The 143,436-nt window shown below is 44.8% G+C and overlaps 2 protein-coding genes and 1 pseudogene across 3 annotated transcripts; 2 read left to right on the forward strand and 1 right to left on the reverse strand.

Moving 5' to 3' along the window:
- Positions 1 to 21,077: 21,077 nt before the first annotated feature.
- Marchf6 (membrane associated ring-CH-type finger 6) lies at positions 21,078 to 84,452 on the forward strand. 2 transcript variants are annotated; one of them, XM_075975790.1, is made up of 26 exons: positions 21,078 to 21,348; positions 37,717 to 37,813; positions 38,593 to 38,666; positions 41,584 to 41,727; positions 44,269 to 44,341; positions 46,497 to 46,665; positions 49,833 to 50,022; positions 51,752 to 51,813; positions 52,530 to 52,562; positions 54,341 to 54,392; positions 55,725 to 55,783; positions 57,787 to 57,867; positions 58,092 to 58,160; positions 58,243 to 58,317; positions 59,298 to 59,432; positions 60,391 to 60,510; positions 60,694 to 60,794; positions 62,510 to 62,647; positions 64,664 to 64,865; positions 68,053 to 68,122; positions 72,018 to 72,199; positions 74,464 to 74,598; positions 76,133 to 76,222; positions 78,354 to 78,486; positions 80,167 to 80,302; positions 81,185 to 84,452. In XM_075975790.1, exons 1-26 carry the CDS (start codon positions 21,330 to 21,332, stop codon positions 81,273 to 81,275), a joined length of 2,730 nt encoding a protein of 909 aa, XP_075831905.1. In that variant the 5' UTR covers positions 21,078 to 21,329; the 3' UTR covers positions 81,276 to 84,452. The 2 variants fall into 2 exon arrangements, with proteins under 2 accessions (XP_075831905.1, XP_075831906.1); XM_075975791.1 differs by having other exon boundaries at positions 21,115 to 21,348; positions 72,003 to 72,199.
- Positions 84,453 to 86,409: 1,957 nt separating this feature from the next.
- Positions 86,410 to 95,572, forward strand: Ropn1l (rhophilin associated tail protein 1 like). The gene is made up of 5 exons (XM_075977798.1): positions 86,410 to 86,702; positions 88,426 to 88,549; positions 89,769 to 89,933; positions 94,782 to 94,957; positions 95,406 to 95,572. Exons 1-5 carry the CDS (start codon positions 86,572 to 86,574, stop codon positions 95,467 to 95,469), a joined length of 660 nt encoding a protein of 219 aa, XP_075833913.1. The 5' UTR covers positions 86,410 to 86,571; the 3' UTR covers positions 95,470 to 95,572.
- Positions 95,573 to 135,658: 40,086 nt separating this feature from the next.
- On the reverse strand, positions 135,659 to 137,427 carry LOC142853017 (elongin-B pseudogene; annotated as a pseudogene).
- Positions 137,428 to 143,436: the final 6,009 nt, after the last annotated feature.

The raw sequence follows: 143,436 nt of genomic DNA on the forward strand, positions 1-143,436 counted from the left end.
AGAAACTTGACAGTCACAATATACAACAATGTTAACGGTTTCACCCCACTAAGATTGGGGCTAAATTTAGTGATTATCGGTCAGTATCTGAAGTAGGTGCTGCTTTTACTAAACCTCCCCAGTGGAAGTGGCTTTGGAAATGGACAAGAGACTTTGCTGAGAGTGGCTGAGAGCCTTGGATAATCTCGGCAGGCTTCCCGTGCTTGCAGGAAAGCAAGGCCTAGGCTGTGAGAAATGCAAGGATGGGCCTGGTAGTAGTGATACCTTTAATCCTAGAACTCAGGAAGTAGAGGCAGGCGAATCTCTGTGAGTTCGAGACCAGCCTGGTCTACAGAGCGAGTTCCAGGATAGCCAGGGCTACACAGAGAAACCTGTCTCAAAAAACCAAAAAAAAAAAAAAAAAAGAAAAGAAAAGAAAAGAAAAGAAATGCAAGAATGGGTTGTTGTAAAGCAGCCACTACTGATCAGTGCTATCTGCCGCAGCCATGGGGACAGAAGCAGATTACCGGGTGCTTTCCTGGGGACATTTCAAATCGGAATGTTGGGATTTGCCTGATTCCTCCAGTTGCTTCAAGTAAGATGCTGATGGGGATACTTCAGCAGAAAAAGCAGTTGGCACTGTACCTGGGGTGACCTGGACAAGTGTCTCTTCACCCCAGATGACAGACCAAAGTAAGGGTATCACCAAAGTCTAACCTGGCAAACCAATGAGTTTATTGGGTGAGAGGCCATTTATAGAATCAGAAATAACTCACAGGCAGCTGTGTCATGAGAAGCCCACCCCAGTGTGAGTAACAGCTCATAAAAGCTGAGTGCTGAGCTCAGCATACCACTTAGAGACAGCTCAATGGGTTGGAGAGTCCCTCGGGGCAACCAGTCTGGTCTGAGTCACTTCATCAGTCCTTACTGCTTATCGGACTTGGGGGCTGGTGAGCTGTGATACAGTCAGCTTCAGGGACTTCCTGGGAGTCTTTAGTTGTTTACTTGAGTCTGAAGAGCCTTCTTTAGAAGTCATTGGGTCTTAACAGAGGAAACTGTTACATAGCAGGAGCTGGGACTTTGGAAATGGTCAGCCTTCTCAGAAGCAAACTATGCCCAAGTGTGAAATGGCTTTCAAGCAAAGATCAGATACAGGGGTGTGCCAGGAAAGCTGTCACCCAGAGATCTGTAGGTATGACCAAATACATACATACATACGTACGTACGTACGTGTGTGTGTGTGTGTGTGTGTGTATTAGATTTTAGCAGCAGGGGAGATAGCTCAGTAAGTAAAGTGCTTTCCTCCAGTCTAAAGACCTGACTTCAGACCTGAAAAACACAGGTATAGATCTGGGCTTGCCATACACCAGCCTGTAACTCCAGCCTTGTGGGAAGGGGAGAAGATCCAGCAGAGCTGAACTGAGGAGTTTCCAGTTCTGTGAAAGACTCTGTCTCAAAAAATAAAGGTGGAGAGTGATCAAGGAACAACCCGTGACATTGGCATTGGGCTCCCACATGCCAGTGCACATAGATGCACACGCACCTGAACATACATGTGCACAGCACACACACACACACACTTCAGAAATACAAAAGGCGTCACCTCAGACAACCTTATTCAAACAAATGGTCCTTCACTGAGATTAAGAGCACACCTCCCAGACCAAGCAGTCAGTGCCCTGGTGGGTAACTCCTCCTCATTGCTCTCAGGGCTGATGCCCTGCTCAGCACACACTGTTTCCAGAATTGGAACCCCACTAAGGTAGGCATTACTCCTGACGGTCATTTATTTTTTGTAAATGTGACTTTCACCTTCATGCTCAGGCCCATTTCCCCTCCCTCCATCTTGCTTTCCCACCTGTTAATCCATTTGCTCTAGGAGAGGCCAGAACAAAGAGGCCTCATGATGAAGAACTGAGGCAAAGGCCAGCACAGAGCTGAAGATTCTCTCCAATTGGTCATGTGGCTATCTGGTGTCAAAGGTCCTTCTGTCTATGTGTTGCTTTAATTGGTTAATAAAGGAACTGCTTTGGACCTATAGCAAAGCTGTAGGGGAACAGAGAGATAGGCGGGGAAAACTAAACAGAATGCTGGGGAGAAGGAAGGCAGAGAGAGCGAAGCCATGGAGCCGCCAGAGTCAGACATGCCGAATCTCTGCTGGTAAGCCACTGCCACGTGGTGATATACAGATTAATAGAAATGTGTTAAATTAACATAAGAGTTATCCAATAAAAAGCTAGAGCTAATGGGCCAAGCAGTGTTTTAATTAATATAGTTTCTGTGTGGTTATTTTGGTTCTGGGCGGTCGGGACGAACAAGCGGTTTTCTCCTACAGCTATCCATTTGGGAAACAGATTCTTGGACCCTAGAAAAGCACCAGAAGATTGCACCCCAGGACACGTACTGAAGCTAACTTCCCGAGAAACTCTGAGTAAAAGCCACTGAGCTAGGGTGCTCAGATTCCTGACACTTAGAAGGCACATGAACTACTAAGTGTTGGTGGGTAGTGTTCATTTGTTGAGAACAAGATCAGTCTCAATGCAGCCCATGCTGACTTTGAACTTGCAATCTTCCTGCCTCACCCTCCTGTGGGCTGACCATAGTCATCTACCATCATGCCTGGCAGTATTGCTGTTAAATTGCGGGTTTCTGATGCATTGGCAGCTGGGTCCTTGCCAAATTCAGCGTGTCCCTTCAGGGCTGGCTTTCATGAACCAACTAACCAATCATGAATCAGATCTCAGGGCACCTTTATCAGGTGCTACTGGGCTCTCCTACTCAGAACACTGACCACCAGCTCTTAACACCAAGGTCAAGTGCTCGACACCTCGAGATAGCCCTTATGTCTGGAACTCTCTGACCTCACTCAGATTGGCCAGCCTCACCCTGCCTTACCCACTTCTTCCCATGGAATCAAGAAAGGCGTTCTTTAAGGAGACATTATATCAGACACCAACGGCATTCAGAAAATCAGTAAGTTATGCCTTAAAACCTTATCTTCCACCAAACTGCAAAAATCTTTAAAAATGCACAAATTTCTAGATTCACAGAGCCTACCTAAATCAAACCACTTGAGACAACAACTTCATTTTTCAGAGCAGTAATAAACATTATCTCTGCTAAACAAAGCCCAGACTTTGGAGGACTGACTGCTCAACTCTACCAGACTTTTAAAGAACTAATACCAAATGTTTATCAAACCACTCCATAAAATAGAAATAGGAAGAAGGCTACCATTCTCCACACAGGGCCAGATTTACCCTAACCCTAAAACAAAACACACGCGCGCGCGCGCACACACACACACACACACACACACACACACACACAATTACAGGCAAGTCTTCCTGGTGAAAACAGATGCAAACATTCTCAATAAAATGCTTGCAAGCTGAAGTCAAGAGCACATCAAAAAGATCATCCATCATGTTCAACGTGGCTTCTTCCCAGTGATATAGAGATGGTTTAACACATGTATATCAATAATGGTATACATCCCATAAATAAACTCAAGACAGAAATCCCACTATCATCTCAAAGATGAAATAAAGATGGTTTAACGTGTGTATATTGATAATAGTATACATCCCATAAATAAAATCAAAACAGAAATCCCACTATCATCTCAAAGATGCAAAAAAAAAAACCCTTCTGACAAAAGCCCAAATTTCTTCACCAAAAGCTCTCAAAAAAACTAGAAATAGAAGGACCGTGCCTCAACATGATTATGGCTTATAAGAATGAACTTATATCTCAGTTATGCTAAATGGTAAAAAAATCAAAGCTACTCCACCCAAATCAGGAACAGACAATGGAGTCTACTTTCTCCACTCATATGCAATACGGTACTTGAGTTCTTAGCTAGAGCAACAACCAGAGGGGGACAGGAGGGAGACAAATAGGAAACGAAAAAGCAGAAGTCTTTATGGGTAGATGATACATGAGAGACCCTACAGACTCCACTAGAAAACCCTTAGATCTGGCTAACCCTTTCAGCAAAGGATACAAAAATAAATCGGTAGTCTTTCTATATACCAATAACAAAGATGTTAATAATCAGTAGAACTTGCTCTGTAGACCAGGCTGTGATGGGGAAAGCCTTGCTAACCAATAATATTTAAGAAGTGGAAAACGTTCTAAGGTCCAGCTGAAATGAATCAAGTTAACATTCTCTTGAGTCTGCATGTTTTCCTATGGGCCCACATGTTGAGAGCTTGGTCCTCAGTTTGGGGCACTACTGTGCAGCTGTAGAGTTTGGCCAGCAGGGCAATTCTTTGGCAGTTGGTTATGCCCACTCCTGGTCTAACCTGCCTCCTAGTCCATCACAATGTAACCAGCCACTCCCTTACACTTGGCCATCGTGGGGAGCACCGTGCCCGCCACCCTACTATGATGGACTGAAACTTCCAGAAAGTGACCCCAAATAGACCTTGAAGTTGTTTCTGTCGGGCACGTTGATGAAGAGAACACAAAGGAACAAACAAACAAGTTTTCTATCCACGCATGATCTATGTATAACTTCGTGCTCCAAATCACTGCCTGATTTTGTTCTTGTCTGTGGGATGGACATACACGGCCTGTGTGAGCTATTGAGCTGTGTTAAATCAAAAGAACTCAATGGCAGAACTCTGAGCTCCAGGGCCAGACTGAGTGCATCCCAGCTCTGCTCCTGAGTTTAACCCATGGCCTCATGAGCTCATCTGTAAACCCGGTAGAAGTGCTGCCCACCGCATGAAGACCTTCTGAGGACTAAATGACACAAAGTGCCCAGAGCATTGCCTGGCTCTTGATAAAACTCCATAGATAGATGGCAGCCTCTGCGTCGTTTGAGAACCTCAGGGTCTCCATGCTGTGCAGTACACGGGCTCACCCACACTGGACTGAACAGAAAGAGAACTTGTCACTCTCTACCAAGGCTGCTCAGGGCCAAGCAATGGACTGGGCTCCACGCTTGTTCAAACAACAACTTTGGTGAATGGGCTGTAACAACAGCCCCCGCCCCATTAAGTTGTGACAAGCTGCCTTGAAGAATTCCAACTTGCTAGACCACACAACTGCATAAACCAGTTACCTAAAATACATTTAAATCTACCCACTTATCCACCCTGGTCTACCAGGATTATCATAACTAAGAACTACCGATTGGGTGACTTCAACAACGGACATTTATTTTCTTACAGTTATGGAGGACAGAAGTTCAAGATCAAAGTGCTGCCATAGTTTGTGTCTGGGGAGGTTTCCTTCCTGCCTCTCACACAGCTGCCTTCTGCATGTCCTCACGTGACTTTTCTTCAGCACACCCGTGGAAAAAGAGAGACACCGTTTGTCTCTTTCTCTCCTGGAAAGACAGTTGTCCTTTTGTCCACAGGCCTCAGCCCATGACCTCATTTCGCCTTCGTTACCTCCCTCAAGGCTCTACCTTCAAACTCAGTCTCAACTGAACTGAGGGGAACTTCTTCAACATTTGAGTTCAGGGATGAGGCATGATCCAAACAGAGCTCTATAGACCCGTCCTATCAAACAACAATGTGTAAGCCAAATGAACCCTTTCCCCCACAACTTGCTTTTGGTTATGGTGTTTTATGGCAGCAATAACTAAGACAAGCTGGTACCAAGATTGTGGTATATTGCTGTGGCAGACATAGGTGTGTTTTAGGTGGACTGTGGAAGGACTTTGGTACTTTGGGCTAAAAAAGCCTCTGAGCTTGATGGGGTGGTTTGCTATTTTGAACTAAGATTCTGTTGTTCTGATGGAAACAAAGGCAGAGACCCACATCCAAGCTCTGGACTGAGCTCCCAAGATCCAGTTGAAGAGTGGAAGGAGCAAGAGTATGAGCAAGGAATTCAAGACCGTGAGGGGTTCACACACTGAGACAGTTTGCTTGAGCTAATGGCAGCTCACCAACTCCAACTGGACTGGGAGTGAACAAGCATGGGATCAAACTAGTCCCTCTGAATGTGGTTGACAGCTGGGGCAGACTGAGGGACCACTGGCAGTGGCACTGGGATTTGTCTCTACTGCATGTACTGGCTTTTTGGGATCTTATTCTCTTTGGGTGTATTCCTTGCTCAATCTAGCTGTAGTAGGGAGGGCCTTGGACTTTCCTCAGGGCAGGGTGCCTTGCCCTCTCTTAGGATTGGAGGAGGGTGGGGTGGGAGGGTGTGTAGAGGGAGTGGGAAGAGGGGAGGGAGTGGGAATTTGGGTTGGCATTTTTTTAAGTAATAAAATAATAATAATAAAAAGAATAAAAAAGATTCGGTTGTTCCGGTCAGCTAGGGCTAAAGATTCAGCACGATTAACAAAAGACTGGCAATGCTGAAGTGAAACCTTTGCATCACTGGCAATAATGGATGCTGCTCTGCTGGAGCAAGAAATTAGCCATGATTGTAAGAGGCCAGCATCACCGAGGTGAAGTCTTCTGGGAAGTGTTTCCTCAGAGCCGGCATACACAAGCTGTGTTCCAGGAGCAGCCGAAGCTGTACTTTGTGCTGGCAGCAGAACTTGGTAGTGCAAGTCACCCAGGTGGTCCTGGTTTTGAAGGCATGAAGGGATCACGGAGAACAGTTGGGGCTTCGCACTGTCGGCATCCAGGAGAGGCCCTTGGTAAAAGTACAGCCCAGCTGCAGCAAGCATCCTCAGTATTTTGGAGATGCCAGTACCAAGGGATGACCACCAAGCAGCATCAGTAGGTGAAGTCAGTCAGAACCCAGAAGACAAGCTGTGCCTGCTGCAGAGGGTGGAGCTGGAGACCAGAAGATCCTGAGTGGATCCCAGACAGTGGACATGGACTTATTTGCACTATTGGAGTCTTGTTCAAGTTGTGACTGTGCCCTGGTTCTTTTGTCTTGAAGAAGATATTGAATTTACTTATGATTTTTATAGAGGCCCACAATGGAAAGACTGATCTTTTCAATGAGATTTTGAATTTTTAGAGAGATTGGATATTTAAAAGAGACTGAAATTTTAATATTTGATTTTGCAAAGACTGTGGGACTTTTAAAGTTATTTTTATTTTTTAATGTGAGATCTTGGGGATGAATTAAGAAAGGAAAGGTATGGCTTAATGGTGATGTGTTTGTGTGTCAAGTTGACAAGGGGCAGTTGTACTGAGAAGTGCGGTGAGACTCGAATTGGTCTCAATAATAAAAACCTGGAATCAGATATCGAGAGTGAAGGCTGTTCGAATCGGTCTCAATAATAAAAACCCGGAGTCAGATATCGAGAGTGAAGGCTGTTCGAATCGGTCTCAATAATAAAAACCCCGAGTCAGATATCGAGAGTGAAGGCTGAAAGACAGAGAAGCAGAGCAGCAGCCACTGCTTCTTACCTCCACTGATTCCTCAAACCAAAGGGGCGCTCCTGTTCCTATGAATTCTCAGACTAAATGCCTGAGCTCCTGTCCACTCCCTTCTTTTATTCCTCTTTCCACCCAGCCCTATCTTGCCTGTCCCCACCTTCCTAGTGCTGGGATTAAAGGTGTGTGGCCACCACCGCCTGGACACTGTGTTAACTAGTGGCTTAGCTCTGCACTCTGATCCTCAGGCAAGCTTTATTTGTTAGATCATAAACAAAATATCGCCACAGGGTAGACCCACAAACTGGAGTTATCTGTAAGGAGGGAATCTTAATTGAGAAAATGCAGCCATAAGATCTGGTTGTAAGGCATTTTCTCAATCTGTGATCAATAGGGGAGCTCATAGCGTATAGTGCCAACTCTGGGCTGATGGTCCTAGGTTCTATAAGAAGTCAGACTGAGCAAGCCAGGGGAAGCAAACCAGTAAGCAGCACCCCTCCATGGCCTTTGCATCAGCTCCTGCCTCCTGGTTCCTGCTCTGTTTGAGCTCCTGTCCTGACTTCCTTCAATGGCAAATAGTAATAAGGAAGTGTAAGCTGAATAAACCCTTTCCTCCCCACTTGCTTTTTGGTCATGGTGTTTTGTTGTAGCAACAGAAACCGTGACTAAGACAGTTCTGTTTTTCTGGAAAACCCCTAAGTGGCAGACAGAACAGAATTGAGCACTTTGTCACACACAGTTGTTCAGCTGATCCCAGTGCTAAGCTTTTTAGCCTGTTGTCACCACAGCCTGCTTAGTACAAGTGGTCACATGTGCTATTTTTCAAATGAGAAAGACAAGGACTGCATCTTTCATATGTAGACTCTAGAAAAACAGACTATGCAACAGAAAGGGAGCTATTGGAGGACAGAAGGTCGGAGGCAGACTGTACAGTGTGGGGGTGAGTGTGAGGAAAGCATGTTTGTATGAGAGTGCCAGCAGGAAAACCAGGCACAGTGGCACATGCCTGCAATCCCAGCACATGGGAGGTGTAGGCAGGAGAATTAGGAGTACACGGTCATCCTTAGCTACATAATGAATTGGAGGCCAGCCTGGGTTGTGTGACATGTCTCCAATAAATGTAATAATGAAAATCATAAATCTTTTGTAATTAATGTACACTAAAAAAGCATAATAAAAAGGGTATTCTTATTTAACACTCCCCGAACTACTAAGGTAAAGCCTTGACATATAAAGCCAGACATTAGAAATGGCTGTTTAATATTTCTGCTGATAAAGCAGGTTTGAAAACACTGCAGTTTTATGAATTAAAATGACAAAAGGTTTATAATAGCTCTATTGATAATCATGCTGAATCAGAGCCAACCTTAACAACCAACGAGTGATTCAACAAGCTGTTGTACATCTGCACAATGGAATACTGCTCAAACATAGAAGGAAACAAATTATTCCCATAGCCTACGGCATGGCGAGTAGACACCAATGACAGACGCGGGCATGGAAAGGCTTTAGCTGGCCTGTCCCATTCACAGTGTTCTGGAAGCTGAAACTGGAGGCGGAGCTCACGAGGTGTGACAGTTTCTACAATGTAATACATCGATGAGGTTCTGGGTTTGAGTCCAGAACTGCTTCAGTAATTATGAGTGCACACACTTGTAATCCCAGCCTTCAAGAGGTGGTGGGTGCAGAAGGGTCAGAAGTTTAAGGTCACCCTCCATCATGAGTCTGAGGTCAGCCTGAGCTACATGAGATCTTGTTCACAGTCTCTCTGGAGGCCTGGACTCAGAGCTTGCACGACATTGTTTCTGCAACATTTTATTTAAAGTGACTTACAGAGTATTGGCAGAATGGTACACACTGCTACACTGTAAAGGAGTAGAAGATACAGGCACACCACTCGCTGGGCTCTAACTGTAACCTTCAACTACCTTTCCCAGAAACATCTAACACGTTAGAAACAATGAGCTCAATTTGCTCTTTGTCTCTTTGTGTTTGTTTGGTTTGGTTTTTCAAGACAGGGTTTCTCTGTAGCTTTGGAGTCTGTCCTGGAACTTGCTCTGTGGACCAGGCTGTCCTTGACCTCACAGAGATAAACCTGCCTCTGCCCTCAGAGTGCTGGGATTAAAGGCGTGTGCCATCACTGCCCAGCTTGTTTCATTATTTTTTTTCAGACAGGGTTTCTCTATCATATAGTTCTGGCTGTCCTGAAGCTTGCAATGTAGACCATTAGGCTGCTCTCCAACTCACAGAGATTCTCTGCCTCTGCCTCTCCAGTGTTGAGACTAAAGGTGTGCTCCATTAAGCCCTTAGCTCTAAAACTGTGAACTGGGTGAAATTAGGCTAAAATATCTATATTTTGAATAGAAAGTTTACATTCAGTGCAATTTTAATGGAATTAATCATTTAAAAAATATCACAAATTAGTGGTGGATGAACATGAGAAATATTATTTCCTGTGGTTTTGTTTGTTTTTAACTATGTACATACTTATTTTGTGTGTGCGCATGGGTGTACATAGGTTTGCTCGTGTGCATATGTGTGCATGTGTATGTATCTAGGGATGGAACAACATGCATGAAGAGATCAGAGGGCAGCTTTCTGAAGCCAAGACTCGCCTCCCACCAAGTTGAGGCTCCTCTTATTTCTGCAGCCCTGCCTTCTCCCAGCTAGCTGCTCCCCTGCTGGGGTTATGGGTGCAGTAATGTCTGGCTTCTTATGTTGTTTCTGGGGACAGACTCGGCCTGAGTCCTCTCCTCAGCCCCACCTCTATTTTTGTTTTGTTATTGTTTTAGATTAGCATGGAAAAGAACACATTTCCTCATACATTTCATATGTGTTTAGTTGGGTTTTGTTGATTCCTCCCTCCATTCCCTATCTCTGTACCCCCCATTCTGTCCCCCTTGTCCCCAGTACTTCCCTTTCCACCTTCCTGTCACATGTTCAGTTACCCTCCCTCCCAACACCCTTAAAGACTTTTTCTTTCCTCCTTCCTGCTTTCCTGACCTCTGCCCACACCAGTCCACATAAATACACACATGTAACTAGAGCCATATATGAGAGTACATTGATGTCTTCCCAAGTTACCCTACTTAACATAGTATTTTCCAGTTATATTCATTTCCCTGCAAATTACATGTTTCTTTACAGCTGAATAAAATTTCATGGTGACTGTGCACCCCATTTTCATGGATTGATGGACATCAAGAATTCCCTATTTTAAATGAGGTTTTTCATTATGAACTAATAAAAAACACCACAGGCTCCATTCACTACTTTAAAATGTACTATTATCATGTAATTATGTAATCTCCTTGGTTTCCTGATGTCTAAACATTGCCCAATATTGTAGAACAAAGCAAAGGATCCAATTCCAAGAAGGATGTGGTCAAACTTGAACTTCGTGCTGTGCCGGAGCTCAGCTACGGTGGCCCCTGGTGGGCAGCGCAGAGAAAGACCCGCATGATATTTCCACACCGTGTTCAGACTTGTTGTCTCTCACATACTCCTATGCCCTGCCAAGCCACGTCAATCCAGAGCTCTAGCAATAAGAAGGCACGCTTGGATGGAGACCAGCTCCACAGTGACACCCAATCACCTCTGCAGCCTGGGCTCATTCCAAGAAATCCCTGGAAGAAGGTACGGAGAGGAAATACCACAGTTAGGAAACCAAAGGCCAGCCTGTGCAATGATTCATTCACCCTTGCTAACCTCTTCATTTCAAAGCCTTTGTACTAACAGTTCTCTTTGGCCATGAACTTGGCCCTCAAAAACATTTAATGAAAATCAAGAACATAATCAAGGTTTTGGAATTTTGTACTCTCTAGCCTGCCATTCTATAGTTTAAGCCCAAAGTTTAGCCATATCCATCCATGGGACTTTTTTCCCTTCTGACTTTGAGTTAGGACCCTCACTAGAATCCTGATCCTTAGCCTAAGCCCACACCCTGAATGTTAGAGGAGACATGATGCCACCCTGAAATGCCAGTCTCTTGGGCCAGTGGAGAGTGCCTGGTACTTACTGACAGGCAGACAAACAGTGCAAAGAGGAAAAGAGGAAGAAAAAGAGACAGGAGGCATGGGGCTTCTGTCCCCATGGCAGCTGAAGTTGAGGTGACACTGGCTGTCAGTGCTGAGCCTGGAGGGGCTGGCAAGTAGTGGTGAGGGGTATATTGTAGAAAGAGCTCTCTTGGGCAGCTCCCAGCAAGGCAGATGGGAATGCTTCTTCCCCAAACTGAGAACTTTGTGACCTTCTTCCAAACTCCAAATCTCCTCCTGAAGCTAACTTTTCTCTTGATCTTCTTTTCTTTTCTTTCTTTCTTTCTTTCTTTCTTTCTTTCTTTCTTTCTTCCTTCCTTCCTTCCTTCCTTTCTTTCTTTTTTAAGATTTATTTATTTATTAAACATACAATGTACTGCTGGCAAGGAAGGCATCAGGTCTCATTACAGATGGTTGTGAGCCACCATGTGGTTGTTGGGAATTGAACTCAGGACCTCTGGAAGAGCAGCCATTGCTCTTACTCTCTGAGCCATCTCTCCAGCCCCTCTCTTGATGCTCTTAAAGCTCTGTATTTCTGACTCTGCCTCCTGAGCATCCAATGTTTTAGGAAGCAACCTGAAGACGGAAGCCTTCATTTTGGTTCACAGTTTGAGACTACAGTTCCTCCTGGAGGGGAAGGCATAGCAGCAACCTGCTCGGTGGCAGGAAGAGAAGAGCAGGCAGAAGCAGGACGTGGGCACAGTTACACCTCTCAAGGCATGTAACTTCCTCCCCAAGTAGTGCCATCAGCTAGAGTCCAAGTTTCAAACACACAAGCTCATGGCGACTTGTTTACATTGCAAACATAACAAGCAGTTAGGGACAACTCATGCTGCAAGAGCTGAGAATGTCAGACCAGTTGTTCTTTCTCTGGAAAATGTAAACAAAAGCTCAGCAAAGCAATGTGACTCTCCTCACTCACCACCTTCCACGGTTATGCATTTACCTCCTCCCCTTCATTGTCTCCCAGACAGCAGCCAGGTGAGACATTCCCCCAACCCCTCAGGCTCCCTGGTTCTCTACCTCCAAGATCACCTGGACATGAGCGGACCACCTGCCCAGGGAAAGTAAGTAGTACCCAAGACCTCCAGGTTACCCTCTAAACTTTTTAGTGCGTCATTGACTTTGTGCCTCGCTTTACCCTCTCTTCTCACTGCTGCTATATGCATCAAATACTCAGACATGACTAAGTTTTAATGCACTTTGGTCTTCCCAGAAGCCTCTTTTCTGAGTTGCTGCCAACACACAGACTCCGTGGGAGATCGAGGCAAATATTATCTCAGCTGCTGAGCTCCTCCCCAGATCTGGCAGATCCCTCGGCAGAGCCGGCCTCTCTCAGGCACCCCTGTGAATTTCTCACTTCTAGCTGAAACATCTGGGAAGGGTTGTGGCTACCAGTTGGGGTGTCTGTCTCCCTCCCACCCCAGAGGAGGAGGGGATGCTTATTCCCCTGGTGTTCTTCTGCTCCATCTCCTCTTTCTTACATTCTGGGATATCTGTAGAAAAGCTTTCCTTAAATCTCAAGGAGGGAAGTTATTGGTGCTCTGCAGGTCTGTAGTCTCCTCTTAGGCTACATTTAATTTTATTCAGTGTGTGTGTGTGTGTGTGTGTGTGTGTGTGTGTGTGTGTGTGTGTTGTGGCCAAAGCATGCAGGAACTGTGGAAGCTGGCGTTCCCTTTCACCTCATAAATCCTGGGGGTCAAACATGGATCACTCTTACCTGTTTGCTTTTGAAATTGCTTGCTCTTCCCCAAAGTCCCTCAAAATCACTTACCACTTGACCTCAGCAAAGGTCAGAGGAACTAAAATCATAGCCACACAATTTCACATGATTATTAGGATTTTTCACAACAGCAAAAGAACAGAAACAATCTGAGCATTCAATACCCGAGGACAATATGCACAAAATGGGGTGAATTAATATAATGGGCTATTATGTGGCAATGGAAGAAATGAAAGCTTATTCATGCGATACCACGGGTGGGCCTTGGAAGCATGTTACATAAAAAAGGCTAGATATGAAAGATCACATGCTCTCTGTCTTAGTTACTTTTCTACTGCTGTGAAGACACCATGAACAACAAACTTATAGAAGAAAGAGTTTATTGGGGTTTATAGTTTCAGATAGTGAGTCCATGACCATCGTGGCAGGCAGAACAGCAATAGACAGGCAGGCATGGAGCTGGAGCCATAACTGAGAACTTACATCATGGAGATATAACCACAAGGCAGCGATAGCTAACTGAGAAACCAAGCCCACCTTCAGGGACACACCTCCTGCAACAAGGCCACACCTCTTAATCCTTCCCTAACATTTCCAAATTGTGCATTCAAATATAGGAGCCATGAGGACCTTCTCATTCAAATCAACACAGTATTTGAAACAGTCCACTCTGCCGTCAGAAAGCGGATTAGCAGCTGTCAGTGACTGGAGGAGTGCGTGATTGCAGTGGGGATGGCTTTCTTCCAGGAAAATGGATAAGATGGATTGTGTCAGGGTTCCTCAACTGCTTTAATAAACGAAAGCACCAAACTGTATGCTTGCAGAAGAGTGAGTCAGACCCAAGGGGGCCTATAAGTGTTTGTAACTTATTGTCTAAGTCAGGAGAGCACAGGGAGACAGCTCCAGGCTCTCCCTCCATCACCTCCCCTTTATTCCATGCTTCCTCCTCTCTCACCTCCGTGGTGAGGCAACAGGGAGATTAAAGAGGGCTCCTGGGTCCATTGAAGGTCCTTGGGTGGGGGCAAAGGACCTACAACTCTGCCATATTCCCACGCCCATGGTTTCCAACATTTTAGGAACTGTTTTCAAATTCTCGGTGCCAGCAAATCAGACTCTGGCACCTGTATTCCATCACTGTCAATTTTGGTAGAAGTTCAAGGCTAGCTTGTTCCACATAGTGCATTCTAAGCTAGCCAGGGCTACATAGTGACACTCTGCTTTAAAAAAAAGCATGGAGGCTGGTGAAATGTCTTAGCAGGTGCAGACACTTGCTGCCAAGGCTGGCAACTAGAGTTTGATCTCTGGGATCTACACGGTGGAAGGAGACTGACAACTCCTACAAGTCATTCTCTGACCTCCACCTCTGAACAGTGGCATGGTCCTCCCCAACCCCACATTCAAACTAAATAAACAAAAATATAATAAAAATTATATACACACACATCGGGGGCTGGCTCAGCAGTTAAGTATTACTGTTGCAAAGGATCTAAGTTCCGTTTCCAGTACCCACACTGGGCATCACAGGCACCTGCAACTCCAGCTGCCAGGGGAGCAAACACATCTGGCTTCTGTACACATCTGCACTCACATATACAACCCCCCCACTACATAATTAAAACAAAGTAATCCTTAAAATATGTATATATACATTGAAGTATTTAGGGGTAAGAATGTATATTTATAATCTCTCAAATGTTTTTTAAAACAAATTGATACATTATACAGGCACTGAGAGAAACACTGGTAAAGAAAATGTGGCAAAATAGTAACTTTTGGCTACTGTGGGAGAAATATCTGTAAGAATTTGTACTGCAAGCAGGGCGGTGGTGGCGCACGCCTTTAATCCCAGCTCTTGGGAGGCAGAGGCAGGCGGATCTCTGTGAGTTCGAGGCCAGCCTGGTCTACAAGAGCTAGTTCCAGGACAGGAACCAAAAAGCTACAGAGAAACCCTGTCTCGGAAAAAAAAAGAAAAGAAAAGAATTTGTACTGAGGTTTCGATGTTCTTGTTAAGCTGGGAATTATTTCAAATGTAGAAGAGGATCAACGACTGAATGGGATAGTCCTGTTGCTGAGATGAAGGGGACTGGGCTCAGCAGTGAGCACACATGTGCACACACACACACACCTTACACAGAGAGAGAGAGAGAGACCTTACACACACACACCTTACACACAGAGAGACCTTACACACACACACCTTACACACAGAGAGACCTTACACACACACACCTTACACACAGAGAGACCTTACACACACACACACCTTACACACAGAGAGACCTTACACACACACCTTACACACACACCTTACACACAGAGAGACCTTATACACACATACCTTACACACACACACCTTACACACAGAGAGACCTTACACACACACACCTTACACACAGAGAGACCTTATACACACACCTTACACACACACACCTTACACACAGAGAGACCTTACACACACACACCTTACACACACAGAGACCTTACACACACACCTTACACACACACAGAGAGACCTTACACACCGAGAGACTTTACACACACACCTCACACACACCGAGAGACCTTACACACACACACACACACACACACACACACACACACACACACCTCACACACACAGAGAGACCTTACACACACACACAGACACACAGACCTTACACATGCACACCTTACTGAAAACATGTGGGGACTCTCACTGTCCTTGTGCCCATGAGTTAAGTTAGACACAAAAGGTCTACATCTCCTTCTGGATATTAAGTTTCAAACCAGGTGGAGCAGCAGCTTGTCATGGAAGTCTTATTCCTGTTGAAGAGGTGGGCACGGGGGAGGCAGGAGGAGATTCCTGGGGGAAGCTGGAGAAAAGGCGCTGCCCCATTCCTCATCTGGATCTGATTGGTTGTAAATGATCAGGATGTGCACTCACGCTGTGCACTTGCTCTGCTCGTTCTTAACCTTCCTTTGAGAAGACGTAGATGGCTCTACCCCCACCCTAGCAGCGAGCACTTGGATCCACACCCTCTTGAAAAAATTGAGGTATTCTTACACATTCAGTGGAGGTTGCATTTATATTGTTATTTCGTTGCTGAGCAACACAGTCTGAGCTGCACAACCCAGTGAGGATAACCATTAAGAACCAACGTGGGGGGTATGCTAAAGAAAGGCTCAAAGAATGACAGGCACGGAGGGTTCTCTGCCTCCCTTGTATTCTCAGGGGTGGGGGATTGGTTGGGCCCTTTGAGCAACACAGACCCTGCAGAAGGCTTGCCCTCTACTGGCATGGGCTGCTCGTAGCCAGTCTGCTGCATCTATCACCATGGCAACTGCCTCCCTAGCACTGGGGCTAAAATGAGGCTCTGTGGGTGACCAACAGTGACTGGATTCTCCACTGACACAATGAACAAACTGATGAGTCACTGAAAGGAAGGGCTAATTCTCCGGCACCGTCATTCCTGCTGAAATGAGACAGACTGGAGGCTGGGGAAGAGCACTCCCGAGAGAGTCAGGTCAGGGTGGGCAAGACTCCAGCTATAAGACCTCAGAATTAGTCACTAAAATCAGATAAAAATAAACAAATGCCACCCAAACGAGAGCAAGCAAAGACTATTCTGTGGAAAAGGAGTTCACCATTCCCATTTGTTTGGCAGAGACTAAAGGCAAGCAGAAAAGTGAAAAACCTTTGTAAAGAAAAAAAGGAAAACTGGGGTGGGTAGGGATGGGACTTGGCAAGAGGCAGACCATGTGAATGAGGTACAGGGGCTAACTAGAGTCAGGGCATTCCGTGTGGCAGGATTGGGAGTGCATTTGCCTTTCTCTGGCTGGTCCTGGAGCAGGAGCAGCAGCAGCCACATAAGGAGTCAGAGCTATAGATTAAATCCTGACCTGGCTGTGTCAGGCTCCCTGCTGCAGAGAACGGAACATGGCTTTCTGAACTGTGCTGCGGCAGACTGTGGGACAGAGTTCTATTGTTACAAATGGTCTGGCCAGCATCTGCTTCTTACATAAACAGGTTCTCAGGGAATACCCAGTGTTAGAGAGCTCCAGAGATGGGCGCTCACAATCCAGTTAACAAAGAAGTGGGGCACGTGCGAGGGTGGAGAGAAAGCTTGAGGGCTTTCCTACTTGGAGACTCAGGAAAGCGATGGAAGGAGTGAGCTAGGGAGGAGGGCTCTTCTGATGTTAGGCGAGGTCGCTAATCCTCTGACAAAACAGGACCGACGTGAAATAAATGTGGCCAGTTGGGCAGGACTTACAGGGTCTGGGTGCTCAAGGCTCTGTCTCAAGCTCCTTCCTTTTCTGCCCCGACATGACTCTGTAAGAGTGAGAAAAGTTTTGGATATTGTTGTTATGATTCGGTGCGAGATTGGAATTTGGCGGGTAGGTCCAAACCACGGTGGGTGATGGACAAACGTGCAGACATAGCTTCCTGGGAGAAGGGAAGGGAGAGAGAAGAGAGAAAGGGAATGCAGAGCAAGCCCCTGGGAAGAGAGAGACAGAGATGAGGAGAGAGGAAGAGGTAGTAGTACGTGGAGTTTTGCCTTTTAAAGGGACAAGGCGAGATCACACAGCATGCCAGGGTACTGCCTGCCATGTGTAGGGTTGACACACTGCCATGTTCCTAAGGGGTGGGGCCAAGTGTGCCTGGATGCTAAAAATTGTGGTTTGAATGAGATGTCCCCAGAAGTCTCAGGCATTTGGGTACTTGGTCTCCAGTTGGTGGCTATCTGGAGACAATTAACAAGTGTGGCCTTGCTAGAGAATGTATGTCACTGAGGGCAGGCTTTGAGGTTTCAAAGAACTGCTGTCATTTCAAGTAAGCTCTCTCTGCTTCCTGTTTGTAGGTTGGGATGTGAGCTTGATTGTTGCTAGAGGGTGGTGGCTGCCAGCTTGCTGCCACACTCCTCACCACAACAGCGATGTGCTTCATGGAACCCAGTTAAACACTTCCTTCTGGCACCTGGCCAAAGTGATTTATCACAGCGACCCTAACTGAGACAGGTAATACTTGGGAGACTTTTGAGACTCTCAAGTGCAAGTTAAAGAACTTGAAACAGCACCTACTGTGAAGATTATGAACGAAGAAATTCATTGGAGGTTTGGACTCAGGGCATAGTGACTGTAACAGGTGGTGGGTGACCGAGGTGACCAGAGCAGACACCTAACACTGTGTGCAGGGAGGCATGCATATTCAGGCTGGGTGAGACCATGTGCCTCTCCAGGGATGGGAAGGAGTCCCATGGGGGTGATTTCTACTATCACATCCAGAAGAATTCATGTTTACTCTTGTCAGGAGCTTAGGGACCTCACAACCGAAGCTTTTTTTTTTTTTTTTTTTTTTTTTTTTTAAGACAGGGTGTCATTATTAGTCCTGAATGGTCTAGAACTCATTGGATAGACCAGGCTGGCTTCAAACTCAGAGATTTGCTTGCCTGTATCCCAAGGTGTGTGCCACTAGGCTTGGGCCCAAACTTGTTTTACCAAACTCATTGCCTGAGATTATTTGATCTCTAATGGCCGAGCCTGAGCTTCGGTCCATGCCAAGACTGACTCATGAACTTTGTTTTCAGCCATATTTCTAGCTTTCCCTCTTTCTACACCTGCATTTTCTGTTGCTGGGAAATCTGGCTACTTCGCTCTTCACGTCTTTAGTTGCGCAGTATGACAGACTGTCTAGCCACACCAGGTTTCTCTTTCACCTGCACACTCTTCTTGCCCTCCTTGCTTTTGGGTCTCACTTCAAGGAAGAGGAATGGAAAAGTAGACAGAAATGAAGGAAGGTGAGGAGAGGAGGGGAAGCGAAGTGGGAAGGGAAGAGTTTAAGGTAGCCCCATTATCACCCTCAGTCATCTGTTAACTGTCTTAACATCACAGCCGTGGTAAAGCTCTTGGCTCTTGCTGGACCTCTGCTTCTTTAGGAGAGCTCTGTGCCACTGTTGCAAGGTCACAGGTTGGAGACACACTGAGGACGTCATGACAGTGAGAAGTTGCTAGTGCTAAACCAACTCCTAGAGTCAGGCAGAGCTGTGCCTTAATGCTGCTTCCTCTTTCCCTGTGTTAGCAACCTGCTGGGAAACGGGTGTATTTACTTTGCGGAATCGCTATTGATATTCATTGGCCGTAATAGGGACTTTGGTTAATTACTGTTATTTGTTTGCTATTGTCATAGTTCTTGCTAAAAAAATTACAGTGTATCTTTCCACATGTCCTCTCTGAGTCATCTTTTACCTTGGTGAGAGCCTCACGGCTCACTCTGTTTAATGGTAAGGCTGAAGCTTTAAAGCTGAGGGTTCTCAATGGCCTTGTATCCCGCCATATGGAAGAGGCTGGCTGAACAAGATGGAGCCAGTGTGCACAGAAAGGCCAAGCTGGGGATGAGGAAGAAAGGCTGAGCCTAGCAGCCCTGGGGCCCAGCAACCTTCCTATTCTTGAAGTTCACGTTGAGAGTGCTTTCCTCCTTTTAGCCTAAACATAGTTAAGTTTCAATCATGTCTGGCTAGGTCTGACTGATCTACACAATTTAACGGCACACGGTAGGAGCTAAACAAGTACTGTCTAATTATTTCTTTTTAAAAAAAATTTATTATGTATAGTGTTCTGCCTGCGTGTACACCTGCAAGCCAGTAGAGGGCACCAGATCTCATTACGGACGGTTGTGAGACACCATATGGTTGCTAGGAACTGAACTCAGGACCTTTGGAAGCTGAGCCATCTCTCCAGTCCTAACTACTTCTATTTTATCCACAGAAAAAGGTACTTAACTGTGCATTGGACTTCTATGTGGAAGAAAAACCTGGTGAAAAGTTCTTTCCCTTGAGTTCCCAAGAGAAAACAGGAAATCGAAAGAAAGCCCTCCACTCTAAGACCTAACACCATCCATGGTCAAGAGGTTTACACATCTGCCCTGAATACTATTAATAGTGCTTCCTTCAGTAAAACTTTCTCTCCAGAATCCTTCTTCCCATGTTGACAGGCTTGAGCCGGTTTTGTGTCCCTGGTCTCAGTGGGCTCAAAGTATGCTGCCATAGGCCTTACACGAACTGAATGTGTGGGAAGGGTACGGTTGGGAAAGAGCTGCCTTCGAATATAATTTTGCCTTTTTTTTTTTTTGAGTTTTTAGTCAATGTCACCTCAGTTCTCAAGGTCAGCCTCTGCAAACAGTATATCTCCATTATTGTGGCAGTAAGTTTGCCACAATACAGTAACACAGAAGACAAATCAATGACTTCATTCGAGCGTTGCTGCCTTTTTGAAGGGCGCATTTTCATTATTTTAAGCCTTAGTCAGGTGAGGATCGAAAGAAGGGTTTTCCCAATTCCTCTCACACAGAAAAGGTCTGTGTCTTGAATATTTAGGTTCTGTCGTCTGACTATTTAAGCGTTGAGGTTGGAGAGCCTTCTTTGCTTCTGGTCTGTACTAGCTTATTTACTTAGAGAAAACGCTAAGGATAACGTGAGGAACGCTGGCCAACTGATGCGAGCAGAGCCCAGTTTTCCATCATCCTTTCATTAGCAAACTAGCTCTGGCCAAGTAAGCGTTCCTAATAGGATCGCCACCTAGACCAATTCCCTTCGCGGCCAATTCCGTTTCGGCATTCGGCTGTGAAGCGTCCTTTCCCATCAGTTGCATAAGCCTCCCCAGGAGAGATCTTAATAATCTGGGTGCTCATCGTTTTCAGGGATGCTTTCGTACGCCTTTTAAACGGAGCGCCGGAGCCACGCTGCTGAGGAACCAAAATGCTTGTTCCAGGGCCCAAGCAGCCCGTCCTGGGAGTCACGGTCGAGTACCCCACGCCAGGGGCCTTTGTCCCGCAGCCCGGTTACAGTGCTCGCCCCCGGGGCTTCCGCGCTCCTTTGTCCCGGGACACACGCCGCACGTCCACGGGATGCTGCCTCGGCTTCCACGCCCCAGTGCCGCGCAGCTCTCGCCAATAGGACCGCTCACTTTCTCCTCTGCCGCCGCCACCGCCGCCGCCCGTCACGAGCGGGCCGAGTGCGCGCGCCGGAAGTGACGCCTGGAGCCCCGGTGCCCCGCCTTTTCCGCCGCGCGCCCCGCCCAGGCCCGTCTCTCGGCCGCGGCCCCCCCCCCCCCCTCCGCGGCGCTCGCTCTCTGTCAGTCGCTGTCCCTCTTCCCCGTCGCCCGCCGTCCGGCTTCGTCTCGCACCTGAGCGCACGCACTTGCCCGGCCCGCGTCCTCTTCCTCCTCCCCTGTCCGCCCCCCTCCCGCCTTCCCCTCCTCGGGCCCGAAGGCTCTGCCGGGTCGCGGGCGCCTCCGCGGCTGCGTCACCGCCGCCCCCCAGACAAGATGGACACCGCCGAGGAAGGTGAGGCGGCGGCGCCCGCGCCCTTGCAGCGGCGCCCGCGCTCCAGTCGGGGCCGGGGCGCTCGCGGCGGCCGGCGTGCCCCGGGGGGCGGTTTGTTCGGCGGGCGCGCGGCTCGAGCCGGTCGTCCTGCGGGCTCGGGTCGGAAGGTGACCCTCTGCGCGCCCCCCGCCGGTTCTCTCGGCAGACTACCCGGGAGTGCCTGGACTTGGGTGTCCGAGACGCGGGGGTGTCCGGGACGTGGGGTGCCTGAGACACGGAGGTGCCGGGAAGTGGGGTGCCCGAGACGTTGGGGTGCCGGGATATGATGGTGCCGGGCACCGGGGCCTCAGTCTCTGCCAACCCCGCCGTCCGCAGAGGAGGGGGCGGCGGTGCGGAGGCCGGGGGCGTTTTCCCCTCCCCTCCCCCACTGTTTTTTTTTTCCTTCTTCTTCTTCTGTGTTCTGGTGTTTGCCGGTTGTCCTGGAGGCCTTACCTCTGTGCCACAGAACTTCTTTGTTGACTTTGAAAGTTCGCGGAAAATACACGGTCAGGTGATGACGGCCGAGGGGACTGAACTGGCCTGACCCCCCTGTTGTAACACCTTGCCCTCGGCTCACCTCACCCCAAAGTGCATCGCCCTGACCTGGGAGAGGCGAGGGCCCCGAGAGACCATTGGAGGGACGGCGGCTAATGTTTACGTTTCTCTTTTACCGCTTGACACCAGCGAGCCAGGGTCGGTTGGTTTGTGAGCGTGTGTCGTGGATGTGGTTGCTGGGAATGAGCGCAGAACACGAGAGGGACATGAGTGTAGAAAGTAGATGCCGCCCTGACGGTGGCGGGGTGTTTTCAAAGCGCTTTCACGTTTGTAGAGTCGCTGATTGATCAGCGGGTCTGTAGAGGAAATTATTGATCGTGTACTTACTTACCAGTGCGGATACTTATACTTCGGGTATGTTTTTGTTAGAACGAGTGTCTTTTTCCTGCCTAATGGTTTATTTGGGCAACTTTCAATGCGGTTGAATCGAGCACTGTATTGAAGACATTAGAGTAACAAAAAGTTTCATGTTAATGTGATGAGTTGGTAAAACTTGATTTTTTTCAAAATAGTCTTTCCTTAATAAAATTGTCTAGTTTACAAAACCTGCTCAGGAGCCTTCACTTTGAAGTTCCGACGGCCCGGGAGAGAATGAGTGTGTTAACCTTTCATACCTGTGGGAATTTCGGCTTATTTTAATAGCTTGTTTAAGGTTCACCAGGTAGTAGGGGACAGTTGCCCCTGTTGTCATTGCTTGTCGCTGTCAGTTCGTTAGGCTACAGTGTGGCTCTTACGTGCAGTGAGTGAAGCTGGTTGCCATTGGAGACCACTTTTGGAAAGACTATAAATGAAACTCCTGAAGATTGACAGTCATCCAGGTTCATCTTGTAAGCGTACATCTCCGTAGATTTCACATCCTTATAGTGAATATTCGGTGTTTGTCTTCCTATTCGTCCGTTTACCTACACGAGTTGTTTATTCATGTGTATGGACGGCCATAAGCTGCCGTGTGGGTGCCGGGGCTAGACCCCCGCCCTGTGAGAGCAAGTGCTCTTAACTGCTGCTCCACCTCTCTTGCTCCTTAAGTTTTAATTACTCTAGTAAGCCTTGAGTATATTACTTGCTTTGTACCAGCATGTTATACGAAATCCTGATTCTTCTCACCTGGAAACTTAGTACTTGCATAGACTTACGGTATGACCATAGTTATTAGTACTCAGAGATTGAGAAACTGAATGTCTCTGGTGTCATGTGGTGCTTAAGGATACCTTTTTAAATATCGGGATAAAATAGAAGTGATTTTTAAAATTGATTTTTGATATTGTACTCAAAGTAACTAATACCGAGGAGTCACTGTGTACTTCCCCTTAGTAAACACTGTATCTTGTCTCTCAATTCTGTCTACATGTTCAGGAATACAGAAACTGCCATTGTTCTGATGAAGAAGGAACTAACTTTGCCAGGTTCACTCAGGTAGAAAACAGCAAGAGAAAGATTCTCACTCACGTGAGATGGCATACTTAGACATTTATCACCTGTTCTGCAGTGAGATTTCGTTTATATAGGATGAATCAGTAGAAGTTAGCAAGACCTTACTTTTCAGCTGTTCTGTGTAACTACTATTCGTGAAAGTTAATTTTGATATTTTATTTATTTATTTGTATGTATGTGGCGGTCAGAGGACAACCAATGGGAGTCAATTTTCTCCTTCCACCAAGTGGGTTCCAGGAGTTGAACATCAGGTCACTTCAGCTGATGAGCACATGAAAGTGAAATTAGTAGTTCTCATGTCCACTTTTGTAAAGTTTCAAGTTGGAAGTCTTTTTGAAATGTTGACAATTTAAATTTGACTTGAAATAGCTGGCGGGTAGTTTATGACAAAGTGAAGGTGGCAGAAGCTTGTGGACAGCGGTTTACCTGCTTAGTTACTGCAGGGGATTTATTTTAAAAGGATTTATTTTTGGTTAAAGATTTATTATTTATTATTATGGGTGTTTTGACTGCATGCATGTATATGTGTGTATACCACATGTATGCTGTGCCATAGAGGCCAGAGGGCATTGGATCCCCTGGAACTGGAGTTTTGAATATCTGTAAGCTTCCCTGTGGGTACTGAGAACTGAACCCAGGTCCTCTGCCAGAAGAGGCAGTTTATTGTTTTTTTTTTTTTTGTGTTTGGAAAGTATGACTTAACAGAGAGCAAATTAAATTTTTTTTACTACTTTTATTTATTCATTTACTTATTTAGAGCACGCGCGTGCGCCTGTGTATGTGTTTCCATTTCATGGTGCAATTAATGGTGTTTAGAGGACAGTTTGTGGGAGTTCTCTTCTTTCAGTCTCTCCTTCAACCATGTGTGTCCTGTGTACCAAACTCAGGTTGTTAGCTTTAGTAACAGGCACCTTTACCTGGTGAGCCAGCTCCATGACTTCACAAATTGATGGTTTATTATTTATTTATTTATTTTCAAGGTAGGGTTTATCTGTAACTTTGGGGCCTTTCCTGGAACTAGTACTTGTAGACCAGGCTGGCTTCGAACTCAAAAGATATCCACCTGCCTCCACCTCCTGAGTACTGGAATTAAATGTGTGCACTACCACCGCCTGGCACAAATTGATTATTTAAATATCTGTTAGTAAGAGTGCATACTATATGGATGGAGAGAGGGCTAAGTCATGAAGAGTGCATACAGGGCTGGAGAGATGGCTTAATAGTTAAGGTCACTAGCTGCTCTTCCTGAGGACTTGAGATCTAGTCCCAGCACCCACATCAGCTCACAACTGTTTGTAACTTCAGTTCCAGAGAATTCATTGCTCTTTTTCTGACCTCCAAGGGCACCAGGTATGCATTTGGTGAACAGGCAAAATATCTATACAAATTAAGAAAAAAAATTTAAAGTTTGTTCATTTTTATTCTTTCATATTCTTCTAGAGGACCCTAGTTTACTTCCCAGCCCCCTTGTCAGGTGTCTCACAAGTGCCTCTAATGCCAGATTCAAGGGAGCCAACATACTCTCCTGGCCTCCAAGGGCAAACCTCCCAACCCCCCTGCCCCTTGTATACCAACATACATAACAGATACACATACACATGAAGAAAAGAATAACTCTTTTTTAAAAATCTGTTAAGCCGGGCGGTGGTGGCGCACGCCTTTAATCCCAGCACTCGGGAGGCAGAGGCAGGTTGATCTCTGTGAGTTCGAGACCAGCCTGGTCTACAAGAGCTAGTTCCAGGACAGGAACCAAAAGCTACAGAGAAACCCTGTCTCGAAAAATAAAAAAAAAAAAAAAATCTGTTAATACTATCTCCTGTTTAAGGAAAAGCTAATTTTTAAAAAACCATTCTATGAAAAATGATTGTGGTGGGTAAATGATCCACCACAGAAACTGGATGTTACTCTTAACAATAGCATGTCGTGTTCTTCTGATAGACCATCTACAATGCTATAATGCCCAGAATATTTGTATTTGCAGTAAATTGTTTATTTTATAATTTCTTCCTGTTCATAGTAAATGATTCCCTTTTTTTGTTTTTTGTTTTTTTTAAGACAGGATTTCTCTGTGTAACCTGGCTGTCCTGACTAGTTGTGTTGATCAGGCTGGTCTCGAACTCACAGAGTTCTGCCTGCCTCTGCCTTCCAAGTGCTCAGATTAAAGGTGCATGCCACAACCGCCCGGCATAATTACCAGATTTTAAAGATTGCTAAAGGATTAAGTATATTGAATTATATTTTTGTCAAATCAGCAAGTTTTCAGTTCATTCACGTATTTGGCAGGTGACTCATTATCTGTATATAGTTTGCAGGAGTACAGGTGTGTTACATAAACTACTGGCATCACTTCTTTAAACTTCAGAGCTAGAGGAGAATTTAGCCATCTGTCCTCTTCCTTTTATGGGTCAGGAGTAATCCTGCAATGCACTGAGATTTTTAAATTTCAGAAAACCGTTTCTATACTGTGCTCAAAGATAAATTTTTTTCCTTAAAGGAAAAGTGCTACAGTGTTGGAATAGATGTTGCAATTAAGAACTCATGTCTGAAGCTCTCATAAAAATATTAAGTATTTTGCTACAGACGAATGCTCTTATTTCAGCCCGATGATGAATTTTGTTTTCCATTTTGCTAAATAGCTACTAGTGGACATAACACACATTTATTTATCTTTTTGTGGGAAACTAAAAGTTTTGTTTTGTGCTTTATGATGAAAAAATATTTGTTTTTCTATGTGTGTATTTATTTGGATCTCTGTAGCCCTAGCTGCCCTAGAACTCACTACGTAGACCAGGCTGTGTAACATGATTAATACAAACCCAGAGACAGATATTGGGGTTTCATCTGAAGGTCAGAAAAACAAAACAGCCAGCCACTGACTCTTACCTCTACCTCAGTCTGAAATGGTGAATCTCCCTCCAAGAATCCTCAAAATGAGATTGTCTTCTCCCCTCATATATTCCTCTCTAGGGCTGGGGTTAAAAGCAAGCACCACTACCGCCTGGTTTCTATGGCAAACTAGTATGGCTACTGGGATTAAAAGTGTGTGTCACCACTGCCTGGTCTGTAAGGCTGACTAGTGGAGCTGTTTTATTCTCTGATCTTCAGGCAAGCTTTGTTTATTAAAATGCAAATGAAATATCACTACAAGGCTGACTAAGAGTCCCAAGTGCTGGCTGAGATCAGTGGCGTTCACCAGCATGTCTGGCCCTGGAAAATCCTCATTTTTGAAAGTATGAAGATGAACTGTATTGTGACTGATCACACTGTTTAACATTATGGCAAAAACTTGGAGTGGTTTAAGTTTAGGAGAAAAGCATTAAAAAAGATGGACTGATGTCAGAGTCAGACAGATAGATAACTTCCTTTTTTAGAATGTTTCACCTGTTTCCAGACATGCCTGCTTCATCCTGTCTACAGACCTGTGAACCAAGCATGCGTACATTCGTCTGGCATGTCTTTGAGTCCAGACAGTTGGTGTACTTGAATTAAGAAGGAAACAAATGGAGAAAGTTCTTTTTTCATAGAGCTTAAATCTAATTTATTTGGTAGGTGAGGAAGGGAAAACAAGTATCAAATAAACTATGTGGCATGTATAAATAGAAGGTGCCATGTGTTGTTTAGAATAGCAAGCATGAGGGCAGAGCCTACAATTTTGACAGCAGAAGACATAATAGATAGGGCATAGGAGGAATTGTGGGTAGAGCAGGAATAGCCTCTAAGGTACAAGCATGCTCAGAATGTCAGGAAACCACTAGGAAGGCATGTCTTTGGGGGGGGGGGTGTGAATGAGCTTCGGGAGAACAGGTACATCATGAAGACATTTGGGGTGGTTGTCTAGGGGAAGTTCAGAGGGGGGCACCAGTGGGGGACTGTCTGTAGCCCTAATAGGAGATAGGGCCTCTAGAAAAGTTCCCTTTAGCTAGAGCGGAGGTGACATACAAACTTTCTTGGCACTTTGTCACTGGTTACTTTCCCTGTGTAGACTTGTTTGGTCCTAGGAGCGCACCCCGAATTTCTGGGAGCTAGAATATGACTAACTCATTTTGATCCAAGAAGCAGGGTGTTGGTGGGAAAGGTAATAAAAAAAAAAAGCAAAACCGATTGCATTGTCTTCAGCTGACCAGGCTTTCCAAAGGATGCCTGCTGCATGGCTGAGCTGATTGGAATGCTGCCGTGAATGCTGTGCTACCCAGAGGCTATTTCTCAGTTTCCTTTATCCCATTCTTCCATAAGGACGTGAAGAGCACTCATAGTGTGATGGAGAATGAGGTCTTAGAGGGGAATAAGAAGTCATTCACCAGGGAAGCTTCTTGTAAATGTCTGTTGTATTTTAGTGGACCAGGGAAGATTGGATTCAGATAGTGGGAATGGAATGTACTAAAGCAGGTCAGTGTAACCCTTAACTCCGTAGTTGATAATGGCTTTAGTTTTCAACTTGTCAACTACCGTGACAGTGCCATAGGCTGTGTGCTAACTGAGCACCATCCTGCCGTTCAGAAGCTTTGCATGGAGGTGTTGACAGGTGGTGTCCTCTCCTATGTGTGTTAATGTGGTCTCCATCCCACACTAACAACTACACTGTGACATAACCACCTCTTCAAATCTAGTCATATCTGAGAGGTTTCTGGTGGGAGGGATAGAGCAAGCATACTCAGTTCTTGAAGGCTCAGACATCAGTGAAGCATTTTCTCTATCTTTTTGTTTGTTTGCTTGTTTTTTGTTGTCATTTTACATCCCCCCCCCCCCCCCAGGGTTTCTCTGTGTAGGCCCTGCTGTTCTGGAACTCTGTAGACCAGGCTGGCCTCAAACTCACAAAGATCCATCTGCATCTTCCTTCCAGTGCTGGGATTAAAGGTGTGCACCACCACAATCTGGTCACATTTCCTCTACTTTTATTTATTATTGCTTAACCCCAGTATTGCAGCCTTTCTTATTTTTCTGACCTTCCTTTACTTCTGCCACATGGTGTGTTCTGTAAAGGTGGTCATGGTGTACAACTATTAAGAACTTGATTGTTGTCTTGCACACTGTTACATTTAACTTCATGGTATATAAAGTATATTATACTTTAAAAAGCTAAATTGTATTTCTGACATTCTAAAGTGATGTGATAACATGACCAAACAAGTGTTCCCCTTTGTTCCTGTGTAAGGTCCGAAGTGGGACTGTGGGAAAGTGATCAGTAAACCACTCGCAGTGTAGCAGGAGACAGAAAGCACCCCCTTCCTCTTAAATGCCCACCAGCACCCCTTACCGACAGAACTGGACTGAAAAAGAAAGGGGTGCTGAAGGAGCTTCAGTGTTGTTCAGGTAACTTAGGCTGAGAGTAGCTATTGCTTCTGCTGCTGACTCTTTCCCCTCAAGCTACTGGCAGAATCCCCGCCTAACCTCTTTAACAGGTTGGAGCCCTGTACCTGTAAATTAGCTGTCTCTGCCAGTTGTTCAGACTGGACTTGTACAGTTTCTTTCCTTCATCCTGCTTTCTGAAGTGCTTCTTATAGGCAGAACTTTAACACAGTTTTAGTCTTTAAGGAGGCCAGAAAGTGTACTTTCCAGACTTCCAAGAATAACAGTAAAGGTTATTGTTTTGTAATGATAGTAATCTGAAAAGGTAATACATAGGGAATCAGAATCTTAATGTTTATTATTTTAAGTGAGGTGAATGTATGTGTTGGTTTCTAATGACAGTAATCTGGAAAGGTAATACATACACAAGGAATCAGAATTTTAATGTTTATTACTGTATGTGAGCTAAATGCATGGGAATGTGGAATCAGAGGACAGGTTTGTAGAGTCATTTCTTGTCCTCCAATTTTATGTGGCTTTGGGGGTTGGCCAGGCTTATGCTTCAAATGCAAATGCTATTACCAGCTGAGCTGCTTGTAAGCCTGCTTCCCAATTTAAGTAATAAATAACATTTTCATAGGCAAAGAATTTGAGGATCATAGCCAAGGTTGAGACAGGGTATCATAGCTTAGGTAGGTTGTCCTTAAAGTTTCTATGTGGGCTCATGTCTGTTGCCTCCACTTCTCAAGCGCTAGAATTTTTGTGCTATCATATTAGCAAAAGTAAATTTTTAAAAATAGAATTTGAGCCGGGCGATGGTGGCGCACGCCTTTAATCCCAGCACTTGGGAGGCAGAGGCAGGCGGATCTCTGTGAGTTCAAGACCAGCCTGGTCTACAAGAGCTAGTTCCAGGACAGGCTCCAAAACCACAGAGAAACCCTGTCTCGAAAAAGCAAAAAAAAAAAAAAAAAACAAAATAGAATTTGAGCGGCTAAAGTATTTTATCTGTTATAATTGTAAAGTAGCAGCCAAAACACTACTTTGAGAAACTTTTGTTTCTCTTTTTTATTGAAAATAGATTTTTAAAAATATAATATATTCTGATTACAGTTTCCCCTTCCCCCAGATCCTTCCCATTCCTCTCCATCTCTCTTCCCATCCAGATCCATACCCTTTCTGTCTCTACTTAGGAAAACAAGTGGGTATCTAAGGGATAATAATGAGATAAAACACAAACAAACCAACGGTAGAAAAATAGCCAAAGAAAAAGGATGGAAACACGTATAGATGCAGAGACACACTTGTTTGCACACACAGGTATCCCATGAAAACAAGCAAAGGACTTGTAAGGTGAAAAAAAAAGAAAAGAAAAAAGAAAAAGACCCAACACAGCATTATGAGACAATGGCCCTCCAAAGTTGTCGAGTTCATTTTGTGTTGGCACTGGTGCCATGGGCCTACCTACCCTGAAGGGTGATTTGTTTCCCCAGGGAGACCCCCTTGGGGAAAACTTAATTTTTTATTTGCAAGTGGTTATCAGTTGTAGGTTAGGGATGGCGTGTCTGTTCTTCTTCTCTCAGCTCTAGGACCCCTTCTGGTTCAGACCCTGCAGGCCATGTGCATGCTGCCCCAATCTTGGTGAGTTCATGTGTATATCTGTTATGCTGTGTGTAGAAGGCCTTGTTTCCTTGGTGTCCTCCATCCCCTCTGGATCTTAGCAAATTATCTTCTAACCAATTATAATGGCACCAATTTTTACATTTTATTTTTTAGGCTGTGACCTAAAGTTTTTATTTCTGCTTTGTTTAGTTAATCTACATTTTTCTGTGTGCACATATAGTTTTAAATGAACTGTATTTCATATAGTAAAAGTATACAATTTATATAGCTGTGTATAGACTAACTACAAATATCCAGCATAATGTTTTCAGTCATATTATGTTGAAGCTACAAATTGTGAACATTTTCCTGACAGATAAGAACAATGTATCTCCTCCAGATAAAACTGTGTGGCTCATGTTGCTGCTGCCTGCTCAGGGTAGCATGTGAGAGTGACAGTGTGTATGTATGCCTTCATCCCCTGCTCCAAAGCAGCGAGGAATGAGACTGTTTCCAGTGTAGGACGTGAACAGTAGCTTTTCAAGTCATGGTCATCAAAATCAGGAAAAGTGAGAAACTCCCAGATCTGAGGAAACCCTAGGAGACATGACTACTAAGTATATATGGAATGTGTATGGAGTGAGTGTACAGGAAAAGAGCATCAGGTAAAGACTAAAGGATTCTGAATCAACGATGGACTTCAATGATAATGTGTCAGTATTGGGTTATTAAATTAAAGAAGGTGTAACAAATCCTAATAAGAAATTAATAATAGATACTACATGCTGAATTTTCTACAGTCTCATAATTTTTGTAAGTCTGACTGTTCTTAAAATAGTCTATTAGTAATAATAGTAAATTCTGAAATCATCACATTTATCATTAACAGAAGAACTGAGAGCTCTTCAGATCATCTTACATAAAATAATTTTAAAGAAAAAACAGGACTGGAGAAATGGCACACTCAGTAGGTAAAGTACTTGATATGTAACTTTGAGGATAAATGGAGCTAGTGGAAAAGACACTTGGCTAAAATTTTATATTTTTAGCAATAAAGAGCGATCGTCAACTCTTGCATAGAAGGTTTATACTTCATTAACTGGTAAAGAATTCTTAATTGCTGGTGGGAAACTGAAACTTTAGAATCCCTTTAGTGTTTTTCCTACTTGAGACCTTGCCTGTCCTTGTTTTTATACAATAAGAGTGACTTAAGGAAACAAATGGGTAGATCCAGTTCTGGTGTGTGTCAGTGTCAGGTTAATGAACTTGTGTCTAGGCTGAGGAGTCACCCTCCATCTAGTGCTTCTGCACTGTTTATGCTGCCCACCCAGTCCTCATTATTACCCAAGTTATCACATCAGCTGTGATGCTATCACATGTGCAAAGATCTCTCACTTTACTTAATCATTATTGATGCTTGTGGATGCTTGCCTATTCCCTTATTATTGTTGCTTAGCCTTTCCTCTGTGTGAGTGCACTTCCATTGATTTGTGCATGTAAGAAAGGCTAGTATATGTGGGGCACTCACTGTTCTTGGTGCTTGTTTGCTGTGGGTAAAGAGAAAGTTTTGTTTGTGAGTTTTGTTTACTCCACCTCCTTTTTCTTCTAATGCTCTCTTGACAGAAATGTTATATACTTTGTGGTAGTCACTAAGGTCTTTCAAGTATTCTCGCTATTGAGATTGAGAAGCTTCTATTGTCAAATCTTAAATTTACTAGTTTTTCCAGTAAATGTTTTTGTTTTTTGCTTATTTTATTCAAAAATTTACACTGGGTTTTTTTTTAATCTTCTATGTCTCTGAAAACTTGATCTTTTATGTCTTTCAAATGTGTTTGTTATTGCTGATGGAATCATTTTTTTTTCCTTTTTTCTTTTCTCTGAGACAGGGTTTCTCTGTGTAACTTTGGAGCCTGTCCTGGCACTCTCTCTGTAGACTAGGCTGGCTTCAAACTCACAGAAATCTGCCTGCCTCAGTCTCCCAAGTGCTTGTATTAAAGTACCCGGCCAGAATCATTTTTATGATGGCTGCGATGTTAACATGTATTGGTTGTGTTTTTTTCATTTAGGCTGGGGTTTTACTTATGCCTAGCATGAGTGATTTTTGAGTTGGATTGTAGATATTTTTGGTTGGGTGTAGCCTCGGGTTCTTGTTAAAATGTTTGGGGGTTTGTTTTAAACAGGTCTTTTTTTGTGATGTGTAGGTAGAAGAGGCACTGTCTCATTACCACCAGCTGGAAGTGAAAGTTCCTTCCTCCCCCTTTGATCCCTTTTGATGTTAGTCTTGGGTGCTTTGTTTTTGTTGTTGCTCTTTAGGATATCCGGATCCCTGGTAGGCCCTCCCGATACCCACAGGGTAGAGAAAAGTGGTTCCTTATTTGTGAAAGCTGTAGTCACAAGAAGTCTTTTTCTTTTTTTTTTTTTTAAATCTTGGTGGGTTGTATACTTGTTAGGTGGTTGATGTTTTGTGGGCTTTCATTGGCAGAGGGAGAGCTAGGATCACATTCTTTGTCATGTGGCATTTGTTTTGGGTGCAGTGGTAGAAGTTGAATTAGATTGTTGACTTTTGGGAATGTTGAGGCAAATACTATTTAAGTTTTCTCTTTCTTTCCCTGATGGAACTATTGCAAATACAATTTATCCAGTGCAGTGCTTGTTATGCTAAAAAGATAAAAAGATGGGTCAGTGAAAATGAGAAAATTATTAGCATGAATTTTCTTGTATGAATTAAGTTTAACCACATACTAGAGTCTTCTTACAGTGTCCTATGACCACAAATATTATTTATTGTCTGCTTTTTTATTGTTTCTATAAACAGTTAATAATTATGTGTAAGATTTCTTTGTATTTCCTCTGTCTTAGAGTATAGTCTATGAGGGATGTATGAATATATTGCTGGCTTTAATTTTTTAATTAAGATTTATTCATTTTATTTTGGTGTATGTGCTTGAATAATTGTGTACCTGTGTGTGCCAGTACCCACAGAAGTGTCAGATGCCCTTGAACTGGAGTTAAGAGTTGTGAGCTGTCTTTACAAGAGTAGCAAATGCTTTTAGCCTCTGCATTCTCTCCAGCCCTTGCTGGTTGGTCTGTCTGTCTGTATTTCCCTCCCTCCCTTCTTTTCTTATTTATTTATTTTTTTTAGAGCTGTATCTGTTTATTATTGTGTGTGTATCTGTGGGCATGGGTGTGACTCACAGTGGAGGTCAAAGGACAACTTTGTGGAGTCTGTTCTTTTTTACATTTACCTGGGGTACATCTGGCTTGCATAGCAAGTACTTTAACTTGCTGAACCATCTCACCGGCTCCGTATTGCTATCTTGAAGTGTCTTAATTTTTTTGTGATTAGTTATGATATATTCTTGAGTTTATTAATTTGTGTTTTTATTTAGGAATTGCTTATTTCCCATTTTGATATAACTTTGTTTGATAATTATAAAGTGATTTCCATGATTCTGAAACAAAATGGATGAGCAGTCTACAAGTACCTTACTTTTTTTTGTTTTGTTTTGTTTTTCGAGACAGGGTTTCTCTGTAGCTTTGGAGCCTTTCCTGGAACTAGCTCTGTAGACCAGGCTGGCCTCGAACTCACAGAGATCCGCCTGCCTCTGCCTCCTGAGTGCTGGGATTAAAGGCGTGTGCCACCACCGCCCGGCTTTACTTTTTCTCTCATAGAATTAGTCTAACTATAGGAGGCCTTAATAATTTCTCTCATAGAATTAGTCTAACTATAGGAGGCCTTAATAATTTTATGTGTGTTTGTTTGGAAAGGATCATTACCATCTGACCCCTCCCACCTTCTTCAAAGAGCCAAAAAATCTTATCAGAACCATTGCTAATGAACAGCATCTCTTAAAAACAAAGGTGCGTGTTGTTCACACACACAAGCACTGCAGTGTCTGTGCTGAGGTCAGAGGATAGCGCTCAGGAGTTGATTTTTCCTTCACTCAACCGTATTGAAACTAATTTCTGCTGTTGTGCTGTGTACTCCGGGCTAGGTAGTCTGTGAGCTTTAAGGCAGTTCTCTCGCCTCCACTGCCTATCTTGCTATACAGGTGCTATGATTGCAGATGCAGGTGACTGCATGCAGCTTTTACTGAGTTCCTGAGGCCACAATCAGCTGTCAGACTTGTGTGAGTCATGCTGTTACCTGCTGAGCTGTCACCTTGGCCCTGTCTGGCTCTCAAGGTTTTAACACAATGTTTATACTCTTAAAGACCTTGGAAGAACTTTGTTACATAAGAAAATAAAGTGGGGGCTGGAGAGATGGTTCAGGGGTTAAGAGCATTGCCTGCTCTTCCAAAGGTCCTGAGTTCAATTCCCAGCAACCACATGGTGGCTCACAACCATCTGTAAAGAGGTCTGGTGCCCTCTTCTGGCCTTCAGGCATACACACAGACAGAATATTGTATACATAATAAATATATTTTAAAAAGAAAATGGGACCATTTTTAATTTTACTTAAATACCATATTCATTATGACAATGCAATAGTATTTTTCATAAAACTCTATCTTCCAAATCCCCCAAATTGAGGAGAAGAGTGAGTATACTTTATATTACAATTTTTTTTTGAGATGTCCCTTTAGGTTGCCCTGATTGTCTTCAAGTGAGATCTGCCTGCCTCTGCCTCCTAAGTGCTAGAATTAAAGGAGGGTACCACCATTTCCAGTTTATATTTACATTTGTCTTTAATTGTAATAAATAGTTAATAGAGCAACAGCTGGATTTAAAAATATCTGTGGTAGCATCCAATATATTGTATCATGTGCCCTCTACAAACACCACTGTAAGCTGGATGTGGTGTTTTATGTCTATAATCCAAGCATTTGGAGACTGTCGCAGGAGAGCACTGAGTTTAGGCTCAGTCTGGGCTACAGATTAAGATCCTGTCTTAAAAGAGAAAAGAAAGAATGGGCTCACCGGTGACTTAAAAGAATATTCAGGATTTCTAAAAAGTAGTTCTGACTTTTTGTTCTCTAAATAAGAAAAGGACTACAGAACTCCAAGGATCCAGCTTCTCTGCTACACATTAGTGCTGGCTTGAGTTTGAGTTGGTTGTCTGTGTATGGCGTGTTTGTTGGTCTGTCTCTGAGAAGGATGGAGACCTTCTGAAAAATCAGTGTCCTCGCCAGGTGTGTATTGGGCCTCCTAAGAAGATCTCCCCACCTCAGTCCTTCTCCTGCACAGGAGCACCCCTGGGGTTTACCATCACCTTGTCCCCAGCACAGCTTTCTCAGCACACAGAATTGTGTTGCCTTGAACTGATCAGCCATGTCCATATGCTTTATCACTCATGCTAGTCCTTGTCTCTTGCCAACCGTAGTGTAACAGTGAGTTGCATCCTTGCTTTCCCCAAACCATACTTGGTAGCTGACCTGTCACCATGCTTCTCCCTGGAGGGTGCGTGATGTGGCAATACATACTTATATTTATATGAGCCTGGCTTTGTTACTGCTCTTTACATCTTGTTCCCATGGAGCATTCTCAAAGGAGGGCTGTTGATACAGGATCCATATCTGGTACTGATCCACCTGTATCAACTCACACCTTCCCTTCCCCTTGGTTGATGTATAGTGACGAATGCCTCTGTCAATATTCAGTATGGTGGTGGTGTGTAGGACATTGGGCAGCATTCATCTCCTGCCTGGAAAACTGGTAACTTAAAAGCCAATCTGCGTCCACAACACTAGTGGCTCTGGTACTTGTAGATAACTTTGTTAAGCTGTAAACACCCATGCATGACCTTGTCACCTTTTTGTGTGGGTTGGCTGCACTTTGTGCTGTGGCAGTGACTAACCTGGAATGGAGGTGATGGGGAATCTTGGTTCATTTTCACAGTGGGGCCCTTGCTAAACTAACTCTCTCAAGAAGGCAGGGGCATGCATATTCTTAACTCCAAGCGGGAAAGGGCAGTGAGTGCAGCCTCACTGAACTCTGCCAGAGACTGAGCTGTGAGATAGCTCTTCTGTGGGCAAAGAAGTGTGACTTTTCCATATTGGTGAAGAGACTTGTCTGGTTGCTTAGTAACCAGAGAGAGTAGTGTAGCGACCAATTAGGTTTTCCTGAATGTTTGGTGTCTCTTGGCTTGGATAAGCAGCATTTTGTCACTCAAGAATGAACAGCCAGCAAGTCTATAATGTTCACAGGTGGCTAGAATTGGTGCACCGTAATGCTCTTCTTGTGTGTCTTCTAATCCAAAGGCTACCACAGGCTCTCTCAGTGAAGCAGGGATCAGAGTCGTAGCTGTTTTCCTTTGAGTGAGGAATTCACCTTAAGACAGGCAGTCAGAAACAAACATGTCTTTGCCCCTTTGAACATTGATACTTGCCCTTGGGATTAATTGGCACTTGGCAGTGAGGGATGGCTGAGAAGACTTAAGTAATAGCAGTAGTGAAATTTCAGTATGTGGAACGCAGAGGAGCTTTAGGAAATGAACAAGAGAGCACAAAGATCTCCCAAGGGTCTCCTCCATGCGGCTTGCAGGCTACAGCTATGGGGGGGCAGGACATGTGTGTGCCTAGAGCTCTGTGGAATGCTTGTCCTGGGCTCCTATAGCTCCTACTTAAAGAAGCTCCTGGTTCCCCTTTCCCTGGTAGGAGTCTGCTAGTACTGAGGTACCTTCCTTGGGTCCTAGTGATGTGTGTGCACACAAGTGTGTGTGCTTATCTGTTTCTACTTTGATTCCTTGTATGTGAAACAAGGAAAGTGCTCTGCTGTTGCTGTCCTAAGATACAGTTTTTAAAAAAATATAATTATTTAAAAAATATTTTTCCTTTAATGTGTATGGGTATTTTGACTGTATGTTCTATGCTCATGCCACTAGTGCTGGCCGAGAAAAGAAGAGGGTGTCAGGTCCCCTGAGACTGGCGTTAAAGACAGTTGTAAGCTACAAGTGGATGCTAGAAATCAAACCCAAGTCTTTGGGAGAGCAGCCAGTGTGCCCTTCACCATCAAGCCATCTCTCCTCGCTGAAATTTAATAATTTTATTTTAAAAATAATTTTGAGGTTGGCATACAAAGCGGCGGGCTTCATTGATGCATTTTCATGTATGAGTGTATTTTGGTTTCATTTTCCCCTTCCCTCTCAGATGTTTTTGTGGTGCTTAAACCCTTAGGACTAGATTTAGACTTTAAAAAGGTACACTGTAGGAACACTAATATTTGTGGCTAGGTGACCTGATTCTTCTTATTTCATTGAGTGTTTGTTACATGATAATGTAAGTATAGATAAATGAAACTGTTTTTTGTTATTTTCAGCTTTATATACAGCACTTTCTAAGGTACAGCTCTTCTTTATGCATTTTGAAGGAATGTTCTTAGGATCTGTTATGTCCTTAATAAAAGTTCCATCACAATTTTTAGGGCTTCATCCTGTTGACTGATGTGATAGATTTCACCTTTAGCACAAAATATTCTTGTTTTGTTGGTCTTATAGAAAAATCATAACCAAAGGTAATTCCATTTTTCTTCTGTTATTAGATATATGTCGAGTGTGTCGGTCAGAAGGAACACCTGAGAAACCTCTTTATCATCCTTGTGTATGTACTGGCAGTATTAAATTTATTCATCAAGAATGGTAAGTCATTTGGAAAATTGTATAACTCTTAAATTCAATTTTGTCATCTCTAATAAAAGTGATAATTTCAGTGAACTTGACCTGTAATTCATTATATTTAAAACTTTTACTATATAAATCTATAACAAAATTTATAGTTTGACTAAGCAATTACCCATAGTTAATACCAAACAATTTTGGTATATTGTGGATATGCTAATGATAGTTTATTGTTTATTTCTAGCATTGAGAACTTGTTTTGTTCGTGGAAAGAATTATGCTTTTCTGATTTCGAGTGACATAATTATAGCTTATTCACTATTCTGTGCCAAGAACTGTCTTCTGTACTTTACATATCTTAAACTCCTTTTCTGGAACATTATTATATGGATGAAGAAATGGTATACTGACAGGTTGAGTGATTTGTCCTAAGCACATATCCTTGCCAGGTGGAGAATGGGAATTCAGACCTGGTTATCAGCTGTGAGCCTTGTGAGACCAGTATCAAAACTGATGCTAAACTAATTGTTAATTCGGTATCCGTTTAGCTCTGAAGAGGTTAGAATTTTGGTTAATTAAATATTTTTATTAATATATTGTATACTGATTTGTATTATCTGTTTTTAAGTTTTATACTCTTAGAAAGCACATATAAAAAGTTAAAATATTTCATATTTGAAATATTGAAATCTATAAAAGGTCTATGATACAAAAATTTTAATAAAAGCACTAGTTTTCAATGAAACCTTAAAGTTTTTTTGTTTTTAATATTGTATTCATGAATGTATTTGTAATTACAGCTTAGTTCAATGGTTGAAACACAGTCGAAAAGAATACTGTGAATTATGCAAGCACAGATTTGCTTTCACACCAAGTAAGTTTGTTTGACATTTTCACCACAGTTTTCTTTTGTTATTTCTGGCAACAAAAGGTGTTTAAAGAATTTGAAAGCAATAATCTTCAACTTCATTGTCTTTAATAGTAATAGAAAAAAACTGTTGCACTTAGAAGGATATTTTAAAAATAGTCATCTTTTAATTTAATATACTCATGCTTGTTTTGTATGCTGTTTTCTTTTTTCTTTGTGTTTTTACTTAGTTACAGACAAGTGTAAACATACACAGAGGTATTGTGAGTGCTTGTGAAAACCCATCACTTAGTTCTATTATTTTTCTTTCTTTTTTCTTTTTTTGCTTTTTCAAGATAGGATTTCTTAGTAGCTACGCAGTGTGTCCTGGAACTCATTCCATAGACCAGGCTGACCTCGAACACACCTCGAACATTCGCCCATCTCTGCCTCCCAAGAGCTGGGGTTAAAGGCGTGCGCTGCCACCGCCTGGCAATTGTACTTATTTTTCAACGCACATGGCCTATCTCTTTTTATCTGTGCTCTCTTTTTTTATTATAGTCTTTAATTTTTTTTTAGGCTGTCCTTTTTAAAAGAAATCATATGAGTTTTAATTTCATCTATACAATCTCAGTATGTGTCAACATTTCTTCCTTTTAAGAAGCATTATTATCTCTGCAGAAACAGTGATGCTTTGAGTTCATCAGAGTCTAGTGCCATTCAGCTTGAACTCTCTGATTTGGAGCTGTGAGAATAAACACAGTGGTGAAGAGCGAGTCTTAGAGCAGTTTTTTCTTTCTGAAACCAACTCTTTATATATATGTATGTGTGTTTGACTGTGCGGGTGCACGTGTGTGTGTGTGGGGGGGTGCATGCATGTGTATGTGATTGCACGTGTGTGTGTGTGTGGGGGTGCATGCATGTGTATGTGATTGCGCGTGTGTGTGTGGGGGGGTGCATGCATGTGTATGTGATTGCGCGTGTGTGTGTGTGTGGGGGTGCATGCATGTGTATGTGATTGCACATGTGTGTGTGTGTGGGGGTGCATGCATGTGTATATGATTGCACTTGAGTTGCCAGAGATAGGCGTGGGGTTTCCTCTTTTCAGGCAGGAACAGCCCCGGCTGTCCTTGAACTCACTGTGTAGTACATGCCAGGCTCGAACTCCCGGAGGATTAAAGGCATGTGGCATTATGGCTGGCTGTCATGTCCTTGATTTTTTTTTTCCACCTCTATTTTATGTATTGTCATTTAAGTCCTGAACTCCTCACCTCAACAAGTCTAGCCAGCTAGATCTCCTGTCCTCACCTTTTGAGCACTGGATACAGGCAGGCCAAGGCTTCCGTGCCCACCCAGCATGCATACTATGGATGTTGGAGATCCTAACGCTGTCTTTATGCTTGCAAGCTATTTCCCCAGCCTTGGGAAACTAACTTTTAAGCTCATGTGTTGTAAGGCTTCAATAACTATTTTTCAGGTGTCTAAAATTTTAGTTGCAATACTTGTGTCTATTGATTAATAATGTTATATTAAATAAACAGCACTGTATTGGCAGATTACTAAAAATCTAAAGCACAGTTTTTCATGCTGGCTGGAATCCTTGTACATTGTACCTGATTTTTTGTATTTATAAGACTCTTGTGTTTCTCAGCACAAATACTGTAACTTAATCATTAGTTTTACTTGATATCTGACAAGCGTGAATAATTAAAGTTACTGTGTTTTCTTTATTCCTTGCCAGCAAAAATGCCACTTGTATTTGTTCATAGTCCTTATTTTCTCTGGTGTATAATCTTATTACTAATTGAGAAGATTTATAGCAAACTAAGACTGCATGATTAAATTCTTTATGAAGTTTGACTGGTAGAAAATATCCTGTGGACTTTTACTTTGAGACCAATAAAAACTCCCTTTGTTTGCATATACTCTTCTGACATTTGTGGGCTGTTTTCTGTAGTCCTTCCCCAGGAAACTCTGCTTTTCTTCACACCAAGTATACTGTTGGCTGGGGGATCTGCGGCATGGACAGACTTGCCGCTTAAGTCTTACTCCTTATGTTTGTAGATGAATAGTTTTGTGACACTGCTTTTGAGTGTTTTGTTTGTATTATCCTTTGACTGCTTAGGATTAAACCTAAGCAAGTACTTTCTGTCTGAGATACACCCCAGCCTTGTTTTTTTGGTTATCTAGTTTTAGTTATTTTTCCCCTCCCCGAGCTCTGTTTTATAAATTTTAGACCATTGGTTTTATATAACAATTCCTGTTTTTGCCCCATTGGAGAAAAGAGGTGTTTGAAAGACAATGTCTATTATCTGGAGTAGAGAGTTTTAGTAAATAACAGTTTTTACTGAAACAGTTGTAAAGATACTTTCTAAAATGTGGGACTATTCTCGAATGAATTACATTTCGCAAAGATGTCTGAATTTATTGTTTGAAAATTAAAGTAAGATGTTAAAATTGGAGGAGGGTTGGCTGACACCTCATGAAATGACTGCCCCAAGCTTGTCGGGATGCTGTGTCTAAGCCTGCATTGGTGTGTGTGTTGGGGGGGAGGGGGGTTCTGAGATAACATACTTCAGATTGCTTTTGCACTTCTTACCTTTTTCTTGTTCCTTTATAGTTCGAGAAGCCAGATCATTGTATGGCTTACATGTTACATATGTGTAAACTGACTCTGCTGGAAATTCAAGGCTGTGTGAGCAGGGGAGGTTAGATTTCTTCCTCCCGCTGCTTTTTCTCTGCTCAGTGGCCTTTTTTTGTTCATTTCCATATTTTAGATGTGATTTGTATAAATAGATATCTTGTATAAATTTAATATTATTGTAATGGTTTGATTTTCATTGCCTTTTAGAAAAACACTTAAGTGCAGTATCTCTACTTTGTATTTATGAGTTAAATCGTTTAAAGTTGTCATGAAATCCTGCATATTTTTTTCCTCTTACAGTTTATTCTCCAGATATGCCATCACGGCTACCAATCCAAGATATATTTGCTGGACTGGTTACAAGTATTGGCACTGCAATACGATACTGGTTTCATTATACACTTGTGGCCTTTGCATGGTTGGGAGTTGTTCCTCTTACAGCATGTGAGTAGTCATAACTCTTCTGGAGTTATTTAAACATTCTATAACTGTTTGCTATTTTAATTATGTTTCCTGATACTGTGAATGATGTTTAATTATTTATTTGATTTATATTATATATTTGGAAGACCTTGTTTAGGAAACATCCTCACTGAGTTGTTTCTGGAGGAGGGAAGGGTGTTTTTCTTAAAGACATAGAGCAGTATTGATAATCCATGAGTGGCAGAGTATATAGATAGGATTCTGTGGACTTTAGAACAAGCAAGGGTTTTTTTTTTTATTGATAAAAGAAGAATAAAGAAAAAAAAAACAAATTTCCACCTCCTCCCAGCCTCCCATTTCCCTCCCCCTCCTCCCACTCTTCTCCCCCTCCTCCCACCCCTCTCCCCTTCCCCCCACTCCTCTCCCCCTCCCTCTCCAGTCCAAAGAGCAGTCAGGGTTCCCTGCCCTGTGGTAAGTCCTAGGTCCACCCCCCTCCATCCATATCTAGGAAGGTGAACATCCAAACTGGCTAGGCTCCCACCAAGCCAGCAGATTGCGTAGGATCAAAACTGCGTGCCATTGTCCTTGGCGTCTCATCAGCCCTCATTGTTCGTCATGTTCAGAGAGTCCAGTTTTATCCAAGGGTTTTAATACATGTAATTTACATCCTCTTCTCTTCGTAACTAAAGCTAGCTTGACTGCCTATGGAGATGAAAACCATAGGCACTGATGGAGAGTGACTTAGTGAGCTACATGGAGCCCGTGAGCTCCCCTGCTATATAATTCAGAGAGACAAAGTAGTTCTAGTGTGAGACAAATGAGAAGATATGGGAGCTGGAGCTGGCACTTTCAGCAACTGCATAGCTTGTTGTTCTACAAGGTAAGATTATTGGAGATGAGGAGTTGCTCATCTCTGCTAGCAAGGAGACCACAAGCCTAAATAGTCTCAAGTTTTCCAGAACCATGTAGGGTGGTGATGGTGGTAAGTGTATGGTGATATTATACTCCCAGATTGTCCTACAAAGTGGAGAAAATCAGATATAAAATCAGCTCGTTGAATGCTAGAAGACAGTGTCAAGTTCCAAATATGACAGTTTAAGTTCCTCAACCCCCCAAATATACTCAGTTGGAAGAACAGAATACAGACACTTCCTTAGGCTTGTGTTCAGCATGTGTGCCACCTTAAACTTTTAAGTAATGCACACCTTAATTCTATCACTCTGGAGGCTGAAGCAGGAGGATCCCCTGTAGGAGGCCAGGTTGGTCTACAAGAAGCATAGGAAATGAAACAGAAGAAAATTTTTCAGTTAAAGTGGAAGACAGCATGCCTTTCTAAAAATCAATAGACGTACAGTTGAGCACAAGTGAACGTTAGAATTCATTTTAACAAGCTTGGTATCTGCCCTGATTTTGCATCATATTATAATATATCCTCTTACAGACTCTTCTTTTTTTTAATTTTTTTATTTAATGTATGAGTGCTTTATTCGCATGCACGAACGACTTTATGCCAGAAGAGGGCATCAGATTCCACTATAGATGGCTGTGAGCCACCATGTGATTGCTGGTAATTGAACTCAGGACCTCTTAACCGCTAGCCATTTCTCCAGCCTCCATACTCTTCTTTATGATTCTGTTCCCCATCCCTCTTTCCTAGTACATGTCAGAGGTTTAAGGAGTCTTAATGCTGCTCAGCCCATTTACCTACTGGCTGATGGTTTGTGAGTTTTACTTACTTGTAAGCATGCTTGTTTCCTTTTATATGGGTACCTAAGTAATTTCCATTATGGATACTCTTTACTATTCTGCCCTTTTGACTTGACCTGTAAAAGAAGCTATTGAACTCATGAAAATATCTGAGGGCAGTGCTTAAACTAATGTGCCAGAAGTGTTCTGAAGGAAAACCTCAGTGTCTTCTTAGTCTTTGAAAAGCTGTAGTCTTGTTAGCACATTCTCTCTAGAATTCTGCCTCTCTCACTAAAAACCATTCTATCTTTTCTGAATAAGAGGGCAAGGGATGGCCATGAATTCTTATATCCTTGTGCTTACCCTCCATGTTTATAATTTAAGATATTCTTTGAGACCTTTTGAAACTGTCTTTCTGTATGTATGTGTGTATGTATGTATGCATGTATTTTTAAAGTCTTTTAAAAACAATTTTCTATGTGTGTGTTCTTGTACCATGGTGTGTGTAAAGGTCAGAACAACTTGGTGGAATGCTTGTCTCCCCAGATTTATATGGGTTCCCGGAGTTTAACCGAGGTTGCTCACTCTTTACTGGTATATAGAGTGTGAAAACCAACTCCAGAAAGTTGTCTTCTGACCTCCACACACACCATGGTATGTGGGTGCTCATACTCAGACAATCATACACACACACATGCACACACGTACACATGAAAATAAAAAACTAAACCCAATATGACTCAGGCATACGAAGAATAAGAACACTTATTTTCTTGGTGTCAGTAATGTTCCACTTTACCTCTGCTTCCTCGAGCCACGCTCTTGTGTGAGTGTGGGATGCTAGTTGTGACTATGCCTTTGTGCCTTTGTTTGCAGGCCGCATCTACAAGTGCTTGTTTACTGGCTCCGTGAGCTCACTACTGACACTGCCGCTAGACATGTTGTCAACGTGAGTATTGGCTCTGAGAGTGAAGTTTGGGCAATGTAATGATGTTTTTCCTCTTGTATTTATTCTGTTTTGTTTGTTTTATTTTTTTGAGGCAGGGTTTCTTTGTGGTATAATAGCCCTGACTGTCCTAGAACTTACTCTTTAGAACTGTCTGGCCTCGAACCCACCGAGATCCACTTGTCTCTGCCTCCCAAGCGCTAGGATTAAAGGCGTGTGTAATTCATTTTTTTCTTTTCTAACAGTTGTAGCTACAGTAGAAATTGGTATGTGTAAGTTCTGTTTCTTGAAAACAGAAGAATTTAAGGAAACTTTTTGTAATACTGGTAGGACATGTAAAAAGAAGACATTGTAAGCAGTTTGAATTGCATGCTGCTGAATTTGTGTGCTTTTAGAACTTGTTTGCTATAGCTTTTCTCTTCCTGTGACATTAGCACCTTGCTGGGCCTGTGTTGGCATGTCTATTGACTAGCTTATGGACTGCTCTCGAAGGTCACACTACTCACAAAAGAAGGCTAGGGCGGAAGGAGAGTTCTACATATTCTCTGTAGGTTGCAACTTGTTCCTGACAAAATTTTGCTGATGTCCCCATGTGGCAGCAGTGTTGTGTGTAGTTGAGTTGGGTCATCTCTAGACAAACCATCTCATTTATACAAATGTAGAAAATCATGGTGTCAGACAGCTGCCATTTTGCTTACCATAATTCTGAAGGTCAAACTTTGTGTGGGCTTAGTAGGGCTTAGTTAGGAAGGTCATCTCTGATCTTTCCTGAGTCACACGTGTCTTTCCTGGAGCTGGATAGGTCTCTCTGACGTGGCGTACTTATTCACATGGCCTTTCCTCTTCAGAAAGCTAATGGACGCTTCTCCCAAGAGGGACTTGGGCAGCGTTCTGAAACTAATAGCAGGAGCCCATAAGCCCTTTTCTAGGCTCTAGAACGTGGGCATCTTCACCTCAGCTCTAGGCAGGCATGAAGCTCCTTCAGAACGAAAGCATTGATAAAAGGGCTCTGAAGTTTGACTTCATTTAAAACTACAAAAAGTGGTCAGTTGTTTGGCAAGGAAGAAATGGAGAAGGATTATTTCAGCCCTACCTCATCCTTATTTTGATGGTATAGAAGTCCTTTAGTAAGGTTTAGAGATACTGCAGAGAGAGAGCTATTACAGTGTGGGGCCGCTAAGCTGAGGTCTCTCAGACTCACCTTTCCTTCTCTTCACCAGGGACAAAAAAAGTAGTCAACTTTCTAACATCTGTTAGTATTTTTGAGTTATTCTCAAATTATTCTGAAATCACAGACGTTGATAGTGAATGATAAGATTCTTCAGAAAAGAAGGAACAAAGGCTCCCAAGTGTTACAAATCTCACATTTCCATGTTTGGATACTAAAGAACCACACTCTGCCTCTTTGGATTTATTTTGGTATTTCTGCAGCTAGCATTAAAACTAGGTTTGTCATGTAGTGTGAGTTCCTACATCTGGTCAACGGTGTACTGAGTATCTTTCAGTCCTTTTCTTTTTTTCGAGACAAGGTTTCTCTGTGTATCTTTGACTGCCCTGGAACTTACTCTGCAGACCAGGTTGCCCTTGAACTCACAGAGATCCACCTGCCCCTGCCTCCTGAGTGCTGGGATAAAAGGTGTGCACTACCACACCTGGCTCAGCCTTCTTTTCTTTACGTTGCCATATTTCCAGTCACTGAGGGAGCTTCCCTCTTTTTTATTGAATGTTTTCATTTATGTACTTCTATGTTAGTCACCCCAGTTTGTTAAGTATTAAAATTCTGGTAAAAGGATTGAGCAGAAGCAGAATTGTTCACCTAATTTAGTAAATTATATAAATGCAATTTGTTGAGTGTTTTGCTGGATTTTTTTTTCTTACACTCCTGGGTGTTTTTTTTTTTTTTTGGCTACGCTAAAAGGATAGGCTGTATAGTTAATAACTGTATATTCTGATATTATTTTATATCTACTTAATGTAAGTATAGAGTAACAAAAGTATATAAATGAACATATTAGCTAGATTACAAGATAAAATTTCAATATCGTTATGAATAGTCCCTGAGAAGCAACTGAATTTTACTGAAAAATTAAGATTTTTCTGGTTGTTTTTACAAGTGTTCTTTGGAGTGAATTGTGTCTATTTTTTTTCTTGTAAATAGGGAAAATTTGTTGGCGGATTGCTTGCAGGGATGTTTTGTGGTGACATGCACACTTTGTGCATTCATCAGCCTGGTGTGGTTACGAGAGCAGATAGTCCATGGGGGCGCACCAATTTGGCTGGAGCATGCTGCTCCACCCTTCAATGCTGCTGGACACCACCAAAATGAGGTAAGCCCTTCACCTGAAATACATCTTACTTGGGCAGCATCTGAAAGTCATTCCACCCTCTATGATTCAAACCCTTGACTTTCCTGTGCCTCATAACTGTGCTCATGCCACAGAAGAAGACAGTAGGAACGTGTTGTAGGAGGGCCGCTTGTTCGTTCCCAGCGCCCAGAACCAAAATAATCACTCAGAAACTGTATTTATTAAATCACTGCTTGGCCAATCACTTAAGCATATTGCTAGCTTGCTCTTACATCTAGGATTAACCTATTTCTATTATTTTATATTTTACCATGAGGCTCATGGCCTCTCAAACAAGGTTCTTGTGTCTTTTTCCTCTGGTGTCTCTATGGCGGCTCTATGGCAGCTCACTGACTCTGCCTTCTTCCTACCAGCATTCAGTTGTCTTCCCTGCCTAGCTCTATTCTACCCCTATCACAGGCCAAAGCAGTTTTTTTATTCATTAACCAATAAAAGCAATATATATACAGAAGGCCTTCCCACACCAAGTTTGGGAGTTTAGGAGGGCTGTGGAAGTAAAAGAATGTTTCTCTGATTGCCTCCTAATGTTCTTGCTAGATTGGGCACAGTGCTAGAGAGAATATTAAAACACTCTTCCATTCTCTTTGCTTGGGTCAGCTGCTTAGCTTGGGCCTGGAAGGTAAGAATCTTCCTATATATAACTGAGTGGTGGCTACACCTGTAATCTAGCACAGGAGGCAGATGGAGCTTGGTGGGTTCCAAGATAGCCAGGGCTACATAGGAGAGAGGCCCTGTCTCTAAACACAAAGGCATGCACACGTGCATGAGATACAACTTCTTAGATCAGTTTCTGACATACTGCACGACATTAAGGAGTGTTCTACACCTATCACAGCTTTTTGTGTGAAGCACCTTATCTTTTCTGCTATGTAGGAAGAATTTTATCAAAAGTAGGAAACTTGGCCAGTCACATGGCACAGTAGGAAGATGTGCTTACCACCCACACCTGATTAGTTTGGAGTTCCCAGAAGCCACAGTGCATAGAGAAAAGTTGTCCCGTCACTTCCATACATGCTTTGTGGCATGTGCAGATGTGTATATGTGGACATGTGTGCACACAAAATTAAACTTGAAGAAAAGAACTGTGTACAGTTTTCTTATGAGTGACAATGACATGCTCACATACAAGGGTATTTGGCAGTCTGTTAATCTCCGGCACAGCAAGAGGTTTTTAGTATCTTGCCTGGTGGGAAATTGTAGGGCCAAGAATGTCACACAGTTAACTGCTCTGTGAAGTGAAAGGTTGACACTTCAATCCTTTTTTAGTGAAATAGTTGGTCACAAACTATTCATTAGTAACTAATCTTTGTTCCTATGATATGTTTTTTAACATGTAGATTGAGTTTATCAAGCCTATAATCCTATTTACTATAGAGTACACCTTTTCCTTGGAAAATTATACATAGATGAACGCAGCATCACAAGCCCTCTGTTCTGGGGATGGAACCCAGGGCCTTGAACATACTGGGAAAGCATTCTGGTCTCAAACTCACATTCTCCTCCTTCCCCAGAGTAGTGGGTACCATCATGCCCATGAGGTGGTGCTGTGAGAGAAGGTTAGAGTCAGCACTGCTACCAGTCTGCCTCATTTTTTGAAGCATTTAATGTAGTTTTGCTTTAGAATTTTCATTAAATCCAAGGGAATTGTTTTTTAAATAATTTATTTAAATTTATTTTATGTGTATTGATGTGAAGGTATAACATTCTCTGGAACTGGAGTTACAGACAGTTGTGAGCTGCCATGTGGGTGCTAGGAATTAAACCCCAGGTCCTTTGAAAGAATAGCCAGTGTTCTTAATCACCAAGTCATCTCTCCAGCTCCAGGAATTGTGTTTTAACTTAAGAATTAAATATAATGAATGTCTTTGCATTTGGTTGGTAACAGAATTTTGATTTTTTTTTTTAATTTTCTGGAATTGAGAATTGAGTCCAAGGCTTCACATAGGCTAGGTAACTACCCTCCCATTGAGCCACATCTTCAAGCCTTGTTATTTATTTATTTATTTATTTATTTTGAGACAAGAATCTGACCAAGTCCAACAGCAGGCCTCAAGCTTAATGATTTCCTGCTTCAAATCCACCCTTTCCTGACAGCTGCTGGAACTACCACTCTGGACCACCATGCTTGGCTTGGTGTCCCAGAAGAAGAGCCAGAAGAAAATGCGTTAGGAATTGATAAGGCCATATATGGAAAATCCTTGTCTTCAGCTCAAAATCAGTTACTCAAGTGTTAATAGCAGCAAATTAAGGTGTATATGTGTGTATACATATACATACATTTATTTAAGAATGTGTTTTCATGGGCTGGGGAGATGGTTCAGTGGTTAAGAGCATTGCCTGCTCTTCCAAAGGTCCTGAGTTCAATTCCCAGTAACCACATGGTGGTTCACAACCATCTGTAATGGGGTCTCGTGCCCTCTTCTGGCCTGCAGACATACACACAGACAGAATATTGTATACATAATAAATAAATAAATATTTTTTAAAAATGTGTTTTCATCCCTAAGGAAGTTAGACACATTAGTCATATTTATAAAAGATTATGGATGATGTGTTTAAGATAGCCAGATTTATAAGCCCATTTTTATAATGCTTTTTTTCTTACATGTTTGTATGTGTGTACCCATGTTTACAAGTATGTGCTCATGTGTACAAGTGTATTTGTGCATGTGTCCTTGTCAGAAGACAATCTTTGGTGTAAGTTCTTGTCTTCTACCTTATTGGAGATAGACAGGGTCTTAGATTCTCTGCTAGCTGGTCCATGAACTTCCTTCCATGTTGGAGCACAGGATTGCAGATGCTCAGCTGTGCCCAGCTTTACATGAGTTCTGGGAATCCAGTCAGGTTCTCACATTGGTGTGGCAAGTGCCTTGTCCACAGAAGCCACCTCCCCAGCCCTGTAGTGCTTTCTGAAGTGTGTCCTCTGAAAAGTGAGTTCACATTCTCAGGTACCAAGTTGGTCCTAAATGAGATACATTTTAAAGAGATGACTCTGAAAGGTATTTCTCTTTTTAACTTTAGTGGGGTTGTCTTGTTTACTGTTTTTTTCTTGCAGGGTAAAGTATGATTTGGGACTAGAGTAAAACTGAGCCAAGTAGGTGAATTTCTGGACTTTTCTTTCATTTTAGGCTCCTGTAGGAGGAAATGGTGCTGAAAATGCTGCTGCTGATCAGCCAGCTAACCCAGCAGGAGAGAATGCGGTACTGGGTGAGAACCCTGATGCCCAGGATGGTCAAGCAGAAGAGGAAGAGGAGGACAATGAGGAGGAAGATGATGCGGGTGTGGAAGATGCTGCTGATGCCAACAATGGAGCCCAAGGTAGTGGCTGCTCCATGCCCTCACTCACTCTTGAGGACTCCCTCATTCTTAACTTGCATTGAAGACAGAGACAGTGGTGTTTCATGTCTTATGATAGGCCAGAGCTGTTATGACCGATTTCTGTTTTTACAAGCTAGCAGTTACAGGTAGACATGTACGTAAGTGTGCTTTCTGTGAAACAGAACATTTTGTGTATTACAGCCCTTTACACAGGACATCTCTCCCTTCTTTCCTCCCTCTCCATCTTTCCCTTTCTTTCTCTCTCTCCCTCTCTCTGTCCACTAGATGGACAGGGAAAAAATAGTCTTATGTTACCAGGTCTATGTTTTGAAGAAGGAACTTGGTCTAGAATTTCCTGGGGTATTTGTTTGTTGTGTGTGTCTGTGTGTGTTTTCTTCTGCCTCCATGGGGTCACTGCACTTTTCAAATGAAGAAAACCCTGAAGTGTATACTGCAGGCCAGGTGCCACCTTTGGAATCATCTTTGCATTTTCTGTCAGTGGGAACTTTGGAATGTGCAATGAGATCCAGATCTGTGTTCCATTGTTAGCTCGTTGCCTGTCTTCTTGTGTTTTCATTGAGTCCACCTTGCTTATATCTGTGTCCATTGTAACAGACACTTGAGACAAAGTATCCAATTGTGAACAAAATGCCAGCCTGCATTCTGGGAGGTTCTGAGCTAGAGAAGAGGTAGATGTGTTAAGTGTATATGGGTTGCTCTAAAGATATGTGTCTTAAATAAGGTTTACCAGGAAGTTCAGAGTAAGGGACTTTTGGGCTGAGAACTGAAAAATAAGAAGAAACAAAATTCATAATGGGAGCAGTTGACTTTCCAAGGGAAAGATCCGAGGCTCTGAGACAACCTCTTTTGGTACTGCTGCCCAAGTGCTTGGCACCTGCCTGATTTAATCCCTGGCTGCTTTGCATACTGCTGCTACTGCTACTGCTGCTTCCTCTCCTTCTTGTCTGCTTCCTCCCCCTCCTCCTTTCTTCTCCCCCCCCTTCTCTCTCTCTCTCTCTCTCTCTCTCTCTCTCTCTCTCTCTCCCCCTCCCCCCCCCCTTTTCTTTTCTTTTTGAGACAGGAGCTCACTGTGTAGTCCAGGCTGGCCCAGAACTTGTAGATCGTCTGCTTCAGCCTCCCGAGTGATAGGATTGCAGGCTTTGTACCACCTGATTTAGCTCTTACATTTTAAATTTATATATTTATTTCTAATTATGTGTCTATATGTATGTCTGTGTGGGTTTGTATTTGTGTGTTTTGTGTCCATGGAGGCCAGAAGAGGGTGATCCCCTAGAACTGGAGTTCCAGGGAGTTGGGAGCCACCTGACATGAGTAGTACTAGGAAGTAAATCGGGTCTATTAGAACAGTTTGAATTCTTAATCACTGACAGGCCTGAGTTTTGTTCTTTATCTTCAGCTGATTTGCTAATTCATTAGAAAGTTATCCCTTGGCATCCTTCTTTTTCCTTAAATCTACCGGATTCATTTCTAACCCACAGCATTTAGATTTGTCTTTCATATAATCCTATTTATTAATTTTCTACCATAGTCTAGGATTGTCTTATTTTATGTTACTATTTATAAGTTTGTATTTATTTGTAGAACTTATAGCCTAGTAAGTAAATTATGTTTGATAAAATTTTAAACATGGCTCAAGTTCTCAACCGATTGTAATTAAAAGTGGCTTTTATATCTGTCAGTAATCCTGGCTTTGCAATTGCATTTCCAGATGACATGAACTGGAATGCTCTGGAGTGGGACCGGGCTGCAGAAGAGCTTACTTGGGAAAGAGTAAGAACTTTCTCTGTCACATGTCCTTGTGTTGTAATCCTAAGGAGTATTTTGAAATTTGGCATATTTAGCTATGCCAAATATAGTTAAATTTGATGAAAACAGGTTAACCAGGATTTAATTTCTACAAAAACCAAGTGATGCACAGCTGGGATGAAGACAGTGGTAGTGAAGTCTGTTTTCTGCCTTGAGTATAGGCCTTGCTCTACAGGGCCACTTTGACCTTAAATTGTGGAGTTGGTGAAAATTCAGTAAAATGAAATAGGAAAATAAAATTAATTCTATAATGAAGTTATGGCTGATTCTCCCTAATGAAGAAACTCAGAATGGGTGTTTTTTCTTTTTGTAGTGTTAGACATAAACCCATGGCCTTGGAGATGGTAGGCAAGCACTCTGTCATTGGGCTTCACCTACCAGCTCTTTGACACAGATTCCGACTCTGTCTCAATAGCTGCCTTAGCTTCCCTAGTGTTAGGAACACAGACATAACCTCTGCCTGCTCAGGATGGAAATTTCTGGAGGATATTTGCTATATGACCTAGGGTAAAAGGGGCCCAAAGTGTAATACTCAAATACACAGGGATTTTGTTTTGTTTTTAACCTATGACTGGTAGGTTTAGAAAACTGTTTAGTGACCCTGATAGGAAAGCAGTCTTCCTGTAAGAAAAGAAGGTCCTACTGCATCTTAAATTGATGCTCATTATCTTTTATTTTAGATGCTTGGACTTGATGGATCACTAGTTTTTCTGGTAAGTGGAAGTATTGCTTTGATAGAATTAGGAGTCGTTTTTGTTATCCATTGACTCTTAAATTCTTGGAGTATGCTTTTTAAGCTAAACGTCAAAACAACCCTTTAGTTTTTGATTATTTGATATTTGAAAGCATATTTTGTATGTTGACAATACTAGAAATATTTAAATATTTAAAATGTTATTTAAAAACAAATTTGCTAAATATTTGAAAAAAAATTCCAGAGTTAATAGCAGTTAAAAGAACTTGATGTTTGAAGTTGGGTCTTACATGTTTAATACCTGCACCGTTGAGAACAAAAAGCAGCCTTGTTTGTTCCACAGGTGAGAGGCACAGTCTTATCTGGAAGTCTGCCGTAGGAGTAGAGCTTACATTTTCTTGTTTTATTTTATGGTTTTTAATTTTTAGGTTCTTTATTTACTAGTATATGTGAAGGCCAGAGTCTTTCATGTGTTATCCCCTTCCACTGTGAGAGCTGGGGTCAAACTCAGGTCATCAGGTTTCCAGCAAGCACTATACCCCAAAAGGGCACAAATCCCCCCCCCCCCCCCCGTCCTTCCCCCATTTTTTGAGACAGGGTTTCTCTGTGTAGCTCTAGAGCCTGTCCTGGAACTCGCACTGTAGACCATGAACTTACAAGCATCTGCCTGTTTCTACCTCCCAAGTGCTGGGCTTAAAGCACTGCACTGGCTGGTGCAAAAGCAACAACTTAAAAGTAGATGGCTGGAGCTGGAGATGAGGCTCATCAATTGAGAACACGCTGCTCTTTCCGAGGACCCGAGTGGGGTCTTAGCTCCAGTGTCAGTTAACTTCCTTTAACTCCAGCTCTAGAGGATCCGATACTAACAGTTTGGGGCTCCGTAGTACCAGTACTAACGTGCACCTACTCCTATACAGACACAGACATACACACTACAGGATAATAGAGGCATGTCTTTAAAGGAGGGGTAGTTCTTTCCAGAAGTTTATTCTTTGAAGGAAACATGGTGTGTTTAGGTCACGTAAGGCACAATTGTTTGTTATTTGGGGTTAGGGCTTGTGTGCAGCAGCTGAACCACCACAGGTGGAGACATGGTGATAACAGAAAGCCCAGAGGAAGCATAGACTTGAGGGTTGCATGATCCAGTGGCCCAGCAATGTTATAAAAACCCATATAATGCCGGGTGGTGGTGGCGCACGCCTTTAATCCCAGCACTCGGGAGGCAGAGGCAGGCGGATCTCTGTGAGTTCGAGACCAGCCTGGTCTACAGAGCTAGTTCCAGGACAGGCTCCAAAGCCACAGAGAAACCCTGTCTCGAAAAACCAAAAAACAAACAAACAAACAAACAAACCCATATAATATCTGTCTATTGCTATTTACTCAGGTAACATCCTTTACCTCATTGGTATTTCATAAGAATGGCAGAAATTGTTGAGGTCAAATAGGAAAGTCATTTGCAGCCTGACTTCATTCCTTATACAGTTTCAGGGGAATCAGAGGTAGAGGTGAATGAAATAGGATTCAGCTTTCAACAACGTTTTAAAGTTGATCAAGTTATCAAAATGTTCAGGGTATAGTGGTGTGAGCCTGTAGTCCCAGCACTTGGGAGATAGAAGCAAGCAGATCACCTGGTCCACAGTGCGAGTTCCAGGACAGCCAGTACATTGAAAATCCCTGTCTCGAAAAGAAAAAGAAAAAAAAGATCAGTGTTATTTTCATATTAGCTATGACTAAGTGAAATTGTTCAATTGAGCATGAGATATCATTGATTGATCTTACTAATGCTTTCTCCTGTAGGAACACGTGTTCTGGGTGGTGTCTTTAAACACATTGTTCATTCTTGTCTTTGGTAAGTTGTGCCTGTGCGTTTAGTGTTTGTGGTATCATTATAGAAGTTTGACTTTCTAGGAGTCTTGTTGCGGGTTTTTGTTTTGTGCTTTAGGAATATTAAGGAACATACAATGTGGATTTAGACCCCAGATCCCTACTATAATCTCAGACTTTTACTCAGTGATTGAATCATTCTCTGCCCTGTTTATCTATTAGGGTGTTTATTATTACCATGGAAAAATGAGAATTTATTCAGAACAAACTGAAATTTGACTAGAAAGGATTCAGGAAAAGAGAAGCATAACAATCTTTAATAAGAATTTAAGTGTACTTTGTGATTTAACTATAGTGTCATCTAAAACTTACTAGAATTCATTGTTTATAAATAATCCATCATATTTGTAATCTTTAAGTTGTTCACTTAAATGCCATTTTATAGTTGGTTTGTTGAATAAAATCCCAAATAATGTGCACACATTATTGGGGAGCTGGAATACTCCTTTCGCTTCCTGCTTCACTCTGCTGTGACATTGTGTATTGTGCACCTGTGATGAATTTTTGATGTTCTCAACCCTCATCCTCTGCCTACCATGTTTTCTAAACTGGAAGTCAAATTAAAGGGCCTGATCAGGTCAAGCTCAGTCATCTTTGACAAGGCTGTTGGGCACATATTTTGACTTAGAGTGTGAGATAGGAAGAGGTATGTGACTTTATCCATTTGTGCCCCCTGGATTTTTTCATTTTCTGTTCACATCAAGAAAGAAATCTGTGGGATGATACTTTAGTGTCATGGGGCTAGTGGGTCCTTATCCTTTCACCCAGTGACTACACCAGTCCTGATTCAAATTCTGGCATTTTCAAGATCTTTCTTGTCTAGCTTTTCTATAAAGAAGAGTTCGTTTTCATCAGCAGGAACAATTCAGTTAGTGTGAAGTTGGTTCCCAGGAGATGCCAGGCAGGTGTCCTCTGAGTAGTTAGTGCAGAGTCCCTTCCCAGACATGAACTGTGTTTTGTTTTTGTTTTTTTCATGTTGCTGCCTTTTTCCTTTGTCTTTGGTATTTGGAGCTTTGAATTTTAAGAAGAGCTCACAGGTTTGGTTTCTATTGTTCTCATCAATTTTGGTCATTTGGGTGGTTGTTTTAGTTTTTAATGCTCATTTCAGCCCTTTTAAAATGCCAGTGACACCCTCTTCAGAGTGGTTTTGTGTCTTTATGACCTTGTTTTATTGTGCCAGGTATAGTTTTTAGTTTTTCCTCCGAGAATTTTCTATTCTCAAGTCCCTGGTTCTTTTAGTGGAGATTATGTTAAGAGTGCTCATTGTTTTATTGATAAGTTTTCTCCTCCCTTTTAGCATTTTGTCCTTACCACATCGGTCATTTCTCCCTTGTTGGTTTGGGATTTGAGGAACATGTGAGTATAATACTTTCAGAATTTTACTTCTACTAATTATTCCCAAGTTTGTTATTTTCTAAAGAATATTTTATTTATTTTTGGTTTTTTGAGATAGGGTTTCTCTGGGTAGCCCTGGCTTTCTTAGAACTCACTTTGTAGACCAGGCTGGCCTCAACTCAGAGATCTGCCTGCTTTTGCCTTCCAAGTGCTGGGATTAAAGGTGTGCACCACCACTACCCAGCTGGGAATATTTTATGTGTATACATGCTTTGCTAGCATGTATGTACATCATATGTTTTGTGTGATATTTTGATTGTGTTCTGACAAAGCTTGCTTGGAGTTGGAGGAGTTAGCCACTAGTCGACCAGAATTGACCACAGAGGTTTTGGAAGACTGAGGACAGATAGGAGAGGAAGTAGTAAGGCTGGGAGGAGAAGGATCTGGCTCGCTGTTTGGAGAAAGGAAAGAGCAGGTAGGGAGGACTGGGGCTTCTCTACTTCTCTATCTTTCAGGCTTTTCCCTCAATATCCGACTCCTGCATTTTTATTGATAAAGAATAATTAGAGTATTCACACGTGTGTTTTGTTGGATCCCGTGGAACTGAGGTTTATGGATGCTCATGAGCCATTATACTGATGCTGAGAAGTGGACCCAGGTTTTCTGCAAGAGCAACAAATGGTCTTAATATTGCTGAGCCATGTCTCCAGCCCAATAAGGACTATTTTCAAGAATTCACTTCTCAATGTATCTTGTGCACAGGAACAGTTAGCCAGCACAGTCTTGTTCTTTCTGTTAAAAACTGAACAGGAAGTAGCATGCCAATATGCTAGCCATTACAGGTAGGCTGTGAGTCTCACAGTATGGTGGTCCTGAGGCACACTGCAAGGCGTTTCTCATAGATTGCTCTTCCCTCACTTGATGAACTTGTGTGTCCTTTGCTATCCCAAAGTGAATTTTGAAAGGTATCAGTATATTTATCAATTTTCAGAAAGGGAATAGAAGACTGTCTTCTCTTGGGGTAGTGGACTATAGTATTTTCTCAAGAGTTTGCTGATCTTTTACATTTTGTCATTTCCTAATGATGAATAGGTTTTTGGATAGATTCTTGCTTTCCTTTTTTTCTAAAACATTTTAATAGTTTAGACACTCTAGTAACCTGGCGTCCACCAGCTCCTTAGCTGTAAAGGATGTTAATGTCTGACTCTGATAGCAATTAGATGTTAATGGCATTGCTCATGAACAATACATCTTTTCTACTAAGGGGCTACCACAGCTAGAGGTCCAGAAGATCCATGGAGTATGGCTACTTTTACGGGTTCTGAGGATTTCTCTTCTAAGGAGGACCTGAGTAGGGTCTTCTGTTCTCTTTGTGTGTGAGTTCGGAGATCACTTTGGAAATGTTCCGTTATCTGCTACTGCTCCGATACCTCTTACTGGTTCCTGATAAGAACCTAGAAGACTGAGATAAATAGTTTCAGCAGATACTGACTTTCTGAACTGTTTCTGCTTATTACCCGTAACTCAGGAAATGAAAAGATAGGAATGAGAAATGTTTGTCATTCTCCAAATTTTAGCTTTCTGCATGTTTCTAGAACAGTTATGGAGAGTTAGAGAAACTTAAACAGTTACTTCTGGGGGTATGAGATGATGTGGTCAGGATGTTAACAGGCAAATGGGCAACTTGAGCAGCATGCTTGAGGTCAGCCCTTACCAAGTGCATCTTTGTGAGAATGAGGACTGGCTGCTGAGATTATGGTCTTATTGGGAGATTTCATTCGCTCTCTTATTTTGATTCTAAATAAAATGTTATTCGTTACTATTTCTTTAGTCTTTAGTAGTGTTTAGGTCTGTATATGAGACTCTGGTTTACAGATACTTTATAAAGGAGATTTCGATTTTTAAATTATAAATATCTTGAATTAACAGTTTACTTTTTATCATTCAGATCACTTAGTATGCTTAAAAACTGGGTTAACAACCATGAGGGAAAGCTTTATTTTATTTATTTGTTTTATTTTCAGGTCCAAGCATCTCATTTTGAAGGTCTAATCACGACGATTGTTGGATATATACTTTTAGCAATAACACTGATAATTTGTCATGTATCCTTTAATGAGTCAGCTTGGATTACAATACTGTTCATACCAAGGAGTTCTCATTAACAAAAAAGCCGCTTTCCACTATGTCTTCATAAAGGTTAGTGTTTGTGAAGGGATGAGTGTAGGAAGAATTTGAAACAAATGAAATTTGTTATTACACCCATATAACCTGAAGAGTTTCTGTCTCCCACTCTCAAGTGTTCAGTCTCCTTGACTAGATGCTGCAGGCTTTGGCAACTCTTGTCAAGTTTCATAGGTCTCGACGCTTGCTGGGAGTCTGCTATATTGTGGTTAAGGTAATCCAGTTGTAAATTAGAGCCCAAAGTGGTTTGTCCTCCATTTGGTTGATACTGATGACTTTATTTCTGTTTAATTAAGGTTTCTTTGTTAGTTGTGGTAGAAATTGGAGTCTTCCCTCTCATTTGTGGCTGGTGGCTGGATATTTGTTCTCTGGTGAGTTGAGCACCACTGTCATAGAAGACATTCCTTTTAAAGAAAATATTTGGTGATTTACTTATTCTTAGAATGTGACAATATTGAGTCTAAATGTCATTAGTTTGTCTTGTATTGTTTAATGTTTTATATGCATTTGAATGTCAGGGTATTTTAATTGGAGCTTTTATAATAACTATTGGAGAATTTTGTTAATAATTTTTCCCTCCTAAATTTTATACTAATGTTGCCCAGTTTTTAAAACTATGATACTAGATGTTAATGATTCCTAGTTTTGATTTTTTAAAATATATGTAGAAAAGCTGCTTTGAGATTGACATTTATTTCTTATTCTTTACTATTTAAAATGTCTTGTGAATGCAGACCTATAACTAAGAAATCAAGATTTTATATAAAGAGAATAGTTTTTACTAGTAAAGGGCTGAAAGCCTAGGTCAGTTGGTAGAATGCTTGCCTAGGATACATGAAGTCCTGGGTTCAATCCCCAGCACCACATTAAACTTAAGTGTGATGGTGGTGTCTGTGATCGTAGCACTGAGGAAGAAGAGCCAGGAGGGTCAGAACTTCCAGGTTTCCTTCTGCTTTATAGCAAGTTCTAGGCCAGCCTAAGATAGTGAGACCCTATCATAGACAAAAAATGAACTAGTGAAACTAATTATTTGTGCTTCATGGTTTTTTAATTGCATTATTTGAGTATTTGCTCATGTGATGGTGAGAGCACAGCTTGCAGTAGTCCACTTTCTTACCACGTGAGTCTCGGGGCTTTAACTCACATGCCTTTACCCACTGCCCATGTTCCAAGATTTTAAAGTATTATGTACTCTACATAGTTCCGTGGCACTGTGAAATGGCATTAAGAGAACTGAAAACCAAAAATATTGACATTATGTACATTTGATGAACTTACTCTTAGTGGTGGAAGTACTAAGCATTGCAAATGTAGGTGGCACAGATCTCTAACCTGTTGTGTTTTGACTCAGGAAATGTTTGATGCTACTCTGAAAGACAGAGAACTGAGCTTTCAGTCGGCTCCAGGAACTACGATGTTTCTGCATTGGCTGGTGGGAATGGTGTATGTGTTCTACTTTGCCTCTTTCATCCTGTTACTAAGAGAGGTAGGTCCTATAGGGATGTGTTGATGCTCTGTGTTTTTTAGATGGGCTTGGCTTTGACCAGTTAAGACATTTCCTAAACTAAACTAAACCATATTCCCTACTATTCTAAGAGGGAATAACTAATAGTAGAGTTTGGTTTGATTACTTTAAATTGACATTTATCTAAAACAATTTTAAAAACGATCAAGGCTAGTTTAAAACCCAAGTTCTTACTTGATATGCATCATACTTACCCTCTGTTGTAAACTCCTAAAAGTGGTTGTGATAACAAATTGATTAAATCCCCAATAGAGGTTTTATAGGATTTAAAATATCAAAATATTTAGAAAATGACATTTGATGTACAGAATTACAGTGAGGATTCTTTATGATCCCAGGTCAGTTGCCAGATGGGTACCTTCACAGATCCTCTTCTAATTGGTTTAAAAATGAGAGGAGATTAGTGTTTCCATAATATACATCTCAAGCTACAGATTCTGTGCTGTAATAATGAGAAACAAAGGCACAGTTCCTCTTCTCCTCTGTCTTGGAAACGAGTAAATCCTTTGAACAGATTAGCTTACTCTGCTCAGATGGTGATGGAGGAGAAAGCCTACAAAGCCAGTGGGAATGAAGTCATAGCGGCTACATGTCATCTGTACTTTGTGAAAAGTTTGAGGAGGATGGGGATGGGTCTGCATCCTTCCCCTAAATCATAACAGTGTAATAACGTTCATGTTTTACCTCAGTGATCTAGATTTCTTGATAAATTGTTCTCAGTGAGTGTTTTCTAGTTTATGACTGAAAACATCAAAAGGTTATTAAAAGCACAGTAATTTGATAGAATTTCTGTCTGGGGAACTTCTTTTTTCATGACAGTTGTAAATTCTTTAGGATATTATTCTTCTGTTAGTGTTCATGTGCATAGCTAACATAATGATGTTATTGAGTATCTGTCACACTTTAAATATGTCTGCAGGTACTTCGACCTGGTGTCTTATGGTTTCTGAGGAATTTGAATGATCCAGATTTTAATCCAGTACAGGAAATGATCCACTTGCCCATTTACAGGCATCTCCGAAGATTTATCTTGTCAGTGGTGAGCAGGTCTTTTTATCTAAGCATACTACCTTTTTTTTTTATACAGTGTTTTTGTTGTTTGTATTCTTTTAGATTGGGAGGGCTGGGAAGCATACTGACTATACTTGCCTAAGCCCATGGGACATGCTTACCACGTAGTATGCTGGACTCATAGTAAGGCTATGCCTCTTTCTTACTGCAGATTGTCTTTGGCTCCATTGTGCTTCTGATGCTCTGGCTTCCTATACGTATTATTAAGAGTCTCTTGCCTAATTTTCTTCCCTACAATGTCATGCTCTACAGGTAAGGATTTTGTTGTTTTTGTGATTATTTGAGGGATTGAACTCAGTGCTAGTATATTAACCAAGTACCATACCACTGAGTGGTATCCCCAAACCCTATAGATACATTTTTAAAACTTAGAAAAGCTGTAATGATATATCACTATTGGAAATTTAATATTCAGATTACATTGAGCCTTTTATGTGAGAGTTCCATTTTGCCATAGTCTTAGTCACATGCATGTTAGTAGTTACATTTTTCAAAGGAAGACTTGTTTTTGCATTTATTTAGAACATTTTACCACACTTAATGAGAATTAGTAGCATTGTTTTTCTTTGTGTGCACCTTTAACTATGAACTAAGACTCAAGGCTTTCATCCTTTTGGGTTTAAACTTTCCAGTGACTTCATTACCCCATGACCTCGAGCTATGGGAATGAGATTGCTTCCTCAAATTTACTTCTGTCCTTTTAAGTCTTGTCAGTTCCAGGCCCTTAAGACCTTGCACTAAACCAACTCATTTACCACTCAGTAGCTTCGTTTCCGTTTCCCTTTGTTCTCCATTTATAGCCCACCCCTATCCCTGCTGTCCCTAGATTTTCTGAAAGTTTGGTTATATTATTCCCCTGTTAAAAAGTTGTCAGTAGTTTCTCCATAGTAGAATAAAGGCTTTATATAAAACAGATAAAATATATAGTATGCTTAATAATCATTGCTGCTCTAGGGAAAAGGAGAGAAAAGAATAGCAAATGTCCAGGATGGGGTTTTAATTTAGAAGGAGTAACTGGTAAGTCTGAGGTGACAGTTGAGGAAACCCTGACAGGAGGTGAGGAAGGGCTGTTGAACCAACCATATGGATCCCTTGAGATGGAGTCAGGTGGGCACAGTAGCACACAGGCCTATTTGATAGGCTAGTTTGGCTAAGAAAGAGAAATCAAAGTAGCTGGCTGTGAAGTCAGAGAAGTCCTTGAAGCCAGTTCTTTGAGCTTCTTTGGAGGCTGTAATAAGCACTTTGGCTATGAGGCTCACTCTGGCTCCTCAGTGATAAGACATAGAGTAGGGATGATCAGGTTAGAAGCAGGAGGGTAGCCGGAGTATAATGTGGTGATCTCAGTGGAGATGGGAAGGGGATGGATGAAGGAGGTAGTGATGGAAGCTAAGAAGCAGAGTCAAAGGAGTCTAGCAGTGTGCACGTGAGGTGTAAAGAAGGAAGTCAGAAATCAGAAGTTCTGTTATTAGCATGAGAAAGAGGTTAACAACGGTTTGGTTGGATGCTTGTTCTCAGCGTGATAATGCATATCAGCGTGGAGCACCCAATTCCACTGTGGGCATACAAGTTAGCAGTTGGGAGAAGTGTCAGGAGTAGGTTGACGGTGGCATTCAAGCGGGTGAGTCACAGTTGCACAAGGAGGACAGAACTGGGCCCTCATATTTCTAGACTGGGGAAGCGGCTGGTTTGGAAGTTGTTGAGGAAGACGTCAGGAAGAAGGGTGAGCAGCTCTGTAACATGTTACTCTCATAGTGCAAGTGAGCACTGTGGCATGACCATTGGTGGACACTAAGGGACCAGGAGCAGCTTTGGTGGAGTTTGAGAGGACAGTCTCACTGAGTTGAAGAGAGAGTGGGAGAAAAGCAATAAAAACAATGGGTTCATTTGGCTTGGAGACCTGTTTAATTAGATGTTTTGTAAGTTAAAATGGAAGTAGGACTCATGTCGTAAACCTGTAACTGTTGCAGTGATGCTCCGGTGAGTGAGCTGTCCCTTGAGCTGCTCCTGCTGCAGGTCGTCTTGCCAGCATTGCTGGAGCAGGGACACACGAGGCAGTGGCTGAAGGGGCTTGTGCGTGCTTGGACCGTTACTGCGGGATACTTGCTGTGAGTATGGCAGCTGACTCCATGTGTGTTGTCTGTCCCCATAACTTTTCTTTTTTCCATTTTGAGACATTCTTACTCAAGTTATAACCCTAGAGTCCCCATGCCCTAGTCTCCTTAGTTCTGAGAGCACATTTGCCACCATGGCCTATATTGTTTTATAACCTTTCTGAAAGAAGTGTGTTCTATGTTCCAATCAATAAAACATAGTTTTAGAGGCCAGAGAGATGACTCAGCAGTAAGAGTTCTTGCTGTTCTTCCAGAGAACCCAATTCATTCCTCCCAGAACTAGTGTTAGGCTACTCATAACTGTTGGTGAGTCCACATCTGGGAATCTGGTACCTTTTCTGGCCCTGTGGGCACCTACACACATGTGGCATACATACACATATGTACATATAAACTCCTATAAAACTCTAGGTTTAATATGAAATAGTGGAGTGCTGTCTGCAGGTTGCCCTTTCAAGGAGGGTGTGTGCACACTGTCCCCTGTTAGGCAGGCTCACTGCTGCACCTTCTGTGCTGTAGATGTGGCAAACAAAGGGTATTGGGGCCAGGCCAGCACAGTTAGACTACGTGGTGTGCTTATGTAGGAATGTTCCTTCCACACACATTAACCTAAAAGTTAAAAAATGCAGTGTATTTAAAGACAAACTGGCTTACTGTGTTTTAGGGATTCTAACCAGGTAAAGTTTTCTAAGGTTTGATTTTTTTTGTTTGTTTGTTACCTAGTTACTTTTTATGCTGCTGTGATAAAATACTCAACAGAAGCAGTTTAAGGGAGTGTGTTTGTTTTGGCTTACATTTTGAGGGTAGAATCCATTGTGGTGGGGGTAGTCTTAGCAGCAGGAGCTTGAGGCATTTGCTCTTGTGTTTGCATTCAGGAAGTAGAGAGAAAGAAATGCTAGTCTACGGCTAGCTTTCCTAATTTATTCTGTTCGGGATCCTTGGCCTGCCCAGTGAATGGTATCATCCACTTTTAGGATGGGTTTTTCCCCCTTAGCCTAATATAGACATTCTCTCACTGGCATTCCAGAAGCCTCTCTCCTAGGTTCTGTCTTTAGTTAGGGTTCCCATTGCTGTGATAAAGCACCATGACTAAAAGCAACTTTGGGAAGAGAGGGTTTATTTCATCTTACACTTCCAGGTAGCAGTCCATCACTGTGGAAAGTCAGGGTAAGAACTCAAGACAGGAATCTGTAGGCAAGAAGGATGCAGAGTCTGTAAAGGAATGGTGTTTACTGTCTTGATTCTTAAGGCTTTATTATCCTGTTCCTTATATTCCTCTCTCCCTCAAACCACCTACTCATGGATGGCACCTACTCCCTCCCACATCAATCATGAATTAAGAATATGCACTATAGGCTTATGCACAGACCAGTCTGGTGGGGGCATATTCTTAATTTATTATGTTCCCTCTTACCAGATGACTGTAGCCTGTGTCAAGTTGTTATAAAACTGGTCAACACTATTGACTCTAGATTTTGTCAGGTTGATGATCAGGGTTAACCCCCCACAGCCATTTGTATTTATTCATCTGCGTTTATTTATTGAATTTATAAGATAGGGGAGTTTCTGTGAAATAGTTGGCATACTGTGGTAAAATTACTGTGTGGTGTAGACTTGGTTATATTTGATTAAACACCACCCTTCCCCAGTGTTACTCTTGTCTGAAGTGATTTGTAACTTATACAGGAGACATAGCAATCATTTGGAAAGAAGAAAAGTTTTTCACTCTGTGGAGCCTAATGCCAGCTGTCAGTGTTTTCCTCTAAATAACTGGTTTCTTCCCAGGTGTTGAGTGAAGAAACAAAATAGGTTGAATTTGTGGAGTGTCCCACAAGCTAGCTAACATAGTTTAGGGTTTACTTTGAAGCAGACACCAGCATTTAGTCTAGATAGCAGGAGTAATGCTCTATATGGAATCCACATACATGTTTTCTATTCTTTAAGAAAATACATTATGCTTGTCATTGTCACTCTGACCTGAAATGAGGCTCACTGGTGTAACTTGTATAGGGACCTACATTCCTACTTACTGGGAGACCAGGAAGAAAACGAGAACAGTGCAAATCAGCAGGTCAACAATAACCAGCCTGCTCGAAACAACAATGCTATTCCACCTGGGGAGGGTCTGCATGCAGCCCACCAAGCCATACTCCAGCAGGGAGGACCTGTTGGCTTTCAGCCTTACCGACGGCCTTTCAATTTCCCACTCAGGGTAAGTCTATACAGCCTGACTTCTGTAAATTAATCTTTTCTTTCAATTTTCTACTGAGAATTAATACTGTTAAAATATGGTTATTGAAAACAAACCTGTTTTTATTATATTCATTATATAGCTTAAATGTTCAAAATAGACTTATCAGATTTTGGAGATGGACACTGTGTGGAATTAGAATCCCATGGACTTTAGCTCTTACTGTTTGAGAAAAAGAGACTGTAAATTAGAAGAAGCTAGCATGATGGGTAACATTTCAGGTCTGTGTGTCAGGAATTGTAATGACATGTTAGTGTTTGTCTCTGGTTTAATCACCATTCACAGCTATTGATCAGAACAGAACTGTGTTCCTGAGTACGAAGCACACACAGTACAGTGAGCATGGAGCAAGTGTGTGTGGCCTTCAAGGCTCTTCACTCTGACTCCTGCCCATGCCAGACTGTTGAATGTCACAGCTTTCCTGGTCCCTCACCTCTCCTCTGCATATGCTGTCTCCTAAATACAGTTGTCTGCAGTTCCAGGTTACCATGTCCAGTGTTTGCTTAAGGACCTGCTATATGTCAGATGTGGGCAGTCATCTCATGTTGATAGATAATGAAAGTGAAAATCAGCTTGGCTAAAAATATGCCTGATTCATGGTCTTGAAGCTACCAGTCATTCTGTGATTCAAAGTCTTGACAGAAATTTATCCTGATGATTAGTGCCATTTACATGCAGTTTGTTATATTTCAAATCCTTGTTCTTATTTTTCAATTACCTGTGGGTCATATGTAGCCATTGCCTAAGCACACCTTGAGTGTCTGTGATATTTTTGATCTGTGTTAGGGTTATAGAGATCATGCATGCTGTCTTTGCCCTGAAACCACTTTCAGACTACTTTAGGAGATTACAAAGCAAAACCAAAGAGTAGCAAATTTGAGTTCTCAGCATAGATGTTTCCTGAGGGCACTGTTGGACAGTGGCCATTGGTTTGTAGTACAAACCAATGCATAAAACATCATGTAGGAGGTGGTACCTAAGCTGTCTTTAATGCTAAGAGGACAAGTAGATAAAAAAAAGTAGGAAGGACATTCCAGCCATATGCGAGGAAAGGGCACATGGGGCGTGTCAAGCTTGGAACTGTGGGTAACTGGTTGTGATTTAGAGGGTGTGGGTGTATGCAGAGGAGAGATGAGAGACAAAAGAAACTGACAGACAGGACTCTGGACTGGGCAGCAGCCAAGTGGAGAGTCTTGAATATCATGTATACACTAGTTGTCACTCATGACTTTACGCTTCCTGCCCCACTGAGAAACACATCTATTTAGATGCAACAACTTATCCTAGAAAATGTTGCTTATAATGGTGAAGGAAACAAGGTGTTTAGTACCTTTGTCTGCGAATCCTAAAAGCAGGCCTCATAGTGAACACCTGTTTCACTTTTCCCTGGTCTCCACTCAGTCTTCTTGTTGAGTGGTGGCACACGGATATAATCCCAGCACTGGGGAATCAGAGACAGGTGGATCTATGAGTTCGAGGCCAGCCTGGTCTACAGAGTGAATTCCAGGACAGACTGCAAAGCTACAGAGAAACTGTGTTGAAAAACCAAAACCAAAAAAAAAAAGCCATCAATACAGAATCGCAGAATTGCTAAGGCTTTTTAGGCAGGCAAAGCTGTAGTGTTAATGAGTTTTTTCTCATCAAGAACTCTGCCCTCTGATCTTGGGGCTCATGTTCATAGTAAGGTAAGAAATGAACTGGAGTGCTGCCTTTTAGCCCACCAGCAGAGGGTCTCCTCTTCCCTGTGTGCTGTCATTCCATCGTCACTTTCCAGGACAGTAGCCACTGGCTACGTTATTTATTTATAGTTAAGAATAATGAAAATAAAGTTTGAAATTCTGTTATTACACTATGCTATTCACATGTCAGGAGTTCAAAAGCTGCACGTGGCAGTGACTGCTGTCTGCTGGACAGGCAGAACTAGATGTTCCTATCACCACACAGAACATCTGATTGAATAGCACTGTTACTAAGTTTTAGAAGGATAGGTATTTTAAATTTGTTATACTAAATTTTGGGTGAGTTTGTTTGGCTGAGTACAAATACGTTTGCTTCTTTCTTGTGGGTGATGTGGGTGGGTCTTCTTTCTATGTGTTGCTTTCATTGGTTAATTAATAAAGAAATGCTTGGCCTGATAGGTCAGAACATAGGTGGGTGGAGTAGACAGAACAGAATGCTGGGAAGAAGGGAAGTGAGTTAGATGCCATGGAGCCAGCTGCCAGGTCAGATGTGCTGAATCTTTCCTGGTAAGCCACCACCTCGTGGTGCTACACAGATTATTAGAAATGGGTTAATCAAGATGTGAGAGTTAGCCAGTAATGGGCCAGGCAATGTTTAAATGAATACAATTTCTGTGTTGTTATTTCGGGTGTAAAGCTAGCCATGTGGGAGCGGGAGGACGAAAAGCAGGCCTGCTTGCCGCCTCACTACATGTGGGTATATCTGATTGTGTAAAAACACTTATTTTCTGTAGGCTACTTCCCTCCCCTGAAAGCACAGGTGCAGACTGCCTACTCCCCCGAAAGCACAGGTGTAGACTTCCTCCCTCCCCCAAAAGCACCTGAAAGCACAGGTGTAGACTTCCTCCCTCCCCCAAAAGCACCTGAAAGCACAGGTGTAGACTTCCTCCCTCCCCTGAAAGCACCTGAAAGAAAGAACAGGTGCAGGTTGCCTCCTCCCCCGAAAGCACAGGTGCAGGTTGCCTCCTACCCCGAAAGCACTGGTGCAGGCTGCCTCCTTCCCCGAAAGCACAGGTGCAGGCTGCCTCCTCCCCCGAAAGCACAGGTGCAGGCTGCCTCCTCCCCCGAAAGCACAGGTGCAGGCTCTCTCCTCCCTTCTTTCTTTCTCTCCTCAGTTTTGTGATTATAGGCAATGTGTCCCTGTGCCCAGTAGCATGCTTTTATAGAGGGAGTTACGTGAATGCTTTGAAGAGTATCAGAGCCGGGCGGTGGTGGCGCACGCCTTTAATCCCAGCACTCGGGAGGCAGAGGCAGGTGGATCTCTGTGAGTTCGAGGCCAGCCTGGTCTACAAGAGCTAGTTCCAGGACAGGAACCAAAAACTACGGAGAAACCCTGTCTCGAAAAAAAAAGAGTATCAGAATCCAGTGAGGACATGTGAACCACTTATGGACTTTGTTTTTTCTTACAGATATTTCTTCTGATTGTCTTCATGTGCATAACACTACTAATTGCCAGCCTCATTTGCCTTACTTTACCAGGTATGATTATCCTAGACTCAGCTATTAAACGTTAAGATTCTTTTCTCAAAACAGGTTGTATCTTATAGAGAAGAGATTTATCATCAAATAGAAGCTGGAAATAGACCTAATGTTTGGTTTACAGGCTATTGATCCCTTAGGGGTACTTCATCCTGTTGGACTCCATAGAGCATAGGTTCACAAGTTCCAGAAACAGTTATTGTAGTAGGAAGCCACTTGTTCGTTTCTAGCTGCCCAGACTTGAAATAACCACACAGAAACTGTATTAATTAAATCACTGCTTGGCCAATCACTTTAGGGCATTGCTAGCTAGCTCTTGCATCTAGAATTAACCCATTTCCATTATTTTATCTTTTACCATGAGACTTGTGGCCTACCTGCAAGGTTCCAGCTGGTGACTCCATGGCTTCTTCTTGACTCTGCTTTCTTTCTCCCAACATTCAGTTTAGTTTTCCCCACCTACCTTTGTTCTGCCATGCCAGGCAGGCCCAAGACAGATTCTTTATTAACCAATAGTATTCACAGCATACAGAGGGGAATTCCACATCACCTTCCCCTTTCTGTCTAAATAAAAAGGTTTTAACATAGTAAAATTACAAATAGCAAAACAGGTATCAAACAAGAATTACAGTTATAATAATTGTCTACTTTATCTTTTATCATAACTAAGGAAATCTATGATTATAACTATTTTTGAACTCCATTAAAGACTCCAGAAGGCTATAGTATTACCTAAATAAACAGGAAGTGCATTGTTAAGTAACTTCCAAAACTCTAGAATTGACAGAGACATCTTGCTACCTGGACAGTCACCCAAAGTTTTTCTGTACCATTGGGGTATCCATCTTTAGCCTACAGGCCCACAATATCTGGCAGACTTTCCCATGAAGCAGGAAATTTCAAAGACAGTTACACAGTTTGTCTTCTGTGTTCTGCAGAATGTCTGGCAGACTCTTTTATGAAGCAGGAACTCTGAAGGACTGTCTCACCTTCTCTAGACAACTTCAGCAGTCATTTCTCTGTGGGTCCTGCATGTCCAGTTCATCAAGCAGTCCAGGCAAGAGCAGTTTCTTGCCCACATAGCTAGCAAACTCCATAAGGAGCCTCTTCGATGCCCATCTTCCTCTTAAATTAATTGGTGCTGCCAGGAGCATATGTGTCTCATTGTCATGAAAAGTCCTAAGTTATTAAAACATTTTAAATGCCATATTCTGGAAGTTACTTACAATGCACTTCCTGTTTACGTAGGTAATATTGTATCCTTCTAGAGTCTTTGATGGAGTTGAAAAATAATTATAATCATAGATTTCCATTTAAATGCTTGGCCTCCTGAAAGAGTAAGAGTTCGTTCTAGCAGCATGGCCCAGGAAGCTGCTGTTTTAAACCATGCAGGATTTTTTTTTCTGCTACTGCTGAGTCAGGAAGACCTCTCTTAAGGAGTTGTGGCTAGAAAACAGAGCCCATCTGGGGGAAAAATATGGCTAAACTTTGTTTTGTAGTATCTAGAATTTCTTTCCAAATCCTCTCAGGTTTTATGTGGATTTAGCTAGCACACCATGTTGTTGTTGGAGGCCAATTGTTTATTCCCAGCTGCCCAGACCCCTGAAATAATCACTCATAAACTATATTATTTAAATCACTGCTTGACCAAACACTTAAGCATATTGCTAGCTAGCTCTTACATCTATAATTAACCCATTTCCATTATTTTATATTTTACCATGAGGCTTGTGTCCTACTGGCAAGGTTCCAGCTGGTGGCTTGTGTTTTTCTCCTCTGGTGGCTCCATGGCTCCTTAGACTCCATGGAGTCTACTTGACTCTGCCTTCTTTCTCCCAGCATTCAGTTTAGTTTTCCTCACCTACCTCTATTCTGCCCTGCCAGGCCCAAGACAGATTGTTTATTAACCAATGGTATTTACAACATACAGAGGGGCATCACACATCACGTTATGGGTTTATTCCAGAGGATGGCATTACAGCCTTTCAGTTTTCATGGTCCCCACACTGTGGGTTTTCAAAGTCATTTGTAAGATTTAAGACATTTTTCCCAGTCAGTATATAAATAACTTTAAAAGTTAGACTGTTTCCTCTACTCTGGGATTCATAAATGTTGTTCTTCTCTGGCATTAATTGTTAGAAATTTCAACAAAACAGTATTTCTTCATCTAACAAGTGAGCTGCTCTGGTTGGATACAGTAGCTTGTCGTCCTCTCCAGAGGATCAATCAGCCTTCAGTGGGATGGAGTGTACAAAGCCAGTGACAAATCATAGAAGAGTTTGTCCTGTTGCTTATGCCCCGTCCGGACATTCCAAATCGTGCTGATAGTTGTTATCCACTAAATGGTATATTGAGTAAGTCTTGATTGTAATACTCACTTAATAATTTATATGTCAAATTTGCTTTAAAATTTGTTCCTTGAGTTGTTAAAAGTTTGGGAAAGAACAACTAGGGACATTAAAATTACTTTAAAGCAAAGTTTCTAAAAAAACATTTTTTAATTTGAAGAAATTATGATTTTTACCTTCATTTGGTTAAAAGAGACATTTTACTATTTCTACATGGAGACTTTAAAAAGATTTTTATTGATTCTTTGAGAACTTTGTTTTGGTTTTTCTAGATAGGGTTTCTCTGTAGCTCTAGCTATTCTGAAACTTGCTTTGTAGACCAGACTGCCTCTGCCTCCCAAGTACTGGGATTAAAGGCGTGTGCCACCACTGCTCAACACTACACAGTGGTCAGCCTGCCAGGTGCCACTACCCTTAAAGAAAACAGATTCTTCCCTAGCAGCCTCAGCTGTTCCTTAGTTAGGGGTGGGGCTCATGCCCTTCTTCCTACTCCATGCTAGAAGTTGATTGGCTTGATCTTGTTGAGATCATGTGCAGTTTGTTAGTGAGTGCAGTGGTCCTGTTGTCCTGTGTTGACATTTTCTGTTCCCTCTTCCTCAATGAACTCTGACCCCTTGGGGAATGGCACGGAAATGCATGAGTGATACAAATGTCCTCTTGACTAATACTTGAAGACTTCTGATCTTGTAAGACTTTAAGCATCCCTGTCCTTAGATGTCTTTAGACTTAGTATTAGGAAGGCAGTACATAATAAAACACCAGAGATCTTGTTCCTCTCTCAAGCTTTATTGAGAACAAGTTATGTACACACAGTTAAGGAATTTTATAAGATATACTTGAGCAGTTAACTATATGATGGTACCGTGGAGTTTATTCCAAACCTCTCTTCACTGCACCTGTGCCTCACACTTGAGATCCCAGCACTCAGGAAGTTGAGGCAGGAAAATTGCTTTTGAGTTTGAGACCACCTTTGACTATAGTGTCAAACCCTGTCTCAAAATAAAGGAAAAAACACAAAACTAACAACCTTTAGAAAGATCTTAGTTCTGTGTCTTATTCTGTTTTTGTATTGATTTTTAAAGAAAGTTTATACAGTTTTCTTTGATACTGTGTCTTGAAATGTTACTGTGCCTACCACATTCTTTTAACAAGCTGAGTTTTCTGTGCAAATGAATAGATCATTTGAAAGAAAATTAACCTAAATTATTTGTATTGTTCCTAGATAAAGTGTTTACAGCACAAATAATAGAAATTTTCTGTCTTTATTTTATTAGCATAATAATTACAGTTGGTAATAAAAATAATGTAAGCATCAATGCTCATAACTTCTCAGGCTAGGAGAAATTAGTAAATGGCATGGCACACCAGGGTTTATATTCTGGGAGAATCAGTTCATTGACTGTATTTGGGATATTTCTTAGTCAAGTAATTCTGTTTTCTAGAGAACTGTTTTTGTTTATTCTGATGTGAAAATATTTGTAGAATGTCAAGATTACAGTTCTCTTTACCTAGCCATGTGTCTCATTTGTCAGCCTTTCTATTTTCAGTATTTGCTGGTCGTTGGTTAATGTCATTTTGGACGGGGACTGCCAAAATCCATGAGCTGTACACGGCTGCTTGTGGTCTCTATGTATGTTGGCTGACCATAAGGGCAGTGACGGTGCTGGTAGCCTGGATGCCCCAGGGACGCAGAGTGATTTTCCAGAAGGTTAAGGAGTGGTCCCTCATGGTAGGTTTCTGTAATAAGATATTGATCCTATCTGGTGGTAATGAATACTTTAACAGCTTTCTTCTCTTGTGTCACTGGTTTTCAGGAGAGTTTATCTTTTCATCAGAAGGAATATTCCTTCAAGATAGTAGCCTTCCGTTTCACCTAAACCACAGTTCTTTACCCAGATGCACTTGAGTTAACAGAAGACTGTGCTAAGTGACCTTGTGAGATAATTAAGAATTTTAGAATATGCTTTTGGAGATGTGAATGCACAAGTAATGGAAGTCATTCTCAAAACCCTGATTGCACAGAGACAGACATATGCTTTTCTGAGTGTGGGGAATAATTCTTGTATACACTGTTGGCTGGGCTAGTAAATACGGTAGGGCACTTCTTTGCCTGGTCATCTGGGTAATTAGCTCTGAATTCTGATCTGAGTTTGTATTTTGCTTTCTCTTGGAGTTTATGCATTTATATTTATGCTGAAATCATTTTTAATATTTTATGGTTTTACTTGTTATTTGCACATACTATATGCATATGAGTATGTTCTAATCAGACTATGGCATATTTCACTTTTCCATCATTGTACAATTACTATATGTTGATAAAATCCATGTGTGTAGTGAGGTATTGTTGATTATTGTAGGTTATGAGTGGAGGGAGTTAATTGCTCCTTAGTCCTTAGGGTAATGAGCAACTTATCAATATTTAATACAGAACCCAGCTAACTGTAGTTTTATTTGGTAGTCTATCATATCTTCACAAAGGCCATGTAAAGAGGTAGTATGTATTCCACAAATACTGTGCTTGGTCATATATTAGAATATTTGTATCCACTGAAGCCACCTTAAGAAAAGGTCACCAAGGCCTGGAGGGATGGCTCAGCCGTTAAAGGCTAGGCTCACAACCAAAAATATAAGAGTTCGGTTCCCAGCACCCACGGCTGTCCCTCCAGGTACCATTAAAAAAAAAAAAAAGAAAAAAAAGAAAAGGTCACCAAAACCCAAAGTCATTTTAAGACTGATTTTATTGCAAGTATTTTCTAGTTCCTTTTGTCAATTTTTTTTTGGGTGGGGTGCTTTTCGAGACAGGGTTTCTCTGTAGCTTTGGAGCCTGTCCTGGAACTAGCTCTTGTAGACCAGGCTGGTCTCGAACTCACAGAGATCCGCCTGCCTCTGCCTCCCGAGTGCTGGGATTAAAGGCGTGCGCCACCATCGCCCGGCGTGTCAATATTTTCTTATTTTGCTACTTAATCCAAATCTAAAGCTCTATTGTGAATGCACTAGCTATAATTGTTAATGTATTGAAAAGATAGGCATCATTTCTTCACCTGAAAGCCAGACTATTTTGTGGAGTCAGTCTGATTGGTTTGATGAATAAGTTTAACTAGAGTCAGGATAAACCACCAGTTCACCCGAGGACTCACAGATCAGTTTATGAGTTAGGTAGCTGTTGGATCAGGGTTTTGGCAAATCAGTAGGCTTTTGCAGACAATAAAAGTCAAGTACAGAGCCGGGCGGTGGTTGTGCACGCCTTTAATCCCAGCACTCGGGAAGCAGAGGTAGGCAGACCTGTGAGTTCGAGACCCCAAAGCTACAGAGAAAACCTGTCTCGAAAAACCAAAAAAGAAAAAAAAAAGGCAAGTACAGAGAACGATATTTTGAAGAAAACATCAAAGTCACTTGTTTATTGAATATAACAGTAGATGGAATTTTTGGGAAAGTATTTTTATAGCAACAATCCATAATAGCAATAGGTTTTGTTGCAGCTAGAGCTCTGCATTCGTGCACTCTAGCAAGTTCACTTAATGGGTTTGGGGATGACTAGGCTTATAAAACTCTTGCCTGACAAGCTGGGGGACCCAGATAACATGCCGGGTAGGGTGACATGTTCTTGTAATCTCAGTGATGAAGAGGCAGAAACAGGAGGACTTGCTGGTTGAGTTCGCTGACTGACCAGCCTAACCTAATTGATGAGTTCTGTGCCAGTGAGACACTTTTCACAAAGGAGGGGGGTGACATTTGGGATTTTCCTCTGATTTCAATTGTGTTTGTACAGTTGGGGTACAGGTGCACCCAGCAATGTACATATATGCATTAGAAAAAGAAGCTCCACTGAAATATCTAACATAAAAATGTTGTTTAAAATGGTATTAATTTTACAAAATAATGTAATTTGCCCCGTTGGACATCAGGCCAAAGAGGGAACAAGCCTTACAGTGACTGGTTTGTTAGAACAGAGTCTCCTTTGTAATAACTAGGTGTCCTGTTTCCTGCTAGATAATGAAGACTCTGATAGTTGCTGTGCTGCTGGCTGGGGTCGTCCCACTGCTCCTGGGGCTCCTGTTTGAGCTGGTTATTGTTGCTCCTCTGAGGGTCCCTCTTGATCAGACTCCCCTTTTCTACCCTTGGCAGGTATGTGTGTTTTCCTTGTGATGTTGCTAATGGTTTGGGATCAAAAAAAAAAAATCTTGATTATTTTAGTTTATGCAGTTTGTTTAGGAAGATTGTTTTCCTATTCTAGGAACCCTTGTAAAGTTGTTAAAATAATGCACTTTAAAATGTGAAGGCTGCCAGGCGGTGGTGGCTCTCTCCTTTAATCCCAGCACTCGGGAGGCAGAGGCAGGCGGATCTCTGTGAGTTCGAGTCCAGCCTGGTCTACAAGAGCTAGTGCCAGGACAGGCTCCAAAGCCACAGAGAAACCCTGTCTCGAAAAACTAAAAATAAAATAAAATGTGAAGGCCTCATAAATCCTTCCCTCAGAATACTTTGGGGATTAAAAGGATGCTCTTCACTGAGCTTGCTGTCTAGGACTCACATATATGAAGAACTGATCTATGCCTATGCCATGGGATGCCCTTGTTCCTGTCTCCCTAAAATAAATAATGAAATTAAGAAAAAAAAATTTAAGGGAGTATTTCATATCGTAGTAAGGATTTATGGTTCTAAGTGGGGACTAGTGCTTGCAGGGTCTAGTGTACATTGTTTAAAATGCCTCGATGGGATGGCAGGCATTGGTTGTCACTGGCCAGCTGAAGGGGAGAGGCTGGAGGCAGGGTACCATGAGAACCCTGGTTTCAGTGGTACTGGGAATGGAAGACATCCTGTTCTGGTAATAGTTCAGGAAAATCACAAATGCCTGAGCTTGCGAGCCTTTGGAGTAATTTCTTAGGTCTAAAATGTTTTATTGTGGCATAAATTAGCTCAGTCCATACCAGTAACACAGGAAGAGCAACAAGAATGGTTGTTAAAATAATAGCATTTGTTTTACTTGCTTGCTGGGGTCTCCATTAATGCTCAAACTTCTATATTCTCTCAAGAAAAAAATGTTAGGTTTCTAAAGGAGCTTTTACATATTATTCCCCTTCCCCTTTCCTTGTTTTTTGAGAGTTTTGTACAATGTATTTGATCATTTGATCATATTCATCCCTTCCCTCCACTCTTCCCAGATTCATTTCCCCTTTCCTTACTGGCTTTCAACTTGGTTCCTTTGGGAAGAAAAGTATTTTTAATCCAAAAAATATGTGCTGCCCATATATACTCATGGGAGTGTGACTTTTACCCACCAGCAAAGAATTTCTTTTTTGTGGCAAGGTGGGGAGGCGTCTAAGATATGGGTTTTTTTTTTTTGGTGTGTGTGTGTGTGTGTGTGTGTGTGTGTGTGTGTGTGTGTGTGTATATATATATTATATAACAGTCCTGGCTGAACTAAAACTCACTCAAGGCTGGCCTTGAACTCACAGAGATCCGCCTGCCTCTGCCTCCCTTTTGGTCAACTAGAACTCTTAAAGAAAATTCTTTCTTCCCAAAAGCTGTCAGCTGTCAGTTGCTTAACTAAACGTTCCCAGTTCTGTGCAGTTCCATTCTGAAACTGAACAGCATTGTGTAGTAGGCTTATGTCAAAGTCAGTGAAGATGTGTTAAGTGTTCTTGGTTTCTTCTAACTGTAGGATTGGGCACTGGGAGTGCTACATGCCAAAATTATCGCAGCTATAACTCTGATGGGTCCTCAGTGGTGGCTGAAAACGGTCATTGAACAGGTAAGCCAGTTCAGAGAAATATATTTGAAGTGGGCTGTGGTTCTATTTAGCTAATGGAGTTTTAGTTTCCATGATTCTGCTTTTCTGAGCTCTCTATTTTCATTAATGTGCACCTATAGTTTGTTTTTTTTTTTAAGTGTGTGTGTGTACCTATGTACAACAACTTTTGGGCTTTCAAGGGTTGCATAGCAAGTGCTTTTACCACTATGCCAACTTGCCGGCCTCTTTTTCTTTTCTTTTTTTCTTTTTCTTTTTTTTTTAGAGTTTTGTTTTCTGATGTATAGTTGTTAAAATAAAATATGCCTTGAGAATGAATAATTATTAAAGAGGTAGCTTTGAATTCTAGCTGATGTAGTTTTATTTATTTTTTAAGAAAGACTAACAAAATTTTAGAGAACTGGTAAGCCAAAAAGAAGGGATTTTGAAACTGCAGGTAGGCTTTTGGGAAAAGAGAAAAAAATGATAAAAAGCTATAGCCATGTCTGCACTTGAGATGTCAAAGGCAGGAGGATCATGTTCAAGGTCATCCTCAATTATATAGCAAGTTTAGGGACAGCCTGGGCCACATGAGGCCCTATTTCAAAAACCCGGGGAGAGTGCATAATGAGGTTTATCAGTTTCTTTGCTGTGGTGCTTTCTAGGCCTGCAGGTTTAGGATGTCTCTAGCTGACATTTGCCCTCAATAGTGTGGGGTTAGGAGGGTGACCCGGCTTTTACGTAAAGAGAGAGGAAGGATTGGGTGCTTCCATTCCACTTGCCTTCCAGTTGCCTCTTGCTTAACACTATCCTTATACCAAAAATGTCAAGGCACTTACTCCGCTTTCACTCATTATGGCTGGTTTTTGTCAGTCACCATAACCCACCTGAAGGTTAACCAGTAAACTAAGATACCTATAACTGTCTAAAGCAGAGGCAAAGCTGCTCCTAGTCATTTTCACTACAGACGTTCTGATGAAACTTGGTGTTCGTACTTCTTAGCCTGTCCTGACAAAAGTAAGATACTACTCAATAACAGATAGGGCCAGGCTGCTTAGGAGTACTCTGATTGCATAGCATCTAAGACTGCCGCTGTACTAGGGAGCTGTCAGGAAACTTGGTTATCATGGTGCTAACCTTGAGAAAAGTAGGTTGTGTTTTTGAACACTAATCAGTAGGAAGCACAGTAATTCATATTCCATCTGAATAGCCTACTTGCTTCTTTAAACTTTAGTTATCTGGAAAATGTACTCAAGGATAACTCAACTTTTTCATTCTTAGGAAATTGCTAGGCAGATAGTCTTACAGCTCTGCAGCAGTTTTAAGACACACCTCTTCCTGATGTATAGAAATTGAAGATAGTAGTTCTCTCTGGCCAGCATACATGAAAATCAAGCTCTTGATTCTCATACCAAGAGTGGGGCCAGAAAATAGTACATCAGAAGGCCACTCTGTGTGTGCCTGTGGCAGCATATCCCTTCAAGGAGAAACAGGAGCCTGTCCACTGCAATGTCTCCCAGTTGAAACTCTCTGCCTTCTGCACAGATGCCTAGAAATAGGTTTTTTTTTTTTTGTAGTTGGGAGCTATGAAACCTTGTTTGTGGGATCCCTTTGTCTGTTGTACTTTAGAGTCGGGGGGTGGGACAAGGGGACACAGATGTGAAGCAGTAATGCAGGCTGACTGAGAAGCACTGGGATGCCTGCTCTGTAGTGATGGTGCATGTGGGTTGCCTTACTGGGAGGTGGGCCGTGTCTTTAGAGGCTTAAGCCTGCTTGTTCTTCAGATCTTGAAGTAAGGACTTGAGTTGGGCCACATCCTAGCTTCTAAGAAGCTATGAAGCCAAGAGAAGAAAATAAAGACAGTTCTGTCTTATCCCTCTGTCTACAATAGTGTTTTTCATTTTCATGGTTTCCCACTTTCATCCATTTCTTTAATCCCCGCAGAACATAGTAGCATTTTCCAAAGATAATTAGTGTTTCCTAGGGGCCACAGCACTCATGTGAAGGCCAGAAGACAAGCTGGGAGAGGCAGTTCTCTCCTGATGACATGTGGGTCCGGGGGATCAAACTCAGGATTTTTGGCTTGTTGCAACCACCTTTATCTTCTGAACATTTCAGTGTCCCACACCCTAACTATTACTTTTCCACATTTCAGGTTTATGCAAATGGCATTCGGAACATCGACCTTCATTATATCATTCGTAAGCTGGCAGCTCCAGTGATCTCTGTGCTCTTACTTTCCCTGTGTGTACCATATGTCATAGCTTCTGGTGTGGTTCCTCTTCTAGGTGGGTAATGCTCCTTTTATTAGACACTAAAACACTAACGTTAAACAAAAGTTAGCTGGTTGCCGTTTTGGCTGTTTAGAATATCCTACTCGCCATTTTTTTATGTTTATGTCTATTGAGGTACATTACAGTTTCCCCATTGATAGTATGTAGATTTGAGAATTACTATTTGAAGCTGGGTGGTGATGGCACACACCTTTAATCTCAGCACTTGGGAGGCAGAGACTGGCGGATCTCTGTAAGTTTGAGGCCAGCCCGTTCTACAAGAGTGAGCTCTAGCACATCCAAGCCTAAACAGAGAAACCCTTTCTGGAAACACACACACACAATATTACTGTTTGATTTCCATACCTAACCTTTTCATATATGGATTAGAAATTTCACTGGAGACATAGGATGGGTGCCGAATAACCCAAGCACTTGGGAGGCTGAAGCTTGAAGATCTTAAGTTTGAAACCAGTTTGTACTAACATCAAGATCCTGTCTGCATGAAAGGGGAAAAGTAAATTTTATTATACCTCTTGGGAAAATAAAAGGAGTAACAGTAGTAAATAAATAGTAAAGCACTTATTGGCACTGTCTTGGAGGTTACAATGTTACTGTTATAATTCTTCAGTGTGTGTGTGTGTGTGTGTGTGTGTGTGTGTGTTAGGGGAAGCCAGAGAACAGCTCTGGATAATGTTACTTAGATAACAATAAGGAACTGTTTTGAAACGGGGTCTTTCATGTTTTGGAGCTCACTTATTAGGCAAGGTGGCTAGCCACTGAACCCAGGATCTGTCTGTTTCTACCTCTGCGGCGCTGTAACTACGAATTTCCCACGTGAGTTTAGGAGTCAGACCCAGGTTCTCCACTATCTAATCCATCTCTCCACCCCGGGCTAATGTTCTTAGAAGACCTCTTGGAGGTTTTATCAACTTCAATTTAGAGATTTAGGAAATTGAAGGTCATAGAGATTGAGCATCTTCCCTAAATTGTGGATTTTAAGGAATGGAGTAGAAGGACATTCAAGCTACACTGGGTTCTAGAGCACACGGGTAAGCCAGCTGGGAGACGTCCTTTAGAATACTTCCTCTGGTATAGTTTCCCTTATTCCAAAGGAAAGTTAAAACTCTTTAGCTGGAATTTGAAAAGGAAGTATTTTAATGTTATAAAATGAATGCTTGTTTGATTATGTGGTGTGTTTGGGATTGTGCAAAGGGGGCGGGAAGACTCAGGTAGTCAGACTGCCTTTAAACTTGCTGTGTAGGTGGGGAGGACCTGGGTCTCCTGCTTCTGTCTCCCTATCACAGGGATTCTATGTGTGTCCCATTATGCCTGGTTTGTGGAGTGCTGCTATGGGACCCAGCTGGTCAACCACTGTACCAATGCCGTTTTTAAATGGAGATATAGCTGAAATATATAGATGACACCACCAGCTGCTTGTGGAATCCAGGATGTCTGCATTTGCTGAAATCTGTGCAATACCTACCTGCTCTCAAGTTAACTCACAGAAGAGAAGCAGATGTTAGTGTATGGCTCACTGCCTGTGTGCAGTCTGCAAATCAGTCAGCATTTGTGAAGTCTCTCTGTTGTACCCAGATTCCTCTTCCTGGGGAAAGGCCTGACCTCTTCTTATTCCACAGGCTCGTTAGTCCATTTCTTTTACTTTAATAAAATTGTCTTTGTTTGGTTTAACAGGTGTTACTGCGGAAATGCAGAACTTAGTCCACCGGCGGATTTACCCGTTTTTACTGATGGTCGTTGTTTTGATGGGGATCCTGTCCTTCCAGGTCCGCCAGTTTAAGCGCCTTTATGAACACATTAAAAATGACAAGTAAGTCAAGAATTCTGTTCCTCTAGCCACTCTTTTTTTTTAAAAGATTTATTTATTATATTTGGAGTATTCCATCTGCATGTATGCCTGCAGGCCAGAAGAGGGCACCAGATCTTATTACAGATGGTTGTGAGCCACCATGTGGTTGCTGGGACTTGAACTCAGGACCTCTGGAAGAGCAGCCAGTACTGTAACCTCTGAGCCATCTCTCCAGCCCCCATCTAGCTACTCTTAAGGTGGTGTCATTTTGTGGCATGATAAATCATATGAGAAAAATGAAGTGCTACTTTGTAGCATCAGCAGGGTTTGCTAACAGATTGAGTGTGTGGAGTTTTTATGGCTGGAAATAAGGGCATCCTGAGGAGGGTAAAACTGGGAACTTCTGTAAACAGAGACTGCACTTTCATTTCCCAGCCACACAGATCTGAGTAGTCACACAGAAACTATTAATTACAACACTGTGGTCAATGACTTAGGCGTATTCCTAGCTAGCCCTTATATCTTAAATTAACCCATTTCTATTAATCTGTGTATCACCATGAGGCTGTGACTTACTGGTAACATTCTGTCATCTTTCTCCATCAGCGGCTACATGGCGTCTCTTTGACTCCTTATGCTCTCTCTCTATCTCTGTTCAGATTTCCCATCTGGCTTTACTTTGCTAAGCCATTGGCCAAAACAGCTTTATTTATCAACCAATAAAAGCATCAAATATACAGAAGAACATCCCACATCAAACTTCCCTGGCTTGAGAGAAGTCTGAGTCCTATCATGTGTCTTACAAAGAAAGCAAGTTCCCACAGACCACCCCTCACAGGAAGCCTTGCTCCTAGTAATGTGTGAGTTGTAAAGGAAAGTAACCAGCCTGTTTTTGCATTCTAGGTACCTTGTGGGGCAGCGCCTGGTAAACTATGAACGCAAATCTGGCAAGCAAGGCCCATCCACGCCACCTCCACAGTTGTCCCAGGAATAAACTGCTTATCTCAGTTCCTTGACCTTCTCCTTGCCTTCCCATGTCCTTTTTTGTGGACTTCTCACTTTGGAGATTCTCCCCATGATCTCTCAGCATTGTTTTTAAGTTAAACGTACTTGACTTGTGTCCTCAGCATTCAGAGAGCGGCACATCTGGCACTGCTGCTCCTCCCTGCATCTGCGACATCACTGCTGTCTGAGATCTGTACATGTGTAAATAGGAGTTCCTCGATGCCCTAAACCTTGGATTAAACAGAATGTGCATTGTACATCTTTAACAAATGTATATTAATTTATTAAATCTAGTTGTCACTTTATTTTGGACCTGCTATGAGCGACAGGAAAATGTGCCACAGAGCAGTAGTGCATAGGCGAGACAGAGTGACATCCGTGGAGCACAATTCACGGTGTTGCCAATAATTCTCACCAGGTCACTGCGTCCTGGCCTTGGCTGGTCAGTCCTTACCAGGAGCTGCATAGCGGTGGTGTCTAGTAAGGGGCATGGACAGAGTGCCTCGCAGACAGCCGTGTGTGGAAGTTATTCCCTGTAACACCAAAGCTGTTGTACGTTTTCATGTGTCTGTGTTTGTAATATTGTATAGTATGTTGTGCTAGATGAGGAAATTATTTTTAATTTTGATAATTTACTATTCCTAATGATTAGCATTGGGAGTTGGGGTTTTGTGCTTGTTAGGGGCATGTTTGTACTTAGAAAGATAAACTATCAGTGAAGATTTTCATTAGTTTCTTCCCCTTCATACAGCTCTTTCTTTCTGTCAGCAGTGGCCAAAAGTGTCATGCCAGGTGAGCAGTCTTAGTGGATACCATCATACAAACAGCATGCATGTGAGGCATTGTGACGGGCCGGAGGCTCACGTTGGGCCGTGTTGTGGGACTTGAACACCCATCATGGTGCTGGTGTGCTGCCGCCGAGGAAATCTGTTTTCAAAGCCGTTTGTTTGTGGTAAACTGCAAATAAAACTATGTTTTATTTGTGGAAAGGAAGCAGGCTGAGCTGGTATTTTCCCATAGGAAGGATCGCATTGGAGACGTGCTGTGAATCGTAGAGAAGAGAATGCTCAACCTAGCTCCCCTAGCCAAAGCCCACATTTGAAGTTTAAAAGAATAGGATGGTTGGTCCGCCATCCAAGTGTTTAATGGTGAAGGTGTACTGTAAGGGTAGTGGTAGGAGCTTTCCTAGGCTGTAAAGGAATTCCACAGAGTATTAAAACCCGCAGGTGGAGTTTTTTGTTTTTCCCCCTCTCTTTTTAAGTACAAAAGCCAAACATAAGCTACCAAAATGAAGAGCAATGTGTTCAGCTTTTGTTGTTTTTTTTATTCACCAAGTGATAAGCAAGTACTTTGTTTTTAAAACGCAGTATATTTAAAACAAGAACAGTGCTCGCCATGGGATCCAGTGTTAACACTGTCTGTCACTTTTCTCTGGTGCATAAAGTAGGGTCCCTCTAGCAAACCCACCTTCACTTACAGGTGATGTGCTGCCACCTGTCATGGGATGGGACTATAAAACTGAATCTTTTGGGGAGAAAGATGTCACTGAATTGGGCATATAATATTATTTATGTTTCATTTTTATTTTTTAAAGAATGTATGGATCTACCACAAAAAAGTTAAAAATTATTAATCCTCCAAAATATTAAATGAACCTTGTTTTGTTGAAAAACAAACACAAGCAGTACAGGTTACCAACATTTGCCCCATATTACTGGCAGGAGACTCTGCTCTCTTACTGAGGAATTCAAGATTTTCAGTTGTGTTGTGTCCTGTGGCTTTCAGTTAAATATATTCTCAAGGATTTATCGTGAATAACGTTTGCTAGGGTGACATGCATATATACAAATATTAAAACCCTCAGTTCAGAAACTGTGTTTCTATTTGCTGCCTGTTTTTACAGGGAATTTAAAAAGTTCTGCTTCATTTTGAATTGGGCTAATCCAGTCTTCAAGGAAGTTTACTAGAAAAGACCTTTGTGCTTTATTATTTGTAATTTGAAGACAAATCACCAATTGGGATTAGTTTTACATGACCAGTTATTAGATGGTCAGTTTGAAACATGTAGTTGTTCATTATTAGCAAATTATGGGTTGATTTTTAAATGACAAGGTACTAATAGTCTAGGTGAAAGCAGAAGAAAATGCCAATGTAAACCTTGTATGTAGCCAACCTTAAGTTCTGTGTGTATGGTCATGGTCCCCACCTCCGACTCCCATGCTCTAGGGGAAAGAAGGAGATAGGACATCTCTACTCTAGATGCGAACAAGTAATCTTTATTTCAACATTTGGTTTGATTAGTACTACTATGAAATCTTCAATTGTCCCTCTTTTCACATAAGTAACTTTCCTCTGATGAATTTATCTAGTAGTCAAAGTCTATTCTTAAATTTAGGTTGGGCTGATGAATTTTTAAGACAAACACAAAAGATGCATTTGGCTGCTTCTACACTGTTGTGTTTGTAGACACAGGAGCTGGTGCCCTTATACAAGAATTCTGGCCCTTGTCACGGTGCTGCAAAGTAGCTTCTTCCTTTCCTCTCCAGGATGGGAGAGTATTAGGCTAGTTCCTGGGATGCCTCACTTTTTACATTGTGACGTTCAAAGTTCTTGTCTAAAACAGTCCTAGAATCTTAACAGTTCAGTCATTATCAAGGGAAAAGATGAAAACAAAGTACCACTGAAGTATTGTGAAGACCTCATTTATGACGGGGCTGGAGCTGCCCCATCCACACTGTTTGCCCTGTCAGTTGGATGTTTTGTTTTGTTTTCAACGTATTGCTGTGTCAAATTTTCAAACAAACAGCTGTCATGAGTAAGGGCTTCTTTCAAATACTCTCTAATACCTTTGGCATTAGTATAAAGATAGGCAGTATACAAGATATGTGTGTTTCCATTTCTGTCTGTTTGTATGAGTGCCTCATTTTGTAATCATGACAGTCCCTTGTACCTTAGATGGAAATGAACGGCTAAGACCTAGGAGTGTCTGTTGTAGGCGTGAGATAGAACACTCAGTGATGTGGGATGTCAGTTTTCTATTACCGCAAACACCTCTTCCCAGACCAATTTTATGTATATATATTCAAAAATGCTCCCTTTTTTATGTGGTCATTTGTTGCCTCTGAGTTAAAGAGAACAGAATTGAATAAAGTGAATGTTAGTTGTAGCCTTGTTTTCTTTTCGGTTGTGTGTTTTTACTCTGAACCTGAGTGTACTGGGATGAATGATGCCTCTCCGCTTGTGCCCCAGGCTGAACTGCCCCCTTCCTTCATCTTCATGCCATGAGCCTTCTTTGGGATGGAGACTGTGCTAAGGACGTGTCAGAAACCATGTACCAGAGAATGAAAGGGTTACATGACTTTTTACGGTAAAAAGATCTTTTGATTTTAGGGGCCATTTTTGATTTTTCTTAAAGTTTTTTAAAAATATTTATTTATTTATTATGTATACAATATTCTGTCTGTGTGTATGCCTGTAGGCCAGAAGAGGGCACCAGACCCCATTACAGATGGTTGTGAGCCACCGTGTGGTTGCTGGGAATTGAACTCAGAACCTTAAAAGGCAATACTCTTAACCTCTGAGCCATCTCTCCAGCCCTGATTTTTTTATTTGTAAGTTCAAAAACTTTTTCTTCAAAAACATTTAACATTTTCCTTATTTCCACCCAGTTAGAGATATTGTTACTTAATGTGGGAGTGGTGAAAAAAAATGCTCTTTGACTCACAGACATCTTTTAATCTGTGAAGCTGTAAGTTCATCAAAGGAAATCAGTACTCAGAAAATTGGCCATTAATTCTTACCTACTCATTTCAAACAGAGTGTGTCAAGAGACCAAGAAATTAGTCTCTTAGGGAAGATGTCTGACTTCAAGGACCAGTGAAGAACAGTGACAAAGATGGGAGGGGCACGTCAGATGCCTGGGCCAGCACACAGGCAGACTGCTGGGACCTCACTGCTTCCTCTGGAGAATCTATAGCACACAGCACACAGAGGGGCGCGTCAGATGCTGGGGCCAGCACACAGGCAGACTGCTGGGACCTCACCGCTTCCTCCAGAGAATCTATAGCTCTTTGCATCATTTTACAGTGTTCATTTATGAATCCTTTTCTTTGCCTATATAATAGTACCTTTATTCATTTGTTGTTTAGGACATCCTTGGAGGAGGTGAGTTCCTTGCAGCTGTTTGTGGGTCTGGTAAAGAACACACTCCCATAGGTAGACAGTGAATTCTTCACAGGGTGCATAGATGCTGAGAAAACTGAAGTAATTGGATGATGGTTACACAATGAAAAGCAAACTGATAAACCGATTGACACCACAGGTAAGGTAATCAAGGGCAAAGTGAGGTAGCCCTAAGTAAGGCCCAAAACGGCAGCTTCTGGAGGAAAATGATTTTTTGAAGGTCAGTCGTGAGCTAGGCACATGTTTTTGTTTTTTTTAAAGGATATATTCATTTAAGGAAAAAAATTGTCAAAATTTAAACCTCTAAGAGACTTCACTAAGAATAAAAAGAACAAGTGCCTTGGTGTAGATTGTTCTATGGCATTTCCAGCTTTATGGGTCATGTGCCTAATTTTTTGTGGTGGTGGTGGTGTGGGCTGGGGACAGACTGGTTGCCCAGGCTGGTCTCCCAACTCAGCCCTGCCCCAGCCTGAGTCACTGAAACCACGCTGTGTGCCAGTCTCCATGGACATTTTATTTATTCCTCATTCTCAGGCTTAAGTTCTTTTGTAGGATAAATAGATTATTAGCTATATTAGCAGTGTAGCCAAGGCATCGGGAAATTCTGTAGTCCCCAGATATGTGAGCATTTCTGTCAACACTGAGAGTTCTTAATCATTCTATCAACGTAAATGGTTTTTTACCAAAGCTGTTTTATTTTGGAAAAGTGTATTCATATGGGGGACGGGGTGCATGTGGACCAGATGGAGCCTAGTCCACAGCAAGAGGTGCCAAGCCAAGGTCCTGGTTTCAGAAGACAGTTGATGACCTCCTGGGATTCAAACTGGCTCAACCTAGTGTTTTAGGAAAACAGCGCTCTACCCTATGCAGGGGTGGTCACTTAAAGACTGTGCGCTTGCGCAGCTCAGGTTGCCTAGATACCTCACGCCACAAGCGCGCGCGCGTGCTCTTGGGCTGAGGGCGGTTGGGCCTCAGTTCCCTCAGGAGCAGGCGGAGGAGCCGGTGAGAAGCGGAGTGCGGAGTGCGGCTGCTGCGCTGACTCCTGCCTCTCCTCCCCCGCAGCACACCGGACGCCTGAGCGCCTGTGCGGTCTGCCAAGAGCGATGCCGCTGCCCGACACCATGTTCTGCGCGCAGCAGATCCACATTCCCCCGGAGCTGCCCGACATCCTGAAGCAGTTCACCAAGGCTGCCATCCGCACGCAGCCGGTGGACGTTCTGCAGTGGTCAGCGGGGTAAGCGCTGGCTGAGAACCTCACTCGGTTACCGAGTACAGACGCTTCAGTTCTGAGTGTAGACTAAAGACTGAGTTAAAAATCAGCTACAGGGGCGTTTATAAATAAAACCGCCTAGAACAGTGTGCTTATGCCGCCTCCTCCCCAGGATGAGGTGTGCAAAGGCTGTCATCCACGAGAATCGGACAGTGAGAAACATTAACACCCTAGTGACAGAAACACCTTAGCTGGGACCAGACCATTATAATCCTACTACTTTTGGTTTTTACAAGAGAGTTCTTTGCCACTTCTAAAATCACCCCTTAGAGGAACAAAAGTCTTAGCAGTATAGGCAGAAATGACACTAAGGGGCCAGCAGAGAGGGTTTCTTCTGGTCTACTGTCTCCACTGTCCATGTCCGCCTATGTGACAGATTTAGACAGTGTTTGGTGGCTCATACATACCTGTTGCCCTGGTGTTTTAAGTTCATTTTGCTGTTGTTTTGTTTTGCTGGCTACAAGTTCTTTGGTTAACAACTGTCCGGTACAACTGGACAAACCTGTTGTGAGTTCACTCCTGAATGGTTGCCCCGGGCCATTTCTGTGTTTGCCTTCAGCCAGGGCATTTTCAGTGACCTTGGAAGAAACAATTGAGGGGGAAGTACCTGGCAACGAGGGGAAAATGGAAAGTAAGTGACCACTGTAAGCCCAAGTGTTTAATGTCGAATACCTCAGAAAGCAGCTGTTAAAAAATGAATAGCCTCAGGCACGGAGCGCCCAGAGTAGTTGCTTGCTTTTCCCTAAGGACCTGAATTGAACCCCTAGCACCCTGTCGTACAGCTCACAGTGGTCTGTAGCTCTGGCTCCAGGACATCTGCACTCCTGTGCCCCTACCCACATGTAGAATACCTATACTAAAAATAAAGGTCTTCTTTAAAAAGTGAAGTAGCACAGCATTGGGTTGTGGTCCCTTCGTCCACGTTTTCAAAGCTCTCGGAGGAAATGGAACAATGAGCAACAATGAGATAACGGTACAGTGAGGTCCCCCTGGCTGTCACTTGGTGCTTCCGGGAGCCTCTGATATCAGTCGTCACGTTTGCTTTGCTGATAGGGAAACCAGGGCACACAGTAAAGGATTTCTCAGCACAGGTACCTGCGGTGGTATTTTGTTTGTGCTCTAACAAAACTTGCTTGAGGATCACAGCGTGGAGCGGGCCACTAGTTAGCCCTAGAGGCCAGGCAGTGGTTGTATGTAGTGGCGTTTCACTTGTGTTTTAATAAATAAAGCTTGCCTGAAGATCAGAGAGTGAAACAGCTCCCCTGGCCAGCCTTACAGACCAGGCAGTGGTGGCTCACACCTTTAATCCCAGTACTTGGGAGTCACAAAAAGAATCCCAGCGCTAGGGCAGTAGAGACAGGAAGCATAGCAGAGGGGAATATATACAGGAAGGAGGAGATGGGAGCTCAAGGCATTCAGTCTGAGGAGTCCCAGAAACAAGATTGCCCGTTCGGTCTGAGGTAGGAACTAGCGGCTGGCTGCTCTGCTTCTCAGATCTTTCAGCATTTACTCCTATATCAGACTCAAGGTTTTTATCGTTAAGACCAATTAGAGATGGCACTACAGGCACCAGGACTTTGATGTTTGCAGTTGGCCTTGGGAGCTCTGAGCACATTTGTTGGGTGTCTCTGCGTGCCTTGGGTGCTCCCTGAGTATTGATGCTCTTCAGCGATGTTTCTCGTTCCAGGTACTTTTCAGCCCTGTCCAGAGGAGACCCACTTCCTGTAAAGGACAGAATTGAAATGCCTGTGGCCACTCAGAAGACCGACTCAGGCCTGACCCAGGGGCTCCTGAAAGTCCTGCACAAGCAGGTGGGTGACCCCCTTGACTGCCTGTGCTTCGGATACCGTACTGTGCCCCTTGCAACATTGGGACAGCTGCCCCTTGTCCTGAGGCCTGTCCTGCCACATTTAAAGAACCCCAATAGCTAGCTTTTCGTGTATAGATGTTACTTTCGTTTGGTGAATGTGTGTTGGGCGTGTGTGTTGGATATGTTTGTGTGTGTGCAGGTACATGGGCTGTGTGTGTACCAGAGATCACACACCCACACATTTGTTTCATACGTTAGTTTTTTGAGACAGGAACTTGCCATATAGTCCAGGATATCCTCAAACTTGAGGTGACCCTCCTGTCTCAGCTTCCTGGGTGCGAGGGCTACAGATGTGCATTCTTCTCTGGTTTTGAAGTTCCTTTTTTACTGGGAAATAATTTGGACAGTAGGAAACATGTGCTTCATGTCTGCATGTTCATTTCAGGAGGCCAGGGTAAAGCTGTTTTCTTCATTGTCCCTCCCCTCCCTCTCCTCTCCTCTCCCCTCTCCTCCCCTTTTTTCCCCCTCTCCTCCCCTTTCCTCCCCTCTCCTCTCCTTAATTCCCTTCTCCTTTCCCGTGTGTGTGTGTGTGTGTGCGCGCGCGCGCGCGCGCGCGCGTGTGTGCATGCGTACTTGAATGTCTGTCCATGAGTGTGCACGAGTCTGCAGTGTGTTTGCCAGAAGTCAGCTCACATATCTTCCTGAATATTCTCCACCTTATTTTTTGAGACAGGGTCTCTCACTAAACCTAGAGCACAATGTTTCAGGCTCACAAACCTGGAGGCTGTGACACCAGATTTTATTTTATTTTATTTTGATTTTCGAGACAGGGTTTCTCCGTAGCTTTTGGTTCCTGTCCTGGAACTAGCTCTTGTAGATCAGGCTGGCATCGAACTCACAGAGATCAGCCTGCCTCTGCCTCCCGAGTGCTGGGATTAAAGGCGTGCGCCACCACCGCCCACCTGTGACACCAGATTTTAAAGTATATGCCACCACACCCAGCTTTTCGATGGGTGTTTGAGTGGCAAGCACTTCCCCACTGAGCCATCCTCTAGCTGCCCCCCTCCCCCCTTTCATCACCAGGTGGATGCAGTCCCCCATATATAGCCCATACCCCCTCTGTGTGTACATAGGGGTTACCCAGCCATCAGAAGCATCATTTTAGTTTCCCGTGCTTTTCCCGCTTCCACTGAATGTGTCATATTGTGTCTCCTAAACAGTGTAGCCACAAACAATACATGGAATTACCGGATCTTGAGAAGAAGTGGAAAAATTTGTGCCTGCCGGTAGAAAAGTTCAGAGCTCTCCTGGAGCTGGACCCGTGTGAAGACAACAAGATCGAGTGGATAAAGTTTCTAGCGCTTGGCTGCAGCTCCCTGGGTGGCGTATGTACCTTAAATAGCATCTAATATTATAATTATTATCTTATAATCTGTGTAATTAATTATATTCCTGGCTTAAAAATAATTTGGGTCAAAAAAATACTTGGGTTTAAGTAACTACAGAAAACACTTTGATTACTTTATTAACGTTCTCGGAAAAAACATCAAATTTTTCTGGAAACGATGTTTTTCCAGACTTAGTTATGTGATGAAGACCTCAATTCAAAAGATGTTAAGAATGGAGCAAACACATGGATACTCTTGGAATCTATCTAGGTTTTCAAATGGGGTATACAAATGAGCTCTTTTATTAACAGATGTCTTCATCTGTGGAAAGAGACATTAAATTCCATTGGATTTGACTTATTATCCAGTATTGATAAGTAGTAGATACAGTGTAACTGTCCTGCCGTTACAATGTAACTCCAGCAGTTTAGGACTAAGATGTTAGGATGCTTGAGGATCACTGGATTCCTGAGCCTGGGGACTCGGGCATGAGTTGGAAGGGTGTGGGCAGAGCTTCCTTGGGAGGCCCCAGTGTGATCAGCGTGTGGTGAAGTGAAGGGTGACTTGATGTTTGTGAAGAAAGGGACTTCAGGAGGGGAAGCAGCCTTCTGCTGGCTGGATAAGCACGTTGTATTGCTCCTTCAGTCTCTACACTCCTCGTTATATAACTGTACGTAATTCATAATCCTTGTTTAATGTCCAGTCATCTTTAAAAAGGGTCTTTATTTAATTTTTTATTAATTTTTAAATTTGTATGTGTGTGGGTTGGGGGTTGTAAACATGAATGAATGCCTCTAGAGGCCAGAATAGGGTGCTGGATCCCTTGTTAGCCTTCTGACATGGGTGCTGGGAACTGAGCTCAGGTCTTCTGGAAGGGCACTTAACCTGCAATTGCTTCTGCTCCCTTCTTCCCCAGCTTTGTCCCACGTGCAAGTTTCTTATTCTGTTTTACTTTATAAAAAGTTTCTCTGCATAGAATTGCCCAGCATGAACTTGAAGGGGAACACAAGTAAAGTAATCTCACAGTAGCTCTGAATTGGGTATAATAAAGGGTTCATTATTTAAAGAGGAACTCACAGATCACAGGGCTGAACAGGAACTGAATCCAACATCCAGGTGTGAAAACAGGGTGGGGGAACGCTGCACCTTTTTGGTACCCAAGGCCATGCCCAACCTGGTTGAGCCTCTCAAAGGCCACTGACTGAAGGAGGTTCCCCATCAGCTCCCTTTTTCTAAATAAGAGAGTTTTAAACCCAATACAAAACTATATACAATAAGAACAGATATCAAGTATAAAAATTAGAATTACAACCAGCATAAACAATATTAAGCAAGAGACATATGTTGACTGTTTTAATAATTATTTTATTTTAAGGAGTCTAAGTCTTATATTAGAAATGGCTTGGCTAAGTCATGAGAAGAAGGTAACTATGACTATCTAGTCTTTAATCCCATTAAAGTCCTGGGAAGGGAAATAATATTACTTGAGTAGGCAGGAAGTACAATCAAGTGGCTTTAAAAATGTACAGTAAATGACAGACAACTGGCTTCATGGGCAATCACCCAAAGTCTCATTTGCAATGTTGGAGCAGACAACTTTGACTAAGGCCTAGAGTGACTGACAGACCATTTTTAGAGGCAGGAAAAAAATTAAAACTGTTTTACCCTATTTTGGCAAGGTTTGACAGTCTTTTTTCTTGTGTCCTGCTTGTCCTCTCTGGACATTGCGCATTTTGTCAGTGGTCGGGGCATGGGCAGTTCCTTGCCCAAAGGCCAATTTTGCCAAGAAGAAAACAAGCTCCAAGTGGAGTGTGTTTGGTGCTCAACATTCTCTTGGGAATAGATCGGTGCTGCCAGGAGCAACTGTGTCTCACGTCCATAGAATTCTAAGTTATTTAAATGTCATGTTCTACAGCTCTTTGAAGTGGTTGAAGATTACCTTTCTATGTGGAATACAATCTCTATGTGTCTAAAGAGCCTGAATAATTTAACTATAAGTGAGACAAACATGGATGATTATGACCTATAATTTTTAATGGCTATATTATGTAAAGACTAAAACTTTATATTAGACAATCTTTAAATAATTATGCATCAAATAAGGACAGTGTCCTCAAAATGTAAACAATGTATATGTATCTTGATCAGAGGTAGAAGTGTATAATACAATATGATAAATATATCATAAAATTGTATCAGTATACAAAATGTCTTAAGCAGAGGTAGAAACATGCATGCATACAATATGACAAAATAACTTTGCATAGGTGTACAAATATTGTGAACAGAAATAGGAGCATATTTAGCAAATATAATTTGAACTTGTAGTGTGTGCCCTCTCCTGCTGGCCTTCCTGCCTGCCAACGTTACGCTTTCTGCTCCTTTGCATTAAATACATGCTTTCACCCATGTCCCAGGAAGTGCACCACCCGAGCTAATGTTCCCTTTTTGATGGGATAGTCCGCTTCATTCCCAGCGGCCTTGCTGTGTCCCTTTGTCTACTGTAGCTCCCGCATGTCTGTCCCTGGAGAGAAGGCAGGTGTCAGGCTGGTGGCTGCAGGGCCAGCAATGGTCGGGTATGTGGGTTTTGGTCAGCCCCTGGCCTCATTGTGCTGAGGCACAGACTCTGCCAAAGCAAGAGTCCTCACAAAGGCTGTGCTGTCCAGTGGGAATTCCCTGGAAAGACAAAGCCAGGTGTGATTGGTTATTAGAGAAACTGTGTCACTGGACTCATCAGGAACTCCGAAATTAGCATTTTCATAGCGTGGAATTAATATCTAACATTTGGAGTTGATTTTGATGGCATATGCCTCTAAAAATGGCATGAAAATTTGATATTAACATGAGAATTAACAATGAGAAACAAGATAATTCATGATTTATGAATAATTTTGTCCCACCTCTCCAGTCATGAAAATAAATCCGAGATGTATTCAGTGAGTGACACTAGGTGGCACCATTTTGTGAAGAATGGAGCTTCATCTTCCACCATGACTAACTACTTCAAAACCCAAGTTCCTGTTTTTTTTCTATACTACTTAGTTCTTATGAAATCAGTTTACGTCACCGTATGCTTCCTTCCTGTCCCCTAACCTAGGTGACTTTTTGGCACTGACCTTGCTGCTTGCCTTAATTCTCTTGGGTACCAGATACCATAGAGGTGCTAGAGTGCCAGAGTGCCGCTGGGAGCGCGGAGCCTTTCCTGTACACACACACACACACACACACACACACACACACACACACACACACACACGGGGAAGGAGAAGGGAATTAAGGAGAGGAGAGGGGAGGAAAGGGGAGGAGAGGGGGAAAAAAGGGGAGGAGAGGGGAGAGGAGAGGAGAGGGAGGGGAGGGACAATGAAGAAAACAGCTTTATCCTGGCCTCCTGAAATGAACATGCAGACATGAAGCACATGTTTCCTACTGTCCAAATTATTTCCCAGTAAAAAAGGAACTTCAAAACCAGAGAAGAATGCACATCTGTAGCCCTCGCACCCAGGAAGCTGAGACAGGAGGGTCACCTCAAGTTTGAGGATATCCTGGACTATATGGCAAGTTCCTGTCTCAAAAAACTAACGTATGAAACAAATGTGTGGGTGTGTGATCTCTGGTACACACACAGCCCATGTACCTGCACACACACAAACATATCCAACACACACGCCCAACACACATTCACCAAACGAAAGTAACATCTATACACGAAAAGCTAGCTATTGGGGTTCTTTAAATGTGGCAGGACAGGCCTCAGGACAAGGGGCAGCTGTCCCAATGTTGCAAGGGGCACAGTACGGTATCCGAAGCACAGGCAGTCAAGGGGGTCACCCACCTGCTTGTGCAGGACTTTCAGGAGCCCCTGGGTCAGGCCTGAGTCGGTCTTCTGAGTGGCCACAGGCATTTCAATTCTGTCCTTTACAGGAAGTGGGTCTCCTCTGGACAGGGCTGAAAAGTACCTGGAACGAGAAACATCGCTGAAGAGCATCAATACTCAGGGAGCACCCAAGGCACGCAGAGACACCCAACAAATGTGCTCAGAGCTCCCAAGGCCCACCCTACACTGTGGAGAGTGAGCCCCACATGGTCACAAGCGCACTGACAGTACCACGGCTGTCCGTGCAGGCCCCACGTGTGCAGCCTGTGTTGCCTCTGTGGCCTGGACGTACACTGAGAACACGTTATGGTTCTCAAGAGAGACCATCTCATCATCTGCTTTGCAAACATTACCTTCCAAAAGGAGCTGGTGGGCGTGCTGGGTGCTATTACTTCTATCCCAGAGCCTGTCAAGAGGCAACGAAAGGGAGCAGGCAGATGCTGGCTCCTGGCTTGAGATGCTGTTCCTTGTGGTAGGCAGGGGGGTGTGTTCCAATGGCAGGTTCAGATATGCCATGCAGAGAGAGCTTGGGTACCGAGTTTATTTAGTGAGTAATGGGAATAGCATAAGAGTAAGGGGTTATGAAGCAGGGGAGGAAGAAGGGGAAGAGAGGTAGGCAGAAGAAGGTCAAAGAGAGAGCGAACAGGCTGGAGAGGGTGTGGGAGATGGCTGTCCTCCCAGGAAGGTGGTGGGGGCTGGGAGTGGGTGGGGTTTGTCTCTTAAAGGGACAGGATACCCAGGTGACAGGCCAGGTCAGCAGATTACAACAGGTATAAAATCCACGAATTCACTGTGTCTGTCAGTTGCATCCTGGTCAAGCCTTTCTGCTTTATGCTGTGGAAGCTGCGTTTCCTCTGATATCTCCTCCCCAAGATGAAGAGCACACTTGGGTTTCTGTTGCTGGTGTTGCCTTTAAGTTTCTGTGACCCCAAGAGTGACTGTGTCCTATCCTTGTCGCATTTCCTGCCTAGACACTGAACACCGCCATGAAGAATATCTGTGAGATCCTCACTGCTGACCCAGAGGGTGGGCCTGCTCAGATTCCATTTGATACTTTTTCCTACATCTACCAGTACTTGAGTTCACTGGACCCAGAACTCTCGGCCTCAGAGACGGAGACCTATCTTGCCACTTTAAGAGAGAAGTCGTAAGTACAGTTCTTTGTGGGTTCAGGTGGGCTGAGTTGGAGAATCCACCTCTTTACTGAGAATGTGCCCCTGGTGGAAGGAAGGCAAAGATGCTCGCCTTGATTCCAACAGTGTCGAAGAGGAGCAGCCTCTCAGAGATTATCGGCAACGAAGAGTTGCTGTGGGAGGCATGGGACGGTTACAGTGGTCACTGTCACGAGAACCGCAGTGTGTTCTGAGCAACTTTTGCCCACTTGCTAACATAAGAGTGGCTCCTAGCACTGGTGTTTTACCTAGAAAAAAAAAATCTACTCTTGTACAAGTAAATAGAGCTGTTCTGCTCAGCTGTTGCTTGTTAGCAGGAGTCTGTGGTGAGGCATCTCAAGGGCCCAGTGCTTGAGATAACCTTGTCAGCTACATGGTACCCTGTTAAATGACATCCTAATGACATCCCCATCTGTTTTCCAGTGAATCTAGGAAGAATGGCATGATAGGACTTTCGGACTTCTATGTTGCAAAAAAGACAGTATAGGAAGCCTTGACGAGAAAGCTCTGAAGACCATTAATACAGAGGAGAGCACATTTAATGTAGTGCCTTTGAAAACCGTGGCGCCAAATACAGCCTGTCATTAACCACGTCTGTGTGTTGTGTGACTCTTTCTCAGTGGAGCTGTAGTGTGCAGGTGCTCACGGGACTGCATAGTGACTGCTTCTCACTGTGTCTTGGGAGGGCCATACAGGTGACAACCTCAAAGTGGCAGGGGAGTGCAGGGAAGGAAATGGAGTGGGAACTTTTAAGTGTCCAGCCCTTCTGAAATGCACAGACACTTGCTCCCCGATGCCGAGACTCCCCTGGAAGTTGGGCCTTCTGTGACAAGTGCATTCATAGCCGGGAAACATTTTCTAATCTGGATGAGATGAGATTATTTTAAAAGCTATAACCCTGAAGAGCTGGCTCAAGAAATAACAGAGTTGGAATGGGGCTGTGGTAGAAGAAAAGAGAGAGACAATAGTTCTGTTTGAGGGATGTACCTCGGTGGTAGGATGCTAAAGAACAAAGATCCAGGTCCCCCACCCCACCCCACACCACCCCACCCTCGCTGAGAAGGCAAACACTGGGAGAGCCTCCTCTGCTGTTGAATGTCACACAGAGGACACTAGTCAACAATCTAAAAGCAAGCCTTCTCAGCTGATATAAGATTGTCTCAAAAATGCACACGTGTGTGTCTGTGCATGTGCGAGCGTGTTCTCTGGGGCCAGAAGAGGGCATCAGATCCTTGGCAATGGGATTACAGGGGATTGTGAGCGTGTTCTCTGGGGCTAGAGAGGGCGTCAGACCCTCAGCACTGGAGTTACTGGCGATTGTGAGCTGCCCGCTGTGGGTGCTGGGAATCATCCTCTAGGTCTCTGCCCTTCTTCACCTCTGAGCCACGTCCCCAGCCTGACATAGTTTTTATGGAGCTCTCCTGTGATAGAGTCACCCTTCCCTGCTCCTTCTGTGCAACCAACAGATCTCAAAGCCAAAGACTGGGTTTATTTGTTTGTTTGAGTCAGGGTCAAATCCTCAAACTCACTATGTAGCCAAGGGTGACCCTGAACTTTGGATCCTCCTATCCCCACTTTATAAACAACAACATAACACTAAATGTGAGGGGAAATCTTTGGTGGGACAGATGAGCCTCTCCCTGAGTCATGCGGGCCCGTCAGTTGTTGTTCTGACCCTACCCCGGTGGCTGAGCCCCTCCCTCACAAATGCTCTTCAGCGGTGGGACAGGATGAGAACAGTCGGTTATTTTCAGTGTCTGTACTAGATTGTTCCTTCGGCCTCTTTTTCCCAGATACCACTTCCCTGACCCATGCTGTGCCTGTCTTAGGCTGACTTCATGGCCTACAATGTCATGAGCTCAGTTCTGTGCCCCAAGTCTTCCAGGCAAAGCTGCCCAGCTCGAGTCACTTTTCTGGCTTGCATTTCCAGACTGACTCAGCCCTAGCTAGCACTGGGCCTGGGCCCTAGCTGGTTTCCTAGCACATGGCCATGAGCCTTGGCCCTGGAGCTCCCGGGATCCAGTGCTCATGTGGGTCTCCTCAAGTTGACTTGTCCCTTGGCCGTGACACAGGAGGAAGCACCACCCCCTCTGCCACCTCAATGTCTAATTCAGCATCAGCGTCAGGGTTGGCCTGGTCCTGTGGGCCACCCACCCCTGACCTGGAGGATGACTTCATATGCGCATAGGCCTCGTCAGTTTGGAGAACAGCTGTGAGACCCGAGACTGGACAACTCCGAGAGAAAACCAGAGAGAAATCCACGGGGTCTGGGCAGGTCCCTCAGAGCACAACGTCCAGGCCTGCTTTTATTCATACTGCATAGTGAGCCATAACTGCAGGAAAGCTAGCCCTGGGTGACAGAAGGGTAGTACCCAACTCAAAGCGATTTCCAGTGGGGAGCTCCAGAGGAGGAAACAGGACGACCTTAATGGAAACCAGTGTAAGGCAGTGCATTTCTGTTTTTAAGCTGAGAAAGTGAGGCCCTGAGAGCTGTTGTCGTCCCCCCTCCCCGTTTTGACACAGGATCTGTATCTCTGAATTGTGTGGAACTGTAGACCAGGCTAGCCTTGAACTAACTTATATGTAGACCAGGCTAGCCTTGAACTAACTTATATGTAGACCAGGCTAGCCTGGAACTTATGTTTATCCTCCTGCCTCTGCCTCCCATGCACGTCTCACCATACCTGGCGAGTTCAGTTAAAGTTTGTTCCTCCAGAACTGGGCTTTGTTTGGCTCTTTAGAAGGTTCTAGAGTGGTTTCTGGAAGGCTCAAGTGCTGGAGCTGGGTTCCTTGTGGTGGTGGTGAGTTGGTGGTACATGTAAGAGGGAGGACATCAGGGTGACAGGAATCTGAAGCAGCTGGTCATGTCCACAGCAAACACAGATGGGATGGATGTACGCATGCTTAATCTGATACCTCTCCAGGACCCAAATCCAGAGACTGTGCCACACCCCACAGGACACCTGGTCTCCCCCACAGGACACCTGGTCTCCTCCACAGGACACCTGGTCTCCCCCACGGACACCTGGGCTCTTCCATGGGCACCTGGGCTCCCGCATGGGGCACTTGGGCTCCCCCACGGGACACCTGGTCTCCCCCACGGACACCTGGGCTCTTCCATGGGCACCTGGGCTCCCGCATGGGACACTTGGGCTTCCCCACAGGACACAAGACACCTGGGCTCCCCCACAGGACATCCTTTGTTCTTAACTCTCCCAAATTGTTTTGACCTAGCAAGTTAGGTCATGAACTGCTAACAAAAAGAAAGACATAATCCTGGTGTCTTAAGGTTTCTATTGCTGTGAAGAGACACCATGACTTTGGCAGTTCTTATAAAGGAAAAGAGTTAACTGGAGTGGCTTCCAGTATCAGAGGTTTAGCCCATTATTATCATGGTTGGACATGATTGTTGGGGGCTGCAGACCCCTGGCCCCTTGACTTTCTTTGCCTGCCTCAGACCCTTTGCCTGCTGGAGTGAACTGAGAAAAACAACTTGTTTACCTGTATCTGCAGCTGCTCTGAGCACGAGACCCTGATGGCAGGGGAGTGGTTTCTGGTGAAGCCTGCAGCTGAAAGATCCCAAGAGCTGGGGCATGGCTATGAGTTAAGGAGTCCTACATAAGCTTCCCTGGAGCACAATAAAGTTGGCATATCAAGGATGACCCGTGTCCCCATCTATCTGTGTGCGTGTGTTTTTAAATCTCCAGGCTCTTGCCCAAGGCTCGCGTGCTGTAGCAGTAGCATGTAGAGAGCAGGCTTTACACATGGTGTCATGCAGACAGAGATGGTGCTGGAGAAGGAGCTGAGAGGAAGTGGTCTGAGACACTGAATTGAGCATTGTATGAGACCTCAAAGCCCACCCCTACAGTAACACACTAACTCTAAGAAGACCACACCCACTCCAACAAAGCCACACCTCCTATTAGTACCACTGCCTATGAGCTTATAGGGCCAATTACGTCCAAACCACCACCACTGGCCTTTGTCTAGTTCACAGCACCTGAACACATGCATCGTCTCAGAATGGTGCCCGACCCTCAAGCTCTGTTTCTGAGAGTAAATCTCGTCAGCCAGTTCCTGGTTAGGTTTCAAGAATGTACTTTGCGGTGGACTCTAGGTTCAAAGAGGATTTGGAAGTACCTGTCCTCCTAATGGGGGTCACTGGCTAGCCAAGCAAGGGATACAGTGGGACTCCCCTTTGGGTCATCACACTCCAGGGTCACCTCCATGTTCTGTCTCCATCTCTCCCTCAGGAGTCTGTTATCCCCTCTGGCCCTGGCTGCTCAGCTCAGATCCAGCCCCCCACCCCCACCCACCGTGTCCTGCCAGAGAGTCTGAGCTCCCCCAAACCCAAAGGTGCAAGATGAGCAGTGGTGTTTAATAACACATAAAGGAAATCACTTTCTAACCCATTTTTGTCCAGGAGCTTCAAGTACCTTCTTTTAGCACCTGTTTCAGGTCCCACACTTTTCTAAGGCAAAACCAGATGGCGTCCTCACAGTGTACCTGGCTCCCAGTTCCATGATGCACAGCTTCCCCTCATTACAGAGACTGCCTTCTCTTCAAACGCCAGCTTCATCTCGCCTGTGACAAGCAGAGGCATCTGTATCCCCTGCAGTGACTTCTTGTTAAACAGCCACAGGAAGCTGGGCCTTCAGTCAGATTAGTAACCACCCGGGGAAGTATGTGCCTGTGCAAAGTCGTTTGATGGCCGGCGGCTGTGCTGTACAGTAACAGCGCGCTCAACAGTCAGACAGAACTGGCCAAGTGACTGGTGTGCTTGGAAAAAGCCTCTTTAGGAGGCCAGAGTCACACCTTAGCTGCAGGACACTGGGGTCTGTGAGGACCCTGGCAGGTCCATAGATGTTCTGCTCTGAGGAGAGGAGCCGGGATCTCCACACATGGGAAAGGAGGCAGCCACCCCTCAGGGTTTAGCACCTTGGGAGGCAAAGAAGATTTTTTCAGTTTAAGCCTGATGATAATGAATCTCTGCACCAGAATAATCCAGCCCTGGTGTCTGAAAGACGTGGAGCCAAGGTTTATACATGGCTTGTGTTTGCTCCCTGAGGGTCGCGTGTTGGAAACTTTGTCCTCAGAATCCTAGTGTTGGGAGAGGTTAGTGTTTAAGAGGTGGTGCCACTAGGGTGTTGGGGGGAAGACTTGGGGATTAAGGACACTTGGAGCTTTTACAGAAACCCAAATTCAGGACCCAGTACCTGTACCAAGCAGCTGCCAACTTCCTGTCATTCCAGCTCCAGGGGATGAGAAGTCCTCTTCTGGACTCTGAGGGCACCTGTCCTGATGCATGCATGCACCTCCCTCCCTCATATATACACATAATTAAATATGATTTTAATTTTCTAAAACAAGTCAGAGCCTAACTGGGGCCTCCCTCTCAGAAGGGATTATGGTAGAGATTCGGAGGCCCTGTGTTAGTTTTCACAAGAGTGAGCAGTAAGAACAGGCCTGATCCCCAGAGTCTTGTGTGTGTGTGTGTGTGTGTGTGTGTGTGTGTGTGTGTGTGTGTATGGGGGGTGCTGTGGATCAATCTTTGTACACTGTAAAGATGTATTACTCTCATTGGTTACTAAAGGGCTGACTGGTCTATAGTTGGGCAGGAAGGGACTGGGTGGGAGAGCCAGACTAGGAGGATGTTAGGAAGAAAAAGGGTGGAGTCTTGGGAGTCACAAGCCAGATATAGAGGAAGTAGGACGTGTAAAAAAATGAGGTAACAAGCCATGAGCCACATGGCAGCAGGTAAAAGAATAGAAATTGAATAAAAATGGGTTAATTTAAAATGTAAGAGCTAGTTGGTAATAAGCCTAAGCTATTGGCTGAGCATTATACATAGTTAATAGTAAATCTCTGTGTGGTTATTAGGAAAATGGCTGCTGGGACAGAAAAGTTTGCCTAAGGGGGGGGCAACACCATGGCCAACAGAGTGTTGATCCGTGAGAGGCACATCAATGGCTCACTGTGGATGTTCAAACTTTGAGAGTCTGACATTGGGTAGTTTATTTTAGGCATGTTTAAGCACAGTGCACTGTGGGAAAAAAACCTTTCCTGGTAACAATTAACTTGATCCCATGTTAGATAAAGCTTAGACATGACTACATAGAAACTCTTTGCAAAGTACACATGACATCGTCCATAAAAATGGGTTCTATAGATTGACAAGCTCATGATAAGGGTTTAGGGGGAAATCTGGTGTGTTCTCAGTCACATAGATAGTGCAATGGTCACCAGGCTATCAACTACGTCAGTCCCTAGTCTGACATAGAAAATAAAGGCTATACATCTCTTTCTTTGAAGAGACAGCCTGTGTGTTTGACATCCCTGTTCCCCTAGTGCTTATCCATGATCACAAGGACCTCTGCATCTCCTACGCTCTGGCTCATCTGGTGATGTGATCTCTCTTCTGTCTCCCATTGCTCCTACCTCTACATCCTTGCCAGAGTCAGACCATGCCAGGGTCACCATGCCCTTGAACTTCCAAGCCTGTGAGCTAAAGAAGCCCCCTTCCTTTACAAAAGTTACCCCACTTCAGATAGTTTACTGTAGCAACAACAATGACAAAAATGAGCAAATACACATGGCTTTGAAAAAAATCTGACTAATATCTCTGAGATTCAGTGAGGGATGAGGAATTGGAAAGCCAGAAGTGATGCATGTGTGTGTGTGTGTGAGGGTTGGTATGCTTGTTTATACATGTGTGTGTTTGCCCCTGCAGACACATGTAGAGGCCAGAAGTTGATGTCAGGTGTCTTCCTAAATTTCATCTCCACGTTATTTTCCAGGGTTTCTTCCAAACACCCAAAGCTCACTATTTTGGCTGTTCTGGGAACCTAGCTCCTGGGATCTCTGTCTCCACGCCCTTTTCCCCTAATGTCGAGGCTATAGGCATGTGCATGAACTTGGGCATGCTCAGCTGTTTTCATGTAGGTGCTGAGGATCCAAATTGAGGTTCTCATATTTGCACAGTAAATAGTTTACCCACTGAGCTCTTGCCAAGCCCACTTTCTGTGGTTTTGAGACAGGATCTTAGTGTAGCCCAAGCCACACTTTAAGTTCAGTCATCCTCCTGCCTCAGCCTCCTGAGTCCTTGGGTGCTGGACTGCAGGCATGCATACTATATGTCAGACACAAATTGTCTTAAGGTTTCAGCCTTAGCTTCTGAAGCCTCTCAGTCTGTCTGTCTGTCTGTCTCTCTGTGAACATCTATTGATATCTATCTATCTGCTCTCTAAGGAAATATTGAGCATCATTTTTTTCTTTCCTATAGGTGTTTATGGCATGTAAAAAAAGGCAGAGTGAAGAAGGGATGACTGGAAACATGAGAACACCTGGTGTGAAGGTGTGATGGTGTGAATATAACATGTGATCACCTGGTGTCAGGGGTGCTGAGGAGGGGCAGGCCCAAGCATCTGCTACTGCAATGATTTACACGCAACCCCTCATTTAGTTCCTGATCAGCTGTTATTTCCTGTCACTTGGTAGCACACTTGGGATTTCTGGTAAAGTAGGAAAATCTGACTTACAAATGGTTTTCAAATGTACTCAGATTTTTTATCTCAATTTAGCAATTAATGGGGATGAATATATAAATTAATCATCCAAGCAGAATGAGTCTGCTTCTTCAGTAATTTGCAGCCAGTCATTCTTTTCCAGAGTCTCGTCATTTCCACAGGCCCTTGAGACACTTGCAGGTCTGAATCTCTGCCCCAGCGTCTGGGAACTGAGCTGGGCTCAGAGCCCTTGCAGCAGAACCCGAACTTTCTCACCTGCTCTGCACAGCTGGCTCTCTTCTGCAGGAAGGGATTCCCCATAGATCTCCCAGGGGCAAGCCACCAAAGAGTTTACCGTCTTTCCAGGGAAGAAGAGGGACGCTCAAGCTTCCTGCCCCAGATTCAGGTGCACCCTCCTAGCCCACACGTCTGTCCCTCTCTAGTCTCTACACGAGCCAGCATTTCTGGCATCTGCCCCCACCCCTCTGCCCTGCCGTGAAATCAGAAGACCCAACAGGTAAAATACATTGAGCAATGTGACAGTTGATGCCAGTCTTCCTATGCATCTCTAGAGTGTGGCTGTGCCCAGCCCACCAGGAGGGAGTCAACTTGGACCCAGCTGACCTCAGATGGAGAAGAGCTTCTTCTGGGCTTCTGTCCCAGTCAGCCACCACCCCAGCGTCAATCTCATGTTCAGAGCAACACAGAAGTAGCAGGGACATGGCCAGGTGGGCAAGAGAGTGCATGCCAGGGGCCTGGCCGATGTTCCCGAGGGAAGCCTGGAGACCGGAAAGACACTTGTGCTGGGACATTTCCCTAGCACCTGTTATGGGCTGGATCTGGTGTCAAGTAAGAGCCTTGCATCCCACTGAGTTCTCACGCTCAGAAAGAGGCTCCTGCCACCCACGTTTTATGGATAAATTCCCAGCTCCTTGTTCGAGGTTAGTTAAAATGGGGATGGGGTGGTAAGACTATAAACCTGGGGAACCTGCTTTCAAAATCAAAGAAGAGAAAGGTGACTCCTGGGAAGGGGGCAATGACAGGATGGGGTAGGGGTTTATTTTTTGATTTCTAATCAGAATCGTGTGTAAAACAGGCTGCTTGTGAGGAACTCTTGAATAGAATTTGAGAGGAAGGTTTCATGGAAGATTGTTCACCAAGTGTGGGGGAGGTGTCTTGGTTCGTTTTCATTGCTATAACAATTCCTCAGACCAGATCGCTTACAGAGCATGCAGATGTATCCCTCTCAGCCTGGGATCCAAAGTGGTGCCTGCCTTACCGAGGGAGTCCTCCCCAGGGTCCCAAGGCTGCACAAGAGCTTCGCCTAGCAAAGGGCCTCGGCACCCACCAGCTTCCTCAGCAGGTGCTGAGCTGAGTCAGCCCTTGACCCTGCTTTTTCCTTGTCTTGTTTTCATGATCCATGTTGCGTATGGGTTTGTGCTTCGAATAGAATCACACACCAGTCTAAAAAAAGAGTTTAAAAGCAGCTAAAGAAAATGCAGGCAGAGGAACAAAAGTGGGTCGTTGGTTGTGCAAAGCCATGTGTGAGATGCCTGCAGAAACAGCATGTGCACGTGGCCTCTTTCTCCTCTCCTGATGCCCACCAGTGCACCACAGGCAGCTTCAGACACCCTCTATCTCTAAGCGGCAGACAATATTGAAGGTTTGTGTGTGTGTGGGGGGGGGCTGGAGAGATGGCTCAGAGGTTAAGAGCACTGGCTGCTCTTCCAGAGGACCTGAGTTCAATTCCCAGCAACCACATGGTGGCTCACAACCATCAATAATGAGAGCTGGTGCCCTCTTCTGGTGTGCAGACAGAACACTGTGTGTATAATAAATAAATCTTTTTAAAAAATATTGAAGGTGTTGGGACAGGGCACAGGGCTTCAAGGTGGGATACTGGCTTCACAGCTAAGTGTGGGGCTTAGGAAGGGGGAACCACTCAATCTTTGCCATCATTTGTAGTCTGCAGAAGATAGTGGAACACATAGTCTCTGTGTAGACAGAACAAACAAGCTAAGCTGCTGTATCAGAGTCACGTGGTTATATAATGTCGTTGTGCCTTAAAGCACACAGCCGGCTCTCTCTCTAGGGACCCCTGGACGAGGGCTTCTTGGTGGTGAAGCTCCTGTGCACCACGGGTCCTTCAGGGAAGTAGGTGCCTCCGTTTTCCTACATAGCTGGTTTCTCTTTTACTCTTTGGTGGCCTGTCACCCAGCTCCCAAATTAACATACAGAGACTTATTCTTACTTAAGAATGACCAGCCTTAGCTTGTCTTGTTTCTAGCCAGCTTCTCTAACTTAAATTATCCCGTTTCTCTTTATGTTTTGTCTCTGGGCTTTTTACCATTCTTTATTCTAAATATCTTCCTTTCTTTCTTGCTCCACGGCTGGTTGTGTGACTGGATGTCTGGCCCCTTCCTCTCCTCTTTTTCTTGCTCCCCCCTCTTTTCTTCTTCCAAGCCTAGATTTCTCCTGTGTATTTTCTGCCTGCCAGATCTGCCTATTTCTCCCTCCTGCCCAGCTATTGGCCATTCAGCTCTTTATTAGACCAATCAGGTGTTTTAGACAGGCAAAGTAACACAGCTTCATGGAGTTAAACAAATGCAACATCAAAGAATGCAGCACATCTTTGCATCATTAAACAAATGTTCCACAGCATAAACGAATGCAACACATCTTAAACTAATATTCCACAACACTCTTGCTTTGCCACCCTGAGACTGTAAAGGGAGCAGCTGGAAGAGTTAGAGCACATGGTCAGTCTTAAGATCCAGATTCAGAGATGCTGCTTGTCCCCTCCATCGGCCTTCCAGTGGGGGCAGAGGCAGGCTGAGTCATGTGACCATGCTGACCTGCTGGGCAATGGGATCTCCAGCAGAGCAGCCCGGTGCCCACCTGACTGTATCACGTGGCTGACAGCTGTCAACATCCTCCACCCCATTCCATCTCTTCCTCCTCGAGTCACAGAGCAAAGGTCCAGGTGCACACAGACAGTCCGGTAACAGCCTGGCCTTGGTGGGAAACCCGTGCCCCATCATCTGGTTTTAACATTTTTAGAATTAAGACCAAACAGAACTTGAGAAAAACAAACCAACTTTCCGTGCCGCAAAGTCGGAAGTGTTGAGGAGATGAAGAAAACAGTCCCTGTACATCTGCTAGGGAATACAGAGTTTTCCTCCCACGTAACAAATTAGAAACCATCTGAGACTCGAGAAACCCGAGCTCAGGTTTCCTGAGTCTGTTTGCATATGGAGCAATGGTAGAAAGTTCAGAAAACCATGAGTCAGTTTTGAAGAACTTTTGAGCACGAAGCGGGGAGGCGGCTGGAGGTTTTCAGTGCTTATGTGGAAGACCAATTCGGGGTGTAAGGATTTCAGGAGAATAACGACCCAAATAATGCCTGTGGAGTCATCGGCTATACTCTGGATCCGAGTTAGTGTCTGTCCACAGGTGCCGCTGGGAGATGATGAAACCTGGAAGAGGTGGGGCCTGTGGGGAGGGCGGTCCTTAGGTTGTCGGGTTGAAGCCCGGTCCTTGATAGCTTTTACTCGCTGGCTATGAATTAAGCAGCTTTAGCTTCACGCTCTTGGATGATGTCTTCTGTCCCTAGCAGAAGTTTCAAAGCAAAAGGTTTGCTCAGTCATTGAGTAGAACCCCCAAATCATGAGCTGAAACGAACTTCCTCACTTTGTAAGTTTGTGATTTCAGGTGTTTTGTGCAGCTAGAAATATTCTCTGTTCTGCTGGTCCCCCTGGATTGGTTTCTCTCTGCCTGCCTGTTTCCGAATAACCACTCTGAGGCTTATTATCAGTTACAATTGTTGGGCCAGTGGATTCGGCTATTATTGGCTAGCTCTAACTATGAATTAACCCATTTCTATTAGTTTATATTTACTGTGAGGCTCATAGTTTGTGGCCTCACATCTTGCATGGCGTCTCTCTGACTCTGCCCTTTCTCTCCCTGTATCTTTGTACTTCCCGCCTGGCTATTTTTTGCCCTGTCCATTGGCTGAAACAGCTTTACTCATCAACCGATAAAACACACATTTGCAACATACAGAAGGACATCCCGCATCCGTTTCGTCATAGTCACAGGGAGCCCACTCACACACAATCTATGGCAAGTCGGTGTTTCAGGCACCATGGTAAGACTTTGAAAATACTAATCTCCCTCAACTTCATAAAAATGCTTTGACATGAGACAGTCGTGGCCACCGGAGCTGGGGAACTGGAGGCAGAATGTGAGGAATAACTGACCTAATGCTACAAACCAGCCGGAGTGGATTTAAGACTCCAAGTCAGACAATTTGGTTGCTGGAGTCCGGCAAGTGTTCTCTGTAGAACATCAATCAGAAAATAGTTTAGGCGTTGCAGGTCGCTTGTTCCCATCAACTCTATGGCAATGAAGAGTGCACCTGTGTCCAATGGAACTTTATTGCTGAGGCTCGAGAGACGAGTGGCTAAGAGTGGATGCTGTTCTTTCAGAGGACCAGGGTTCAGTCCTACTACCTACATGATGACCCACAACCATCTATAACTTCAGTTTCAGATGACCCAAGGTTCTCTTCTGGCCTCCAGGGTCACCCGGTACCCATGTGGTGCACTTACACAATGGAGGCTAAACACTGAGACTCATACTATAAAAATAAACCTAAGAAACCCTTCATTGTCCAACACCCAAGTTACAAGTTCGTATAAGTTTGCAGCATTAAGCGTTATGCCCCACCCTTCCAGCTATTTAAATATGTCTAGTATCATTCTTAACTCTCTGTTTATACTTACCTCCCACCCTGTGAACTTTAGGTAACTGACCCGGATGCTCTTTTAATTTTTTTTAGAGACGTCTTCCGACATAATAACATCTGAGCACTGACAGTCCCAGACGCCATCTGGGGGCTCTGCACCTTCCCCTGGGAAGTGGGTCCTGCTCCTGTCATTCCCGCTAAATAACACGACTGTGCACAGCATAACGTGGGACAGGGTCACGCAGTCGTCAGGAACGGGAGGTAGGTTTGGGCTTAGCCAGGCACTCCCAGGGCCGAGGATGTGGGATGATGCTCAACTGATGGGTCTCCTAGAAGTGAACGACAGAGGGCATCCACCACTCTGCCTTGGCAAGAGGGTGTTTATCCTGGTACTCTTGGTACCCAGGCTGAGAGTGACCCCACTGCGGACAGGAGCTGCTCATGGTATAGCCTCGCTGGGGCCGTCTGTTATCCTGCTCAGGTGATTCTCCTTCCAGAGCAGTATGTGGCTGCCTGGCCGTCCAGGATGGGGATGGACATAAAGGCCTATGTTATGAACACGAGGCCTGGCATATGCTGGCCTCATGGCGGTGCCTTGCTGGGCCCTGGCATCCATATTTCCTGGGATGGGACAGGTGGGAGTGAGGGAGGGGACCTGGTTGCTTCCAGCAGGCTGCATTCTCTGTAACATACATGAGTATTTTTGGGTCTCGCAGATGCTGCCGTGACTGCATCTGCTCCTGCAGAGAGAAAGCAGCTGCCAGCACTGGGAATATGAACTGGAAGACCTATTAGTGCGACTGCTCAGTCACAGCCTCTGGAGCTGCCTCTGAGCTCTCTGACCTCAGCCCCTGTCCTGTACCAGCCTCCCAGGGCTGCAGCACCTGACTACCTGGGGCTGGCGATAGAAAGCCAGAGTGGGTGCTGGCTGGGTTGTCTTTCTCCCAGGGTCCCAAGGATGAGTCCTTCCCTGCTTCTAGGTTCTTGCTGGCCTCTGGCAATTCTGGTAGTCACTTATGGATGCCTCACTTACATCCCCGCCTCCCTCTTCATCTTCATCCTGCAGCTCTCTTAAGATGCTCACCTTACCATAGAGCGCCATCTTAACTGCACTGGCAAAGACTCTGTTTGCAAGTGGGGCCTTGTGCAGAGATCCTGGCAGGGTATAAAACTGCAGCAGCCAAAGGGACGTGGTGTAATCCAGTGCTCACCTCTGCATATATGTTGGACATCTTACCCCCCCCCCCATTTTGACAGAGTCTCACTGTATAGCCTTGGCTGACCTGGAAATCACCATGTAGACCAGGATGGCCATGAACTCACAGAGCTCCTGAACTCCACATGCCTCTACCTCTCGAGAACTGGGATTAAAGGCATGCACCACCATGTCCCATTAGGTTGTTCTTTTAATTTTTTAATTAACAATTTTTTTATTAATGTATGGACATAGGTGAGAGGCCATGTTTTGGGAAATGGTTCTTTCCTGCTACCATGTGGGCTTTCTGGAACGAATTACTATGTGTCGATAGGTGTATGAAACCTGCATTCTTCTACAGCCTGCATAGTCGATAGAGTGCCCCCCTCATCCCCCAGTTTCTCAAACTTGGCATCATCACATCTTGGTCAGTTGTCTCAATTATTAAACACCAAAACTTTTAAAAAAATCAGAAAAAAATTTTAATTAGTCAAAAGTTTTTAAAATAAGTATTAAAAAACCCACAAAACTCCCAAACAGCAAGTTCAAAACAAAACTAAAACAATTAACTGAATAACTAGATGGGCTTTACAAATGTCTGAGGCGTGAACCAGTCTCTGGAGTGTGCAATGATAGCTCCTTCCGCTTCTGGGAACACAAGCCAAGGTGGGGCCGCCTTGTAGAAGTGAAGACCCTGCCATGCAGCTACTTCAGAGTCCAGTCCATCTTCTCGGAGTCAGAAAACCCTAGTGCCAGGCCCTGGTCATATCTGTTATGACTCTCCTTCATTAAATACATCTCCAGGATTAAGACAGGGGTTTGTGCTCCATTTGGATCGTCCCGCAGTTTCCAGCAGTTTCCAGCGAGCCTTATCAACTGCTGATTGGATAAGACGGTTTGGCAGAGCTATAAATGGAGGTGGAGGAAGGGACTGTGGCGTCGACACCCACAGGCTTCTCTTTGCCAGCAGAAGAATATTCAGGGAGGCATAGCTGCCTCCGGGGAACCTCATGGAGAGCAGAACAGAGGTGGGCAAGGTGGAAAGAGGGGACAGCCCTACTAACTCTACGGCCACCGTGTCTGCCTCTCCTGATTTAGGGGAGAGGAAGCTCCTGCCTCACTAATTCCTCTTGATGGCTGTATGACTTGTCCTGCAGGAGAGGCTAGGAATTATCATCTAGAGAAAGACATCCTAGCCCGAGTAGAAGAGGTACTAAAAATAGAGCTTCCCAAATCCCTCCAAGAGCAAATAAATGAATAAATGTAACTGGCCTTAAACAAATGAGCTACTTCTGCTGAGTTTTCTTTTCCTTTGTCCCCCAGAGCTACAATGTACACAAACATGTATCTTGATAGACTCTTTCATTAATTAAAAAAAAATCAGTTTCTCGCCCCCAACTGTGTTTGAAGTAATCCATATGGGACCATTGTAGAGGCTGGGGGTAGCTTCTGATAAAATCACCAAGGGCAAACCTTTCTGTTCTAGAAAAATCCCTAGACTCTGCAGGGAGCACAGCCTGTGATGGTTAGCTTTTCACTGACTTGACACAGTCCAGAATCACCTTGAAAGCGTACTGAGGAAGGATTCTCTAATCAGGCTAGTCTGTGGGATTTTCTGTGGAGGGGGGCAGTTGTCTTCATTTCAGACCACCGCCGCTGACTCCGACTCATTAGAAAGGTAGCCTTTGCCTGTCTGAAGATGCCTACATGAGTCATGCACACACTGAAGCCAGAGGACAGTCTCCTCCCACTCTCTGGCTGCTGGATCAAAGTAGCTAACACACTAGGACCAAGATTTATTTGGGCTTATGGCTTCAGGGGTCATTCACACCTCCATGACAGGGGGTCATAGTAGACAGGAAAGACTTGCAGAGAGCAGAGGAGAAATGGGGGTGTGTGGGGGTTTGGGATGGGGTATGGAAAAATCCAGAGTCCCCAAATATTCTACAGAGTAGGCCCCCAAGGACCTACTTTCTCCGACTGTCTACACCAGTACCTTTGGGGCCACAAATCATGTCAGAACTGTAGCGCTGGGCTGGAGGACTTGGCTCTTATCTTCTGTGGCCTTTGCAGTATGACAGGTCCCTCTTGGATTCTGATCACTGTTTTTTTTTTTTTTTTGTTTTTGTTTTTTTTTGATTCTGTGGGGACTATGGGATCCTCAGGGAAAACTAAATGTTGTCACAGGGTAAAGGACAGTCAGAAGGAAGAAGTGTATGCCCAGTGACATATTCTTTTCTCTGTCACTGTGTCTGTGGATAGCTCTGTCACCCTGGAGCTCAGTGACAACCAGTGAGATGGGTCAGAGGGTCAACCTACCTGCCACCAAGCCTGATAGTCTGCGTTTGAGCCCTGGCCCCCGCGTGGTAGATGGAGCACAAACTCCTAACCTCCACACACATGCTGTGGTATGGAGTATACGTACGCACCTTGAATAAATAAATAGAACATTCAAAAATGGTTTAAATCACAGTGGGGGTTCATCAGAAGTCCGTTGCATGGCTGAACGGTTTCTTCTCAGTAGCCTGTCAAGTAGCAGTAATGCCCAGGCGACCATCAGAGAGTGGTGGTGGGATGAGATGTCCCCTGTAGTCTTGGGCTTTTGAACACTGGGTCCCGGGTCGATAGCATGATTTGGACAGGTGTAGGAGGTGTGGGCTTGCTGGAGGAAACATACCCTGGGGGCAGACTTTGCAGCTTCAGAGATTTGTGCCTTTCCCAGTTTGTTCTGATCTCGCTAGCAGTTCAAGAGGTGGAACCTTGGGTGTTTACTATGGAGGGGGCACAAAGTGTGATGGAGTAGAAACCAGAAAACATTAACTTTCTATCCTCATTCGGGAGCCGTGTATCCGACAGTGCAACCCCACCCCTCGTCTAATCGTGCCACTCTTGTATCTCCACTCATTCCTGTTTTCACAGCCATGTATAATGTGCATACATTATAGGCTAGGACCTGTATATGGGGGAAACACGGGATTCTTGACTTTCCGAGTTTAGGTCACCTTGCTTAGGTTTTTTTTTTCTTTATGTGTTCTGGGAACTGAACCCAGATCTTCTGGAAGAGCAGCCAGTGCTCTTAATCAATGAGTCATCTCTCCAGCCGCGTCACCTTGCTTACTTATACTTTCTAGGTCCGTTCATCTTTCCTAGAAGTTTTATGCTTTCATTGTCCTTTACAGAAAATATGTATAGTTGAATGATATCCCATGCGTATATAGACCACATTTTCATTACCTATTTTTCTGTTGATGGACAGCTTGGTTGGTTCCATTTCCTTGCTCTCATGACTAGAGTAGCAATGATCATGAATGTACAAATATCTCCACAGTAGGGGATGGAAATCTCTGGGTACGTGCCCAGGAGTGGAATGGCTGGGTCATATGGGTTCTATTTTTAATCTTTTGAGCAATCTCCAAACTGGCTTCCGCGTTGGCTATATTAATGTGCACTCCCACCAAGAGTGAAAAAGGTTCTTTCCCTCTCCATAGCCTCGCTGTTGTTTGCTGTTAGATGTCTTGATGATAACCACTTTGTCTGGGCTTAGGTTAAGTGGTATCTCAAAATACCTTTAATTTACACTGCCCTGACAACTAAGAAGGCTGATCACGTTTGAAAATACTTCTGGGCTATTTGCACTTCTTCATTTCTTGAATTAGCCCATTTGTTGATTGGCAGTTTTGTTTCCTTGGTGTTCAGGCTAGGGTTGTAAGTTCTGCATGTTAACTCTCTGTCTGAAGCATAGCTGCTCAGGATTCTGCTGTCCTGCGGGCTGCAGGCTCTGTGGGCTGTTTCTCCTGCTGTACAGAAACCTTCAAAGATGAGGCAGCCTTATCTACCGCTTCTTGGCGGTAGTGTCCATGCTGTGTATGTGTGTGTGTGTGTGGGGGGGTCCTGTCAGGTTCTTGCTGTATGTGTGTGTATGTGTGTGTGTGGGGGGGGAGGAGTCCTGTCAGGTTCTTGCTGTATGTGTGTGTATGTGTGTGTGTGTGTGGGGGGGAGGAGTCCTGTCAGGTTCTTGCTGTATGTGTGTGTATGTGTGTGTGTGTGGGGGGGGGGAGGAGTCCTGTCAGGTTCTTGCTGTATGTGTGTGTATGTGTGTGTGTGTGTGGGGGGTCCTGTCAGGTTCTTGCTGTATGTGTGTGTATGTGTGTGTGGGGGGGAGGAGTCCTGTCAGGTTCTTGCTGTATGTGTGTGTATGTGTGTGTGTGTGTGTGGGGTCCTGTCAGGTTCTTGCTGTATGTGTGTGTATGTGTGTGTGTGGGGGGAGGAGTCCTGTCAGGTTCTTGCTGTATGTGTGTGTATGTGTGTGTGTGTGGGGGGGTCCTGTCAGGTTCTTGCTGTATGTGTGTGTATGTGTGTGTGTGTGTGTGGGGGGGTCCTGTCAGGTTCTTGCTGTATGTGTGTGTATGTGTGTGTGTGTGGGGGGGGTCCTGTCAGGTTCTTGCTGTATGTGTGTGTATGTGTGTGTGTGTGGGGGGGGGGTCCAGTCAGGTTCTTGCTGTATGTGTGTGTGTGTGTGTGGGGGGTCCTGTCAGGTTCTTGCTGTATGTATGTGTATGTGTGTGTGTGTGTGGGGGGTCCTGTCAGGTTCTTGCTGTATGGGTGTGTATGTGTGTGTGTGTGTGGGGGGAGGAGTCCTGTCAGGTTCTTGCTGTATGTATGTGTATGTGTGTGTGTGGGGGGGGAGGAGTCCTGTCAGGTTCTTGCTGTATGTGTGTGTGTGTGTGGGGGGGGTCCTGTCAGGTTCTTGCTGTATGTGTGTGTGGGGGGAGGAGTCCTGTCAGGTTCTTGCTGTATGTGTGTGTATGTGTGTGTGTGTGGGGGGGGCTGTCAGGTTCTTGCTGTATGTGTGTGTATGTGTGTGTGTGTGTGGGGTCCTGTCAGGTTCTTGCTGTATGTGTGTGTATGTGTGTGTGGGGGGTAGGAGTCCTGTCAGGTTCTTGCTGTATGTGTGTGTATGTGTGTGTGTGTGGGGGGAGGAGTCCTGTCAGGTTCTTGCTGTATGTGTGTGGGGGGGGAGGAGTCCTGTCAGGTTCTTGCTGTATGTGTGTGTATGTGTGTATGTGTGTGGGGGGAGGAGTCCTGTCAGGTTCTTGCTGTATGTGTGTGTATGTGTGTGTGTGTGGGGGGAGGAGTCCTGTCAGGTTCTTGCTGTATGTGTGTGTATGTGTGTGTGGGGGGGGGGAGGAGTCCTGTCAGGTTCTTGCTGTATGTGTGTGTATGTGTGTGTGTGGGGGGGGGGGTCCTGTCAGGTTCTTGCTGTATGTGTGTGTATGTGTGTGTGGGGGGGGAGGAGTCCTGTCAGGTTCTTGCTGTATGTGTGTGTGTGGGGGGAGGAGTCCTGTCAGGTTCTTGCTGTATGTGTGTGTGTGGGGGGAGGAGTCCTGTCAGGTTCTTGCTGTATGTGTGTGGGGGGTTCCTGTCAGGTTCTTGCTGTATGTGTGTGTATGTGTGTGTGTGTGTGTGGGGGGGTCCTGTCAGGTTCTTGCTGTATGTGTGTGTATGTGTGTGTGTGGGGGAGGAGTCCTGTCAGGTTCTTGCTGTATGTGTGTGTATGTGTGTGTGTGTGTGTGGGTCCTGTCAGGTTCTTGCTGTATGTGTGTATATGTGTATGTGTGTGTGTGTGTGGGGGGGTCCTGTCAGGTTCTTGCTGTATGTGTGTGTATGTGTGTGTGTGTGGGGGGGTCCTGTCAGGTTCTTGCTGTATGTGTGTGTATGTGTGTGTGTGGGGGGAGGAGTCCTGTCAGGTTCTTGCTGTATGTGTGTGTATGTGTGTGTGTGGGGGGGGGGTCCTGTCAGGTTCTTGCTGTATGTGTGTGTGTGTGGGGGGGAGGAGTCCTGTCAGGTTCTTGCTGTATGTGTGTGTATGTGTGTGTGTGTGTGGGGGGTCCTGTCAGGTTCTTGCTGTATGTGTGTGTGTGTGGGGGGGAGGAGTCCTGTCAGGTTCTTGCTGTATGTATGTGTATGTGTGTGTGTGTGTGTGGGGGTTCCTGTCAGGTTCTTGCTGTATGTGTGTGTATGTGTGTGTGTGTGTGTGGGGGGTCCTGTCAGGTTCTTGCTGTATGTGTGTGTATGTGTGTGTGTGGGGGAAGGAGTCCTGTCAGGTTCTTGCTGTATGTGTGTGTATGTGTGTGTGGGGGGGGGGGAGGAGTCCTGTCAGGTTCTTGCTGTATGTGTGTGTATGTGTGTGTGTGTGTGGGGGGTCCTGTCAGGTTCTTGCCGTATGTGTGTGTGTGTGTGGGGGAGGAGTCCTGTCAGGTTCTTGCTGTATGTATGTGTATGTGTGTGTGTGGGGGGGGTCCTGTCAGGTTCTTGCTGTATGTGTATGTATGTGTGTGTGTGTGGGGGGGGTCCTGTCAGGTTCTTGCTGTATGTGTGTGTATGTGTGTGTGTGTGTGTGGGGGTCCTGTCAGGTTCTTGCTGTATGTGTGTGTATGTGTGTGTGTGGGGGAAGGAGTCCTGTCAGGTTCTTGCTGTATGTGTGTGTATGTGTGTGTGTGTGGGGGGGGAGGAGTCCTGTCAGGTTCTTGCTGTATGTGTGTGTATGTGTGTGTGTGTGGGGGGGGAGGAGTCCTGTCAGGTTCTTGCTGTATGTGTGTGTATGTGTGTGTATGTGTGTGGGGGGAGGAGTCCTGTCAGGTTCTTGCTGTATGTGTGTGTATGTGTGTGTGTGTGGGGGGGTCCTGTCAGGTTCTTGCTGTATGTGTGTGTATGTGTGTGTGTGGGGGGAGGAGTCCTGTCAGGTTCTTGCTGTATGTGTGTGTATGTGTGTGTGTGTGGGGGGGTCCTGTCAGGTTCTTGCTGTATGTGTGTGTATGTGTGTATGTGTGGGGGGGGAGGAGTCCTGTCAGGTTCTTGCTGTATGTGTGTGTATGTGTGTGTGTGGGGGGGGTCCTGTCAGGTTCTTGCTGTATGTGTGTGTATGTGTGTGTGTGGGGGGAGGAGTCCTGTCAGGTTCTTGCTGTATGTGTGTGTATGTGTGTGGGGGGGGTAGGAGTCCTGTCAGGTTCTTGCTGTATGTGTGTGTATGTGTGTGTGTGTGGGGGGAGGAGTCCTGTCAGGTTCTTGCTGTATGTGTGTGTGGGGGGAGGAGTCCTGTCAGGTTCTTGCTGTATGTGTGTGTATGTGTGTGTGTGGGGGGGGGGCTGTCAGGTTCTTGCTGTATGTGTGTGTATGTGTGTGTGTGTGTGGGGTCCTGTCAGGTTCTTGCTGTATGTGTGTGTATGTGTGTGTGGGGGGGAGGAGTCCTGTCAGGTTCTTGCTGTATGTGTGTGTATGTGTGTGTGTGTGTGTGTGTGTGTGGGTCCTGTCAGGTTCTTGCTGTATGTGTGTGTATGTGTGTGTGTGTGTGTGTGGGGGTCCTGTCAGGTTCTTGCTGTATGTGTGTGTATGTGTGTGTGTGGGGGGGGAGGAGTCCTGTCAGGTTCTTGCTGTATGTGTGTGTATGTGTGTGTGTGTGTGGGGGGGTCCTGTCAGGTTCTTGTTGTATGTGTGTGTATGTATGTGTGTGTGTGGGGGGGGGTCCTGTCAGGTTCTTGCTGTATGTGTGTGTATGTGTGTGTGTGTGTGGGGGGGTCCTGTCAGGTTCTTGCTGTATGTGTGTGTATGTGTGTGTGTGTGGGGGGGGGTCCTGTCAGGTTCTTGCTGACACTGAAGCTTATCCTTGTTTTCCTCTAGTAGCCTCAGACTTTAAATCGAGGTCCTTGTTCCACTTCAGATTTAGCACCCCCCCCCTCTTTCTTTCTCCTTTTTTGAGACCAGGTCTCACTATGTATCTCTGACTGGTCTAGACCTTGCTATGTAGTCCAGGCTAGCCCTTGAACCCTGCGATAAAGCTGCTTCCATCTCCCGAGTTCTGTTACTAATGGCACATGCCACACCACAGGTGGCTTCTGAGTTGATTTTTGTATAAAAGATGAGGATCTGATTTCATTCTTCTGCATGGGGATTTCCACTTTTGCCAGCATGACTTGTATCTTTTCCCACTAAATGTTTTTGTTACCACTGTGAAAAGTTAGATGGCCGTAGCCTTCTAATCTCCACTCTTCCATTCCATTGGTCAACCTGTTTTTAATGTCACTACCCGGCTAGCATTGCCCCTAGAGCACTGCATATAATGTGAAGTCAGGTATTGTGCTACTTACAGCTGCGAGCTTTCTCTTTAGGATTGCTTTGACTATTCGGGGGTTTTCTTTAAAACAAGCAGTGGAATGAATGATTTTATTTTGTTCTCCCAAACTGGTAAAACCAATTCACAGGAGTTCACTTACTTTTTATAAAAGTTAAGCTTTTAAGTAGTAAATATATACTGAAGAAAAATTTTAAAATGCAGCCCAGTATCCTTCTGCTTATGAAACTATCTCTTTTTCTTTTTAACTGTGCGCACGCGCGCGCGCACACACACACACACACACACACACACACACACACACACACACACACACACACACACGTGGGCTTGCATATGTGCAGTTACCTTGGTGGCCAGAAGAGGGCATCATAACCCTTGGAGCTGGAGTTACAGGTGGTTGTGAGCTGCCTGCTGTGGGTGCAGGTACTAAACTCTGGTCATCTGCAAGAGGAGCAGGTGTTCCTAACCACTGAGCAATCTCCAGCCGCTACTTTATGAAAGTATTAAAGAAAATAAGTCATGTAGTAGAGCATGGCTTTTCTTGAAGTGCACGTCCGCAAACATTTACTACACAGTTTGTTCACATACACTGGTTGTTTGTGATGCTCCGTGTGTGTTGTGTTAGAGATGTTATGGGATTCCCAAACTGCTGTGGCTACAGGCTCTCAGGTGCGCAGAGAAGCAGAGGAAACACAGATGTAGTTGATTGCCATGCGACAGCACGGTGCAGCTGCCCAGGTGCAGATGCTGTGGCATCCAGAGGAAACCTGGGGCCAGCAGCGCGCTGCAGGCACTCGCGCCTTCGGAGATCAAGGGTAGGCGCCGTGTTTCCACCGGAGGAAACACAGAGCATGGGCCACATTGGGAGCTTAAGGTCCTGTCTCCACCACGGCAGTCACTGAAAGACTTCCACGATGGGAAGGCGCTGGAACTTTTTAGTGACAAATGACAAATCAGGTTCAAGGCGATTCAGACTGAAAGGGCAATGCTTTCGGACTCTGGCAAGCTCTTAAAAGCCCGGGGCCTTCAGGACTGGAACACGCATCAGGGAGGAAGTGAAGACTTCCTCAGGCGTCAACTTTGATCTGTGGCTTGTCTGAGATGGGCACAGCTCCTGGGGTGGGGGTGGGGGGTACAGGAAACTGCTGAAGAGAAGAAAACCGGGGTGGCCCACCTTAAGACAGCGTCATTGCAGTTTCCAAGTCCCTCAAACAGTCCCCATTCAAGCTCAGTGTGAGCAGCTCCACACACCGTGAATGGGCTAGCTTCAGCCACCTGGCAGCACTGGGCCAGTCACCACACATATTCCAATACAGAGGCATGCCTGAATCACGTGACCTCCGTGTGACTCGCGTGGAGCGATGGAGGGCGGAGTGGCTTGCGGTGAGGAAGAGGCCCTGCCCCACCTAGAAGGGAACGTTTCTAGAGGAAAGGGCAGCGCTCTCTTTCTTTTTTGAGAACAACAGATACGGGTGTGGGAAGGGCCTGACCCTGATGGTCTGCGTCGATTACTGGGCAGGCAGCCAGGTGGAGATGCTGGGCCCGCCCGAGGCTGGGCAAGCCCACAAGCTCCATGAGTAGGCACAGAAACGTTCCTCAACTTTAACTCCCTCACTCTTACCCCACCCTGAGCAAGTATAACAGTCTAAGCCTTTTCAGAATGGCTGAGACCCAAAATAGATGGCGCTCCGAGAAGATAAATAAACCAAATGAACACCGCTTGGCTTCCAAACGACATGCTGGTTCCTAGGCAGCCTGAGCTCGCCTGCTGGGAGAGAAAAGAGCAGAGTGTGTGGAGGAGGGGAGGGGCAGACCCTGCAGCTGTTTCTGTAAGCTCCTCTCCCTGGGGTGGGCCCGGGGGTCTTAGGGGGAAATGGAGACTTCTTTAGCAGTTCCTGAGCAGCCTTTGAATCTGCTTCCAACCCTAGGTGATGCTAATGGTCCTGGTGCCCAAAGGAATGAGGGTTAGAGACTAGAACCATCCAGGCTGAAGGAGAGATGATATAAAAAGTTGTGAGCCAGGAGCATGGAAGCCACCAAGATGGGCAACCCTCATGGTTCCCAGCAAGACAGGCAGAGAGGGGCTGGTGAGCCAACTTGGTAGGGAGACCCACTTGGGCCTTGGCCAGTCTGAACTCTCCGAGTTCACCCCCTGGACACACAGAGAGCTTGTCTTAGCATTCAAAGGAAATGAGGGCAGATCTTCTCTCAATTGGTGCTGGGATCCGTGCCCAATGATCTCAGCGGGGGGTCCTCTTTGGGGAGCCTGAGAAGGTGAAGGGGTACAGGTTTCCTTCTGGGCCCACATGCCAGCTTGATCTGGCAATGAAGGACAGTGGTCCCTACTTCCTCTTCCCTAAGCCACACAAGGCTCTCCTGATACGCAGGTTTTACTTCCTGGGTACTGTAGCTGGTCCTTAGATGACTAGGACTCCACAGACATTGTCACGGAGCTTTTGCTCTGGACTCGCTAGAGCTCTTTGGTCTTTATGATCTCCATGGAAAGAATGCAGCTGAGATCCCCAGACTGCAGCATAGCAAGTGGACAGGGTTTATTACAAGCAAAACGGTGTCATAGACTACGGCAGACCACTGGATAGGAACCAAGATGGAGATGGTAGACAGTTAGAGACCCACCACTGTCCTCACTCAAGGTGACAACCTGCAGGAAGGCACAGAGATGCCACATTATTGCCACGTTTCAGATTTATCTCTGAGCACGGAGCTTAGTTTGGTCACCCACCTCCACCTGCTGTTGTGATTCTAAACAATTTCCGGTCATTTGCAAAAACTGGGGTCCAGCCGGGCGGTGGTGGCGCACGCCTTTAATCCCAGCACTCAGGAGGCAGAGGCAGGCAGATCTCTGTGAGTTCAAGACCAGCCTGGTCTACAGAGCTAGTTCCAGGACAGGCTCCAAAAGCCACAGAGAAACCCTGTCTCGAAAAAACAAAAACAAAAACAGAAAAAACAAAAACAAAAAAAACAAAAACTGGGGTCCAGTCTAGGGAAGTAAAGGCTCACTGTTGTGCATTGAAAAGGAGGCTGCCCTCAGGGCCACCAGCTTCTGGCTAACCCTTAGCATTCCAGTCCCACAGGCTCTGAAACAGGAAGAGGTGTGGCTTTTGGCCCAGGCCTTTTCCTCTGATTTTTGTCATCTCACGATATGCCTGCACTGAGAGCCAAAGGATGCCCATATTTCTCCCCATGCTGGGCGGAATGTGGTTGGTGCTGAGAGCAAGCGGTCCCCATCTTCCCAGAGACTACCCTGTTCTTTTCTCCATACCTCTCCTGACACCAGCTCCCAAGGGCTGTTGAACACAGAGCCTTGCATATGGCTGGCCAGTGATCATTTAACTACTCCCAGGTCTCTGTGCTTCTTCAGCCACTGTTCCTGCTGCCCTTTGTTTTCTCTTTCTCTCTCTGTCTCTGTCTCTGTCTCTGTCTGTCTGTCTCTCTCTCTCTCTCTCTCTCTGTCTCTGTCTCTCTGTCTCTGTCTCTCGTGTTAAGATTAAACCCAGGAACTTTGTGCAAACTAAGCCAGTGTTCCCCTCCCCCATCTAGGTATTTTTTAACCTAAGAGGTGAGAGCATCATTTGGTTGTATTTTGTAATTTGGGTTTTTTTTTAATCCCTGTGTCTGCTCTTTCCTCTCCCTGTTGTTTTGGACTTTGTGCCTGGTTTACATGTGCCAGGGTGAGGGACCTTTGTACATGGCCTGAGGTCATCAATTTTCAGAGAAATAGGAGTCTTTGGGGAGGATGAGCGAGCAGCAGCAAGACTGCTTTTGCGTGGGTGGTCATTTGAATTAAGTCGCGGCAGAGGCTTTGGTATGGAGCAAGTCGCTCAAGCTTGCCCGTGTGTCCATCCCACGGCTGGACAAACCAATCTCTGAAAAGAGCGGGCAGAAGGAAGCCTGGAGCTGAGATCCCTATCTTCCCTCCCTCCTGTTGCCACTGGTAGGAGGGAGGAGGGACCTGGAGACAAGCAGGGTGTGGGGGGGGGAGGAAGGGGAAGGGAGAGGAGGGAAGGGAAGGGAGAGGAGTAGGGGGAGAGGGAAGACGGGAGGAAGTTGGCATTGCTGTTGAGGGGTCTGCCTCTTGGTGCATCCTGCCCACGTCCAGAGGCCTTCACTTCTCCATCCCTTCTCCAGAATGTTTCTCCTTTCTTTATCCAAGCACAGGGGCATGTGTATTAGCCCATTTGGACTACCATAACCAGCCCACATGCTGGGCACCTCAAGCCACAGAAACACATCTCTTATAGATCCAGAAGGTGATGGTTTGAGATGACCAGGTGTCAGCAGATGTAGGCTCCTGCGCCATCGCTCCTTGACTTGAAGATATCCGATTTCATACAGTGTCCTCATCTGGGTTGTCCTCTTAGGACGGCTACCATATAAGCTTAGGGCCCACCCAAGCCCATACCCTAACCCCCCATTTTAGCATAACTACCTCCCTGAAGACTTGATCCAATCACATTCTGAGGTCCCAGGACATGGGGCCTCAGCATACAAGCATGGAGGGAACATGGTCCATCTATAGCGGAGTAGTGTACACCCCTGTTTTTCACCTCGCCAGCTGTGGAAAACATTTGTGGAAGGGCTGCCTGATACAGTGTCGGCCATCTAGTTAAATAACTCCTTTGTGTATCTCAGACATTTTGCTGTTGATCTGCAACTTGCATTTAGCCAGCGTTCTGTGTTTTGGGCTGCTGCATGGCACCTCACCTTCCCATGAGCCTCTTCGTTCGTTTTCACAGGTATGGGACAGACACAAGGAGAAAGGAAAGAACTGGAAACCAGAGGGTGGTCTGGAGGTCAGAGCACTCATTAAAGCAGTCCTAAGAGGCACCTTCTGTTTCCTCCTGGGTCTCAAGTCTCTGTCAGATGGGAAACATTACATAATACCAAAAGGGATTTCTCTGAGCTTCCCTGAATAATCCGACTTCCAGTTGCACAAACACATTACATCAGCCATGACTGTAACCCAGCACTCAGGATGCAGAGGTAGAGGAGGACCAGAGACCTGAGGCCAGCCTGATGTGCACAGCAAATCCCAGCCCGGCCAGGACTACATAGGGGGGTTCCAAAACCAGAAAAAATATCCTCCAGGAAAACAAAATGATCTCTTCAAATAACCAAAGAACCACCATCCTCCTAAACATCCCACCATCCACGTCAGGAGGATGAAAAGCTAGCGCCCAATCCCATAACTGCGGCTCTGTAAGCCATTGAACAACCCAGGAAAAGTTTAAGAGAAATTTGGAGACCCAGTAGGGGGCCAAGCATATCTGAACTGATTTGTGTCTCTTTACACTTTCTTTATTCTCTGCTCTGGACGGTTCTACCTTAAGGCAGCGGAGTAATCAGCAAGAAAGGGGGCATGCCCTCATTGGTGTGCCTCAATGCTCACCTGCACCCTTCCAATACCTGCCTCCACCTCAGCTCCCCAGCTGGCCTCAGGCAAGCTCCTTCCTACACTGAGCTCCTTCTGTGAACTCCCCATCACAGCAGAGCCCAGCAACAGGCCATTCGCCCATATACTGAGATCTCTGACACCATGAGGCACAACAAACCTTCCTATTTTTAAGATGGGTGTCTCACATATTTTGCTATAGTGAAGGGAAGCCCTATTCTCATTTCAATGCTCTTATTTCTGTCTCGACTCACGACTAACTGACCCTAAGTCATTATACTAGGAACCAGCAGAGAGGAGATGGTTCTGTTCCTTCACTTTTCCTTCAGCATAACCCTTGCACAAATAATCATCATAGATTCACCGAATACACAAGTAACATCCTAAAAAATAGAACACTACCTCCCCTGCCCCGCCAATCTCATAATCCCTGGACTCCAGATCCCAAAGGACCCTTTGTCACTACTCAACCCCAGAGGTCAAGAGGTCACCACTGCTCTGTGTACCCTGGCACCCCGTGCCTTCCAGAGGATGAAGGGTGCCTGGGTGTCTCAGTGTGGTGTTCCTGAGCTGCTGCAGCACCAGCATGAGGAGCTGGGGTTGGCTCTGCTTTCCTGTGGGGTAGAACCTGCTGTCCTGACACTGCACAGCCTGCTCACCCACCTCCCACAGTGATCACAGGGCTCACTTGGGGTTTCCAGCAGCTGCCAGCAATGCTGTGCTCTGAAGTCTGACTGCATCGTCCAGTGAGTATGTGCACACACACATACACACACTCTCTCTCTCACACACAAACACACTTCTCACTGGCAGTCCTGAGGTGGATGTGAGGCACTGTGCAATGTGGGTGTGCATTTTGGAAAACTCGCAGAGTTTCAAGGTAATTATATCTATCAAAATTTCCACAGCCCTTATTGTTACACATATAAAACCCACTTAAGGCCGCATAAATACGTTAAAATGCAGCTTTTTGTTCTGTTTTTTAGGTGTTTTTTCTTGTTGTTGTTTTGTTGGTGGTGATGTTTTGAAATGATGCAATCTAGGCTGGCCTTGAACTCGTGATTTCCCCTGCCTTAATTTCTGAGTGCTAATATTTGTGCCGCCACAGAGTTTATGGGTTGAGTTGTGTCCCCTCCAAGCTTATGCGTTGACACTCCAGGCTCAGAGACCTCAGAGCTACCTTATTTGGAAATAGGTATGCCTTTCTGCTACAAGCAAAGGAAGGCCAAGCATTGTCTCCAAGTCACCTGCAGCCAGCAAAAAGGCCTGGAGCAGACCCCTGGGCCGCAGGAGTCTAAGGTCAGGCATGCCACTCAGCGAGGGCAGCCCTATGAGCAGGGCTCAGGGTGGCGATTCCCGCAGAAAGATGTCTGCTGACTAGACACCCAACGGGCCCGGAGAGTCCGGTTAGATATTGTGTTTGCAGGAGGTTTTTCTTTTGAATCTCCTTCTGGAAGCCATCTCCTGCATCATTTGTCATCTTTCTGAACACTTCCAGACAAGGTTAACAAATGACTCGGAGGACGGTGGAAAGCTGGTTGGTGGTGGTCACTACTCACCCGCCTTGGACAAGAGAGGGCCTAGGCTGATCACAGGCACCCACTTTGGCAGACTGGACCTCACGACACTCACACACCACACACACACACACACACACACACACACACATGGGCACATACATACCCTTCAATAAAAACAAATAAACCTTTAAACATTATAAGCACCAGCCGGGCTATGATGGCGCACGCCTTTAATCCCAGCACTTGGGAGGCAGAGGCAGGCTGACCTCTGTGAGTTCGAGACCAGCCTGGTCTACAGAGCTAGTTCCAGGACAGGCTCCAAAGCCACAGAGAAACCCTGTCTCGAAAAACCAAAAAAAAAAAAAAAAAAAAAAAACCATTATAAGCACCTACTCTTGCTTCGCAAGCCAAGGTCACCTGATACAGCTGTGAGGAATGAAGTCAGGCCAGGTTGGAGGGGCCACGGCACAAAGGAGACAGTGACAATTTTATTGAGAACAATCAGATTTTTAATACTTTTATCAGAAACAGAACATAATGGCCATCTCCAGGATCAAACAGTTGTAGCCCCAGGAAACAATGCTGCATGCAGCTATCCAGGGCCAGCATTTTAATGCCGGAGACCCATTGTCCTGTCAAACCTTCATGCTTCCCTGACTATCAAGGGAACACATGGAGAAACACAAAGTGACCCGAAAGCTTCACTGCCTGAGGGAATGCATGGGTCTCTCCGGATCTGGGAAGCTCAAGCTTCTCAAGGCTGTCCATTGAACTCTGTGATTTCCCACCCCCCTCCCCCCGAAAATCCATAGTTGTCTAACACTAAGTACTTTTGTAGTCTTCCATGGGGTTTTATTTCCTTCATCAGTTACTTCATCCCAAACTGCTCACTGCTATAAAGACCAAGATGCTGGGCAGGGTTTTGTCAAAGGGACACAGCCAGAATCACCTGAGAAGAAGGAACGTCCATCGGTTGAGAAATTGCCTCCATTAAATTAGCCTATGGTCTTAAAAGCAATTGATGCAGGGAGGACCCACCCCACTGTGGGCAGGGGTGAGGTGTGTAAGAAAGGCTGAGCAAGCTGTTCTTCTGTGGCCTTTGTTTAGGTTCCTGCCCCCCTCATGATAGACTGTGGCCTGTAAGGCAGATAAACCCTTCCTCCCCATGATAGACTGTGGCCTATAAGGCAGATAAACCCTTCCTCCCCATGATAGACTGTGGCCTGTAAGGCAGATAAACCCTTCCTCCCCATGAGAGACTGTGGCCTGTAAGGCAGATAAACCCTTCCTCCCCATGAGAGACTGTGGCCTGTAAGGCTGATAAACCCTTCCTCCCCATGAGAGACTGTGGCCTGTAAGGCAGATAAACCCTTCCTCCCCATGAGAGACTGTGGCCTATAAGGCAGATAAACCCTTCCTCCCCATGCGGTTTTGGTCGTAGTGTCTACCATGACAGTAGAAGGCAAACTAAAGCAACCGTATTCCATTCCTTTGGGCGCCTGATGACTGACAGCCGGCTAGGTGCTCACCATAGCTGTAGGATTATGGAGTGAGCGAAGTAAGAAAAGCCCTACACGTGTCAGCACTTTCCCCTGGGCTGCCCCTGACTTCCTGTCTCTACAGCTGGACCTGGACAGTCTTTGTGGTCATTTCCAATCGGTTGAGTGACATTTATTCTAATGGACATCTTAAGAGACTTGATGTGCTTAGCAAAAGCCATCTGTCTGATGAAATCAGCCTAGTGGCATCAGAACAGCCGGACTATATCCTCGACTGGGCAGGGGGAATCTGGGTCAGCAGGACACAGGTTAGCAGAGCTTGTGGAGGCCATCGGGGAGCAGAGCCCTGGGCTCAGCAGACCTCTCTGCAGTCAGGAGGTATTGAAGGACACAGTCCCAGTTACAGGAAGGAAGGGAGGGAAGGAACAAGAGGCAGAGAAGAGGACAGGAGTGAGGGGGAAGGGAGAGGGAGGATGGAGGGATGGAGGAGGAGGGAAAGGAGGGCAGGAAGAGAAGGGAGGAAAGGTGAGATGGAAGAGGGAAGTGAGGAAGGAAGAAAGGGAGGAAAGAGAAGAGAAAGGAGGAAGAGAGAAGGAAAGGAGAAAGAAATGGGAAGAGAAGAGGAAGAGGAAGGGAAGGGGGAAGATATGAGAAAGGGAGAAGAGAGAAGGAAGGGAAAGAGAAGAGGAAGGGAGAAAAGACAAGGTTTACTTGCCAGCGTCCAAAAGAGACGGAATGAGTTGTCTGGGCAACAGTATGAGGCCGTGTGCTCCGTGTCTATCGTATGCTGGGAGCAGAACTAGGCAGCAGGTGTGTATTTTGCTAAAAGATACTCTGCTCATTTAAACCTTTTCTTCCAAAGTGAAAACCCACACAGCCTCCCATGAAAACATCTCAGAGTAAGGAGAGCTGTTGCGGCAGAGAACAAAAGCATGTGTGGAGGGCTATGGGCAATCAGTGCTAACACCCACTGGGTCCACGTGAGACACGGGCTAGCAGCTAGGCTCTGTGGAATGGATCTGAATCTGGGTCCTCCACAGCCTGTCAGATCTGGACCTGCAGACTAGCTTCCTAGAGATGTAAACCTTTCCTGGGGCTGTTGTGACAAAAGACCGAGACCAAGAGTGGCTTGAGGTGACAGAAACAAATTCTTTCCATTTTGGAGGCCAGGAGTTCAAAGCTCAGGCTTTTGCAGGGGCTTGCTCTCCGAAGGTTCCAGAAAAGAAAAGGGCAACCAACTTGTTTAGTTTGCCCAAGATTAGTTTCTGTAGTGAAGCCCTCATACGGAGGACAGGTGGCCTCCCTCCTCAGCAGACAGATGGACAAGAGCCGTGCCTGCCTAATCTGCTTTGGCTCCTGTCTCCTTGTTCAGATTTAGTGCCTCGTTGAGGATATACAGCCAACAGGTGTTTGCTCAGTGAATGTCCCTCATCAGAGAGTGAACAATTGCTGCTAATATTACCGGTGTTACCAATACATAGGACAGATTGGACTCGTAGCTTGGTCCAAGGCATGATAGAAGTTTCACACTAGTATACTGAGCCAAATCATTAAGCAGAATGCCTGGAGCATGTCCTGCTTGCCTCAGAGAGTCTGCACAAGTGTGCGGGCCGGGAGTTACAGGAGCCATGGCCAACAGCAGGATGAATTCCCCGGGCTAACCCTCATGGAAGCCTTGGTTGCCACCTGGGTCTCCCTGGGCAGAGATCCTCTGCATATGCCTCTGGAATTATCTGACAGAAAGCAAGCTCTCTGCAATGAGAGACCCAAAGGAGCCTGTCTCTGGCTCCTGCAGATGCACCATCCCCCTGATGTGAATGGAAGCTTCCCGGGAAAGTTGCCACATTGGCACTGCAGGGCTTCCAGGCGGATCGATTACTGAGAACTCTGGGATCGTAGAGTTGGAATATTGCAAGGCCAGAGCCAAGTTATCTTGGTCTTTAGCCTTTAGTCTCTTGGCGGCCACTTCTGTGTCTGAGCCGCCGTTCCTGTGACTATCAGTGAAGCCTAGGACGCCTGAGAGGCTTGCAGCAGGGACGCTGCTCTCTCTGCTGTAACTTGCCCACCTGGCGCTGCCACTGATGTACCAGGTAAATCTGCTCAGGTGTGGCTTTCTTTGGTCCACGTTCCTGCGGTCGCTCATACTCAGCCTCGTAATAAGACATTTCTTCTTTCCTTTGGAACAAAGACTGCTTCGCGTCAGTAGTCACTGCACATCTTTTTCTCGGAATAAGTCTTAGCCGGGCGGGTAACCCCCAAATCTGTTTGCTCAGTCTTCCCAGAGACTCACCAAGCCCAGGACTCCAATACACAGTTGGTAGAGGTGTATGGAGCTGCTTGCTGCTCCTGGCCACCTCCCCCCCCCCCCCCCCAGGCCCAGCCCTCTCTGTTCTAATACACCTTATCACTGATTGCCCGGCTAGCCCTCCGGAGAATGTGGCAGAAAGCATGGCGCCAATGGCGATGGAGAGGGAGGAGAGCGGATCTCAGGGCTGCCTGCTCTCAGGAATCTCCGGGATGAGTACACTCAGACTGCTTCTGTGAGGAGTCAAGACCCCAGGGTCCCCCAGAGTCCCTGCAGCCCCGCAGGCTCTCATAGGTGACCAGAGTTTGTTCCACAGTCCAAAGGCACATAATAAACACCTCTTTTGCACTAGCTTTAGTATTTTTGTATGTATAACTGGATGAGTATAATTATGGGCAGAAATGTCAATAAAATGGTCACAAAGTAGGTCTGAAGAAATCCCAACTTGCTGGAAATTTTAAAAAGTAATCTGTTTTCCAGGACAGCCTGGTCTACAGAGCGAGTTCCAGGACACAGAGAAGCCCTGTCTCAAAAACCAATTTTTTTTTAAAAAAAATGGTTAACTGAGCAGTGGTGGTGCAAGGACCAGAGCTGAGGGCCTCAAAGAAGGCCTGCAGGCCTGTGGTCTGGTGAATTAGTGACGGTACCAGGAGCAGTCGTGGGGAAAGAACAGCTTTTAAACAAATATGAGAGTTTCTGTTCCACTGAACTGGATCAAAATCTAAATGCAAAATTCATGATGTTACATTTGGCTTCTAAGATAAGGCACCAAAATCCCAAACACAAGACAGGAAGCCTTGATAAAACTGCAATTAAAACTTAATCTTCAGCAACCCACAGAATGGGAGGGAATATTTGTAAATCATTTATCAGGGAAGAATCTGATGCCTGGAAAAATATACATATGCTGGACTTGCTCAACTCAGCAATAATCAGAACTCAATGTATAGAAATGGGCAAAGGGCGTCATCAGAGAAATGAAAATCAAAACAACTTTGAGATTCCATCTTACACCTGTAAGAATGGCCAGAATCAAAAACACTGAAGATGACTTATTCTGGAGAGGTTGTGGAGTAAAGGGAACACTCCTGAATTGCTGGTGGGAATGCAAGCTGGTACAACCCCTTTGGATGTCAGTGTGGTGATTTCTCAGGAAAAAACCTTCCTCAAAACCCAGCAATACCACTTTTGGGTATATATCCAAAGAATGCTCAATCGTACCACAAGGACATGTGCTCAACTATGTTCATAGCAGCTTTGTTTGTCATAGCCAGAACCTGGAAACAACCTAAATGCCCATCGACTGAAGAATGGATAAGGAAAATGTGGTACCTTTACATAATGGAGTACTACACAGCAGAAAAAAATATGACATCTTGAAATTTGCAGGCAAATGGATGGAACTAGAAAACATCATATTGAGTGAGAAGAAGAGGAAGAGGAGGAGAGAAGAAAAGAAAAAGGAAGGGAAATATTGAAACGTGGGCAAAGGACTCATATAAACTTTTTTAAAAACTTATTTGTGAGTTTTCTTCCATATTTAAAGAAAGAAAGTGGCCCAGCCAGTTGGTCTTTCAGAAGGGCCCAAATTCAAATTTAAGGGGTTGGAGAGATGGCTCATTGGTTAAGAGCAGTTATCAGAGGACCCTGGTTTGATTCTTGACACTCGTATCGTGACTCACGAGCCTCCATAGCTCTGGTTCCTGGGGATCCTATGCCCTCTTCTGGTATTTGTGGGCTCCAGGCACCTAAGTGGTTTATGGACATACATGCAGACAAATCACTCATGCACATAAAATGGAAATAAATTAGTCTATAGAACACTACTGTTCAAGCCGGTTCATTTCTGTGGGAAGGCAGGGCCAGACTAAAATTTAGGAGGATGCACAGCACTGGGGGGACCACATTCCTGAGGACGGAGGAATCAGCCTTAAGAGATGTGAACCTTTCCCACATCGCTTGAGCACTTGAGGAGAAGGGAGCCTTGGAGCAGGGAGACTCCTTCCTTCCCCTCTGGGGACCAGCTGCCTGCCAGCTGTCCTTGGAGTACCACCCTTGGTTCTTGACTCTTGACCTTGTGGGACTGCTGTACGCGCAACCAGCGCTGTCTTCACACAGCACCTGCGGCTCACCACAAAGGAACTCAGGCCCCAGCCAAGAAAACGACCACCATTTTCTCCGTGCTGCTGAGGAGGACCCAGATTTCCTAACGTGCTACAGTTTCCTTCGGTGTTCATGTGTGTGGGTGGCATGCCACAGAAGCAGGGTGAGGATCAGAGGATGCTTTGTAGGAGTTTGTTCTTTTTGTTGTGTGGGTCCTGGGGATTGAACCTGGGCTGTGGGACTCAGCAGCAGACACCTTTACTCTCACCCCCTCTTCCTCCTTAGCATTGATAGTGAGTTGTTCTTGGCTAGTGGGCAAGTGACAAATCAGATGCCCCAGTTTTTAAAAAAGACTGGGACCTGGCCTGAGCAACTGTCACCTACATGGCTTCTGGAGACAATGACCCATCTGGTGGGCAGTGAAGGCTTCCACCCACCTTAGACTGTTTTCTGATGTGACAAATACCACAGGACCAGCAGTTTATAAGGAATGAAGACTTATTTAGTTTAGGGCTCTGGGGCAGAGAGACCAAGGATATGGTGCCAGCGTCTGCTGAGGCCTTCAGCAAGCACGCGGCACAGGATCTCACTTGGGAGACAGAGCTTCAGGTGGTGGCTCACGCCACCTGTCCTGTATTTATCGAAGGCATTAAGTCTGTCTTGGACAACCCCATCAACCCCCGTGGATATATGCTACTCTAATTGTTCCCATGGGGCCCAAATCTAAGTGACATCAGGACATGAACTTGGGGACACTTTAAATTATAGCATCATCTGGGCAGGCACTTTCAGGCTCTGGTGTTGCAGAGTCAGAGGAGTTTCAAAGCCGTCTGATCTAGGAGAGAACAGTTTGGAAGTTCACATGCAGCTTGGCTGTTTTCAAATCCAACTGCAGGGCAGACTCAGGAACAGCGTGGGGAGGGAGCCCTTGCTGGGAGTGATTGGGTTTTCCCCTGTTTCCAGTGACCTCCAGAAGTTTGCCCCATTAACACGACTGAAGTGAGCAGGTGATGGCTTTCACCCCTCAGGTGGCTCTGGTGAAAAGGCTGATCAGGTTAAGGTGCTGTCTACCCAAGCCTGATGACCTAAGTTCAATGCCAATATCCATCCACATGGTCTGACTCCAAACCTTTAACCTCTGCTGTGGGTGGTGGTGTGTGAACTCACCCCCTCAAAATAAGTGGATAAAATGTAATAAAAAACAAAAAGCACATGTATCTCAGTTGGTAAATAGCTTGCCTAGCATGTGCAAGGGCCAAGTTCAGGGCCCAGTACCGCACTACCCATGTATTGGGGCACCCATCTGTGATTAATACTTGCAAGTGGAAGGCAAGAAGACCAGATGTTCAAGGTCATCTTTGGTTAATTTGAAGCCAGCCTGGGCTACATGAGACCTTGTCAAGTGGTGCAGGAGAATTGTCTGTATTTTGTCAATCATGTTTTAAATAAATGCTGATTGGCCAGGCAGGTAGTATAGGTGGGAAAATCAGACAGGAAGTAGAAATGATGTAATGAGAACAGGAGAATTCTGGGAAGGAGGAAGTTGATTCCTCCCACTCCTGCCCAGACCACAGAAGCAGCAGGATGTGAGCTGCCCCACTGATAAAAGGTTCTGAGCCACATGGCTAACATAGATCAGAAAAATGGGTTAATCAAGATGTGAGAGTTAGCCAGTGAGAGGCTAGAGCTAATGGGCCAATCAGCTTTATAAATTATAGAAATCTTTGAGTGATTTTCTTTGGGACTAAACAGTTGTGGGGTACTGGGCAGGACAAAAACCCTAACAACAAACAGGCCTGGCCATTCATGTTACAGTCAAGGAGGGAAGAAAAAGGAAGGAATGAAGAAGGGAGGGAAGGAGGGAGGGAGGGGAAGCAAGGGAGGAAAGAAGGAAGGAAGGAAGGAAGGAAGAAAGGAAGGAAGGAAGGAAGGAAGGAAGGAAGGAAGGAAGGAAGGGTGGGTGCTGTTTCCTCTCTATCTCTGGAACTCAGACTGGCAGTATGACAGAAGAGATGCTTCGTGGCTCCCAAGGCCAAGGTCAGAACAGTTCTGAGGCTCTGTTGCCCCTCAATGTGATCCTCAGGACGCTCCTGCTTGGAACGTTCTTCCTTCTGAACTTGAGGGAGGAAGGCAGGTGCAGGGATTCACACAGGGGCTCGGCCAACCCCACCTTTGGATCAGCTCCTCTCGGGTGCCGAGAGTAAAGGAGACTGCTATGCTCAGCCCTTGTCACCCTCATTTTTTCTGCTGGGACCCAGGTGATCCCAAAGCCTGTACCCTTGACCCTTGGAACCCATGGACAGGTGATCTCATTCTTGCCTCTGGGAGTTGTTGGGCATGGTCATCATGTAGCACAGGCAGAGAGTACAATCCAGCATGGGTCACTGTTAGCCAAGGGAACTCTGGGAACAGGACCTTGGTGAGATGGGGTCCTCCTGAGGACAACAATCTGTAGAGTCACAGTACCTGGCTCCAGTCCCTAGCTCTGTGGCCTCAGAAGAGTGACCTAACCCCTCTGTGCCTTGGATGTATTTCTCTGTGCAGTTAGGACAGTAGTCTGCTGCGCACCTGTGTCTGCGCTCTGTGTGCTGGCACCCAGTTCGCAAGCTTCGGGCAAGGGGGCTGGAGGTTAAAATACACAGACACACACAGACAGAGAGACAACGACACAGGTCATCCTTGAATTCCCCAAGAATGCCCCATTTATTGTGTTCAGGGGCAGATTATATAGAGATAGCCACGCCTCAGCCAAACCCACCAGAAACCACTCTCCTGCCATCAGGAACTCCTGAAGTTCTCATGAGCAGCTGTAGGCACTCAGATCAGGGGATTGCAAGAAATTCAGGATCTGGGGTTTCACTGCTCCCAACAGTAGTCACCTCCAGCCTTGGAGCTTACGGTGTCCACGCACAAACAGCTCATTGGAAGTGCAGTTAGTGTTTCTGCCATTGGTGACCAGCAAGGCTAGCCAGGGACTGACCACAGAAGGATTTAGTAATGCCAGCTTCGGGGCCCTTGTACATGTCTTTGTCCCACGGGGAGACAGTTGAGAAAGACTGGCTATGTCTCTCTGCTTCTCTCTGACCCAGTGTTCCCTTTACACTGGAAGAGCTGTGGGGCGTCTGCCAAGAGGCCTGGTGGAGTTGGGGACACTGCCTCTCCAGAGGGAGGGAAGCCAGGAATTGAGAAGACAGCGAGGTTGGTTTGGGTGCACATTAGTTTAGTTGTTTGTGTATATGAGAGTCTGTAGTGTGTTCAGAGAGACATGTGGCCCTAGGAAAACAGAGGTGATGCCTCTGGTAGATATTTGAGAGTCTGCAGTATAGGCTGGGTGTCAGGGCATCCAATGACAACGACCAGGCTGTCACCAAACGCTCCTCCTAGACAGTGGGTGAGAACATATGTGGTGGGCTTAGAACAATCTAGACTGTTCCCAGGGTCCTGCTGCCCCTCAGATCACCTGCTAGGACAGGGGCTCTCTCCCACCTCCTGCACCTACCTGCAGGGCAGGCATCAGAAGGTTTGGAACCCCGTGCCCCGTCTCTTAGAGCGTGTGTCTCTTAGAGTCTGTTAACTCTCTACCGGTTGATCTCACACGTCCTGGGCCGGTGAGTGGCCTCCAGCTTTCATCCTCACTTTTTCTGGTCCCCAAATGGCAACAGTCCTCTCCTGTGGCTGGGTTCTCCTCTGCAACACAGCCTGGAGAGGCAGGCGATCCTCGGTCATACAAGACAACCGAGCCAGGGGAGGCGGCGAGCAGTTTTCAGAACCTTGGAATTACTTTGATGAAAATCCCTACTTATGATAAACTCCTATTGCACAGCAAATCTGTGTGAGCCATCTGCCTTTATTAAAGACCGTGATTTGATGGCTGTCCCATAAAAGACGTTTGCGACAGCCATTGCTCCAGCAGAAAGGAGATTATATTATAATCATTCTGGGCTCCTGAATGGTCAAGCCTCATTGTGCCCATCATTGCACTTACTGGGTTCTTAATAAGGGGGTGAATGAATAACTGGATAAACGCACAGGCAGTTATGAGGACCTAATTAAAATCTTTCCAATTTAAACCTCTCAGCTGGAGGCAGCTGGGATTACAAACGCCACCCCTGCACGGCTGTGCTGGCTCAGTCCCTGGTTTTGTAGATTGGAAGGGAAGGCATTGGGGAACACAGCAACAGCTGGCAGGTCTGCCATCCTTTGCCTTACAGGGTTGGGTTGGCACCTGCCCTCAAGAACCCCTCCCCAACGAGCCTCTGTATATGATTGTATGTATATATGTGGCGGTTGTCACACCTGGTGGAGACCGTGAGGATCTTGGAATTGGCCTCTGACATTACAGACAACTAAGACAACCGAGTAGCCTTTGTCTTTGGCAACCATAGACCCTGTGGCAGCTTGTCCTGGGAGGGCCACCATTGTTGGCATTGTTGGCCTTTCTGGTCATTGGCCCTATTTGTGGCATCCCTGGACTTAGCAGGCACCTTCTGCTCTAGCCTAATATACGGTGCTGGTCAAGGCCTCTGTCAGGGGCATGCGGAGTCTTCCGCTTTGCTATGTTCATCACCTCGTTCCATTTCCATAGCAACCTTGACAGCAAGGTCTTAATCTTCCTCTTTCATACATTGGAACCCCCAAATTTAGAGTGGGTGAGTAACTTTTCTGAAGTTTCACAGTGGGTGGGACGGATTGGCCTCCCAGCTCTCCCGTGGCACCAGCTTGCTGCCTTGTATGGCTGCACCTGACTCGCAAGTTCTTAATGGTCAGTGAAAGTTGGGTAACTATGGAGGTCGGTTCCCTCCCTCTTGTCTCCTCCTCCTCTGTCTTCTCCTTCCATCTTTCTTCTGTTTGTCCTGTGGGGTTAACTTTATAACCTTGCGCCGGGCGGTGGTGGCGCATGCCTTTAATCCCAGCACTTGGGAGGCAGAGGCAGGTGGATCTCTGTGAGTTTGAGACCAGCCTGGTCTACAAGAGCTAGTTCCAGGCTGGAGAGATGGCTCAGTGGTTAAGAGCACTGTCTGCTCTTCCAAAGGTCCTGAGTTCAATTCCCGGCAACCACATGGTGGCTCACAACCATCTGTAATGAGGTCTGGTGTCCTCTTCTGGTCTGCAAGCATACATGCAGACAGAATATTATTATACATAATAAATAAATAAATATTTTTTTTTTAAAAAAACTAGTTCCAGGACAGGCTCCAAAACCACAGAGAAACCCTGTCTCGAAAAACCAAAAAAAAAAAAAAAAACAACAAAAAACAAAAAACAAAAAAACAAAAAAAAACTTTATAAGCTTGCCTTTGCTGCATGAATTTAGGGCCCTGCCCTGGACTGTTAGAGAACTCGTCACTTAGGAGCTATTGAAAGAGACAGTAATGAATGCGAAGCTATGATGATTCCACTAATCCCGTGTTCATGAGAAACCCACCCAGGGCCATCTGTCTAATGCTCTCATCAGAAAGGAAAATAACAGCTATGATTAAGCCATCCTGAGGACAGTTACAGGTTCGCCTTTCTTGTAGGCGATGTGCAGAGATCGTCCCGAGGTCAGAAATTTGGATATGCACAGGAGCGAGCCCTCCCTCAACCTGAAACACATTTTAATTAGCGTCATTCCCACCCAAAGCCTCCCAAAGGCTGCGCTGTGGCCAAGTGAATGAATCTGTAGGATGTGTGTAGGAAGGCTGAGAACATATCAGAGCTTCGCGTGTCCAAACCTGCACCTCCTTATGTTACCATCTCACGTGGCATCCATGAGCAAGCAGTAGCACAGACTAGATCCTGCTGTGGGTGACTTGTGCCCAGCACTCCCTGCTGAAGTAAGTCCTCACTCAGTCAGGGGGCAAAAGTTTGATCTGTAGGTAAATGGCATGAAATTGTGCTAGAGTGGGGTGGACCTGATGCAGTATGCCTGCTGCCCTTCTAGAAAGGGGATGTTTGCATGCGTGCGTGTGTGCATGCCACACACACACACACACACACACACACACACACACACACACACACACACAGATGCAGGGTAAAGGGAGAGGCAGAGGTTGGAGTGGACAAACCAATGCGAACAAGTGAAAAAGTAACACTGTTCTGATCTCAACGTGTGATGGGTGACAGTAAGATTAATCCAGTTTTAGGTTTTAAGAAAGTGTGTATTTGGATAAAGGATTCATTAGTGCTGAGAGTGGCAGAGTGATGCCCCCTCACGAGCTTGAGAAAATTTCTAGGTAGTGCACTGTGCATCTTCTAGTGATGTAATCAGTCAGCTTAAGCCATGGTGCCACAGATTTGTTTTGACAACCAAATCGTTTTTATTAGGGGACTGGGCCTCAAGAGGGTGGGCCTGGGGCCTCCCTGCACAGCTTGCTCATTGGCACAGCCTCCAGAATCCTGTGGCTTCATCACATCTGGAAGCTCCAGAGGGTTGGAGAAGGGCTCATAGTGCAGGGCTCCGAAGGTGTCATCTGCTCAGAACCCAGTCCATTGTGGCTGGGGACTGTGACTGGCTGGCTGGTCACACTCCCCAGAGTTTTTCCATCATCAAGGAGCAGGCCATCCTTGGACGGCCACCACTCATGAGCAACCACTTGAGGACAGCCTTGACGACTTGCTTCAGCTCAACACGATGCTGGAATCCTCGGTGTCTGTGAAGATGGCGGTCTTATGTGCCGGATCATGAGAAATGCATCCATCCTGGTGACTACTTCTGGCTCCAAGTATCTGGTGGTACAGGTGTGCAATCTCAGCGCTCAAGAGGCTGAGGCAGGAACATCATGAGCCAAGAACAATTTGGATTATCAAAGAAATAAATGAAAATGATAAAGATAAACATTTCTAGAAGGAAGTTGTCTTCTGGTTAGGCAAGGACAGGAGATCCCCCAGGGGAGGAAGCCCCAGGTAGCACCCCCCAGAAGATGCTGTGAAGGACCTCATTGGTCTTCGTCTTTATGTGACTTAATTTTCACTACCCCTTCACTTCTTGTTGCCAGAAAGAGAGGTGCTGTTTGGCTTTATGTTGCCCCGATACAGGGAGAGGAAAGCTGGTAGATTTCTTGTCTGGACCTGGGATGCGACAGTTATTGCTTGTATGCCATTGGATGGCATCCCCCAATTTCCTGGCATCTTGTAACTGAGAAGGTCCTCATTTGGGATAGGGTCTTTGGTTAAAATGATATTTTACTGGAATAGGGTGGCCTCTAACACAATATGAGTAGTGACCTTAAGACATGTCTTGAAGATATTCAGGTGAAGACACCAACGAATAAAGAGGAAGGGCCTATATAGCAAAGGCAGGGATGGCGATGACCTGGCTGGTGTGTCCACAGGGAGCACAGAGGTGTGACACTGAGGTCAGCCTTGTGGGAGGAGGCCAAGGATGGGGTCTTCCCATTGTCATTCTGCAGGGTTCAGTGTCATTGATATTTGGAGTTCTAGTGTCCACTGGCCAGAGAACATAAGTTGGCTGTTCCCAAGACACCAGCTTGTGATATTTTGTTCTGGCATCCACAGAATATGAGTACACCAAGTCAAGGCCAGGAACCTTTGCTTGCTACTCCAGCTCAAACAGATTGTCTAGACAAGGATGTTGCCGAGGAGCTGTGGGGACTCATGGCAACGCCAAGCTAAAAGAAGCAAACCCCTGCCCCAGATCAAGCAGGACAGGGAAAGTGCCCAGCATTTGGAGAACGAGTCTGTTCTGGTTGGGTTTTTTTAGTAGCTTGTTTGTTTTAAAACAGGGTCTCCTAACTCACTACACAGGGACCAAGAACAGAAACCATGACTGAAGGGGTCCAGGCCAACTCGGCAGCCTCTTCCTGGGTCAGTGGAGGAAAGGGCAACAGATTCAGAACATGGTTAGTTCCGGTGCCCAGATGCAGAGCACAGTCCCCATGACAACCACTCCCCAGTGCCCCTGCTTGGACACCAGCCTCCCCTGCAGCTCACCGCCTGTATGGTTTGCACATGCGCAGTCTTCCACCCTGGCCGGAGGATCTCGATGTGCCGAGGAGAGGCGTCCTCTCTGGCTGCTTAGTGTCCCCTCAGAACTAGAGCGGAGGGAGATTAGGGGTTGCTAATTTGGGACCAGGACTGATGCGCTATAAAAAGCAAGGAGGCTTTGGGATCTGCAAGCTGTTTTAGAAACGCATCCCACACGGAAAGGATGAAGTCAGTGGGATTTGTCTCTCTCTGCACCTTTCCTCCCGAAGATCCTCCCAGCACCTTCCCTGAACCCTTCACGCCTTCACCAATGTCCCTGCTACAGAAGTTCTGGATGGAGGGGTCAGAGGCGACACACTCAGGCTTCTCAGTCCAAGGCCAGCACAATCTGGGGACCCAGAAACTCGGGAGGAAGTTTGAAGGGGCTTGAAGGAGGCAGCAAGGAAGTGACAGGTGGAAGGAGGGCTGGCCCTGCTGTGATGTCCCCACCAGGAACATTGGCATGTCAAAAAAAATCTTTACGTTTTGTAGAAGAGTTGTAGTGAGTGGGGCTCTCTTGTGGGACCCTGAGAAAATCACCCTGAATTCTTGACAGTGGCATTTTACCAATCTATGATGTTCACCTCCTCTGCTGCTGCCTCTCTCTCTCTCTCCCTCTCTCTCCCTCTCCTTGGAACATCAAAGCTGTCTCCTCTCAGTGACAGAGAGAGGTGTGTAAACCTGACTGGAAGGGTATTTCTCTCTGTCCTTCAGAGTATCACATGGACTTTGGAGGGACAAGGCCATCTGACTTTTCAGGGAAGTCAGTTTATTTCAGCTCCAGGGCGGCCAGCAGGTCGCTTAAGCCCTGATCTTGACAGAGCCAATTCCAGGTCCTCTGAAGGAAATGCGTAACATAGTTTTTTGTTTTGTATTTTTTAGATTAACCCCTAAACTGTGTTTTCTCTTTTCCTGTCCATCACAGTATACTTGGCATGTAAGGTGAACATTCCTTTCTGGAAGGTTACTAGCTGTAAAGAGACCCCAGTGAGCTCAGTATTAAATTCCAGGATGATTGTTTGGGGACATAATATCTGCCGCGTGGCTACTGAGAGCAATTCTGAAACACACTCAGGATGGCAGGAAGAGAAGCCAGATCTCAGAAGAGCCACAGCCCTGATCGTATGTCACCACTTGACTCAGCAGGGAACCCCCGGGGTTGGGGACCTCAGTGTAGTAGGACCAACAGCCTCTGATGGCCCTCTTGAGACCTGCTGCTCCTGTTCCTCTCTGACATAGGCCCTAGCAGTCACAGGGTGGGAGCAGGAAGTGGTAGCACCAGGGACATTCCAGCAAAGGCAGATGTTGTGCGGGTGTCCTTGTCTTCTGATATTTTGTCTTGGGGACCAAAGGCAGTGTAAGTGCCTTTAACAAAGGCATCCTTAACCCAGTCTTCATGGAGAGTGGTGGACATGACCGGGGTGAGATGCTTGGCTCTGTGAAAAGGCTGTCTTATGGCAACCTACTCTCCTGGTCTCTAAAGTACACTGACTTCTATGCTTCATACGCTCTGTGGTATCACACAATACGGTACAGTAACAAACACGGGCTTGTGTGAGTGAGGCGCTGGGCTCAATTCTCTGCATCGAAGAAACAAAAGAAATCAAATGTAAGATAATAAGAAAAATAGTATGATGTATGTATATCTACCTTTTGTATATAATGTTAGGGTGCAATTGTTATAATGTTTCAATTTATATAGAATAGCATGACTTATGCATTGTAATGGTGTCTTTATTTCTTTCCTTGTGGCTGTGATAAAATATCCTGGTGAAGGCACTTACGGGAGAAGAGTTTGCTTTGTCTCGTGGTTCCATACTTAAGAGCATTGTGGCAGAGAGCTGCAGTGGCAAGGGCCTGAGGGAGCTGGTCTTGTTACATCCACAGTCAAGAACAGAGCCAGATGCACTCAGTGTTGGCGTTCTGCTCAGCGTCTCCACGTCTCCACAGCCTGGAATCCCTGTCTAGGGAATAGTGCCGCTCACAGTGGGCATTTCTTCCCAAGTAATCAAGATAAACCCCCACAGACACACCCGGTGACTCTAACTACCACCAAATTGACAATCAGCAACGATATGACAGTACTATACCCTAGTCACTGACTTCTTTATAATAATTTATCTTATTCAAAATACTGAAAAGATGAGCATTGCGATACACAACCAACATAAATGTATTAGCTAAGTAGACGTATTTTCGTGACTAAGCCTTAAGAATTCTGCCCGCATGCCCGGCCCCCAGCACGTCTTTCCTTGAACAGTCTCATTCCACGTGCTTTGTAGCTCTAGGTGGAAAGCGCTGCCACTCAAAGTGCGGCTCTGAGGTTTCTGACCCCTGACTTCTGGGCAGTGAATGATCCGAAGCGTATGTCCTGGCAGAGGTGAGGAAACACGCCCTTCTACAAGCATCTCTCCTCTGGATTAAGCAGGAAAGATGCTTTCTTGAGAAGCAACAGGGGCTGCGGAGGGAGTCTCCAAAGTAAGATATCACATTCACGGGCTACTTTGTAAGGAGCCAATCAACCGTGTTGCCAAGCTAATGACAGTCTAAAACACTTCTTATGCTTCCAGCTGCCCCTTTGGAGGAGCCTGCTCCCAGCATCCATCCCCTCATCCCCCACTTACACACAACCTCTGATCCGATCACAAGTTCTGGCTCTAGACCTCAAGGGTGCAGCTTTTTCTGTGTTCATCTCCATCCCCCAGACTTTTCATTTCTGAAGTTTAAATACATGTGTACCCCCAGTCTGACTTCATTATAATCTTGTTTGCCAGCTTTAATTGAGGCTGACCCCACCCTCACATTTGAGCATGTGCTTTGGAGCCGATCTCTCTTGCAGTTAGAGGAATGTCCACGAACAGGGGACACCCTTGTTAGTTACGTGTGTGCATGTGTGTCTGTGTGAGGTCAGGGACACAGGAGTGCAGTCGCCATGGGAGGCTAGAAGATCGTATGCCCTTGAGCTGCAGTTGCAAGTGGTTGTGAGGCTCCCTGATGTGGGTGCTGGGAGCTGAACTTGGGTCCTCTGCGAGCATGATATAAGCTCTCAGCCTCTGAGCTATCTCTTCCCCAGTGATATCTCAATTTCCACTCATTTCAGCTTCCTAAAGTGTGCTTCACAGAACCTTCTGGGCACTGGCATTCTTAAACCGAAAAGAGGAGGTCTGCTTCTGCTTTCAGACCGGATGTTATTCAGCAAAATGCCCGTGTCACTGGTCACGCTCTCCTGAACCTTGGCAGCCTTCATTGCCTTTGCCAAGGCTCTCTGTGAGGGCCTGGTGTCGCCATCCTCTGAAGGGATGTTGTCTCTTGTCGATCGCTGCCTGGTTCATGAGCTACAAGGAACAGAAAGCAGGACACAGCCATCTCTGCCAGGGTTTCTTCCCTCTTCTTTTTTACATAGATTCTTATGTAATCCAGCACCTGCTCTGTACAGGGCCGTCATAGCCTTCCCTATATTAACTATGAGTTCCACACTCACTTGTCACAGCCACCCACATTGTCACACCTTTCTCTGTCATGTGCATATGGCCACAGTTCTAGGAACACTCACAAGCACAATCATACTCGAACGCATACACTCTGTGTCTCTCTTGGTCTTGCTGTTTGTGTGTGTGTGTCTCTCTCTCTTTGTATCTCTGTCTCTCTTTCTCTCTCTCTGAATCTCTGTCTCTCTATCTCTCTCATACACACACTTCTTCCTCCTGGGGTCTTCTATGCAGGACTGTGTTGGAGTATGAATGTGTCCAGTGCGTGCTTGAGTGAGTGTTAAAGAATGCGGGTGAGCAAGTGTGGTTGAGTGTGCACGTTTGAGAGGGGTAGAACAAGGGCGGGAGAACACATGTGTGCATGTATAAGTGTGTGACTCTCCAGCAGGCACTGACACCCTTAGATAAACGGCACCTCTGTGAAGAACCAGGCTCCTTGCTCAAGGCTCTGTGGGCCTCTGACCTTGGTGGCATCTGCAGGTGCCCCATAGCCCTAGGGTGAGTCTGAGCTACTTGCTCCATCTAGGACACCCTGATGCTAAGATGGGAAGGAACTTCTCGCTAGAAGAACATGCTGTGCAAGGTGGAAGAGGAACAAATAGAAGCTCCCACGCCTCCCACGCCCAGGGCTGCGGCAGGCCGAGGGAGGGTGACTGACGGCTGAGTTTTAGGCAGATGTGGGAGCAACCCCAGCCAAGGCTCCATCACTCCGAGGCTTAATTAATGCTCTTTCTCATTATTTGATGTCAGTCTTCTTCCAATGAGCCACTGCAAGCATCACTGTAGGATCACTCTGGGCTTCCTACCCCCCACACTAGCAAACATGCATTTAAAAATAGCCGGGTAAAATTCAACCCAGAGCAGGACACATTTGACAATAAGCTTGGGGTGGTTTTATAAGGCATGTATATATAGAATTTAACAGGATGAATGTTGTTCATTGCTTCCACAGGATGGATCTAGCTCATGGGGATGTGGCTGGGGTTCAGGCAACTGCTGTCAAGACTTCAGCGTACTCGCCTGTGTTGAGGAGCCCACCATCTCCACACCCCAAGGTGTGCATCCTCCCTGACCATAGGTCGCCTGTTCCTCCACTTCCTGCAATGCCCACAGCCTCATCTCACAGAACTTGCACCATGGCCTGGCCCTGTCCTTGACTCCATCTGCTGCGGGTGGGTGGGCTCTCAAGAGCTAGAGACCACACATGATGTATGGAGGGCTGGCGTGGGGAGCTCTGCCCAGCCAGGGAAGGGCTTTGCTGCCAGTGCCTTGGTTTTGAAGGTTCAAGTAGCAGGAACAGAAATGAAAACTGAGACATCATCCAAGGGCAGAGCACACCAGAGTTCCACTAGAGGGATCTGACACCTCTGACTTCTGCAGGTTCGGGCACACACCTACACCCACCCACCACACACTTAAAAATTAGTCATAAAGGCCGGGCGGTGGTGGCACACGCCTTTAATCCCAGCACTTGGGAGGCAGAGGCAGGCGGATCTCTGTGAGTTCGAGACCAGCCTGGTCTACAAGAGCTAGTTCCAGGACAGGCTCCAAAACCACAGAGAAACCCTGCCTCGAAAAAACAACAACAAACAAAAACAAAAAACAAAGAAAAAAAACAAAAAAAAGAGAAAAAGAAAGCAAGAAAGACAAAAAATTAGTCTTAAGAAGAAAAACCTGGAGCCATAAGCATTGCGGCAGTCAGCCTATGACTCAGGCGCTCTGGGAACATCCTGCAAGCTATCCAGTCTCATAATAACCCACTTTCTGCCTCTCTTGATGGCAGTTTTGTTTTGGCAGAATTTTGTGGCCTGCAACCCGGAACCCGGGTGGATTAACCCTTGCTGTACACACACGCAACATTTAAACACAGCAGGAGACTCGGTATCAGGTTCATTTGCATTGCAGTCATTTTGAAAGGCAGGCTCAGGTGGGTGTGGCGCTTGGGATCAGGACTAGTGAGGTAAGGCCTGCAACAGGTGTGGTGCTCCCCGGGGTGTGTGGTGGGTGCTCCCTGGGGTGTGTGTGGTGTTCCCTGGGGTGTGTGTGGTGCTCCCTGGGGTGTGTGGAGCTCCCTGGGGTGTGTGGAGTTCCCTGGGTCATGTGCTGCTCCTGGGAGACTTGATGCAGGAGGATTGGAAATTCAGGCTTGCCTACATACCTTAGCAAGATCCTGTCTCAAAGCAAAAGGGTAAGCTGCGGAGTTAAAACAGAGGGATCACTATGAGTTGTAGGCTAGCCTGGGCTAATGAGTGAAAGGCTATCTCTAAAAACAACAAAAAGTGCAGCATTTGCATGTAACCTCTGCTTATCCTCTTACAGAGCTCCAATCCTCTCTAGATGACTTATAAACCCTGCCATAAGCTGGTGCTCGCAGCAACTGCGCTGCATTGCATAGGGAGCAAGGACCACAGCAAGTGTCTGCATGTGCTCAGTGCAGACACAAGATTGTTAATCCATTTTTTCTAAACAATATATTTTGATCATATTCTTTCCCTTCCCCAACTCCTCAGATCCCCCCACCTCCCTACTCACCCAACTTCATGTTCTTTATCTCTTCCCAAACTCCAAACAAAAAACTAG

Source organism: Microtus pennsylvanicus, chromosome 6 (genome assembly GCF_037038515.1).
Source record: "Microtus pennsylvanicus isolate mMicPen1 chromosome 6, mMicPen1.hap1, whole genome shotgun sequence".
NCBI classification, from domain to species: domain Eukaryota; kingdom Metazoa; phylum Chordata; class Mammalia; order Rodentia; family Cricetidae; genus Microtus; species Microtus pennsylvanicus.

What these genes read in the sequence shown, in the direction of transcription:
- Marchf6 (XM_075975791.1), top strand. An exon ending in TCTGCTATATTGTGGTTAAG is followed by an intron (nt 58,161 to 58,242) that starts GTAATCCAGTTG and finishes TGTTTAATTAAG; the next exon opens with GTTTCTTTGTTAGTTGTGGT. An exon ending in CTTTCAATTTCCCACTCAGG is followed by an intron (nt 64,866 to 68,052) that starts GTAAGTCTATAC and finishes TTTTTCTTACAG; the next exon opens with ATATTTCTTCTGATTGTCTT.
- Ropn1l (XM_075977798.1), top strand. Translation starts at nt 86,572, where the DNA reads ATGCCGCTGCCCGACACCATGTTCTGCGCGCAGCAGATCCACATTCCC. An exon ending in GTTCTGCAGTGGTCAGCGGG is followed by an intron (nt 86,703 to 88,425) that starts GTAAGCGCTGGC and finishes TTCTCGTTCCAG; the next exon opens with GTACTTTTCAGCCCTGTCCA. An exon ending in GCTGCAGCTCCCTGGGTGGC is followed by an intron (nt 89,934 to 94,781) that starts GTATGTACCTTA and finishes TTTCCTGCCTAG; the next exon opens with ACACTGAACACCGCCATGAA.